The sequence below is a fragment of the Dermacentor andersoni genome, chromosome 1 (assembly GCF_023375885.2).
Source record: "Dermacentor andersoni chromosome 1, qqDerAnde1_hic_scaffold, whole genome shotgun sequence".
Classification (NCBI taxonomy): domain Eukaryota; kingdom Metazoa; phylum Arthropoda; class Arachnida; order Ixodida; family Ixodidae; genus Dermacentor; species Dermacentor andersoni.
The window spans coordinates 262,613,379-262,757,557 of record NC_092814.1 but is presented as its reverse complement, the minus strand read 5'-3'; the positions used below and the strand labels follow the sequence as shown (position 1 = coordinate 262,757,557).

The window sequence follows — 144,179 nt, the reverse complement described above, 5'->3', positions numbered from 1 at the left end:
AGGCGACTTGGGATTTACCACCTCTTGCAACTGACTGGATACGGCAGAGATGGACTGGTGATATGGTGCTGCTTCAGTGGGTAAGCGTTTGGTTTTGGCTGTAAGATTTACCAGGCTTCAATTTCTCTGTGTGTGTAGATTGGATTCGCTGGGATCTTACTTATATTTTGATTTGCGTAGGTATCGCAGCAAGTATTGGGTGACAGCAGAGCCAAAGCTTAAAGTAGCGACCATGGTCCTAATGTGTTTGACGATAGCTGACCTGTTGTGGTTCTGTGAGGAGATCGAGGTAGACGTAGAGGAGGACTTGACAGAATCAGAGATTCGTAAGACAATTCTCGAAAGTGGCAATGATTTTAAATTCATCGAACACATAGGTAACCGAATTCTAAGCAAAAAACGGGAACAGGAAGCAATTAGGCAAGAACAGGAAGAATTTAAGCAAGAACAGGAAAAAGCTAGGCAGGAACTAAAAAGTATTTCGCAGGAAGAAGGCCTAACAGAAGTAACGAGGCAGTACATTGATGCATTGAACGAAGATTCAAGGTTTAGAGCAGGCAATCGAACTAAGTCAACAGCGGCTGGAGAAATCTGTAGGCTGGACGCAGCGAAAGTGGGAGGAAGTAGACAGCAGATTTCAGTCGAAAGCCGAGGAAAGTAGTAGCACCTGCGAGATTAACAGCACGTTCATAAGTGAACTCGAAGTGCTAGCAGTTAACGATGCCTTAGTGGCAGCAGAGGCCGTTAAAGGCCATAGTGAGAGCGACGAGGTGCTGTGCCAACAGAGGACTGTAGAGACAGCTAGGCCAGCTGCGAACAAATTGGCACAGTTACTGCGCGTGTGCGTCGCTTGTAATGTTAACGAGGTTGTTCACAAAGTACAGAGTACTGTTGACCCGACAGACGCGAGCACCCATGTTGAGTCACGTCTGCGTGCCAAAGTGCAGTGCGAGCTGGACGATGCAGTTGAGGTTAGTTCGCAGGATTGCGAACTCCGTAGCTCAACGGAAGACCACTGCATTGTTCAGGGATCGGTGCGGCTCTCCGCCAGTTTAGGTAGCCAAGAGAGGGGTGATTTAGTTAAGAATCACTCAGACTGTGCGGATAAGAGACCGATCCGGGCCGACGAAATGTGTACCGGCCAGCACGAGGCACGAGAAGGCGACGTGAAAGCAAGTTCAAAGAGAAAGCGCCGCAGAAAGAAGCGCCGTAAAGATCGGAATGCGGTGGCTAATGTAGCGCAGCCAAAGACGGCGAATGACGCAAAAAGCCAGGGCGCGAGGAAAAGAAAGATGCGGTCGTCGTTGACGACATGTGCGCATCAAGCGCGTTCGAGCCACCGGTCAAAAAGAGACCGAGAAGCATGTTCTGCACGGACGCGGACAAAGGGCACGGGGCAGTTATGTTCCTTGTCGGTCCGTCGTTCTTTTCGAAGTGCAGCGTGTAGTACAAAGAAGCGCAAAGTGGCAGGACGAGACGAGGTGATAGGGAGTCGTGACGCGGTTAATCGAGTTCGTGTTGAAAGTGGGGCGCCAGGACGCAAATTGGCAGGAGACTGTAACGTCTTGGAGGAGCTGATAGTGAGTCAGCCCTTTTGTTGTTCCTCGGTAGCCAGAGTAGCTTTCGAACCGCGACCACCTCGAGTACGGCTCAAAAGTATGAGTCAGTCGTAAGCGTTTGGAACGGGAGGCCAAGAGAGCTTCCGTAGAAGTAAAAAGTGCTGTTTTGTTTTATTTTTGAGCATTTGAAAAATATCGCGATTTAAGACTAGTTTGTTTCAGTATGTAAGGTATGAGCTTTGTTTATGTTTTGTTTGAGAAGCTCCGAAAGTCGAAAGACGCGTTTTAAGTAAACCTGTAGTTTAGCGAGTAGTTAGTTAATGAGTAAATAGGCTTTCTTTTTGTGTGTGTGTGTGAGTAACCTGAAGGTCAAGGTTATCGTTGAGGGGCCTATCGTAACGCGCGTGTGTGTTAGTTAACCTTCTTTTTATGTGTCTTTTTAGTTTCTAAGGTTAAGCAAGTAGGTTTTCAGTAAGTGCGTGATGTGCGCTAAGAGTTCGTAGTTCCAGTAGCGCATGTCCTGTGCGGACGGAAGGAAGCACAATGTTTATGACTGGGTTGCTCGTGTGTGTTGAGGGCAGCCGTATTCTGACTTCTCTAGTGAGCGTGCGTAGAACGAGTTATTAGCAGAGGCGTTTTTTTAAGGGCTCTGCGGAGTGCGTGAGTTATGCAAGTGTAGTTGTTCATTTAAGGAACATGTCCTGTATGGACTAAAGGTACAAATGTGAGTAAGCGTGTTGAAATGCTTACGTACGACGCAAGTACGCGTTCGGAATAGGGACCGCAAAGCTAGCGCGATTGTGATTACGTACCTGTGGAGTTCACCAGACTGTTCAGTGGCAACAGTACGTGCGATGAATACGCCAATGCGATATGGTAAGAACAGGCTGTTCGTGAAATTAGGCTGCTTAAGTCATGTTCGGGTATTGGTGGCTGAGAGTCTTCGGTTTAGTTCTGCGTAAACCTCTTGTGCAGCACGACAGTCAGATCTGGTTGAACTCAGGGGGAGCGTGAACGCTCGCTTTGGCGGCAGAAAATTTTGGGGCAAAATTTGGGGCTCCCAGTTTAGCGGCTTGCATGGAAATTTTGATAGGAAGCCTGGTGGGTTAGCAGCTGATTCCGGGCGTTTGCACGCTGAGTGGTATTGTGTTGCCGGGATCGACTCTTCTGTGCCAGTTATAGTGAGATGGTTGAAGGCATTCCAAGTGCGCAGGGGTTGCAGAGAGCAAAGCCATCGTCTTGCTCGCCAGCCATTCTCTTCCTGCCCAGCGGTTGCCAGCACTGGCCAGGCGAGATTTTTCGGGCCATGGAGGAGCTGTTAGGATCGACCTGCAGCTATTTCAGCCCGCTGCAGGTGCGTCGATCCACCCGCGGTAGGGGCGCCCTTCAGAGAACCAGTGAGGACAGCGCTAACCAACCGTGAACTTCCTTTGGAGAACTTCACTACGGCGGCGTTCATCCACCAAGCGCCTCGTTCGGAGAACAGAAGAAAGGCAGCTCTGGAATTTAGAGGCGCCGGCTGGGGTCGGGCGTGACCACCTGACTACGGGGACGCAGGACAATGGATACCATGACGACTGCGCTGCAAAGGTCGTCTGCCCTCGAGAGCACTGAAACCTGTGCGGCACGTGTGTGTGAGCGCTCCTCCTCCAAAAGGCGGGTAGTCTACTATGACGTCGAACGATGACGCCGAATGGAGTGCTTATAAGCAGTAGTTGTCGGCTGCTAGGGTGTGCTCGTCAATGTACTCGTGAGCTGTGTGCTCGTGTGCTGTATGTTTCGTCTTGCGGGCACCATTTGGGAGTCACGCTAGACTGTGTAAATGTATCCCATGTTCAAATGTAAATAATGTAAATAAATCCTGTTCGCCTAGTCCTGTCGCCCCAAGTTCCTCCGATCGTCCTACAAGCCCGACTCCAAATCTTACAAATGGTGGCAGCGGCGAGATCGTCCGACAACTCCTACAACTGGTAACAGCAGTGGGATCGTCCGACGACTCTAATAATGGGTGCAATGAGCGTCCCATTTGGAACGGCGTGGTGGGTTGCGCCACCAAGCTCTTGCTACTATACTGCCTAATATCCCACCTAGGTTAAACAATGAAAAAAGAAAAAAAACGCTATGAACTACCACGCCCAAATTTTCTGATCCCGTATTGCGAACTGTGCTTTTGTACGTCTCCGTCTTTTGTCGTTTCCCTACTTTTCTTCCACCAATCCTCCAATCGCCTCTTACTAATGTCTATTGCGGACATGTTTGCTTTACCACTGCTCCCGCTGAACCGAAGGGCTTCAATGAGGCCAGTGGTGCCTATATAGACCGCTGGGTAGACGTCTTCACATTCTAAAAAAACATGCTCCGTCGTTTCCCTAGCTTTACCGCAGCAAGCACACGCTTCTTCTACCTTCTTATATCTCGCTTTATAGGTGCGTGTTCTAAGGCATCCCGATCTCGCTTCGAAAAGTAATGAGCTTCCTTTTGAGTTATCATAAATGGTTTCTTTCCTGATTTCGTTTTTTTCCTCTTAAGTAGTTACTCATGGCAGGTTTCTTTTCCATTGCCGCCACCCATGAGATTAATTCAGCCTCTCTGACTTTCCGCTTGACCTTCTTTGTTGCTGTGTTGCCCACCCTACATGCCGCATACTTGCTGGTAAGCTTCCTAGTTCTTTTCCTCCACTGTGAATCAATGTTTTTCCTGTACAGATACCTGAACACTCTCCCAGCCCACTTACTTTCTTCCATATTCATCAACCATTCTTCATACTCAATTTTACTGCGAGCTTCCCTCACTTCAAAACTAGTCCAGCCCATATCACGTACCCTGCACGGCTTCATTTGTAGTCTCCCCGTGAGCGCCCAATGCGAGGCGACCAACTGACCTTTGGTTCACATCGAGTCCTTATTGTACTACTGATTTAAAGCAAACAACCGCATTTCCAAAAGTAAGTCCTGGAACCATTACACCTTCCCACATACCTCGGAGCATCTCGTACCTATTGTATCCCCATAGCGCTCTGTGCTTCATTATGGCTGCATTTCTCTTCCCTTTTACTGTTATGGTTTTTTCCTGTGTTTCCATATATCCATTGCCTTCGTTTATCCATATACCAAGGTATTTATATTCTGTTACCCGAGGTATTTCTTGGCCCTGTATCTCCACTGTCTGTTTACTGTTTTCATTGAATACCATAACACCTGATTTTCTAACACTAAATTTAAAACCTAAATTGTTGCTTTCCTGTCCACAGATATTAGCCAGACGCTGCAAAACACTTTGCTTGTTAGCTAGCAACACAATGTCGTCCGCATAAAATAAACCTGGGAGTTGCTGCTCTATTACTGTACCCGCCTGTTTGTATGAGAGATTAAACCCGATATTACTTCCTTCTAGCGCCCTCTCCATCCTCACCATGTACATCATAAACAGCAGCGGGGACAAAGGGCACCCCTGCCTCAGTCCCTTGTTGATATGAACTTTCTCCGCGCTCCTCATCCCTTCCCATTCAACGCAAACAGTGTTTTCCAGGTAAATCTCTCTCAAAAGCTGTACACAATCGTTACCTAAGCCTTCCCCTTCCAGAATTTACCACAGAATGTTGCGGTCTACGTTGTCGTAGGCTCCTGTAATGTCTAAGAAGGCCACATACAACGGTCTGCTTTCTGCTTTTGATATTTCAATACACTGAGTAAGAACAAACAAGTTATCATCCAAACGCCTACCTATTCTGAAGCCATTCTGAAGCTCTCCCAAAATGCCATTATTCTCTGCCCATGCTTGAAGCTTTAATCTGATTGCCTGCATTGCTAGACTGTATATTACCGATGTAATGGTCAACGGTCTATACGAGTGAATTCCGTCTTTCGCCCCCTTACCTTCGTCCTTACCTTCGTCTAGCGTCTTGCGCTGACAGCGCCACTACGGCGTCAAAGAAAAGCTATTAGAAATAATTATATAAAACATACCATTTTATGATAAGAATAGTAATTCTGACTTCCGTGTATTCGCGTTTAATTACAATTTAGAGGTTATTCTGTAAGCAGCAAACAGTAAGTTGCCCTTATAGTTTTGAGTAACCAACTTTACGTCCCTTCACCAGTTAAGCTAAGCCGTGCTAGGCCTACGAGCCATAAAATCCACAATCGAATTCGGAATCAGCAGCGTCTAATGAATCCATCTTCATAACACACGTTAGTCGAGAGAAAGCGATAACCGCAGTCACTTCTCCTAGTTTGCAAACTTCACACGTTACCACGAATCGAACCCAGTTTGATGCTTGCAATGGTTAGAGCCGTCGCTTCGCAAATCTTTTGGGGCTCCCGCTAAATCGGTTAAATAACGTGCCCAACGCAAAACCCAAACGCAGTTTGCGTCTCGCGCATGCGCAGTGGCTCCGACGCTATTTCTCTGAGGTCCCAAAACGTTTGGAGCCCCTGTTCTAAAACTCTACCTTTCTTTCTTTGTGGGGCCGGGGCCCAGAAATTAAATAATGCAAAGCATGCTGGCCACTATCGGATGCCTACTTTGAGCACCTAATGTGACTACCAAAGGAATATCGAAGAAAACGTGAAACGTTTGGTCTACAGAGAACCATACGCATACTGCTCGGTATCCTACACCGGCGAGACAAAAGGCTTTCCGCAGAGGTTGCGATTACATATAAAGTGAAGGTGGTGTCCTCAAGCGAACGCCCTCATAGTGATGGCGGCGAGCAACCATTGTTTCTTTTTCTCGTCTGCTAGCCAGAAAGTAGAGTGTACTAGACAATGGTGGTGGTGATAAACTTTATCTCTGCTATTTACAGGAGAGGTGTGAGCTGAGCCCTAAGGACCCAGCACTTAAGTCTAGGGGGGGCGGGGGGGGGTTCCCTAGTCCGGGACCCCCGTGGCTTCTGCAGCGGCTTTGGCTCGGGCCACCAGGGCACGTTGGTCCTGGAGGCTTGAGCAGCCGAGCAGGACGGCCTCCCAGTCCTCTCGGGTAGGGTGGGGGTTTGGGGGGAATGCAGGGTTGGACTAGACAATGGTCGAGTGGCCCGAGCGGCGCTCTCTCACTGAGGCGCCACGTGTGGAAAAATTCTGCGAGCGAACTGGATTGAGGCGTAGACGCACTTCGTGTGAAACCCAATTATAAACAATATTTAAGCGGTCCCATCGTAAACAGTAGCACGCGAAGCAGTACGAACGACCCCGCCGAGCAGAATCGCCAGCAGTTTCCAACGGCACGACCTTGATGCGGCCCAATCCACTTCGATCGCAGCGCCGCCGCAGTATTTTTCGTCGTCGCGCGGCTCACCGCAAAGCATGCGCCGCCCCAGCCGCTCGTCCCACCCAACCGTATTTTAGTACACGCTACCAGAATGTGTGCAAAACTCTGCCAGGCGAAAATCCCCTCGGCCAGAGAAAAACGAAAGCGCACCGAAGTGCGCCGCGCGGTGGTCGGGGCAACACAAGAAAAACGCATGCGCTCTGGCTGGCTCTGGCAGCCCGCGGGTAGCGAGAACAGGAAAACTGGAGATCCAATGTGTCCTCGCCAATAAAAGAGAAATTAGAAAAAATAAATAAGAACGTAGTTATGTTTGCTGGCTTGTCTCTTGACATGGATGCTTTGACGCAGGTGAAAAAAAAATGCTGATATTCTTTTCTGTGACATGACGGCACAAATGAACCACCACAACGCTTCATCTCATGGGACCTCGCTGCGTGCTCTGTCTACTTGTCTGATAGTGTGTTGATTTGGCTTGTCTCGTTGTATGGTCCGATGTACGACTTTATAAGAGTCAACGCACCTTTGGCGTCAGATGTTTATAAGAACATTAAACCCACAAAGTACCGGAATCGAAAGCACGACTTTAGAAATGTCAAGGCACCTTTCGCATCAAGAGTTTGAGAACTTCATGAAGTTTCAGAATTGGGATCCATATGCTCCGTAGATTCTGCAGCCTCCGCGAGATGCCGCAACGAACCCGTTCGCCATCACCACGCCCTTGAAACGTTGTGCTCGGATGGGGCTCTTTACGTTATGGGACTCCAGATGCATGGGCGTTGCCACGAAATCCAGCCCGAGTTATCAATGTTCGCGCCGAAGTGCTTTTTCGAGAGTGAAAAAGACATCCTAGACAAAATTCAGAATGATTTCCGGCGCCAGGGGTTGTTTTGGTCGGCGGTGCATGGCAGCACGGAAAAATTTCGAGGGGAGGGGGGAGGGCGCTGAAGCCCCCCGCCATCACGCCACTGTGGCCCATCAAGGTATTGGTTGATTTCGCGATCACGGAAACATTATCAGCAATACACAATTGCGAATTTTTAGTTAAATAAATGAGAAATATTTGTGTGCGATAACAAAAAAGACAAAAATAATTCAATCTTGCACTGCGCGTAGCTGTGTCTGCTGCACGTGGCCTCCCGAAATTGCAGCACCGTGCTGCGTAGCGTAATCTACCGTGGCCGCTACGAGCCCTTTCGCCACCGCGACCCTGAATCTTCTTGGCTTCTCCGCTGTGCAGCTTCAAGTGCGCTAGCGGAGACGAAAAAAAAGAAAGCCAAGTGTCGGTGCTATAACTCCACTTATAGTTGAATGATTCGAAAAATGTTTGCGGCAAGAAATTCGTGAGACGACGTACCTTAATAGTGAGCCATTATATGATTACTTAGAAAAGTGTTTAAGGGGCCCTCAAGAGTCGACACTTGGTTGACATTTTGACAGAGGTCAGGTGGGCCGATCCCGGAGATGACAAAGTCTCTGGTGCAATGCAGTTAAGTTTCTGCTATATTGGCGCTAATTACACCCATACCGTTAATTTTACCTGCTCTGCGACTAATTCTCACATCTCGTGGGTACTAGCGAAGCCGCCTTGCAGACAACTGCCCCGCGCGAGCCCTGCTTAGTCCAAGCAAACTCACTCCATTTCCGAAGTGTGCCGCATGGCGGCTTTGCCTCAACAGGCCTACTTCTACGGCGGTGCACCCTTTACAGGGTAAAGTGCAATGTGGTTCATTTTTTACTATACTGGCGCTAATTACGCCCGTACTGTTAGTTTCACCCACAATGCGACTAATTCTCGTTTCTTATCTCGTTAAGCCCTACATTTTGATGTCTCTTGCGACTCGCGACGACGCTCTGCAGGCGCGAAAGATATTCCTGGAAGTTGTTACAAGATACCCAGATACGCCAACCAATGTGAAGCCGGCTAAGACCTTGCCTTCAAGATGGGTGCGTAGGCGAGCTTGCGAGAGCAACAGCATGCGTGCCGTCTTACCGCGCGCCCAAGGTTGGAGGGCACGTGATCTGCCGAGTTTCGAAGGTACACCACATAGTGGAATGATAAAGGAAGGGGCAGCACTGAACATTTACTTTTGGAAGAGAATGTGCGCAACCCCCTGCTGGCGGTTATCACGCCAGCGTTGACTGCGAATACTCACTATCAATGAGTGAGCTTGTTTCATGTGTATGGGTGCGTTAAACCACGCGTGTAGTTGATAATCCAATATTTACTGCAAAGCTCGCGTGATCGCGTACCAGGTCGCGTAATCGGTCGCGACAACGACCTACTTATTGCCAGATTTCGACGTCGAACAAGGGCCGAGAAGATCTAGACCAAAGCGAAAGAAAAGCTCTGAGGGCGCATAGATGGGGTGAAGCGTCCAGCGGGCAGCACAGCAGGTTTCTTGCGGCGCTAACAGAGTGCACAGGCTGCAACGTAGCGGTGCACAGAGCAGTACAGGCCTGGCCAGTAGAAGCGGCGCCGTACGCGGTCCTAAGTACGCGAAACGCCGAGGTGGCCTGCAGTAGGGGCGTCATGTAACTGCTCAAGAACTGACGTCCGGAGACGGCATGGTACGAGTAAAAATTCTGGTCCTTGTCACAAAAGTGCGCGTAATCAAAGCGCGTGCCACGTATCACCCAAGCCAGCAAAGCAGTACCTCGGCCCCACGACAGCATCGACGGAGGGAGGGAGCACATACGCCACAGACAACCGACGCAATCAACAGCGACTACCCAGCAGACCCCAAATATCCACTGGACGTACCACAAAAGACCAAATATCCAAGACATTAAACGACGTCTAGTTCACATATATATGTTCCACTAATACATGGCAGTCAAGGGTCATCCAAAGGACATTGAATGCCTTTGTGATTTGGACATCTCTTGCCCATCCAAAGCTTCCGCGCATTGATCGTACATTGTTTGTTGCGACTAGATGAACATACCATGCCGCAGAAATACAAGCAAATTGTCTCTAACGCCTAACAATGAAAACCTGGGAAAGGAAAAATCGCGCTGTTGTCTGTTGCAGCAACTGTAGCCAGGCATTTACTTCGTTTCTCCCCATCATGTGCATGTTCAAGATCTACGAGAGGGAGAATGTGTTCTTGAATTGCAAAATATCCATCTGTTCATTTCGAAAAAATTCAAGTTGAAGCATTAAAGCCCATAATTTCAGTTATGACAGCATTTATTTTTTGTAAAGTGATTATCAGTAACAATTTTGCAGAACCTCTGCACACACTGCTGGACACCGTGTGTCAAAAGCCAAAACTTTCCGTTTCAGTTACGTCATTTCTTCCCCCTCATATATAAGCGTTTTCTTTTTCAGTTATATTTATTAGTACACTGTTAGAAATACGTAATCTTTAACTTGCTGATATATTTAGACAGACTAAAAAGAAAAAAGATAGGCTTGAATCACAATATCTTTGACTTCACATCGCCACGGATATCAAATCAGCATGCATCTCAACACAAGTAACGCAAGTGCAGGGTAATTTACCGCGCGTGAGCAGCATGAAGTGTGCTTCATTGGTGTGTCTTCTCGAATTTTTATCGGTTGACTATGACCCAAGTACGTATATACTACGCAGAACTGTGCAGTTGCATACTGAAATTTAGAGCAGTGCTTCTGACTGCTATTTGTGGTACGTTTGTTTGTCTTGCAGAGCGCTCATAGAAATTCATTTCATGAATTTCAATTCATAGTTCATTTTCAGACATGTTTGTGTCACTTGGTTTCCAGCGCACCTCTTCAAGTGTCAGTGATATTTCTCATTTGCAATACATATCTCGAAGTCTCTAGCACCATTATGGTTTTGGCCCTTTTGTGGTGTGAGAAGATGAACATTCCATCTTGGGATTCTGCTTGTGTGGACTTTCTTTTAGTATCTATTTTTAAAGATAGCTAGCAAGTACTGGCTTTCTATCTTGAATATCGTGGCCCCGGAAGCAGGTGGTGACATGCAGGTCATGCACTTTTGGTCATTCATTAGCATGTGATATTACCTCCTACTAATTAGTTTTAATCATTTAAATATAACTGTGGCATTGTGACTACTAGTCATTTTCTTAGTGTTAACATCCGTTTCTCATTATTTTTTTTTAGTCAAGCTAGATTTTAAAGAATTATTTATTAAAGTTCTTTGTTTTTGTTTTTTGTTTTACCCACATTTAACCTGTTTGTACAAAGCTAGAACTTGTAATATTTTGATACATGTGCCTGGCTGGGTACCGATCATTTTTGCAATAAAGCTTTATCAATTGTATAAATAAAAAAGTAACGTCAATATGACATTGCGAGTCTCATTTGTGTGCTTTACCTAGTGCTTACTGAACTCACATTTTTCATGTAGCCATTGCAGTATTCGTAATAATTCACAAGGATCAAAATACTGACCTACAATTTTGGGAGCCCAGTTTTCACACTTTGATGAGTAATAGGACTATATATAAAAGTTGAGTCACTTTAGCATACGCTGAAGAGGATGAAGGCGAAAGCCTTGGCACTCAAAAGACATTCGTCAAATTACTTGTCATTCTCATTCGAATGCATTTTCTGTTACTTGTTTTCTACCACCAAAGGGCATGGGTTCGAGTGTCTTAATTAACTCGACCTTAATTACCTCTTTGTTAAAATTGGCCTAATTAGTGTCAACGGTCATGGGTTCGACTTTCACCAAAGGTTGAGGGTACAAGTGCCGAAATTAATTATCTTAATTAGCAGTGCCTCAATTCACTTCACCCTAGCTCAACATCAAATGCTGTGGGTTCAACTCCCACCAAAGGTCGAGGGTTCAAGTGTCTTAATTAACTGTACCTTAATCAACTTCACCCTAATTAACATGAAATGTCATGGGTTCGAATGAATTAATTAACTCTATCTTAACTTCGCCTTAACGCCAAAGGTAGTGGGTTCGACTTGCGACCTTCACCATGTCAATTGGAATCCAACTTGGAAATATGGCCGGTTTGCCTATATCTCCGTGTTGGGTCGTGGGTTCAAGTGCCTTAACTTTGCCTTAACACGAACGGTCGTGTGTTTGAGTCCCACCAAAGGTCGAGGGTTCCACTCTCGACCTTTCCAATATTAATTGGAATCCTACTTGGAGATATGGCTGGTTTGCCCACATCTCCAAGTGAGTTCGACTCCCCTAAAGGTTGTGGGTTAGAGTGCCCCGATTAATTCTATCTTAATGAACTGTGCCTTAATTCACTTTACCCTATTTAGCACTAAAGGTCGAGGGTTCAAGCCCAAATTTTGGTGCCATTGAATTTTGGTGCCATACTGCTGGACGTCGAATTTTTCTACCCATGAGCCATTTAAGGATTTTGCCCTAATAAGAAAGTTACCTCATGAGTTTTGCAATCTACATTTTGACATTTACATGTTTACATGTTAACAAAACATTTCGAGACAAGGTCACCAGCTACTTGCCGACAATTGTGGTAACTGTGGTGTTGGTGTGCCTCAGCAGATGTACCACTGAGGACAAATGAAATGCAAACAGTAGAGCATGTGACCGAGGAATGACTAGAGGTACAGTGCATGTTGTCGTCCAGTTATCATAGCAAGGTGAGCGCTGCTCACCTTACTACGATAAACGTCACCCATATTTTGTTCAAAAGTTATTTTCTCATCTCTGCGTGGCAGTGCCCTTCCCACCTGGCAGTACACTGTTATGGTGGCTAGCACCATCGCTGCATCTGTTGCCTGTATAGCTGGCATGCACCCAGTTTCCTAACGTCCGTTGCTTTGCTTCTGTTACCACCATCAAAGCTGCCAGTGTCTGATCATAATTTGAATAGCACCAAAAATGTATTGCACTGCAGGAGCAACAACAGTGCTAGCCACCTTAACGGTAATCGCAGATAGGAACGACACTGCAATGGCAGGGTGAGGATACAAGCTTCAAACAAAATACAGGTGACGTAACTGCACTAGGACAAGCAGTCCCGCATTCCGCATTGAAACCACATGCGCCTGCATGTGTACAATGATACCTGGCCAACACCGGGTGCTGTGTGTTCAGTTATGCTATGGCCACACGCTCTGCTGTTCGCATTTCATTTGTGTTCGATAGTACTCTGCTGTCGCACTTGCAGGTATGCAGCTCATTATAGCGTGGATAAGAAAGATCTATTAGATGTTCTATGAACCTCCTGTATCCGTAAAAGGAACATCTATCAGGTCACTTATGTCCAGCTGCGACATTCTTTCAATGTTACAGCAACATGATCTGGATGGGACTTAGATTATTCATAGTACGTATTTGTAATGTTGTTTGGAGGAATATGGATATGTATAGGATGCGTGCAATGCCTAAAACAGGATGTTCTATGGACATCTATGGGACATAAATGGTTCACTGGGTAGAAGTTTCGGAGAGAGGGCGTGCGTCTAAACACCCTCTCAGAGCTCGACACACGGCAAGGAGAACGAGAGAGAGAGGGGGACAGCCCGAGTGTGCGCCGACAGATGATTGGCTGCAGCTGAAAACACAAGAAATGTAGTGAAAATACCCAGCCTTTGTTCTTGCTATGGGAGCACGACTCTGTTAGAAAGTTCGAGAAACACTGGCGGAGGCTATAAAAGTGCCATACTGGGATCAGAGAGCTGATGGGGAGATCAGACCGCGCCAGTGAAGAGATGTGACGCGTAGACCGACCATCTGGAGAAGAAGAGGGGATTTCTCAATAAGCTGGCCGAGGAGTTTCTCGGTCATCTGCATTTCCAGAAGTTCCTTCTTTGAGATTTGCTGCGAGCTACGCCGAGGACGCCTGGCTCACGACCAACACGGGTGAATACTAGTGGACACTTGGTGCTCCTATTCATTTTGTACTGTACGTGTTTAACTCTTAGTGCTTGTCCATTATTTTTCAGAGTTTCGTCAACATTCGTCTGAATTTCACTGTGATGAGTCTAGCGGAAGTGTGCATGTGTGAGCGCAACTAGCTTATTTGAAGAATATATTTTGTTGAGTTTTGACAACTCTGAGCTCTGACTCGGTCTTTGGACAACAACCGGCATTCGCTGGCGCACCAGAAAGCCTCTCATTAATTATCCATGCTTTCGCGGGGTTATTTTTGGAGGCTGATAAGTCGGCTTTGGAATTTGGCCCGGCGCTGGCCTCGTTCACGAGGAGGGTGACAGTCCTTCAGGGCGTAAGCTGCGACGGTAGAGAACGTTGTTGCGGAGCATGAACATGCATAGTGTGGGCTCCGAAAGTCCACAATTGAGACGATCGATGAGAACGTGTAAGCAGTCATAACGCCATCATTCAGTGCAGATGTCGTGCAGATCAGAAATGGCCAGGACGCAAGAGTCGCTGTCCTGCACATCATAGTCAGGGCGGTCGACAGGATGGCAGAAGAGGCAGTCGGCGTCCTTGTGCAAATGGCTTGACTTGTAAAAACAGCAAATGAATATTCTTGGAGCCATAGCGCCCATCTACCCAATCGTCAAGTGGGGTCTTTAAGTGAGGAGAGCCAGCACAAGGCGCGGTGATCGGTAACCGCGGAAAATGTGCGGCCATACAAGTAGGGGCAGAATTTGGCAACTGCCCAAACTTACGCCAGGCACTCCCATTCGGTAATTGAAAAATTCCTCTCGGCGGGTGACAGAAGGTGGCTGGTGTATGCAATTACACGCTCTGTGTTACGCTGCCACTGAACAGGTACAGCCCCAATTCCATGGCCACTGGCATCCATGTGAAGTTCAGTGGCAGCAGATGGATCATAATGAGCCAGCAATGGGGGAGCAGTGAGCAAAAAATTAAATTAAATTATGGGGTTTTACGTGCCAAAACCACTTTCTGATTATGAGGCACGCCGTGGTGGGGGACTCCGGAAATTTTGACCACCTGGGGTTCTTTAACGTGCACCTAAATCTAAGTACACGGGTGTTTTCGCATTTCGCCCCCATCGAAATGTGGCCGCCGTGGCCGGGATTCGATCCCGCGACCTCGTGCTCAGCAGCCTAACACCATAGCCACTGAGCAACCACGGCGGGTAGCAGTGAGCAAGCGCATGCTGAGAAGGCTTTGGTTTGTGCAAGGTCCCATGTGAGAGCAGCGTCTTTCTTAAATAAGTTGGTGAGTGGGTGAACGGTTTCAGCGGAATTCTTGATAAAACGACGGAAATACGACCACAGCCCAACAAAGCTTCTTATGTCTACAGCGGAAGACGGAACAGGAAAGTTCTGGACAGTGCAAACCTTTTCAGGGTCAGGTTGAACACCAGTGGCACTGACGAGATGGCCAAGAACGGTAATTTGATGACGTCCTAAGTGGCACTTGGACGAGTTCAAATGCAGGCCAGCGCGTCGGAAAACAGGAAGAATAGCCAATAGACACATTAGAAGCCTTGTGAAAGTTGGTGAAAAGACTATGACATTATCTAGATAACACAGACATGTGGACCACTTAGAGCCAGGAAGCAAGGAGTCCATCATTCTTTCGAAGGTTGCCGGGGCATTACAAAGGCAACGGCTTAACCTTGAATTGGTAGAGGCCGTCAGGTGTTACGAAAGCAGTTTTCTCATGGTCCATGTCATCTACTGAGATTTGCCAATAGCCTGATCTGAGGTCTATCGATGAAAAGAACTTGGATCCGTGCAAGCAGTCCAAGGCATCATCAATCCATGGCAAGAGGCAGACATCCTTGCATGTGACTTTGTTGAGGTGTCTGTAATCCACAAAAAAGTGCTAACTGCCGTCCTTCTTGACAAAGACAACAGGGGATGCCCACGAACTGCAAGATGGCTCGATAACGCCTTTAGTCAACATCTTATCAACTTCTCGTTGTATCACTTGTTGTTCAACATGTAAAACACGGTACAGCTGGTGGCGTATGGGATTGGCATCTCCAGTATAAATACGATGGGTGACCACCGATGTCTGGGCTAAAGGGTGGCCATCAAGGTAAAAAATGTTGCAGCAAATTTCCAGAGACGGAGGAGGTCAGCAGCTTGTGCCGGAAGGAGATCAAGTGCAATCATCTTGCTAAGTTCGTCTGTGAGTCGGTGAATCGGAGGTGCCTGTAGAAGGCAACGAAATTTCAGCGTCTAAAGCCAATATTTTACAATCGTTCAGAGGCGTGATGTCGCCCAAAGACATGCCTCTGGAAGGAATTTCAGTCGTGCAGTTAAAATTAAGGAGAGGGTGCGAAGTCCGATTGCCTGCAACAGTGAGCACGGTATGCAGAACGGACAAATTTCTTTCAAGCGCAGTATGTCAGCGGTGTGACATAGTACATAAACGCCATCAGGAACAGATGGGAACGACAGTAGAGTGACGTAGGTAGTGGCTTGAGCTGACAGGCAGATGTCTTCGAAGAGCATAACTGGTTGTGTGACTGGTGGACTATAGCAGCCATGGGGCAGTTCAAGCTGAATGACACCAGACACGGAATAAAAGAGGGCTGAATGGGACAATAAAAAGTCTAAGCCAAGTGTAACATCGCAAAGGCATTGTTCCAAAACAGCAAACAAAACAGTCGTTAGGTGCCCCGCGATGTCAATGCGAGTGGTGCACATACCAAGCATGCAGAGGCTGCGTGATGCAGCAGGTGTGAGAACTTTGTTCAGGCGTCGGCACAATTGGACACTCATCATGGATATGTGCATGCCAGTATCAATGAGTGCTAGGACACTGACACCATCGGCTAAAATGTCCGTCAAGGTCTGTTTGGTCGGCTAAGTGATCAGAGGGTTTTGCGGTCGAGTCCTCAATGCAGCGTCACCTCTGCGAGCTGCATCGCTTAATTTTCAAGAGACGGGCGTCGGGGCTGCATCGGGGATGGTAGGCGACGAGCCTGCGGTCATAGGGACGATGGTCGACGAGCTGGTGGCGAACAGGACTGGTGACATCAGAATGACGACGAGGGACTGTTCCAAGGAGCACGAGCATCATTGTTTGGCTCTTGCGGTGTCAATGGAGGCTGGTAACGACGCTCACTCTGTTCGGGGCGATAATAACTGGTGAATGGCAGACACAAAGGGGAGGGTACAGTACAATTGTTACAATGGCAAGCAATGTGACCGCTACGCCGGTAGGTGAAACAGATTGGCCGATCATCTGCGGTTTGCCGCTTGGCAGGATTTCGGTAGCATTCAGGATACCGTGGACCAGTCGATGCACCTGGCACATGAGACAGCTGTGAAGCGGCAATGGCACATACAGAATGAACTCCAAGATTAGAGAGTTTTCCGCGGACTTTTGCCTGCACGAATTGTGCTGTAGGCAAGATTTTTGGCTCACTGGGGCGGGCAAAAAGGGGCTGCAGGAGCCAGGGCCTCAAGTTCTCACCGCACTATCCACGTCAGGTCATCTGATGACGATGGTCACTGCACTCCTAGCCCGTCATCATAAGAGGATGTCGCAGCTGTGTTCGGCAGATGTGCAAACGGTGTTGCAATGCGGTGCCTGCTCAAAGCGTTGACACTCTTTTATGATGTCCTGTACTGTCTGAATTTTTGCACATGAGCAGGCTGGAAGTATCGTAAGCGATCCCCTTCAGCACATGCCCAACCATGTACAACATGCCCAACCACTGCACAACATACGAACCCCCACAACAGATAAAGCCAACAGACAAAAGAGCCAAGGAAAGCATCGGGGAAATTAGATGTGGTTGAAATTGGAATGTAGCAATTAATATAGAAAAGGGAAATCAAGTAGACGAAAAGATAACTTGTCACCAGTGGGAGCCGAACCCACAACCTCCGCATTACGCATGCATGGCACTATCAATTGTGCTACAGCAACAGCTGTCTACTAGTCCGCTGACTTGGGTATTTATGTTTAGTAGATCTAGCCCAAGGAGTGTTAGCCAGCACCACTCAGAGCCATGGTGGGCAGACACGGAACATTTCTTTTGTCCGATGGCGTCACATAACACGTAATCATAGGAGATCAGGCAACCGACTAATAAGCCCTCCTGTGCTATCTGATGACATCAACGTTGCCAGATTCGAGACCCTCGCTATGAATAAATGAGAGAAGTGGTGGAATCGAGGTGCTCAATTTTATTAATTATAACCAGATAAAGCCAACAGACAATGAAGCCAAGGAAAGCATTGGGGAAGTTAGCTGTGGTTGAAATTGGAATGTAGAATGTGGAATGCCCGCAAAAGAATGCACATCAAATTGTGCTTTGACAAACACGTCCATGGCACACAAGGGCTTGTGAATGTCACTCACACAGAGTGCAGCTGCAACAGCAGCAAAGAAGATGGCAAATGCGAATGAAGTTTACAGGCTTTGTATGCATTAACATGGACATTTCTTCTTAAAAAAGCAATATAATATTCAAATGCATTTCAGAAAAAAGGATGAGATCCCTGGCAAGCTTTGCCCTGACAGACCACCAATCTGGGCAACTTTCTTACATATGCTTTGGCACTCACTGAAGGTCATATACTGATGGTAACTGTTGTGCCCTTGAAGTTAACCCAAAATTTGCAACAATCACCTGCAAATCAACCAATTGGGCTTTAGTGTTTTGCGTGTCTAGACCCAAAACTTTTGCTACGGGTGAGAACACAGAGGGGTATTGCCTCATTACCTACCTCATGATAGCAGCACAGCCAGGCTATAGGGAAAAAAATTTGTTCTACAAATCCAACTCCGTTCCTTTGTAAAAAGTATGAACAGCCTTGATTTAGTGGCATTCATTTTTAGAAAGATTTTGGGACCAAGGTATGTCAGGGTTTATTCAATTCTGTAAATTCTGTGAAAAATATGCAGATACTATTACTTCAGCTCTAAAGGCTCAAGCACTGATAAATGGCGGTGGGGCCTTTCTCTTGCTGGAGCCACACAGTGACGTTCTGAGCTAATGCACTTCACGCACAATTGACATTGGTGATATCAGGAGCGTAGCTGCCGAATGTGCAGCACTGGCTTCAGTGCTTAAAATGCCCTTACTGCTTGAAAGTGTGCACTGGTCTTTAAATTCATTCGTTCATTGAAATGGCAAATGTCATTCTTGCGCAGCAGTCTACGGAGTGCACACAGCTGGCCTCAGAGAACATTCCACTAAACACTGACTGTATTGTCCAGAGGCAATTTTATTCCTGCAGAGGAATAATGTTCTACTTTGTCAATGCCAGAGGACTGTGTGTTTTTTCTGCATTTGTTACGAGTAAAATATCAGACATTATTTCAAACTATGACAGCAAATCGAGTTCACAATGACTTGCACTAACATCATGAATACATGCCCACGAAAGTTCCCAGTAAGCAGTCATCACAAAAAAAATATAACAGTTTCGCCATAAGGGCGAAGCTATGAATGTGATAGCAACATGTTAGAATATTACATGAAGTGTAAGACTTGTAGCTGTAGTGGCAGTATGAATTGAAGTAAACAAAAGCTGACTAAGTAAAAACGAGCTGTTGTGCTAGGTGTCCTCTGTTTGAATCCTGCCTTCGAACAATTTCATCTATGTTTATTAATTAAAGGTAACGTCTTTCTTAGTGACTTGACTACCACTTTTCCATATCGGGTATGTTTCAACCCTCTTTCTTGGGCCAACTGCGAAAGTAGTGCACAGTCGTGCCAATAAAATCACAACATGTTCAGGTTTGAGCTCTGTTATTGTTTCACACCTTTAGTATTGCCATGGGGATGAGAGTAGCTAAGAGGAATAGGAAATGGTATTTAAAAAATTATGGGGTTTTACGTGCCAAAACCACTTTCTGATTATGAGGCACGCCGTAGTGGAGGACTCCGGAAATTTCGACCACCTGGGGTTCTTTAACGTGCACCTAAATCTAAGTACACGGGTGTTTTCGCATTTCGGAAATAGTATTTACAAAATATATACAGAGAGAGATGGCTGCAGGCTAGAAGGCAGAACAACAACACGAGCGCTACTCTGATCGTCGTCTTCACCGTCTTTCTGGCGCATTCTTCCATACTCAGCAGGATGCGTGCTTCAGTGCACGGGAATAGTGCGTAACATAGAACCCCCGCCAGCGAGAGTGCCGTCTCGGCGCTTAAGAAGTAGGATCATGTCCGGCAACATAAAGCTTAAGTTGGGAGACGTGCACAATATCAGTGGCAGACGCAGCAGATGATCAAATGTCCAATGGAGCAATCTCGTACGTGACGTCAGTAATTTGGCGTAGGACCTTGTAAGGCCCGGAGCAGCAGGAAAGAAGCTTGATGGACAAGCCAACGTGGCGGCAAGGCATCCAGAGGAGGACCAAAGAGCCCAGAGAGTAATTAACGACTCTGTAATGGCAATCATAGTGGGCCTTCTGGGACAGCTGGGAGGCAGAAATACGATCCCTTGCAATCTGGCGGGCCATTGCGGCCCGAGAAGATGCATTGCGGGCGTAGTCTGTAACAGGGTGCACAGGTGATGTCAAAAGAGTCTCGAAAGGCAATGTGGGATGGCGGTCAAACAAGAGATGAAAGGGGGGAAAGCCAGCGGTGTCATGGCGTGACGAGTTGTAGGCAAAGGTCACATAAGGCGAGGTGCTGTCCCAATCACAGTGGTCTGAGGAAACGTACATGGAGAGCACTGTGGTCAGCGTGTGGTTGAAGTGCTCGGTAAGCCCATTGGTTTGCAGATGGTATGCAGTGGTTAGCTTGTGACGCATGGAACATGAACGAAGAATATCGTCGACGACCTAGGACAGAAATGAGCGACCACGGTCGGTCAGCAGCTGTCGAGGAGCGCCGTGGTGAAGAATAACGTCATAAAGAAGAAAGTCCGCAACGTCAGTGGCACAGCTTGTCGGCAGTGCCTGCATGATAGCGTATCGTGTCATGTAGTCCGCAGCTATGGCAATCCATTTGTTCCCAGTCAGAGATGTTGGGAATGGCCCAATGAGATCAAGGCCGACGCGGTAGAACGGGACACCGGGGATGTCTATAGGCTGAAGAGGAACGGTTGGCGACAAGGATGGATGCTTGTGGCGCTGGCAGGACTCACAAGCAGAAACGTATCGGCGCACAGAGCGGTGGAGGCCTGGCCAGAAGAACCGACGCCGAATGCGATCGAATGTGCGAGTTGCTCCGAGATGTCCAGCGGTTGGGGCGTCATGAAGCCGTTCGAGAAGAGTGGAACGGAGTGTTTTGGGAACAACCAGGAGAAGCTCCGGGCCATCGGAGCTGGTGTTGTGTTTGTATAAGACTCCGTTACGAAGCATGAATAATTGTAGGGACGAGGCAGAGTGATGAGAGCGGAGACGGTGGATGATGGACTGCAAATAGGCATCGCGGAGCTGTTCGCTGCGTATGTCGGTTAAATCAGATATCGCTAAGACACAGGCGTCCGAATCGTGCACTGACAAGTCGGGAGGATTCACTGGATCACGGGAGAGGCAGTCCGCATCCTGGTGCAGTCTGCCGGACTTGTAAGGGATGTCAAAGCTGTATTCTTGCAGTTTCAGTGCCCAGCAAGCAAGTCGTCCAGTCGGATCTTTGAGGGAAGACAACCAGCAAAGCGCATGGTGGTCTGTGATGACCGAAAAGGTGCGGCCAAACAAGTATGGTTGAAACTTGCCGAGAGCCCAAACTAGTGCGAGGCACTCGAGCTCAGTGATTGAAAATTTGCACTCTGAAGAGGAAAGAAGGTGACTGGCACAGGCGATGACGCGGTCTCGTCCTTGTTGCTGCTGGGCGAGGACAGCACCAAGGCCATGTCCACTGGCGTAGGTGCGTAGTTCAGTGGGGGCTTATGGGTCAAAATGAGCCAAGATGGGTGGTGATGTAAGTAAAGTCGTCAGCGTGAGAAACGCAGTGGCCTGTTCAGGACCCCAAGAAAATGACGTTTTCTTCTTCAAGAGTTGCGTGAGTGGACGGGCAACATAGGCGAAGTTCTTGACAAAACATCGAAAATAGAAGCACATGCCGACAAAGCTCCGTAAGTCTTTAGTGGAACGTGGCATAGGGAAGTCTTCGACAACGCAAATCTTTTCTGGGTCAGGTTGCACACCTTCAGCACTCACAATGTGGCCAAGCACAGTGATTTCACAGCGGCCAAAATGGCATTTGGCAGAGTTGAGCTGAAGGCCCGCTTGCTGGAAAACTTCAAGAACTGCCAACAAGCGGCTAAGGTGGCTTTCAAATGTCGTTGAGAAGACGATGACATTGTCAAGGTAACAAAGGCATGTTGACCATTTGTGTCCAAATGTGGCTGGGGCATTACACAGTCTAAAGGGCATTACCTTAAACTGGTAAAGTCCATCGGGTGTAACAAATGCAGTCTTTTCACGGTCTTGATCATCGATGGATATCTGCCAGTATCCAGACCTCAGGTGGATAAAAGAGATGTAGGCAGAGCCATGTAGACAGTCGAGAGCATCATCGATCTCCGGCAGAGGGTAGACGTTATTGCACGTTACTTTGTTTAAATGATGGTAGTCTACGCAGAAGCGCCAGCTGCCATCTTTCTTCTTGACTAGGACGACCGGTGATGCCCATGGACTTGCATGAAGGTTCAATGACGTTCTTGGTGAGCATCTTGTCAACTTCATGCTGTATCACTTCTCACTTGGCATAGGACATGCGATAAGGACATCATCTGATTGAGCTGGCATAGCCAGTATTGATCTTATGAGTGACCACACATGTCTGCCCCAAAGGACGGTCATTAAAGTCAAAGATATCGCTGTAGGACTTCAATAAGCACCGCATATCAGTTGTCTGAGCAGGAAGGTCAGACGCTATCATCTTATCAATATCACCGTCGACGAGATTGTACGAGGAAGGAGAAGGGGCAGAGGACAAAGAAGTGTCGGTGACGAATGCAGAAACGGCACACTCATCAATAGAAGAGATGTGGGCTAGATTCATGCCGCCTGGGATAAGTGCACCAGCTAAAGTTCAATATGGGTAGAGACATTCGATTATTCGTAACTCTAATTAGGGTGCGAGGAAGAGCGACGTTTTTGGCGAATAATACATCAACGATCGGGGTCAAGATGTGATCGCCATTGGGGATGGGAGAAAAAGACTGCACGTTCACATATATATAACGGCTTGAGGAAGTAGACGAATGTAATCCACTAAGCACAAGCGCAGTTTGCATGCATGAGGAGCGTCATGGTAGCACGGTAGGCCTGGCTGAAGCAAGCCGGTTCCACAGTCAGTAGGGGCAGAATGGGCAGACAGAAAGCCAATACCGAGGATGAGTTCAAGGGAGCATTTCTCGAGCACGGCAAGTAGTGCGCTTGTGGATTGGTCAGCAACACTTATTCGAGCGGAGCACATCCCTAGCACGGGAAATGTTCCGCCATCGGCGACATGAATGAACGGTACTGTGGGTGGTGTTGGGACCTTCTTAAGGCAGTGATGAAGCTCCGCATTCATCACTGATATCTGAGCCCCAGTATCCACTCGAGCAACAACATGGGTGCCATCCAGTTTAATGTCTATCAGGTTCCTTCTGGTCTGTAGTGTGGTCAGAGGATTTGGCAGGCGAGTTGTCGATGCAGCATCCCCTCTGGGAGCTGCATCGTGTAGTTTTCCCGAGAGAGTCGTTCAATCGGCGACGTGGGGCGGCAGAATTGGGGCGAGCGAGATGATTGGCGACGAGACAACGGTGAACGGGACTGGTGACCACATGGGGATGGTGAACGACGATACGGCATGGAGGGAGCGTCATCGCCGGTGGCTTGGGGATGCTCGCGGTAGGGCTGAAATTGGCGATGATCCATGTCGGGTTGACGGTTGTATCCATGGGGCACTTGATACCAATACCATCGGCTGCAACAATGGCGGGCCACGTGTCCAATCCGACGGCAGTTGAAGCAAATGGGATGGTCATCAGCAGTCCTCCACTCGGCTGGATTGCGAGTACAAAACGGCGGCCTTTGACCTTGGGCATGCGAAAGTGAGGGACAGCAGTCGATCAGCTGGTAATGGTGTATCCACATGACAGACGGCTCCGCGAAAATCAGTTCCGAGGACGGTTAATCCGCGGCTCGTCCGGCTGCAAAGCGCATCCAGACGACGAACGGGGTGAGCAGACGACCACGCCAGAAAAATAAACATGGCGGCACTGCCCGAAGCGGCTGCCGTCCACCTTGAACCTATCAACTCGTCGTCGTTCACTGTGTGGCTGGGAAGTTTCAAACTGATGCTTGTATTTGCTTTATATTTGTGTCCAGAAGCTTCAACAGCAAAGTATTCGTGATGCTTGGGCACCATTTCCGAAAGCCATACTCAGATTCTCGGCTTGTAGTCTTAGAGTGGCTGTATTGGTTGAACATGGCCTCGAAGATTTTGCGGCTGCCCGAGCAGATCTCAGTGGCCGTTAGTTACAAATGCTTGCTTGTTTCTACTCTCTCTAGATAGCACCATCGGTGTAATGAAGACTGGGTCGTATTTGTTTTTCGCTCTGAATGAACATGGAGATCGAAAGGAAACGACGATTGGCCGCAATGGCTGTTGTTTTGTCCGAATTGGATGATAACGAGTACTTGTCTAATCGAAAGAGGTATTGTTGGCATAAGGACTATATCGCCAAGAAGCATCTGGGTATGCAAAACCACTTGTACCGAGAAATGTTGGTCAGTGACGTTGAGGAATACCGGAGGCTGCTTCGAGTGACAAGAGAGCAGCTTCTTCAGTTGTTGTCGCGTGTCATCGTATAGCAAGGCAGGACACCATGATGTGGCGAGCAGTACCAGCGAAACAACGCCGCTTCAGGCAAGGGCCTCACGTCTGTGCATTGTTGGCAGACTTATAGAGCATCCTAGGCTAAATCCACAACATTCGATTGCCAGAATCAGGATGCGAAAAATAGCTCGGCATTTTCCGTCCGCGGGGGTCGCGGATGATGCGCGGACGGCATGAATCCGTGACACGTAGTCACATGATGCGCCGTCCGACGTGGGAAATACGGATTTAGTCCGTCGTGTGGATCCACCATAAGGAGCTGCGGCGCACACAGAGTCCAGGCCAGCATTGGAGAGCTCCTGATGAACAACAGCTTGGACTAGTGGCACCATCTGGAAGCTATGGTCACAGGTACAGTCGCACGTAGAAGCAGGAGACACAGCCTCAAGTTCGCATCGGATGGATCTTCTTCACGTGTTCTACGGTGAGCGGAGCCGATGGCTCAGGTACGTCCACGACCACGTTGCTGCTGTGTTCGGAAGTCGAGCGAAATGATGGGCAATGCGCCGACTTTTGGCAGCCTCAAAGCGCTTGCACTGTTGGATGATGGCATCGACGGTTCAGTCTTTGCAGATTAGCAGATTGAAGGCATCATCTGCTATGCCCTTTAACACGTGGCCCACTTTCTCGGACTCCATCATGCCATCGTCGGCTTTGCAGCAAAGGGCAAGCACGTCCTATATATAAGTCAGGTATGACTCTGTCGCTGTCTGCGCACGAGATGCCAGCTCCTTCTTTGCTGCTGCCTTTCTACCTGCAGACTTGCTGAACAGGTAACGCATCTTTTCCTTGCATGCATCCCAGCTCCCAATTTCGTCTTCGTTATTCTCAAACCACACCTTCACTGTTCCTTTGAGGCAAAATAATATGTTTGCCAACATGATCGGCTCTTCCCAGTGATTGTTCTTACTTGCATGCTCGTACAGCGGTAGCCAGTCCTCGATGTTGACGTTGTCAGTCCCACAGAATGTGCCTGGGTCATTTAGCTGAGCCAGGACAATTGTTGTCATTGCAGTCGCCTCGGTGGGCGCCATCGTGAAGAAAGCCAAACGTCGGCCACTGCAGAGCTCCGTTGTGCCATGTGGGTACAACGGAACACCTCCCACCAAAATCCCACGGGGATGAGAGTAGCCAAAAGAGAAAGGAAATTGTATTTACAAAATATATCCTCCCACCTCCCACCAAAATGCCACGGGGACGAGAGTAGCCAAAAGGGAAAAGAAATTGTATTTACAAAATATATACAGAGAGAGACAGCTGCAGGCTAGATGGCAGAATAACAACATGAGCGCTACTCTGATTGTCGTCTTCACCGTCTTTCTGGCACATTCTTCCATGCTCGGCAGGACATGTGCCACGGGAATAGCATGTAACAGTATTTAAGTCTGAGAAGATTTTATATAAAAGGCATGCGCTGTCGGTGCTTTGTTTCACGGCTGCCATGCTCAAAAGTCTGAGGAACAATTTTGTCAAGAATGCAAGACCTGGGCCCGCCGTGGTTGCTTAGTGGCTATGGTGTAGGGCTGCTAAGCACGAGTTCATGGGATTGAATCCCGGCCACAGCGGCCGCATTTTGATGAGGGCGAAATGCGAAAACACCCATGTTTTTAGATTTAGGTGCACGTTAAAGAACCCCAGGTAGTCCAAATTTCCGGAGTCCCCCACTATGGCGTGCCTCATAATCAGATCGTGGTTTCGGCACGTAAAACCCCATAATTTAATTTAATGCAAGACCTTGTATGAGCAACTTTAGTGATAGAATGGTGTGGCAATATAACCCACATATACCGCATGTCATGTGACATGGCATGGAATATTGCATACATGTACCTATAGTCGGGTACAACTTGTGATAGAATGGTGTGGCAATATAACCCACATATACCGCATGTCATGTGACATGGCGTGGAATATTGCATACATGTACCTATAGTCAGGTACAACTTAAAAAAAAAAAAGGGGCGTTTACTCCTCCAAGGCGGATGCACACTAGCCTCAACCAATGGGCGTGCACTCTAGACTGACGTCATGAGCCGGACGGCCGGTGACCCCGTTGATGGAGAAGATGGCCGCACACGCTTCGAACTGGGCCGGGTCGCGTTAGTCGTGTGCGTCTGCCCCTTGTCAGAGTTAATTCCCAAACTGTTTGTGGTGGTCTATCATGCCGGAAATAATATTGTGAGCTTACGATGCACCATTTGTGCCGCGTGCGTTTATTCTGAGCCGTGATCCGGTGACAAAAGATTGCAGCGAGCATCACTGACGTTACGCTATGCGAACTGGTAAGACTGTAGGCTTGCAAAAAAAGAAGAAAAGGAACTTGAAAAGGAACGGGAAAAAACACTATCACATTTCTGAAAATTAGTTTGTGAAAACACAAAAGCAAAAAAATATAAATCTTCTGCTATTCAGAACCAAGAGTTTCTTTAAAAATATGAATGAAGCTCTTTTGTATCTTTCCTCCCTCAATCTTCTTCTTGCCCCAGGTTTGTAATGGTTTCGATAAATGCAGATTTTTTTTTAAGTGCTTGTTAAATAGCAACCGATTCATGTTAAGCTCGGAAAACGAGTAGTAAATCTGCAGTGTATATGTAAACCAGTGCAAAAGCCATGCAGAGCTGCTCTTTCTTCTTTTGTGCCTTGCAATGAAGCTAAAAAGCAGATGACGTGCAGCATTGCAGAAGGCACGGGGTTATTTTTCTCTCACGATCCAGCATGTGCTGTAGCATTCCAATCACGAGAGCTCTATCAAAACAGTATTCAAAATACAAAAGTCTTTATACTGAGAATTACACGTTTTAGAAGCACAAATTTTTGAGCAGGACTACTTTAGTCACAGAGGCAATCGGCTGTCGCACTCCAATCATCCGGGCGAGGCCTTCCCTTTTTTCTAAAGTTGTACCCAACTATAAACATATAAGAAACATCACAGCAACGACAAAGGCGAAAATTCACTTGGCATGTCCATATAATTGCTATCGCAATAAAATTTGCATTCATAATTCATACACACTCAAGTGTGCAGTCAGAAATCAGCCATGCGAAAGGAAGCTCAGACTGCGATCTGGGCAGTATCTCCTTCAACTTCCAGGCTGGGAGGCCTGTTCACAAAAAAAGTATTTTTTTCATAAGTTGAGCGCTTCAAAAACTTCTGTGGGCATGTATACAGGTCACCCCTATGCCTTTTTAGAAAGGAACAGAAGCACATCGTATAGCTCAGCTTACTCACAGATGTAAACATGTGCGAAAGCTTGAAATTACTAAAAGGAAGGCCAGCCACCACACTAGTTCAGTTGGTAGAACAATGCATGTGCTGTTCTACCAATTGAACTTACTCTATCACTTCTGTACCAATTATGGGTTAACTGTGCAACCACATACTGTTGTCCTTACTTCTTTCAATGTATACCTCTATTTTATTTATAAAAGCAAAAGCTTTAACTGCCTGATTGACAAAGAGCACATTTAAAATTTATTTCTGCTTCCCCCAGTCAACACACAAGTAGTTTCAAAAAAAGGACACAGTATGTTTTACTAATATTTAATGCAATAAAATGTTATAAATGGATAAAGGATAAACACGAACAACCCAGGACCAAGAATGTTGGCCTGTTTTGCAGAAGTTGGAAGCGACACCATTAAAAAATATTCAAAGGCTGTTTTCAAATAGTAAAATCTACCGAGACCACTTGTGCTTGGTGAAAACTCTGATCACAGCTCCTCCCTCCATTGTGGCTCTTCTTGCAAAGTCTTTTGTGTAATTGGAATTTTCCCTTGGAAGATAAGTTGATCTTCTGGTGACAGGCACTCTCCTGCAAAAAGAATTAAGTTCTCTTCTACAGGGATATATATATATAAGTATACTTTTTTTTCAGAACAGTTAGGTGTTGCAAAACAATGGTTAATAATTCAATACTAATGCAAGTAAAAGATAAGCATAAAGACATTTGTCACTGTCCTTTAATACCTTAACCATCAAGAGATTTATTTGGCCATACACAGATCTTGATCTCAGACAGTGAATTAATGATAACTTATCTTTATAAGTGAAAGGTATCATCTGGAATTTAATCCAAGAAAAATCTGATCAATTTTACCTGTATTCACATGCACATACGTGCCCTCTGACTGTTGGCAACAGTCATGCCTTGCATATCTGAACACCAATCATTGTTTCTCATAAAATAAAACTAATAATAGTGCAAATGATCTAAACTCGATGAACTGCAGTACTACAGCATATTTCAGTGGTCCAACACAATTAACATGTGTGCAGGTGTGCAACATTGCATAAGTTAATTTAAATAACCAGTGGTCAGTGGAAGCCACAAACAAAATTAGTCAATGTGAAAACTTCACTCTTTCCGCACTCATGCCACCGTTCACCAGGCTCTTGCACATATATAGTCAACGTACGATTTTTCAAATCAAACTCCCTAAGGGCTGGGCTACAAAAATGTTCGAAGAGTCAGGCAATCCGAAAAAAAAAAAATGAATGCATGTCTTTTACTACCCCCAAGAGCTCAAATCGCCGCAGGCAAGTCCGAAATAGCTCTGAAGGCCTGCCAGTACACTTACTAGTCGCATCGGTGCTCGTACTGTGACAAAGGACGGCGGATGCACGCACGACTGTGTCCCGTGACAGTAGGCCCCTTCTATTTCTGGTATGCTTCACCGCAATACAATGCAAGTGCTTCACCGCGTAACACTGCTGTCTTGCGGCGGAGCACACATTCGGGAACCGGCATTATGCAACGCTTGAATCTTGCTGTGCTTTCCGCGCTTCTAAGCCATCGGCGAAACGCTGACAACGGCGAATGCTTTCATCAGAAAACAGCGCTGAACAACTGGAAGCTTGGTAGCGAACGTCGAAGCAGATAGGCCTAGCGTTAGCAGTGTGTTCAATGGGGCTGGTTGGTTTATGTTTAGAATAAAAACAGGATCAGCGCTACACAGGACGAGCGAGTAAAGAGCGCAGGACAGAACGCTGACTAGCAACCAAATGCTTTATTTGCAGAAGCAGCATATAAAGACATCATTGAATGTGACATTAATAACAGAAAAAGAAGGATAAGAAGGATAAGCGCCAGACAAGGAGATAATCCAGTTCTGTTTTTATTCTATAGGCCTAACGTTGCCGCAGTGGTGGCTACGGCTGCCAGTGGATCGATGTGCGAAAGCGCTGGTTCGAGGCTACGAGATAATCAAAATGACGGCGGATTTCGGACCTGCGGTCACGGCAAACCGTCCGGAAAATCGGACGGTGAAGGTTTTCAGCGTCCAAATTTTCACACATTGGCTCTATGGGGTACGCAGCAGTGCCGCGAAGGCGTCCCAATTATTGGGTATGTCCGAAAAAATCGGTCGCTGATTGTATATCTCAGCACACGACTTGTCAACTTCAAGCGGCCTACCCATGTGCCTTAGAGCTGCAACGACTAAGATGTAGACCAAGATGCGAAACATTGCGATATTCAACACAGATCCGTTTTCTACACTCCCGGAGACAAAGTATGGGTCTGGATACCCATATGCCATCGTGGACTCTCCGAAAAGCTCCTAGGACGGTACTTTGGGCCGTACAAAGTGATCCGCCGCCTGAGCAATGTGAATTACGAGGTCGTTCCCGAAAGTGACAATAGCTCCAGCCGCCGCAAGCACTTATCGGAAGTGGTGCATGTGGTACGGATGAAGCCATACTTGTTGACCTAACCTTTGCCTTTATTTCTTGTTCTTGTTTATTTGTATGTGTGTGTGTGTGACTCTGTTCTGTTGTACTCTGTCCGATTGTCTTGTCCCAATTTAACTGCGCATGGGGACAATGCTTCCTTCGGAGGGACGCAAATGCCGGGCCAGTACTCCATGAAGAGGAGGAAAACGCGAGTAGGCATGAGTGTTTTGTCAAGGCGCAGAGAAGAAGAAGAAGTCGCAGTTGCGCTCGGTGTTAAAAAGGCGACCCACCGCTGTGCCTCCTGAATAGCGCAATACGACCCCTGTTTTTGACGTTGCGACAATATTCCTCTTTTGTGGGCAATGTAAAAATTTTGTAAACATAGTATCTCTGTTTTTACAAACAGTGGTAATCAAAAACACATGAATTCCAACATTAAACAAAGAGCGAACATCAAGTTTTGCTGTAAGATAGGGAGATCCAACCAAAATTTTTGAATTTATGAGAACATTTACCACAAGAATGCCTTATTTCACGGCCATGCATTTGGATGATGTGTCCAATTTCACAAGGGACATGAAGATGTTTGTGATGACCCAAGAAATGGATGCCTGTCAACCAGTCGCAAGTTATCGAGCACAATACTTAAAGGTGTTCTTTTTTTTTTCGAACTCTTTTTTATTCCAATAATTTTCCGATCCCCTTGGAGTTCGAATGAACAAGGTTCCACTGTCATACTGACAGTCATGTGTCCCCATGTTCACCAATACGCTGATAAATCTGGTACCGCTAGTCACCGCTTCATGAAAAAGCATTCTAATAAACACAAGGCACTGCAGATGCAACAATAACCTTGCTATGTGTGTAAAACATTGCAACAGGCCGTGATTCTGGCTTTGAAGCTAAAGCAATGTTCAACAATCAGTAGAAATGCTAGGCCTGATTGCACAGGCAACTTGACACCTTCCGTAATAAAAGGGTCTGTGCACACATACAGCACGTTTATTGCCCTGCTGAAATCAGTGGTGCCAACACCCATTTTGTCCATTTCATGCCAATGCAGGCATCAGCAGCAAAGTGCCAGCTGGTACAAAAATGTAGCCACAGAGACTTGCGTGCGATTCTCAAACCTTAGATCTCAAACGAAGATCATGTTTTGCACTTTCTTTTCAAGTGGGTTCATTTTTTAATATATATTGCACACTGATAGTTAACCAGGCTGCTTCATACATATAAAATCTAAGATAACGCATTATCATGTGACAGTTTACAATTTTGCATATTGAAGCTTGCTTGCTGCTACATAAAAGAATACTATATATATATTTACAAGTGAAAAGTATTTTGAAGATGCTGCCCCTTTCGAACTTTCTGTTCTGCTTAAGACATGCTTCACCCTATAGTTTTTTCTGTGTTTTTTGTATTGCAATAGCAATGATACAAACACTCCAGGCTCATTTACTCCATCGCCATACTATCCCAAATAAAGTGCGAGGAGAATGAGCGGCAGCAGCATATGCTGATGGCCACATGATGCTGTGCGAGGGTGAGCTGAGAAGGACAATGGCTTGAAGCACACAGTCTTCCCAAATGCCCAATGTTGGAGGTCATGTGATCGAGCCCGGATTGCCCCTCGGTTGAGGAAGCTAGAGGGAGAGAGCCCACCCTTTCAGGAGATGTACTCTCTCCTCCTCTAGCCTGACATTGGCTGCCCGCATAGCCAAGTGCATATGCAGCCCACGGACTGTATGTTAAAGACTATCTGCTGCGAGTGAAGGGTGAGCATGCAAGGGGGAACCAAGATGGCTGGGGACTTCATGCGCGCTGTCTTCTTGCACGCCTAGTGTTGGAAGTTACATTATCCGAGCTTTGGAGATGCTGTACATTTGAAATGGTGAAGCAAGCGGGAGCATGGAACGTTCGCTTTGGGACATGCACGAACGCTCCCGCTGCCAGAATTCTTCATCCCACCAGCATTGTGACAGCGAGTGCTCGTGCTCATCAAGTGAGATCTGTTCATGTTTCCTGGTGCGCGCATGACACAATGCTTGTTTAGTTAGTAAGCAAATGTGACTCTAATTTAATGGCATAGAAAACTACAAACCTTGCTTCATGTAGTTGTCTAATACTTCGCTATCGCTGTCAATGCTTCACCTTTGGGCAAAACTAAGACTTTCTTACCTCTGTAAACTGATCTTATCTCTGCACTGTAAACTGCAGCGTTGGAGTTGTTTCTTGTTTGCTTATTTTTGCTTGTTTCTTCAGACGTACTAGCTTCAATTACTCCAACCCCTTTGCAATACCTAGGCCCTGCATGTACTCCCTTGAGTAAAAGTATACCGACCAGAGATTCCGCGATAAAGCCGATTTTCTCCTCCACCTGTGAATGTAAATTGAAATTGAGGACTGCACTCCAAACTTGGTATCATGTGCTTTCCAGTGCACTCCTAAGTTTAACTTTGTGCATCTTAATTACAATGAAATTATCTAGTTTTTTTCGGCAAGCTTGTAATCCATACAATTTTGCTCACAGGCGTACAGTAAATGAATAAACATCACCTTCAGAAAAACACCACTCAACTTCAGCTTAAATTTCATTACTTGTACACCCTAGTTGTTACCCATCAATGCTGGAGCCACTGCAAATTTTCTGTTCCTGTCTATTGTGCTACCATAACATAATGACATGGCCAGATGCTTTCCACACAGCCGCATAATGTGCAAGTAAAGGGCCCCTCACCAGGCCCCATAGCAAATCTTGGTTATACACTGGAAGTGGTTAAGCATTAGTCTCTAGGGACCATTCTGCCGCAAAAACTTTTCAAGTGGGCTCATTAATAGCCGGGATGGAAATATTTCAGTGCCGTGAGCACATGATTTCAGCAGGCGGGCTCCAATACATAGTGAGTCTCCCTTTCCACTCGCCCCATCTAGCCTTCGCAAGCGAAATTCCTTCCCTGCATTCCCCCACGCCGGGCCTCGAGGATCGCGTGACACATACGGCATGGGCGTCGCCTTCACTTGTTTTTTTCTCCTCGCTTTTTTTTTTTTTCGGCGTTGCACGCGAGTTGTTATCCTTTCGCACAGCGCACAATTCTGCGCACTGTGCACAAGGACACATGACTAGCAGTATAATTCAGTGCTAAACGAATACTGAAGCAGAACAAGCGGATCGCAGAGCATGATCACGGCGCTGGAACACGGTAGAAAATGGCACAATTTCGGTACCTGCGCACGTGACCGCATGACCGTGGGAACAAGCAGATGAAGAGGAAGTACATCTCCATTGCTTCGTTGTGAAGTAAAGCAAAAAACACACAGACATTCCATTTGTGTGTTTTACTGTTTCTCTAAACTTCAATTCCTCAATTCAAGCAACAGATCACAGAAATAACAGATGGTGCCTTGAATAATTCTCGAAGTCACATGTCACCACGAGCGACGTCACACTGTGGACTCGAGTATGTAGGCGCACATACGCAACTACGTCACCCTCCAGCTTGGAGCGCAGCGGCCGCAAGGAGAAGGAACGGCGTACGGTTTGAAATTTCAGATCTTGCCATGGCGCATAGCGATGTAATACTTCGTAGGCGCAATCGTTATCACGCAATGTATGCTCTGCACTTGTCAGCTCAAAATGGCCAGACCTGGTGAGGGGCCATTTAAGTTTTAGTGCAGGTCTGTCCTAGGCTGATAGCACTTTCATACATCAATAATGCGGACTTACAAAAGCAACTCAACAAATAAAGTTGCAGTATGTACCAGTCTAGAGCAAGAGGCTTGTGTCTTCAAGGTACTACATCCATACTGTAACACTACACAATAACTACACAGCTAAAAGACCGAAAAGATTTTGACAAATGCAGAAATGTGAGCAACACAGCCCAGTGTCTCACCGATTCCTGCTTTTGCAAAGCGGTTCTCAAGGTCAAGGATGTGCTCATCACCATCATTGTATTCCACACCTTTCATGGCCCCCTTCTTGCGACACAGCTCGATGAGTCTAAAATTAGAAAGGGTAGTAAATAAAATGTGACTACTACAGCTGGAATAGAAAAAGAGCAGATACTATAGCTTTCATTGGCTGCTGAATGCAGATAAGTGAAAAGTTACTTTCATCTTGAAGACATGCAGCTGTATTACATAAACAAGCTACACAGACAATTTGTTGCTATATAAACTGTGAAGTGCACAGTATGCACATATAGCATACCACCTGCTAAAATGGGAAGAGCCAGAATGCACATTTTTCATTTTTCTGAGCTGCCTTCTGCTGCATGCCGCTGAAAACAAAACTTTGGAAGGGTGCTGGGGCTTTCACCGGTTGATTTGTGTACCTGCGTCCATATTGAGTGCGCGTCGGTTGTGCATTTCGTGGATCGTGAAACATTATTAGTGGCTTCTTCGGGGCAGCATGTCATTCCTGGAAGCCATGTAGCACTCACCGATGACTGGGTGAGCAGGCCTGAGTGCACTGCTCTGCAAACAGTGCGGCCAATAAAGGCAGGCTGAATTCCATTTGCCATCTCTGATTTCTGCACTTGAAGCTCGCTTTTTGTATTCTTTTTACTCGTTATTTAGACATTTCTTATATTCAAGAAATCTTCGAGCGCAGCCTTCTGCATCGGATTTATCAAAGCTGTGCACTCGTTTACATCAACATCTACAGCCGCAGATCATTGTTAGCGTCAAATATTGTGGAAAAGGTGCATCGCTGATATGAAATAATTTCGAAACGTACCAAAACATAGACATCTACGCAAATGTGCCATGTTGTTCCACCCTGAGCAATGTGAGCTGCCGAACCACTTAAACAACGGCAACTGTGATCCAGATACATATATTACAGGCCATTAATTTATTACTGATTTTCACTTTTCTTTAACTCCATCCTACTTACAGTTTGCGCGTGCCATAAAACATCACAGTCTACGATCGTTACAACGGGCCCGCGTACAACAGACCTTCGAATATAACGGACCATATTTCAATTCTAGTTTACTCTACCTATGAATACTTTGTTTAGCGCAAAACAACAGACACAAGAAAGACGACAGGACAAGGCACTACTCTCAACTGACATCATTTTATTGCGACATTCCTTTATAGACAGCTGAAACTAGAGGAACATGCGCAGTGAGCACCATGTGGTGGAACAACCAACATCCGATCACAAGAGCGCACTCATGCGACAGAATCCAAAAAACCATATTCAGCGCTGTACAAGGTTAAGGAAGGCACACTAATGCACTGTGACCCCAATGACTGAATGAAGAATGCTTCCGATAACTCTCGGGCGGTGGTGCAAGAGCAGGAAAATTTGAGTCTTGCGAAATATTCTCGTGTGCGCACATTCAGGGCCTTGAACTATGTGTATAAAAATGCATCAAATTTTTAATTCTTATAAGTTTATTTCCTTTTTTATTGTTATTCATGAATGAAGAGTACATATATTCCAACGCAAAATATTTTTTTCTCACTTTATGGTCACCCTAGAAAAAGTTTGGAAAATTTTTTTCTAAATAAGTCCCTAAGAAGAATTGGAATCTGCAATAAAAAAAAAAAACCCTGGGCGGTCGCATATGGCGAAAAAAATCAAGCTTTAAAGGGTTAACAAGCCTGCTAAACCTAGCAACACTTTGCTACAAGAAAGACCGCGTTAACTGCATCAGCTTAAAAAAATGTCTTCCCATTTGCGTTGGTGATACTATAACCTTGATGCATGAACAGGAGAGGAGTCTGCAACTAGAAATTTGCTGGAGCATTTAGGTTGGGACAAGAATGACAAGCACATGCACCTTCTGACTCTCCCATAGTTCCGTAGTCTGCATTTCTTGTCATGTAAATATAGCGGTACAGGTTGAACATCAGACAGAGCTTAACTGTTAAATTTCTTGTTCTAGAAATATTTTTTTCCAAGAGTTCACATTCCAGAACAATGCAATGAGCATGACACTGCCTCCTTGATACCATTTTCAACCACTGTACTTATGACAAGAGCTAGTGGCTACAATTCTGGTTTAACTTCCTTGCCTTTTCTCTCTCTCTCAGTGCTACATAATTCCTGCAACTATACGTAGAGCAGCAATTTACGCATTCGTAGTACTTGACTCTCACTTGGGCATTCAGGCCTTTTCAGCATATATAAAGACTTTACTCATAATAAGCGACAGTGCATGAATAACAGACCAGCAAAAGAATGACTGACGAATACAGCCCACTACATGCACCGAGAAAATATAGACCCCACATTAATTGCAATGCACTAAGGAAAAGAAAGACACTATGAACAGCCAACATTTACAACATTACTGCTTCCTCTGGAATTGCAGCCCAGTAAGCACACATAACACTCTCAGCAGCAATGTTCAGGCCCATTCACATTAGCGGCATGCTAATTCAATGCACGCCATTTGGTGGAAGCGGGCCAGCTCAGGCATGTACCCAGGATGCTTTTTCGGGGGGGGGGGGGGGAGGGGGGGCAAACCAAGGTAAATTTTCTATGCAAATTAGGGAGGAGGACATACCTTTACTAGTACAAATGTGAATAATGCCCACCATTCGTCATAAATACACGTAACCCACAAAAGAGAATTGAAATAAGGTGTACCTCACAGGTACACCTTTGAGATACACCTCTGCTTTACTTGGCAAACAAGGAACCACATCAAATGGACTCGTGCATGACAGAAGCACAGGAAGAACACTGCCAAGAACAAGTGAACAAGCGAAAGTGTAAAATAAAGATTTCTAGTAGCGTTTTTTGAATTAGCTCTGGAAGAATTATAGAGAAATATATATGTTTGCGGAACAATCACAGTTCTTTTGGATCCCTTGTTTACTGCTCTACCAATTTGAGTGCCAAAACCGACTCGTGTTGTTATTTGGGAAGTTGCATAACGATGCGTGGTCACCAGTCCCATACAACCGCGTGGAGCGCAGGACGCTGCCGTTCTATATATACTGCGCCCACCGCGGAAGGTTAGAAAAACACTCACATTAGCACAGCAGAGAAGTGGCTACGTCAGGCGGCTCGACTGATAACTGTAGAAGCGTCATTCAAAACACACGGAATTATTCTCCACTTCCAGCAGCATTTTCTCTACTTTCTTTTTAAAGAAAAAGATGTTGATCCCTAAATATTTTCGCAAATGGTTAAATTTGCTGATTTTCGCTTTTCCTTCCTGTTTGGCTGTTGCCTTGGCTCTCTCCCTTCCCTTAGTAGATCACTTAATTTCTCAACTCCTTGCGACTCTTGTTTCCAGTTGCCAATTTTGCATGAAAAGTGCTGTACAATTAGAGAAAAGCCAAACGAGGTAACAGGTGACAGCAATATTACTTATGGTTTTAACGGTTATTGCAGGGTCTGATGATGGGCGCTGTTTCGCATCACCTTATTTTCCACCTTATCTACCCCATATCGCGGGTACATGGTTCCGAGGATCTGCCAGCGTCACGGCGAGCCGTCACTCTATGAAATAATGAAGCAAAAGGAAAAGTTAAACGCAACTGGCATTTTCTCCGGCCGCAACTCGTTCCACGAGCATACAGACCAGCTGGCTACGAACCGAATCCCCTTCCCGGTCCTTGGATCAGTCTAAGCAAAGAAGGTTAAACTAACAAAGCAACAGCGATGCGCATGATCGTTGAATAGATGGTGACAACTGAACTCATCTCGAGTTAGTCACGCGGGCACCGAATTGATGAGAAAACTGGCCTTCACACCCCAGGAGATGCCGATAATTACCGCCATCCAAAAGGAGTGAAAAAATTGACAACCATTGCACACTGTGAAGATGGAATGGCAGTGAGAGCTGACGACAGTCAAAGCTGTCAAACGAAAAGCAAAGTGCTTCACCTCCGCCGCGGGTCAGCCCGACGGTAGTGCAACACCGAGCCGACCTTCGGCAAAGGTGAAGCAGACATTAAGCACTGCCCATACGTGGGCCGATGCCGAAGATAGTGCAATACCGGGCCCACCTGCAGCGGAGGTGAAGCAAGCATTGAGCACTCCGCATACATGGGCCCATTCCAAAACTTTCGAAGGGCGCATTACAGGTTCCTGAGCCCACATGGGTAATGCGCAGTTGAGCTTCGACCCTCTTTTTGCACTATCACCAGGATCGGCTCGCATGATGATTTTTTTTGTTGACGGATGCCAAAAAAAACTACGTAAGGTTAGTCATATACAGCTTTCACTGTAAAAGGCAGCAAGATGTTGACCACCGAATAGATTGATTTGTCAGTGCTTTAGGAGTGTGCGTGAGGAGTGGTGGCGTGGGCTGGGAGGGGAGGGGGTTATGCCACTTAATTTTGGGGGGGGGGTGGGCCTGGGTACGTGCCTGGGCCAGTCCATGGCGATTTTCTTTATGTGCAGTGAGGCTCCCCGCAACAGAGGGAACATGGGTCTGTGGGCCACCTCTTGTAGCAGCTACACAGCTGTGTGGCCAATCAGCAACAGCGGAGTGGCTGCAATGGCTAACTATGACAGTTGCCACCTCTGCACTACCAGCCAGCATCGCTGGTTCTTACAGAGAAAAAACCTGTGGCATAGCACTAGCAGGATAATGCGAAAAGTGCTGCAGGGGAAATTTCACCGACTTGCACAAAATTCCACAGTGCCATGCAACTGCCACACCAGCAAAACTGCCGTCTACTTGGGCCTCCTCTCATGTAGCTTATGCTCAACAGCGCTAGAGGCCAGCACTGCAGCATGTTTCCTGCTGGAGCATGGACTGTGCTCATAGTAACTTGGAAAATTGACAGAAGGCACTGCAATGAAAATAACAGAATACATACCTTTTCCAGCAGTGATCAGACCTCAGAGTGTATGGGTTGCCAACAATGATCAGCAGAGCTTTTGCTCTCGTGACAGCTACATTGAATCTCTGCAATTTTGTTTTAAAGAAAGGGGGGAAGAGGCATTTGTAGAAGCAAGAACATATTGACAAGATATTTCATGCATAAGAAAAACCAAGCAAACCTTGCGATTCTTCAGAAAACCTAGGCGGTGCCTAAAATCATTCTGCAGAAGATTGCTATCACTCCGAACTGTTGAGATGATCATGACTAGCCTTTCTTGGCCTTGGAATTCTTCAGTAGAGCCCACAGTTACTCCATCAATTCCACGTTTTTCCAACACAGATCTGATTTTTAAGACCTGCAAATGATAAAGCACAAGGATATACACACACAACTTCCCACACAATGAATAAACAAACCTGAAAAAAATATTTTACATAGATGAAAACATGATGACATTCTTATGAGTGAAGCCTAAGTATTACTACCAATGAAAACAGCCACGTGAAGCCAAGGAAAGCATAGAGAAATTAAAAATTAACTGCTTTTATTTGTTGAAATGGAAAATATAATTATAACTTACTACACACAGCCCAGTGTCCAACATTCTACACATGGCACATGGCTAGTAAGCAAATGTTTAAAAGTTTATACGGCCGATAAAACTACAATTCTTATTTCTTGTATAGCTGCCTACTAATTTGCTATTGTAATCTATGCTTCACCTTTTGGGCAAAACTGCGACTTTCTTTTATTTATCGCAACTTTAATGCATTGGGAGTAAATCTTTGTTTTTTCCGAATGAGAGAAGTTGTATTTCTGTATGAAAGAAAGATGCGCAGTACTCTAAAGGACTTTTCTTTTTTTAGGTCACAGCAAACAGGTGTGCGTTACAATCGAGAGCGTTTTTTTGTTTTGTTTTGTTTTTTTCTCCTTTTTTTCAGTCGCAGAAAACAGGTGCACATTACAATCGAGGGCGCACTAGAATCGAGTAAATGCGGTACCTAAGGGTTACTTAGCATTGAGTACTGACTGGTACACAAAATAGTCGTTAATGAAACGATGTCTTGTCCCACAAGCACAAATATCATGCACAAGGACTGCATCTATAGGATGCGAATAACTGGAAGAACTAAGGTGCAGTAAAGCATTCACGACTTGTCTCACTCAGATACTGCAGAAGTTCTTCAGCCTCTTTTCACCCGCTCTCATCATACCGGCACAGCCACAGTACACATAATGATCCAACTCTTGCCTGCTTTCGGTAGGGGGACACGATGCCAATGTCCTTTCCTTTTATCTGGACACCAAGGCCACTTTTCCCTTGCAGCAGAGAGACCACGTAGTTGACGACCACCTTAATTTCCTCAGGATTGAAGTATGATGGGCACGAAGATTCCCTAAGATCTCGACCCAATACACTGTGGAAGATGAGTGGGCAGCCTTTACGAGGCAGCTCCTCCCAGTTGACCATGCTGTGTGTGATCACCTCATCCCCGTACACCTGTAGAGCAAAATGAATTGTCAGCACATGCTGGGAGTAGAAGAGTACTAAATTTCACAATGACTACTTTCAAAAAAGTATCACGGGATGTTCCACAGTTATTTCTTGCTGTGCTCCGACAGACACATTGCAAACCTTTCTAAAATAAACAATCATGCAGCAATTCCTCAGCAGCACATTTATGCAGCTACAGTCGAACCCAGCTAAATCAAACTCGCAAAAAAATGCCTATCAGTTCGATATAGAGCATAATTCGATATAAGCCTGCTATATAATTGGATGTCATAAAAGCACATACCATTTATAAAATCAGTTTATTGATGAAACTAGCGTAGTTTCGCATGAAATAGTCCTGCATTTTCTTCTGCTTGAACAATTTCACTGCCTGCAACGCACACACTTCTCCACATTGTCTAAGGAGTCGGAGCAGCTGAGGCCACAACCTTCCACTTTCGTGCAGAAGCACCAGAGTAGTGCGAGTACACCAATCACTTCGGAGGATGCGGGCAAAGGACCGTCGTTGCTTTCCTCATTGTGCCCACTTTCACTTGTGCTCGGTACGATGTCGGCAATGTAGTCTTCGTTTTCAGGCTCTCCCGTAGTCGCGACACCATCATCTGCACTCGCAAACTCGTCCACCGTTGATTCATCAACAGCTTCCGGAAATTCTGACAGCTGGCTCCAAACTTCGGCAACACCGGCGACGGCTTCGTCACATTCATCAGAATTTACAGTCATCACCAAGCATGCGGAAGCCGGCACGGCTGAAGCAATTTCGGATGAACCACTTGTAGACGGCTGTGGATATGTATCGGGCGCCACAGGCTCCGGGTCGCGAGTTTGGCCGTTTTAGCCCTAATCTCTCCCTTATTCTTCAAAGTCGTGCTGAGAGTGTTCCTCGGAATCTTGCACGCTGCGGGGATATCCGACTTCTCACCGCGTGGACCCGATTTATGATATTGAGCTTCACGACGAAAGGCGAATTCTGCCGCTTCATCACGGCAACACTGCGGGAGAAGGCACACAAGGCGCACACACAATGAACCAGAACAGCAGCGTGACAACTCGCACTTTCGCCATCTTGCACAACGAGGGCACAAGAGTCTCTGATTGGCTGTCTGAGCAAGCGCTGCGGGCGGGCCAGGACGGCTCGCCCGAGGCAGCGCGGTCACGGTAGGGAGAGCGGTTAGATGGAGCCGCACCGCCGGGTTTCCCCGCCACCACGAGGGAAAGCCAACTTCTGGGAGCACTTTTCCGTCGCTTGACGTTCAATATATCGGGAGTCACTGCTATTTTTGTTCGATGAAAGTGTAATTATTGCTATACATACTTCTTGTAACTATACCGTGTCCAGAAATTGTTCAATATATAGAATAATTCTATGTAAACGGGTTTGATATAGTCGGGCTCAATTGTACTGCCTACAGGCAATAAGAAGTGAGCCATCAACACATGTGTTGGCTATTACAATAACTCCTTCACTATTCATTTCAAGAAGGCTGACCACAGTTATCACCAGAGGTGAATGAATATTCGAAGTCTCGAATACGAATCGAATATTATGCACAAACTGTTAGTATTCGAAACAGAACTATTAGGTATTTTCGAATATTTGAAACTTGTTAAATATTTTGCAACAAGTAGCATTTTTATTTATTTTTATTTATTTGATAAATACTGTCAGCCTTCAGAGAAGGCCGTGGGCAGGAGTGGACAGTACATATGAAGAAATGATCAAAAATAAGAAGACAAGAACACATTACACAAGGCTCACACCACGCTCTGAAAAGCAGCAAAAGACCAATAGTTTGCACATCGCTTGCATACAAACCCGTGCTACAAATATAAAATTGTGCACTGATATACTGACAGAGTGCTTGACAAGAAAAAATTAGATAAGAACACGGACCATTCAAGCTGCCCATGCGCGTCACACGATATGACAAACTGCTTTAATTCATCACTTATCGAAGCATTTTGCGGGAGAACCATAGCATATGTCGAGAGATGATAAGCGTTGCTGAAGATCGAAGGCTGATGGCAGAATTATAAATCACTTAAGAATGACTGTATGGTGGGTTTCTCGACAATGGGTGCACTGAGCTGGTTCCATTCTCGTATAGTTCGCGGAAAAAATGAATTACTGAAGCAATCGGTTCTGCAGGCGAATTCTTGAACTTTTTTCGAGCGATTTTCTCGTGTGGACCAACAAGTCACCTGTTGAATGTACAATTCCTTATTGATACGCAGGTTATCATGATATATTAAATACATATATTTCAACCTATCACGATTACACCTTAGTTGAAGTGTTTCTAAATTAGCTTTTTCTAGCAGCTGAGTCGGAGATGTATGCCAGCTGTATGAATTAAAGACGAATCTTATTGATTTTCTATGGACAATTTCGAGTTTTCTTATACTAACATCAGTAAATGGGTCCCATAAGACGGAAGGATATTCAAGAATCGGCCTAATAAATGTTTTATATGCCAGTAACTTTATTTCTTCTGTCGACTGACGTAGGGAACGTTTCAGATAGCCAAGCTTCTTCATGGCCTTTTTTTGTATGTAGTTAATATGTGTGTTCCACCTGAGATCAGACGTGATCATGACATCCAAGTATTTATAACTCTCTACTGAAGAAAGACTGCGGCCATTTATTGAATACTGGAAGTGTAGGGGAATCTGTTTTCTTGTTATTGTCATTGATATGGTTTTCTTCTCATTTACCTTCATTTGCCACTCAGAACACCAACGGTCTATTTTAGATAGAGATAAATTTAGAAGAGCCTGGTCATTCCGACACTGAATTACATTATACAATATACAATCGTCAGCAAAAGCTTAGTTTTCACTGGTATGCCTTGAGTAATGTCATTAATAAAAATTAAAAAGAACAGTGGTCCCAGGATGGATCCCTGCGGTATGCCTGACAAAACTGGGGCCGGACTGGAACTAATGCTGTCGATGGAAATACTCTGCAGTCGCAATGAAAGATATGCTTCTATCCAGGACATTAATGTAGTGTTCTCGAATATTGATTTCATTTTGACAAGCAGTTTAGGATGGGACACGCGATCAAAGGCTTTCTCGAAATCTAAGAGTACAATGTCTACCTGGCTTTGCTTATCTAATGATGCGGCAAAATCATGAACGGTTTCGAGCAATTGTGTTACCGTTGACAGGTTCTTGCGAAAACCATGCTGTCTGGAATCAATCAGGCTGTTATTTTCAAGAAACTCCGATATATGTTTGAAAAGGACATGTTGAAGTGTCTTCACACATGTGCATAAAATGGAAATAGGCCGGTATATCGCAATATGTGATGGATTTTGTGATTTAGGAACGGGGACAATTCTTCCATACTTCCAATCATGTGGAAGTTCCGCTCACTGTAAGGATTCTTTAAATATTATGGTTAAATATTTCGAGCACCATTCGGCATACCTAATGAGGAAGGCATTCGGTATGCCATCTATTCCAGGGGATTTTTTGCTGTCCACTTTCAAAAGCGAGAAAACGCCTTCCTCAGTTATTGATATGTCACCTATAGCAGGGCATTCGTGAGGTAGTGTAAAGTGTGGCTGATTGCCGTCATCTTTCGTGAACACTGAACAGAAGTAATCATTGAATGAACTCGCAATGGCAAATGGATCCGTAACAGGTCTACCATCAATACATAGATTCGATATCATACTCTTTTTTTGTTTGAATTGATGCCAAAATTTTGCCGGGGACGAAAGAAGAAAGTTTTTCATAGTTACACTGTGATAATGTTCCTTAGCCTTTTTGATTGTGTGTTTTAACTGTCTGCGCATGTCGCAAAGTTTTTGCACGGTATCTTCGGAGGGTCTACGACGAAGTTTCTTTCGGATCTTTTTCGTCTTTCGTCCCAAGCGTACAATGTCTTTAGTCATCCATGGGTTAGAGCGTTGCACACCCTTCACTCGGAATGGTACGAAATCTTGTATGCACCTTAAAACAAGGTTTTTGAAGAAAAGCCACAAATCATCAACGGAAATTTCTCCAGACTCAGAGAGGACAACAAATTGTGAAAACAAGATATCAAGCTGGTCCAATATACTCGCATCATCAGAACGCGTAAAAATCGGTACCATAGATGCCTGTTTCTTGCTTTTCTTTATACAATTCAAATCTACATATAAACTTACCATATTATGATCGGATATACCTTCAAGAACATACGTTTTCAGACTGCGATTAAGGATGCTATGGCTGACAAGAAAAAGATCTAAAAATGACATGCTTTCCGCTTGTATCCGTGTTGGTTCGGTAACTAATTGTGTTAGGTCATGGAAAAGGATCACATCAACAAAAGGCTCGGCAGTGCTGCATAAGGGGTCGGGGAATTTACTGTTCCAGTTTATGGACGGTACATTAAAATCTTTTACGTTACAACCAGAGATGTTTTTCTTGCAACTAACCATTCTACATAAGTTTACGGCACAGAATTCCTTCAGCAGCTTGTTTCCTTCTTTTATCACAACTTCCGATCTTGTTTCGGCAACCATTTATTGAGCCTTGTTGTAAAGCTCTATTCCATACAGCAGTCATTCAATCTTGAAAGCTTGTTTGCAACCAAGCTCTAAAGATGTTATGAGGCCATTTGTGCAGTTTTTAATGATAATTAGTGATCTTGTTTAAAACTGATTCTTTGTCCCTGATAGTAAGCAGATATTTTTTGCACTTATCAGTACTGGGTGCCGTACCCGAATCTATATGGTACAAGCAGCTGCAGTTACCTATTTGATATTTGATTCAATATTTGATACTCTTTATATCCTAAAAAACTGCTATTCGCCCACCTCTAGCTATCACACATAGTTGTGGCCCATGCAGTTAAAGAAATGTAGCAGTTAAGCTTTGATATATCAAAGTCGATAAAATCAGCAATTTACATCGCTGTATCGAAATTTCGTTATATTGAAGTTGGATCTTTTATACACATAAGTACAGTCACCAACAAATTTTTCTTGCATGGAAGGGGCTGTAATGTTTTCTGAATTATTGGTGAATCGGCAAAAAACTAGTTTAAATGTGAAAAAATTTTTGTGAATTTGAGAATTGGCGACCAAAGGTACAGTTTTATGCCATGTTGATGATATCTTCACATCGGCAGTACGAAGAGAAACTTTCACATCCACTCTACTGCCACAACTGATACTGTCTCCTGCAATGGGATGACACTATCATTAAGAGTGCAGACAGAGTGGAACAATTACTTCAGCTGCCTCTCGCTTCAATGCATCTCAAAAACTCGAGATTACATGACCTCCAGCACCAAAGGCACATGAAGATAGTGCACAAGAAGCCACAACCATCCCAGCTCGCCCAACCTTTGCACCCACTACAGATTACGTTCCACATAGGGCACATGGGTCACATACCGCGCTGACAGCCTTGGGGCCGGGCTAGAAGAGGTGGCGGCAGTGCACAAGCCACAACCATCCCAGCTCGCCCAGCCTTTGCACCCACTACAGATTACCTTCCACTAGGGCATATGGGTCGCATACTGCACTGACAGCCTTGGGGTCGGGCTAGAAGATGTGGCGGCTAGAGGAGGATAGAATGGGAGGCACTCACCTGCCTCCCATTCCTGCCCCCCCCCCCCCCCTTCCTTCTTACCACATGCTTGATCAAGTTATCCTTCCGATTCTGTGCAGGGCTGCAAAGAAGATACCGACTCACAGAAAATTATACATACGTCAGTAGTTGAATACTACAAATACTAAAATATTTTTAAAATGGCACCGCCAATAACTATGCTAAAGAATGTGCGACTGGTACTATCCTAGGCTTCTTTCTGATCTGACATGCTTCTTGAGCAAGCTATGTGCCATGATGGTAGGAGGAATACCAATCTGCAGCACAAAAAGAAAAAGATCAAATGGAGGCAGTACATTCAAATATCTGCTTAAGAGAATTGCAACAAAAACGCAAAACCGGCGTACAGAGAACCGATTGCATCAGCTACATCTGTGGCTATGGCCACTCCATGGATTTCCAGGATGATGCTAATGATGGCCGACAACAGCTTGCTTTATGTTTTGGTTTTAGTTTTGCTGCCAAGGCAGCATTAACGAAAAAAGGCTTTCATTCTTACATTTCATTTGGTGCAGGCACAGCACAATTTCCAGCTAAAATGCCATTTTGGAACAGGATGGCACCAAGACCACCTTTGGCATAATTTGGCCCAGCTGTTCCACCACTGTATGATGCATTGATCAATGCAACATAAAGTGAAGTGGCAACTTCTTCAAACACCAGTTGTACACAACAAAAGACCACACTGGTTGTAGAGTGACTTCAGAGAGAAAGACCTTCCTTAAATTATATACCTCAAGATATACCTAAAAAGATCTTTTCTACAGCAAAGTACAGCAAGGCATAAAACTTGCTCAAAGTCATTTGGGAGAACCTTGAAAAACGTTTTCTATCTAGAGTTAACTTAGAGGCAACACGTTTTCAAGACTTAAGTTTTCTCTGGGGAAGGGAAACAAGGAACAATAAATGCACAAAATAATGTACAGCGTGCTTATTGAATAATTTAAGTCCAAGCAAACACAGAGATATAAACAAAGGCTTAGAACTCGCAAGACATTCTACAATGCTATTCAATACTCCACAGTAGCAAAACCAAAAATTTACACCAACTCATTAAGGCACTTGTGTTTCTATCTATGTGTAGAATCCCAAAATACACCCCTCTATCAGAAATCAATAAGTGGCATATAGTATGTCCAAGAACAATGTTGATCACAGGCGGCACTGAATGTATTATCTTTATGCACCGTAATATATGCACCCCTTGGGACATGTTCTTGTCACATAGCAATAATTGCAATCTGTCTTGCTTTCGTTTCCTTCCTTGAAAATTCTGCACTCGCTACTTTCCTGTCAAGAATACTGTGTCACGCTGATAAGTCCTCCAAGTAGAAACCAATGTATGGCTGGAAAATTTGTCCACGTGGCTCCACGGTAATGAACTAGAGTTAAACACTAAAAAAACTAAGTACATTATATTCCACGCTCGTAACAAGTGTATAAAACAAGAAATACTTATCCAATTTCACGATGAATCTATCGAACGTGTAGCAACACATAAATTTCTTGGTGTCATATTTCACGAGCATCTTGACTGGTTACCTCACATTGAAAAAGTTCGCACTGGTATATCTAAGTCCATTGGTATCATGTATAAAATAAAGAACCTTTTGCATATCTGGCTAAAGAAACAACTATACTACACACTGGTACATTCGCGTTTCCACTATTGTCTTCTTGTCTGGGGTACAGCACCTAAAACAAGCATAGAAAACATATATTTATTACAAAAAAAATTTTTGCGCCCAATAGATAATGCACCATACCTTAGCCACACTGCCCCACTGTTTAGAAAACATCAACTGCTTACACTGTGGAATGTTATAAACAAAAAGATAGTGTTAGCTAGTTACCTACAAATGCATTCCGATCCTACGGCTTTTTTTCATCAGTATCTAACGAAAACACACACCTACAACACCCGGCACATATGTTACAATAAGGAAGAAATACGTACGAACTACGGCACCCAGAAACTTAGCTACAGAATTTCCAGTTTTTTAAATGATCACCATCCTGCTGTAAACATTATCCAGGAAAGTAAATCATTCAAAGCTTTCAAAAATAACATCACTATGTATCTATTGTCACTGCAGGCATGACCACTCCTTTTGTTTTGTTTTTTCTGTTGTTTCTTACATCATTTTTCCCAATTGTACATAAATGTTCAATATGAAATAACTCCCGTTTCAATGTTACCAACCACTCTGTATTTCCATCTCGTTTAGTGTTTATTTTATGCGCTGAATGTCTTGTGCTCTCGAATGGGAACAAGAAGGGCGCAGACTCCTTGTCAGGCATCCACTTGCCTTTTGGTCTGCGCCCTAGGCAACTGTACCATACGTTGTCTGAATAAACTCTTTACTTTTACTTTGATAACATGCATGCTGTTTGTGACCTGCAAGTACCAAGCGCACAGCGTTAGAGAAAGAAAGATACGCAAATAGATGATTATTGTTTTGTGACAAAAGTACTCCCCAAAGGGTGTAACTGTTTTTAGAGTGCAATTATAGCTGTTTAATGCACACCAAATTGAGTAAGTCAATGTCAAATTTTTCAGACTTCATGAGGACTGTAAAAATGTCCGAAAAATTGGGCAGTCCAAAAAAACAAACGCATGTCTTTTACTGTCATAGTGGCTTGAAAAGTTTATTATTTAGCTTTTGTACGGCTTTCCATTTGTGCACGATGTCTGCTTAAATTTCGGCTAAGGTCGTTTCATCATTGTACACTAAGCAGCATCATCAGCACTCACGTCAATTCGGAGCTCATCGGAAGCACAGGTGCTGGCTTTTCATTTTCGGTTTCAGAGTTGTTCAAATCCACCGTCACTTGATGGATGATTTTATCGTCAGATGATTCCGCAGAGGTCGTGCTCATTGTCAGCGTAGGCAAATCGTTCAGATGTTACCTCAGTGGAAATCACAACACCAGTGGTGGACAGGTTGACCCCAATGCCATAGAAGGGGAGTGATCGGTCATGCTGTAGTTATCTTCGGATGAGATTGTCGTCTCAGTACTAAGTGTGAAGTCCGCATGACAAAAACAGTTGCGAAGTGTGTTTTTTCACAGCCTTCCAAGTGCCTGAAAGCATGCCAACAGCAAACCTGAGGTCAACATAAGTTTTGCTACTTCCAAGATGATCACCTTATTATAGAGGAAATCCAAAATTGTCTGCTCATAAATGGTGAACTTCTTGCTCATGTCAGCTTGTGAGTGGCCGATCTCAACTTGCTTGATGATGGCAGCTTTCTTTTTCGTCATCAACCTACAATAGTGCTTTCCATGCTTCAAAGCCATTGGTGAGGATGACAAAGATAGAGTCGGTGCCACTGCTAATAGGGGAGCTGCACAAGGCATACAGCCATGACTGCGAGTGGCAAAGTCCTGTCCACCTGGCAGTGCATGCTCAGAAGCAATAATGTCATTCCAGCTTTCTCGAATAAGTGGCGCTATTGGTCTCAGAAGTGCACCACTCCCACGCTCTAAGCCGTTATGAGGTGCTGTAAATTTTCAGCAGGGTGCAACAAGATTGTCATCAAGTAGGTGAAGAGACCCCAAGAATAAAAGTGTAAAGCAGGAAGAGGTAGGCAGGCAAGTCACAGTAGATGCTGGCTGGCATGTGGCTTCAATTTGCACTGAGTTTTTAAAATGTTTGCCCGTATGAGATACAACGAGGTGCAAGCAGAGATGCCTCTACTAGTATTACATATATTCTTTTGTGCACTTTAATGAATACAGAACAAATTTGTTTGGTGCCAAAGCAAGCATGAGTGGCAGTAGTCCAGAGAATTTTTGTCTTGAGCAAGAATCTTCAGATTGGTGGCTCACAAGCTGTGCTTGCCGGTGTGAACATCACTTACTGTGAGTCACTCCCACATCATCAGTTATCGTCCCTTGCACAACATCTGTCAGTTACCAGTGTGAATACACGCTTGACTATTAAAGTTAAATGGAACTATTTCAAGCTTTCTTTTGAATTCTCTAATTATTAGGTTGTGTTACATTCTGCATTGGTTTCTTCTTTCAAGCACACTTGTGGGCAATGTTTTAAAAGAATAAAAAGCTAGTGGCTACTTACATTAAAAGAGGTACTCCAGTACACAAGTAGTCTACTACCATTAAGCACAGGGTAATAATAAAGTTACTTTGCCTCAGTGAGAGACAATAAAAGAACTGTGCAGATATAAGCACCTTGCATACATAGGCATGTAATGTGTGAACTTGGAGTGAGCATACCTGCAATTCATTCTCATAAAACAACTTGTTTGGGACTTCAATGATGTCTTCATGACTTCTGAAGTTTTTGAGCAGCTTGGTTAGCATCTGTGGGTTGTAGTAGCCATTCTCCATGCGTTGATATGGCCCACAGTCCATAAGGCGCTCCAGAAGAGAAATATCTGCAACATTGCATTGTGCGATCACAATATTGATTACACCAGTAAAAAAAACAAGAGTGCATATTTGACAAGTTTCACAGTGACATGGCTAAAAACTTATAATTGTTTCACCCATTTCAACAATATAACATCGTGACATACATTGCATGCACACACATCAAGCTTAAGTTGCCTTCTGTAACATGTGTAATGTTTTTACGATTGAAATAATAGGAAGGACGTCCAATAGAAGTGTATAGTCACAAGACAGAACCTGCCAAAAGGTCCAAATTAAATTAAATCAATTAACCAGAGTCGAAATATCATAAGCCCACTGTGGTAGAAATGTAGCTGCCATCATGGCTATAATACACCAGTGTAAGTACTGCCAAAAGAGAACAGCTATAAAGCAAGTGGCTAGAACATAAAGAAAAAATAACTTATCCAAGCTTTGCTGCAACATCTGAACCATGATGTCCCATACAGTTGACTCCTGTTAATTTGATAATGGTTAATCCCTTAACTGCTGATGACGAGGTAACTCGCCATCACAAGTGTCTCTGGTGCCGATGACGAGTTAACTCGTAGTGAACGTTCTACAATTTTTGCACATGTGTATGTGCAGTTTCGTGTAATTTTGAAAATTAAATAATACACAATGACTATTGATATTTCTTTCTTTTTTTTCGACAAGACTAGTAAAAATGCAATAGGCATTCCTGGTACCGTATTTTTTTCTAAGAAAATGGCTCAAATATGCAGCTCTTCAAAATGTTCCGCACTTTAAAACATTTTTCTAAATTTGTCACGGCAGTTAAGGGGTTGATTCAATACACACTTTAACAGTGTCACAAAAGGTTGAAATGCGAATTAAAGGATCGTTGGTACAAGACTTCTAAGCTGAAATACTTGAATACATTTGTACATGTGGTTTAACTGACTGATAAGTTTTAATATCCCACAGCAATGCACAGGCTATTATTGATGCTATAGTGGGGGAATGGGGGGCCTCTGGAATAATCTTGACCACCTGGGAACTTGAGGAAGCCCTGAACTACCCTTCGGGCTTGGTGAAAAGTTATGCAGGTCCCATGCACTGTGGGAATCGACGTAAACGAAGCTTTCTGTGTCGGTTGCTTTGATGGACAATAATTAGCACTGATGATGACGGCGAAAGTTTAATTTCTTCAACGTTTAGTCTAACACGAGAGTGGCGAGTTGATGTTAAATGTTAACTTGTGTGCAGCCCTGCTGCTTGTCTGTGTAGTAGACAGAACACACAGGGGGAGATGTTTGCTTGAGGCATTGTTGTGCGCCGTACATTGTAACCACTGAGAGGATTGAGCATATTCATTGCCTCACATGGCACATTGCATTGTGGCAGAAGTATTAAACTTGAATTGGATTATGGGGCTGTGCGTTCCAAAACCACTCGGATTATGAGGCAAGCTGTAGTGACGGACTCCGAATTAATTTTGACACTGTGATGTTCTTTAATGTGTCCCAAACTCTAAGTGCATGTGCATTTTCTATTTCGCCCCCGTCGAAATGCGGCTGCCGAGGTCGGGATCAAATCCGCAAACTCAAGCAATGCCATAGCCACAAAGCTACTGCAGTGGGCACAGAAGTGTTGATTTGATGGTCGACCGCTTCCGTAGTGTAGCCTGGACCCTACGGTGCGCTTTAATTTACGGCTCTGCTTCTGCATTCCCTGCGCAATGTGTCCACTTAACATATTTGCATGGTGTTTATTTTTCAGAAATAGCAGGAACATACTGTACCGTACCAAGATTGCTAGGCGGCGGCAGCCCACATAGGAAATAAACTTTGGCCATCCTGCTTATCGGTGTCATAGTCATCGGGTTTCGCCAATTTCGATTAGTTCTGAATGCTCAACTAGCCTCGACCCACTTGAAACTTAAGGTCAGATCATACTCACGCCTTACCAGGATGTGCTTCGCTTGTGGCCGCTCCAGATAAACGCCTCGACAGACTGATTGCTAGTGCTTCAAAAATGCGCAAGCTGGATGTGGCTACTATCTGTCAATCAAGCTGGTGAAGGACAAAGCCAGTCCGCGCCATGTAGCATGGTCAGACTGCTGCACTTGTGGGCGAGCACGCACTCAAGCCTTGCCATGCACAAAGCAAACACTGCGCATATGCACTACGGTTGCATGTAGCAGCAGTGTGCTACGTAGTGCAGATACCACGGCTGCCACGGGGTGCCGCGATGAGTACACTGGCTAAGCACACTCCAGTTCACTGAGGACAACCGCATTTGGCTTACTTTTGGCGCGTCGTAGACGACAAAATCAGAAGTGGCGTCATCGTTGGCATCCAAAACCAAATCTGAACTGCGCATCATGGTGACATTTAGAAGGCAGAGCGTTGTGGGCACACCCCGCTCCGCTGCAGCCCTTGCAGTGCAAGGCATTGAAGAAGGAACAGGAGCATTGCGGAGGCCATTGTTTGATTGCCAATAACTACGCTTCTACTGAACGCACTGAAGTACTTCTTGCAGCAATTTATTTCTGAAATAGCCTATTTTTACTTCAAATACCTTTCTCCACTGCGATAAAAAGTGGTTCAGGGCTCCTTTCACAAGCATCGAATGCTCAGTATGGCAGTGTTGTTGCATTCATTCCCTATTAGTGTGGCTTCCACGGGAGAGAATCACATGCAGGGGAAAATAAGGTCTCGTCATTATAACTACTGGTTTAACAGCTACTTAGTGCAGGGAAAGAAACCTTTAATATCAGTACCTCCTCAAGCCCTTCAAACTATCAAATACTGGACAATTCAAACTGATTTCACATGTCAGGACATGTGAAATTGGGGTTCAATTAAATGAGGTCAACTGTTTATGCTACAGGTCACCAGTCACTTTCTTCAATATACCTGCTACAAACACTGCTGTCACAAGGTGGTGCACAAGCCTGTAACTCATTAGGAGTTACTTCTACACATGTGCAGTTCTAAAAATTATCTCTAATGTGTCATTTACAGATTTGAGAAAGGAGAGTCAACAGTGATTGACATTGAAGAAAGACAAGGTCTTCTTGGCCACATTAGTTGTATTATGTGGTTTGTTGTTTAGACTGCACTACGTACCTTCAGGATCAATTCAAATTTTTAGACTCCACTATCTCCGGCGTGGGAGCGCACAGTTTGAACGAGCGCATTTGGGTTTCATTTCAGTCTTTTTTGTGCTAATTAAGCATTATTACTGTTCTTAAATGCTAACTTGGTCTGTCTTTTTCATTCGAAGTTTCATTTTGCCAACTTTTTCATTGTCCTATGTGCACTTGAAGGCCTCAAATCATCTAATTTGATGAGATGAAAGCGGCCAGATACCCAGATCCCACGAACACCAAATCAATCTGAAGTCTCCAAAGAATACCTTGTCTTCAATAACATGGTAACAATGCAGCGGATACATTTTGCTGTTTATGGTGCCTGCTACTCAACCAGAGCTGGTGGACAGTGACAAAATCAAATTTTGCATACTAAAGTATGCTTTACCACAAAACCACATAATGTGCAAAGCCATTTCAGTGTCAGCTTATGTTGTCATAATTTTCCATCTCCATAAGTGACCATGAGATATTAATGCTTCGGTATCCATAAAAAAAAATTTTATTGCGAAGGTATATAGTAAAGGTATACACCATGTGGCAAACCATGCCACATGAGACATTGCTGAATTTGTCTTGAAAAAAGTGAGTCACACAGTTCAGGGTGAGCCAGCATTGCCCTCAATGTTCTGCTATTGCATATTAATGTTGGAAAAGTGTTACATGTGCTGTTTCCCTCTAGGTGCTTTGCGTAATCTCCAATGGATTCACAATATGTTTCAGCAGTGGGCTGGGAAGGCCACATATGTCCATGCCTGTTCATACCAAGGTCATAATGCTGTGCTAGCCGGCTCCGGATGACAGGTCCCAGTTGCTTGGGGTCCCCAGCCAGGATGAAATGGCCACCTGGACCCCTCTTTTTCGGGTCCCAGGGTGACATGAGCCCAACGACAGGGATCAGGCACTCGGGCTCCAGAGATTGCCCTGCCTCATCCACGAAGATGTGCGTGAAATGGTTCAATGCAAAGTCAGCTGTCACCAGCCTGCAGCACAAACCCAGCACACACTAAGCTCGACAGAACTCCACTGTAATTCCACATTTAAAAAACTTTCTGCCCATCCTGTAAAGAAGTTGAAAAGTACTTTGCACATTAAAGGGCAATGCTCCAAAGTTCTCTAGCAAAAAAAGAATCACTCTGTATCAATTGCGCCGTGCAGAGCCAAAAGTAGACCTTTGGCAGCCTTAATAACTGCCTTCTCTTTTCATCATTATCAGCGTGTTGTAAGCTGAGACCCAGGTTTACCCAGTGATGCATCATCGTGCTCCAAGTTCTCTAGTATCTTTTCATATGGCCATGCAACTTCAGTGGTTTCGCTCAGAACTATCTCCAATACCCTTCTAGCTGCAGTTCACCTTCAGTTATATTGCTTTGTTGTTTGCCGTCTAGAACACATCTACATTGACATGTCACCTGAAAGATGGCACGAATTTCAAGCAGCCACAGGGGTCAGCCATCAGCCTTTTGAGTGAGATGAGTGAGACTATAGCTTCACTGCTGTATGTGTAAATGTAGGTTATTTGCCTGAGATGCCCACAACACTAATGACTGACAGGCTTGTTCTACTTTGTCATGTTCAAACAGTGTTGCAGGGGCCCTTTAAAGAGGTTCATGGCTTCAGGAAAATGACACCATTCATTTATCCGAACAGTACCAAAAAAGAAGTCTACTTGTTTACTTGAGCTTAGGCATCTGTGCATTCAGTGCATGAGTGCAAGCTGCTTGAAGTAAGTGAGCAAATTTTACCCATTGAAATACAGCTTGCTTGCCTACAAGATCTGTCATCAGTTCCAACATCTACTCAGACAAAAATAAAACAACAATCTGACAGGCCTTGTGCACTTGTTCTCGTCATTAAAAACCTGAGCTTTGTATGCAGCCAAAGAATAAATTCATAACGTCACTAGACAGCAGCAAGCATGTCTGACCATCTCGCAGCACAGCTTTTTCACACTGCGTCCAGATTTCTGTGTAGACAACAGCTCATAACCCTCTTCCTCCATTTAATATGTTTCTAGAAGAGCTTCCTTCAGTTTAATAATAATAACATTTTGGCAACTGTCTTTTTTTTAATTTTTGTTCAAGAACAATGCTCTTCATAAACTAGAAGGCACACTGTCTACCGCTTTTAACATGATAATTAGCCCCCTGGCCAATACATTCATTGAGATATAGGTACAATATATGGCATCACAAAAAAGACAAAGATTATGCTAGGATTTTAAATGTGCTTACTTGCCAGTGCATGCCAATGTCGCCACAATAACTTTGTATCTCATTAGCTGTTCAGAGCATGGATAGATGAACACCTTCTCAGCATGGTTGTAGTTTGAGACTTTCTAAAAAGAAACAAGACCTCAATTTGTATTAACATCGCATGTTTCGGCATTGGTTTATAAACAGTTTGATACAAACTGCACTTAAATAAAACTTTTATTAGTTACCATTATATTTCCCACAAAACCCAACATAACATATTTAAGGCTATATAGGTCATCATTCTTAGAGTAATGTGAGCTGTGAAAACCACCATGATTCACAAAAGCTCCCACGTTGAGTACATACTTATCTTACCTGCAGTTATACACATCTGTATGTAAATACTCGAAGCTTTATATAACGAAATCGTATTGGAGCAAAATATTTCATTAAATAGAAAATTTAGTTAACTCACAGTTCTTATGTTTCAGCAGTAAAAATTATTTCACAGGTTCCTATATTTTTCCTGGTGAATAGCATCTTATCAGTAAGCATGTATCAACAGAATCAACCAAGAAACTTGACCAGCAATAATGGGATCAAAAGCACTGGGGGATGCGGTAGAGATCACATCAAGAGCAAAGACTGGATCTACTGCAGGTTGGGGCAGTCACATGACACCATGTGTATCCATATGCAATCGAACTCACTGTAACAATATTTGAGTGGCAAGAAAGTCCCATCATTATAACAGATAATTGTTATAATCGGGCTGCACAAAAAAGGCAGAGGAGACAAATATCCAAACATTTTAATTAAGACAGAAAGAAGCACAGTTGAACCCACTTATAGCATTACCGGTTTTAACAATACTCAAACAATGAGCAGCTGCCACACCATGAACTTTTGTGTGTTCTATGGTAAAATAAACCACTTACTACAATGTTCCCATGAAGCATTACTGGCCATAACAATTAAATCTGCAAGGGTGGCTGAACAGGCATGTTGGCAATGTTGCCTCTTTGGTAGCAGTACTGTTTGCTGTCACTTCTCTTACTTCCCATGAAGATCGTGTGCCGCTAAAAAAGGACTAAATCTGGCTATTGGATGTCTGCACCAAAAAAAAAAAAAAAACACACAAAACCAAGGAAAACAAAAAAAAAAGCATTCAAACCACCACACTCACCTGCATGCCGCGCACCTCGGCTACACCCACCGTTATGCCCGCACAGCAGTCCTTCGTCACATTGCCCTATGCATCGCTAGCCTCATGCGCCCCGCTCTCGTCACGCTCTTACAACTCTCCGGTACACACGATGCATTGCATAGGGCAATGCAACGAAGGCATGCCGTGCCGTGCAAGGTGTGCGGTGCAAGGGCAAGTGTGGCAAAGGTGTGTACACAAGTGAGTGTGGCAACTCGCATTTTTTTATTATTTCTTTTTTCAAGGAATTTTGTGTTCTCAGTAGCCAGATTCAATTGTTGTCATTGCATATAGTATTCTTAAAACCGTTATCACCATAAGTGGGTTCAACTGTATCATCATGAAGGTCCACCAATGCTTGACTGCCAATTAGTTTACAACGGTAAAGTGACTCACAAGGCCAAGATTGCCGTAATGTCATTCGCGATACTCTATCCAAATGAAGAGACAACGTAACACTGCCAAAACTGCGCCCCCTCCTCTCATCGTCACAAAGGCTCTCATAAGCTATAAGCTTACTTATGGATGATATTTTGCTGCTTCAACTGGACCCTGGTGCGTTTAGAAGCACATCTGCGAGTGCAAATGGGACACTTCCAGCATGGTTTTGTAGTAAAACAACAGATGGCAAAGCAGTGTGTTCCATCTTGAAGCCCTTTTCCATCCTTTGCTTGACAGCCAATGTTTTTCGCCGCTCACAGACAATATTAGCATGCAAAATAATGTGTTCAAATAATGAATTCACTGTCGGATGATATTCTCCCACTTGTCACAGGGCTCCAGGTGTGTGCATGCGATGCAAGTGGACTTCATTAAATTGATACCGCAGAACAATATTACTTTGCTAAATGGTGTTCAATGGAACCCTAGATTGGTAAACAAAAAAGGTTTGTTATAATGTGGGTTTCAGTAAATCAAACTTCGACTGTACTGCACATCAATTATGCAATACAAAACTGTCCTAGAAAGGCTACAGAAAGCTGTGCAAAGTTTGTGTCGGTTAATGCATAATTCTAAGCTGCTTATGGTTAACCCTCCTCTCAACACTGATGGTCTATAAAATTTTACTTCTAAATTTACCTAAAGCTAAAGGCCCTATTAGCTCTCAGAATTAAAACAGCAGTGATTTATGTTTAATGTATGCTTTAAGAAAGTTAGAAAAAGCAATAGCCCAAATCATCATTTATTGCTTACAAACACAAAAGTGAAACATAAAAGGTTTGGTGGAAGGTGAGAGTCATGGCTTGAATGGGTGCTGCGATCTTAACAAAAGATTTCTGCGCAAGTTTGAGGTGACACACTATATTCATACCCAATGCGAACCCCAAATGCTATTTGCAGCGCGATTATGCACAGCAGCAACAATGTTATTTCTCTGGGGCCCCAGAATGTTTGGAGCCCCTATTCCAAAGCTGTACATTATTCCACAAACACAAACTAGAAATACATAAACTTTTAATAATTCAAAGCTTAGAATTTTTAGTTTAGAGGCTGCAGAAAGAGGTAATGCACTATAGTGAGCTTTATGAAAGGGAACACACAAGCATTTGACAGCTTTATTCCATGCCAATGAAAACTCACTGTAGCCAAATTGAAAGCAAAGGGAGAAAGCAATGTTGTTCCGTCACCTGCTGACACTTCCTGCAGGCACATGCTTCCAGTTGGCTGTCAAGAATGAAGAATGCTATACTGTCACACTTCAGTATGCTTTGTGTAGCAAACTGAAACTAATTGTTCAACTCAAAATCGTACATCCTGATGTTTGTGACATATTATATAAACAAAAATTAGCATTTACTGCCATCTGACAGGCTAAAGCATGGTATACAGGAGTGATATAGGTACTATCAGCACACCATCTCCACTCAAAAATAATTCATCTAAAGAAACTGTTGAAAAGGAACATTGGCATGAAAGGGCTTCCACCAGAAAACTGGATTGCCCTCTTGTTTTCAATTTTGGCCACAGAGCATTGTGACTGGTACTGTACGAGTGTATATGCCATGCACTTGTGTAATGTTTCGTAAATAAAGCTCGTGACAGTACATGCTGATGTATGTTACCCACATTAAGTTCTTCAAACACATTTCACACGACAAAGCTGCAAATGTGTGTGCGATGTGACGGCGAGCAAATTAATTATGCCCCATCAACAGCACAGTGAGTAAACAAAACCATTCATGTGTAAAAGCAAAACAAATTTATAAACATGAACAGAGTGAGTACTATCCTCGTCCAAGGCCGTAACATACAAAGCCTAGGCCACAGTGAATGCCAGTGTAACAGCCACATTCATCTAGTAGCTATACTCCTTGTACCCTTCTAATTCCTTGCTGCAAGCTCAGGCTGTAAGGACACTCAGTTTTTCTGGTAGAAGCTACTCAGTGAAGGTACTTGCTCTGATATACAATTATTGTTGCCAATCCATGACTCACAGTTGTGGCACTATCTGGTTTTTCATTGTCACTACAACATGACAATGCATATTTTTGGTGATATTAAATGGCACAAAATGGAGTCAGAGGCTAAAAAATAGGTTAGAAATGTATGTTTAAATTTGAAACAGGTTGCCATGCTTACCACCAATTTCTTGGACATATTAGTTGGGTGCACAGATGCTGAATACATGCGGAAGACTTCTGTAGATGACATGTGGTCTATGAGCCGCTCGGCAAGGACATCACAAGCACTATTTGAAGGTGCCACAACAAGAACGTGACTTGATGGAATCAGGGTGCAGACCTAAAACATTAGAGAACAAGTTACCACGACGCATCAACAAGAATAGAACCAAATATGGGAAAATTTTTAATATATACCTGCTTTAGTGCTTCTACAAGAGTCACAGTTTTTCCCGTGCCTGGAGGGCCAAACAAGAGGTACGGATAAGGTCGGTGCAGGCCAAGAAGAATGTTCTTCACAGCTGTAAACTGCTCTGGGTTGGATGCTATTTTCTGGTTGAAGAGCCTTGCGAAAAATATTTTTAAAAAAGTCAGAGGAAAAGTCAGCTTGCCACCTCTTTACTTCCCAGATACTTAACTAAAAAAAAAAAAAAGACACTCTTACGCAATGAAATCGGCCAACAAATGAAAAATTCAAAATACTATCGAACCCACTTATAACGATATGTTTTAGCAGTATAGGGTGTCCCAGCTAACATTAGCCAAGCTGTTGAAAGAAAAAAAAAAGATTTTAATGACATGGTGCAAGATACCACTTTAAAACCTACAGTATTCAGTCGTCAGACCTGCGACAAGGTTGAAAGTCTTTCATTGCACCATGATTTTCTTATAATTTTTTTTCTTTAAACATCTTGGCTAACATTAGCTGGGACACATAGTATATATTGAACAATGAGCAGCCGAGGCATCGTCAACTTTTGCAAGTGTTGTATGGCAAAATAAAACGCTTATGTATTACAATGCTCCCACACGGCAATATCAGCTATGACAATTAAATCTGGCTACTGGGTGTGCACACTGAAAAGCAAAAAAATGTTCAAAATCGCTGAAAAAAAATGTAAGCCACTTCACCGCACCCACCTTTGTGCTGTGCACCCCAGACAAAGACTACCACTACATACAACTGTTTAATAGCAGGAAGGGTTTCGCATATATATGAACCTGTCATGCATGTGCGCTAAAAGAATTACAGATACCTAGAAAGAAGAACACGCACAAGTCAAAGACCGTTACCTTCCTCTGTGCGTTGACTTTTTGTTGCGTTAATTTCCCTCATCATCAATGCCATTACAGCACTTACAGAAGCACATTTACTATGTTAATTTTCTCAAAATGCCTACTTCTGCAAACTGCAACACTGCAAATACTGCAGCATGCAGTGGCGTATTATGGCAGTGGATATTATGTGGTATACAGTTCACTGCAATTGCTTGGGCATACAGTTTGCACACCCTTCCCTCATACTGAACAAGCAATGTACATAACCAATCTGCCTGTAATTTTACAGCTTTTCCACTAGAAGAGGGGCACTGCCAATCACTTTAACTCAAAGCAGATTTTGATTTCTCTGTATTCCCCAACCTCTCTCGCTCCCACTTCCTCCTAACGCTACATTTTCTTCTACTCCTATGAAGTGCAAGCAATGTAATGTGCCTTAGTTTTCCAACAGCTAACCACTTTCACACCTCCTTCCTCACAAAGGAGATAGCCAACACAGGGAATCCTGTTCAGCTCTTGCACGACCCGTTCCCAGCATATGTGCTCCAAAACACTGTCAAAAGCACTGCCACCAGCCACAATGACCGCACACTTTTATGAAAGCCCTACTCTCACTGGCAGTAGCTTGAGTGCTCATCATGAGTATTAGGGTATCATGACTGAGTACATGTGCCTGCCTGCTCGTTCTAGCTTCGCCTCGGTAAACACTATAAAGGAATTAATGGATAAAAAAAACTGAATCAATTCGAAAGGAGAAACATTGGCGGTAGTGAGTTTCGAACCTATGATCCCAGGCTCAGAAGCCAAGTGTCTTACCCACTGTGCTAAACCAGCGCCTCCTAGATAGCAAGCCTGTGCACTCTGCTTTATGACATCATGCTACTTGGACCGAAATTTCCATTGCCAAGCCCGGCGTGATGAAAGCAGTGATGTCAAAATCACCGCGGCTTACTTGGCAGCGTCCCCATGAGAAAAAATTAAATTATGGGATTTTACGTGCGAAAACAAAGATCTGATTATGAAGCACACCGTAGTGGGGGACTCCGGAAATTTAGACCACTTGGGGTTCTTTAATGTGCATCTAAATCAAAGTGCACGGGTGCTTTCGCATTTCGCCCCCATCGAAATGCGGCCACCGTCGTCGGGATTCGATCCCGCGACCTCATGTTTAGCAGCCCAACACCATAGCCACTGAGCAACCATGGTAGGTCGTCCCCATTAGATTCTATGGCAGTCGGGCAAGGTAGCATAACACCATGGATTGAAGTGCACCGGTCTTGTGCTATCTAGGAGGAGTTGGCCAAGCGTCTCAACGCACTCACTTGCCTACAAGGAGTTCATAACTCGAAGGACCACTTAGTGGCATTCAATTGGACATTAATGCTTTCGCATTCACAACTAATAAGTGCTTGGGCGTTCTCGGATTTTTTGTGCTGTTAAGTGTTAACATAACCAGCAATTGAAAGCATCTCATTTTAATATGAAATCGACTGTACAACGCAGGTCAGTTAAGCAGTGAAATAACAGCTTGTTACTTGCAACTTTTCACATTTCATTACAAGTCTCAATACCCTGTGGGACACTGACCTTACAGAAGGCAGCTTCAGACTTGAACGGACCTGTTCCAAGTGCACTGTCTAAGCATACGCGGCTGGATTCCGTGCCATGCATCATGGGAAGGGTTGCCATGCCATTACTATGGGGGTCATCCGCTCCGCCAGCACCACTCTCCATGCTGTGATACCGCGCATGCCTTGTGCGTGTTCTAGTAAGAGCAACGCACTGCCATAGAATGTAAAACTAAGCAGTCAGAATGTTTATACTTCCTGCTGCTATTGTACATGCTGCCAGAAAAGTTTAGCGGGTGCAGTATTACGTATGAATGTGTTGAGAATAGGCTGGCGACCTTACCAATGATGCAGGTAAACGAGAACAACGAGAAATAAACGAGAACAAAAGGCAGCTTAAAATTGGCAATATGCATGGCCCCATCTTTTCCTCTTGTCCTCCTGTACCGTCCGCTGCTTAGGCCAAAAGAAGCAGGTAATGTGCCGTGTCAATCTAAACAAATATCCATGGCAATCATCTCGCATCCGTGGCAGGCACTTACAAGATTATACTGTCCTTCTTATGTGCAGTAAAAAATGAAAAGCCTGTTACACTGCAATCACTCTTTGGTTTCCTTAGCTCAACTGTTGAGAAAAGCAGCTATGAGGTGGTTTTTCACGACTCTTTTCCTTTCCTGTCCTCTTCTTTTTGACCTTCTGCACCACCTTCTGTATGGAAATTTCAAAGAGTTTGCATCCACTATCGCACCGCTTCTTTGGGAGATTCTGACCTTTCAGCTTCGGTCAGTCGATGGGAAGGTCCCGGCTGCAGATCTCTCTTGGCAGCATACTGCTATGATAACGAGTGCGAAGCTTTTTACATATATATACTCATCACCGGCTTCGAACTAATCGTGCAACACCCCTTTCCTGCCTATTATGCATCATTCTGCTCAGTCGGGGACTGAAATGTTTAGCTTATTTTATAGATTATAATGACTGGAGTCTAACCATTGGAACCAGTTGGAAGTGGACATGAAGCATTGTCACAAAAGTGTGCATAAACAAAGCGCACATAAATAAAGCACGCACCGCCTATCACCCAAGCCAACAAAGGAGCACGTCGGCCCCGCGGCAGCTTCGACAGAGGGAGAGAGCGCATATGCCACAGACAACCAACGCGATCAAAGGAGACTAGGAGCTTCAACAAGATACGCGAATGTTACAGTATGAAAAGAGAGGAGAGGGAGAGAGGGCACATGCCAAACACCCTCTCGGACCCCGACACACGGCGAGCAGGGCAAGAGGAGGGTGGCAGCCCAAGCGTGCACCAACAGATGAGTCACCACCCTCCTTGAAGACGTTTCAGTGGCCGCGGTCGAAGACACGAAAAATGTCTAGATTTCCAGGCTTTGTTCATGCTATGGAAGCACGACTCTGTGAGAAAGTTCGAGAAATGCCCGCGAAGGCGATAAAAGCACCGTGCTGGAATCAGTGGGAAGTATCAGAGTACGCGGGTGAAGAAATGTGATGCGTGGACCAAGTGTCTGCAGAAGAAGGGGATTCCCCAGCAAGCTGGCTGACAAATTCGTCGAGCGTCTGCATTTTCGAAAAAAGTCCCTTCTTCGAGATTTCCTCGAGTTACGAGGCAAAACCAGCACGGGTGAATACGAGTGGATACTTGGTACTCCTATTCATTCTGTACGGTACGTGCTGAGCCTTTAGTACTTGTCATTCATTATTTTCCAGAGTTTTGTTAACACCCATCTGAATTGCATTGTGATGTGCCTAGCTGAAGTGTCCATGTGTGTATGAAACTGCCTTATTTGAAGAATATATTTTGTTTCAACAACTCTGTCATATGTAAGAGGCATGTGGCACAAAAAGAAAAGGAAGAGGACAATGTGCGCGGATCCGTCCGAATGGCACGAGCCCTCGAGGTGCGTGACCCGAGGTGTGATCGAAGGAGAAGCGGCGCCAAGCTGGGATTATTGACGTGGCTCTGGGCCAAGAAGGTTGGAGCGCCAGCTTCGCACTGGCGACGGGAGCCATGGAGGTTCGGACTGGCCCGTGATGCTGGCTATCCAGGGTGTGGCCGTCGACCTCGGCAACGTTCGAGCGAGGCTCCCTGGACCTGCTGCAACATCCCACGGCGCTGCCGGGCACTCCAGGAATTGGATCCCCCTTCTTCAGCAGACCAGCACGAACGGTAGTCCCCGGGGCTTCTCGTCGGCACTCGGAGAGGTAGCGGCAGAGCCAGGTGTTAGCCTAACCAGGCAGGCCGGAGTGCAACATCACCAACATAGTTCGGGGCACCGACATCCGAGACGGAGGAGCTGGCTGGTCAATGCCACGACAACAAAGCTTGCAAGTCGACAGGAGCACCGACTGGGACCAGGAGCCGATGCACATCGGACTTGGAGTTACGTGCGACAACGGAACTTTGAAAGAGCGTTCCTTTTTGTTAGCATGCAACCATAGGCCAGGGTTGCCAGACTTTCACGCGGAACGCGCTAAGGACGAACGTAGGGGAGGATAAGGACATATTTAGGCTATGCAAGTGTGGAGTTTTATCTTTGTCAGTTGAGTTTTGAGTTCCATTTTGAGTGTGTTTTATTTTGGGTTTGTTCTTAGTAAAGTCTGTTTGCTGTGCTCGCCTGCGTCTCCCGACTCCATCTCTCCCAACATCCACACGGCCCCGAGATCAGTGTGACAAACTCTGGGCTCTGACTCGGTCTTTGGACCAAAACCAGCGTTCGCTGGCACACCAGAAGGTCTCTTATTAACTGCCTGTGCTTTTGTGGGGTTATTTTTCGAAAGCTGATAAGACGGCTTTGGCATTTGACCTGGCACTGGTGCCTCGTTCACAGGGTATGTGACAAGCATTGTTAAAAGTGCTTAATTTAAAGATGCCAAAGTGCTGGTTCAGTTCCCCACACCACCGCACAGTTCTTTATGCTGTGTGCGAAGGACAAAAACATTCAACCCATTACGGAGCTGACCAATCTTCGCAGTGGAACTGCGTTTTCGAACACAACGTAGCATATTAAACACTTCTACTAGCCAAACCATTGCAAAGCTCTCAGCACAATTGAGCTTATCATACCCCACTCAGCGACCGCTGAAGCTATATAGTGCTAGATAACAAAGGAGTCATGTCTAACATACATGTAGACGTTATAAAGATGCTCAAATGAGATTTATATTATCTTTTGCTGGTGAGCTATCACATTTGTCTGCCAATGTTCAAACGTAAAACAATCCATGACAGTACTGTAGCTCCTTTGAGATACTCTCACTTACAATCTCTCGCACCGCAAAGAGTGTCAGTGGATGGTACATTTAATAGAATCAAAGACAGCTTTCCTCTAAAAATTTGATGATTGCACTGTTGGGGGTTCGAGGAAGCAAAATAGAATTCAATGATGGTTTCACTAAGTTGGGTGAATAAGTTCATGCACTGGCTCTCCTAAAACGGGCGCAACTAGAGCACGCTTGTGCCCGTTTCAAAGAAGCAAGTCACAAGAGCACAGCACACACACACACACACACACACACACAGGAAGCATGACAGCGCACAAGCCTAGTCACATGGTGACTGCAACCAACAGAGCACATGCAGTCAGATTCGTCAAGTCATGCCAGCCTGACCCCCAGTTGTGATTTCAGCGGCAGCTGCTAGAGGCACTCTTCTGACATGGAAAAGGTCCATTGCCCAGGTACCGCCTGTTACAAACTGAGTGAAACACAGTGCACCCATAAGGATAGGCAGTCAATGCTGCCAGCACAAAAAAAAAAAGAAGAAAAAGAACGAACAAAAATTATCTACGAGATAAAAGTACTTTCACATGGGACAAAAATGAGACAGGCTCACTGAAGTCGGCCAATCTTTAGGCTGGGCTGTGATGCAAAGGTGCACTTTGGAAGAACAAAGCTCCATAAGTCAACTTTTTCAAGCATGCCTATTGCACGGTGCATCAGTCGCAAAGGCAGTCGGTTGTAAGTGAATCGTACATCAAATTTCATTCCTCTCACGTACATCCTTTCAAATCTGAAACAAACACCACATATAAGATAATTATGGCCCAAAACACACAGCACACAAATGCACAGTACACAAATGCACGTAAAAAAGAAGCCCGCAAATGCACGCAAAATTGCCGTGTGACTGGCCGCTCAAGGCACTTTACGTGTATTCGCGAGCTTCTTTCACGCTTGTAAAAACCCTTTTATGTAGCATGTACTGAGCAACAGAAAGCTGTATCAGGAGTTTTTCATGTCGCTCTACAATTTTCTCGTTGACACTTTTCATCTAATTATAATATCTCAGTATCTGATTAATTAAGACTAATAATGTAATTAGGTGGAATAAAAAAAAATAATTTAAGTATCTCCAAGTGACGGCAAAGAACATTGCCTCAGTTCTGCCCAGCTATGTGGCATTCATATATTTTTAAACTCTGCCTAAAGTTAGCTGGGGCACCCTGTATATGGTCAATCAACAAATGACGCATTGCTTTGGATAACACAGAACTTCGAAGAAGAATGCAAGACGAAAACTACAACTGCTCAAATACTAACACATACGAACACACATGCACACATGCACGCATACACACAAGATGCATACACGCACGCACCCACATGCATGTACACACTCTCTCTAAAATATGCATGTAATGTGAATCTGGCATAACAAAGGTCGGCCAGAACACAGGCCTACAGACAGAAATCGGAACATAGCCTACACTACAGAAATACCAATGGTGTACTGTGTGGCCTACCTAGTACTGAGCTTCCAATCTTCACACCCTAATGACTGTATGGTTTTACCGAATGGATGTGTGAAGAAGGACTCAATGAAGCTTCAGTGCAGCCCTGTTCAATGCTTACTTTGTTACAATGATATATGCAACGCAATATGTACAGACAGCGAGAAAATTTTGTGGGATCCACAGGCCCATACCAAACTACATAGCTGCATCCTCTCACAAAGTAAGCTCCAGTCATCGAGACATGCCACAATGAATGTGTGTCCTTTCATGCTCGTATGTCTGCTAATTTGCCCTCTTCTGGCTAGCAAGCTGCTGAGATAAACACTGCAGAAGATGACGCTAGGTTCCAAATAGTGACCTGTGACAATGTGCCACATGCATCACATGTATCCCAGTGCAAATGCTTCGTCAGCAAATGGAGAGGCTGGTTTTCTGTCCGTCAGTCAGTAAGAGCTACAAGTAATTAAAAATGACCCTCCGCATAGGCAGAGGCATTCCACCTCAACTCGAATTATGTCCCACCTAATTGGACACAATGTAATCTGGCAACACAAGTATTGTCTACTTCTGGTAGGTCTAAATCAAATGTTCATGTGTCTCTCTTTGATGCACTCTGTCTTGTTGCTGTTGTGATGGTGGCTTTAAGATTATGTTTACGTGCAATGCTCATGCTTTCTACAGGGAACTGTAGAACTGTAGACTGTTTACAAGGTCTTACATTATATTAATGCTCATTGATACATACTTTTAAAGATAAACAGCTGTCAGTATGAAAGCCACAGTATTGTATGTCAGCAATAATGTTCAATAAGTAACGGTGCAACACCAGGAATATCAATTCACCATTGGTACCATGGGCATATAAGTAGGGTCCTTCATCTTCAGGTTTCATATTTTTCAATATTCAGGGTTTAAAATTGGGTGTTACTTTCAAAGAGGAAAACCGGGGATAAATCTGTATTTATATTGGCTCATAGCCCGAAGTTCACGATTTTTCTGGCAAATTTCATCAACAATTAACACGGGTAATGGTCTCCTTTTGGACACAAACATCTTATTCAAACAAGCGAAACCACTCACAGAAGCATATACAGTAGAACCTCATTCATACGTTCTCGAAAAAAACACGAGAAAAAAACTTACTAACCCCCAAGAAAGTAAGATTCAAAGAAACAACTATAGTTGATATTTAGCGATGTGGTGTATTGTGCAAATCACTGCAGCACGAGATGCCTAAGTGATGGAGCTTGAGCTGCCTGGCCAAGACACATGTTGTTGGTTTTGCAGTTTTGGCAAGCTTATGTTCGCACTCCTCGAATTCGGCCAAGGTCAGCAGCTTCTTTCAACGGGGCATTTTGGCAGAGAGTTTTGATGCACCTACTCAGTGTAGCAAAGCTGCCAGCAACGCGGCATCATGATCTGTGATGTCACACTCCTGTTCCCACATATGCCAGCGTCCCACCGGCAATAAACGCTGTTCTTCTCCAACAACCGGCTTGCTTACATGGTGGCAGCGGTCCCTAGTCAGCATGTCAACCCCAGCGTCCCTTCTTCCACTGCCGAAGCCCTTGAACACATCAGGCAACACTTGGCCTGGATGGCAAACTTGGAAGAGTGAGTTTACCTTATTGTCTACTGCCACTCAGCTGAGCAAGCAGAGCAAAGATGAGCAGGTAACCACGTTGCTAGTAAAGATTGGTGAGGAGGTTAGAAAGGCGTACAGCACATTCAAGTTTGAAGCAGGAGAAGACAAAAACAATGCCGACATGTGGTTACAGAAATTTGAGGATTTCTACAAGCCTGAAACGAATTTAACCTTTCAGGAATTCCGTTTCAGATCAAGAAACCAAAAGGAAGCAGAGAGCTTCAGTGAATGGTTGACCAAACTGTGTATACTAGCTAAAAACTGTGAATTTGGAGAGCTAGAAGATCGCATGCTGCGCAGCCGCATTATTCTGGGCATTCGAGACAAGAATTTGCAGCATAAGTTGGTCGCTGAAAACCCTTCGTATAAGAAGACTGTCGATATCTGTCGTGCCCATAAGCAAGGGAAAGAGCAGTTTCGCGAGATAAGCGAAGCAACCACAACCGCTCAGGTAATGAGAGTTCATGCAGTAGCAAGTAAAAGAAACGTCTATAGTAAATGCGGCTACAAAACACATCACAGCGAAATGTACCCTGCGAACGGGAAGACTTGCAAAAAGTGCAGCATGCGGAACCATTTTGCCCAAGTATGCAAGATGCCGCCGCCATCACGAGACGCGGTTCAGAGACGCAGAGATTTGCGTGAGCTGCGTCAAGAACCAAACGAGGACTATTTCTTGGAAACTTCACGAGACACGGTTCAGAGACGCAGAGATTTGCGTAAGCTGAGTCTAGAACCAGACGAGGACTATTTCTTGCAAACTTTAACGGTGCGTACCATAAGAACAGACAACTGGAATGTGACGGTTCATATTGAATGCACACCAATGACATGCAAATTAGGCACGGGCGCAAACTGCTGCATTATTTTGAAACGAGACATTGAGACACTACCAGATAAGCCAACAGATTCCTGCTGGGTCACGCTTACAGCATTTTTTGGACACAAAACTGCATCGCATGAAAAAGTACAGCTGTTACTTTCAGCGAACAACAAATCTCACGAAGAAACATTTTTCATTGTAGAGCATAACGTGCCTGTAACACTGAGTGGCTCAGCGGCAGAACGTTTGGAGTTCATCAGCCGCTTGCAGAGCATTGAATACGAACATATTTACCCCCCAGCACGGCCTTTTACGGAAGTCTTCAAAGGGCTCGGCCAGCTAAGGGACTTCGAGTACAAAATGAAGCTCAAGCCCGGTGCCGCGGGTATCGTCGTGCCAGCTAGAAGAGTCACTGTGGCCCTTCAAGACAAGGTGAAGGCGGAACTACAGCACATGGAAGACCAAGGAGTAATAACAAAGGTAACCGAACCTACGAAATGGTCCAGTCCCATGATCACAGTAGTGAAAAAGGACAAAGTACGCATTTGCCTGGATCCAACAGAGCTAAACAAGTCACTGTTACGCAAGAACTATCCTATGCCAACAATAAAGGACATAGTTTCACGACTTTCAGAGGCTGTTTTTTTTTTTTTTTTAACTTTAGATGCGGCATCTGGATTTTGGCAGATTGAACTGCACGAGCCAAGCTCAAAACTCTGCACTATGAGCACACCGTATGGTCGCTATTGGCTTCTTCGAATGCCGGTTGGCATGGCCTCAGCCCCAGAGATTTTTCCAAGTAGCAATGCACCGCCTGTTAGAAGGGTTACCGTGTGTAGCGGTAGTCATGGACGACATACTGCTCTGGGGAAGGACTAAAGAAGAGCACGATTACGACTTGAAACTCTTGTTGACAGGCAGTAAAGAACGCAACCTTAGACTGAACTTCAGAAATGCGCATTCTTGCAGGCCCATGTGCATTACCTGGGCCACATATTCAGTGCAGAGGGCCTGCGAGTAGACCCGCAACGAGTGCAAGACATATTACAAATGCCAGTGCCCAAGAACAGTAAGGAGCTGCAAGTGTTTCTTGGTATGATTAATTTCGTACAGCGATTCATTCCAAGCATTCCTGACGTTACTGCCCTGCTGCAAACCTTACTGCGCAATGACATTGCATGGTGTTAGGTTTCGCCTACGACGCGCGGTATAGCCGGCGCGGATGCAACGGACGCCGGGGCTTCATTCAAAGCGGCGGACATTTTGGCCCGTTCAACGCTGCCGTAACGCCTCCTGCCAAGCGCGTCCAGGCATGTTTCAATGCCACGTGTATTCGTGTGTGCGTGTGTGTGTGTGTGTGCATGTTGGTGCCCACGCTTGTCAAAGCGCGGCAGCCGGGGAGAGGAGCTCCCCAAGTGTGAAGCGAGGAGGTCTGACCAGCGCCGGCCCGGCGGATGCGTCACTACACTCGTCTCAACGTGTCTCTCAGCCTGTCCGTGCCCCGCATCACGTGCGCCTCTGACGAGGCGTTCCTTCTTCCCCTCGACTCCGAGAGTATAAAAGCAGCTGCTCCCGGACGCCGAGAGAGGCTCCGATTTCTTCTGTTGAGTAACGTGCTCTCCCATCTCTCCACTTCGGTCGACCTGACCGGCCGCTCTTTTGCGATGCTAGAATAAACAAGTTGTTCTGTTAGCAGTCGACTCATGCTTTGCCAGGACCTTCGGATGCTTCCAGTTGTGCCCCAGGCCGCCAGGCCAACGCTACCCTTGGGGCTTGCGACCCATTTGCAACAACGGGTGTCAGCGCTGAGATTCCAACAATGGGTATAGACCAAACAGCAGGAAAAAAGTTTCGAAAAGTTGCGGCAGTCCTTGGCGCAAGCACCTGTGCTATCCTACTTCGACCCGAAAAAAAGTCACCCTCTCAGTCAACGCGAGCCAATTCAGTGTTGGTGCGGTGCTTCTTCAAGAAGGTCGCCCTATCACTTTTCCGTCTCGGTAACTCACGGAAACACAACAGCACTATGTGCAAATTGAAAAAGAAATGCTTGCGATTGTACATGGTTGCACAAAATTCCACGATTACATTTACGGTCAGCCAGAAGTAACGGTTGAAACTGATCATCGCCCTTTGGTGTCGGTTTTCGAGAAGCAGCTGCACCAGTGCCCCCTTCGTTTACAACACATGAGGCTTACCTTGCAGCGCTATCCCATCAATGTTATCTACAAAACAGGCAAAGAGCTATTTCTTGCAGATGCTTTGTCACAGTTTCCTAGCAAAGTGTGCATGGCTGAAGAGACCGAACAATTTAAAGTAAATGTGCTAGATTTTGTTTCTGCTTCCAAAGCACGCATCGAAGACCTCCTCACAGCAACCGATAGCGATCCAACCCTGCTCAAGCTACGAGAATATGAGGAAACAGAGACTCATGGGACGACTGACGAGAACCCTGCTCCCAGTACCCACAACGCACCTGGTGCCAGAGACGGTGCCCTGCAGAGCCGTTCACCGCCGTCTGCAGGAAATCCGTCAGCACCAGAAAATCTACTACAACCGCGGCTCCAGACAGCTGCCCCCCTATCACAGGGCAACAGGTAACAGCGTACGACACTCTTCACCGAACCTGGGCACCTGCTGTCTTCCTAAGACCAGCGGAAGCACCACATTCAGTGATCCTGAAAACGGAAGACAGCCGGGAGTTCAGGCGGACCCGAGAGCATCTACGCGACATGGCTCCACAATCACACGATCCTCTAGAGTCTGATGTCCCAGACATTGAACCGCCTTTCCCAGAGCTACGACGAAGCACGCGGCAATGTCGCAAGCCCTGCCTGTACTTATTGCCTGAGAGACGTTGAACTAATCGTTTATTTAAAAAAAAGGGGGAGATGTAGCAGAGCTGCCAGCAACGCGGCATCGTGACCTGTGACGTCACGCTCCTGGTCCCATATATGCCAGCATCCCACCGGCAATAAACGTTGTTCTTCCCCGACAACCGGCTTGCTTACACTCAGTTTGAATCGTAACAATACCACGAGACGAGACGCCAATGTGAGTCAAGCTGGTGGTGCCCAAGCAACCTGAGATGCATGTTATTGTTTTTCTATTGCGCAGTGTTTTAAAACAGAGATGGGAAACCTAAACGAAATCGAACTGGTTACCGATGCCAGAATATGATGCCTACAATGCCACCAGAGCGAAAAATGACGCTCACTTGGCAACACCTGCAGTAGGGAATGGAGGCGCGTTTGGGTTATTGCCTATTAAAGAGTGTAGTATGCTTCAAACTGCACCATGCTCCACATGCTGTGACTGTCTATAGCTGAAGATGCTCATCGCAATGTGGTTGGTGGCGATAGCTGTGAATGCAGCATGCGATGACTTGGGAAAGGATTTGCTGGTGTCGGAAAATAAAATGAGCGCGTGCCGGTCTTTACACGAGAGACAGGCGGGTGTGTATTTCAGGAAAACTGCTGCATCGGGTGGCTATGGTTTTGGTTGCGTCTCACGCCTTTTCTTGTTTGCATGGGATCTAAAGGCCAGAAAAAAAATGTATCATACGATCGCAGGTTGGTGATGTACTGAACGTTGGTGCTGAAAGATTGTGCTTTCTGGGAACCTATGAACTGGTCAAAAAGAAGCTAAACTGTATTGGGTCATTTTTCATTTCTTGATTGCAAATGTTGGCTCTGGGAAATTGTATGCAACAGTATCATATCAACGAGGTTCTACTGTACTGACAAAAAGAGCTACTCGCAAGTCATGTGAAAAATTTATTTATAGAAATATTCGTTGACTTTTTAAACAAATCACATCAGCAAAAGCAAACAGATGCATGCTTGGTGATCCCCTTCTTAATTCCATCTACGCACATTTTTTAACAAAGGGGAACGGGCATGCTTCGCAAAAGGTGTGATGCTTGTAATTACAAGCCCTCGGTGATGTACATTATCAAATGCATTCTGATAATTTCTGTGTCATCTTAGACCTGTAAAGGCTCTAAACACGAATTAGTCGGGAAAACGTCCTCTCAACACCGTAGCTATTATTCGCAGTGCAGAGCAACGTCAGTGCTGTGTTCACTAGGATTGGGTAGCGGGCAGCAGTGTCCTGCCAGTTGGTCAACACAAAAGTGCTGTTCTCAGTGCTTTGTTCTATCAGATATTCTTTGAACTCATCTTTTAGAGAATGCACTTTGGGGTGAACTTCAGGGAGAAATCAGGTATAACCCGACCTATTCAGGATGCAAAAATCAGGAATTTCAGGTTTTACCTGAAAACAAAGGACCCATATATAAGTAAAACTTTGCTATTAGGCCATAGAAGTAAAAGAAACATCTTGAAAATAATGCTCTATCTTACCGTTCACAAAAACTGATAAGGAGGGAACCTTTTCTTGACTCAAAAACGAAGCCTTCATACTCCAACACTTCCATCACTTGACTCGATGGTTCACACTGTTCACTTGAAATACGCACAAAGATGTTGTCTCCTTTCAATACAGATGGGCGGCCTTCTACTAAGCCTGGAACCTGAATTAAAGAATTCAATTTGCAAGAAATTCAGAAGTGCACATTCACATGCCTTTATTTTCCCCCATATAGTAAAGATAACACATAAAAAGTGGCACCAAATTACATATTTACATCAAATTCTCAAATAAAAACAGAGGCTTTGTCTCCTCCAAACAATTGTATTCACTGGCTTAGTGCAAAAGTTACATGAAATAAGATTTGGTGTGATTTACAAGCCACACTTATGACAACAATACCAGGAGAAAAAAAAAGTCACAGCCTGTACACTCCATCTCAGCCTGTACACTCCACCGAGAGCCAGATATTCACACAGATGTCATAGCCACAGGGGCAGCAAAAACAGTGGAAAGGTTAGAATGTGGATTGACCCATTTCTGAATTCTCAAATACTTTTGACTATAGACATACATACACTGTCAAAAATAATGAAACCATGCTATGCTTAACTACAGTCAACACTGTGCACAACAGTCAGGCTATCACTCCAAATACACTGCTTGAAGCTCTGCCGGAGGCGAAATTCCATGTTCTTCAGAGTCTTCTAACACAAGAGTTTCACAGAAGCAGCACAACATGAGTCTGGTCGTGACTCCTGTCATGTACAAATTGGCTTCGTTCATTTTGACAAATGCAGACTGCAGGGATGGATATCACACAATCTTTTTGAATTGGAAACCTATTGGCATTTACAGAAGTTCCTCAGCTTCCTTTTAAGATGCAGGCCAACAAGAAGAAAACACCAAAATTCACGAATTTGACAAATTCTCACTGACGTGTGCAACATTTCAGGAAGAACACATCAAATACTGCTTCAGCAGTTAACATTCACACCTTTTCTATCACGATGCACATAATCCTGTACCTATCATAGGCAAAGGTAACATATCAGTTCTCCAGTTTACCAGATCTCCTGTCTTCCCCACATTTTGCCATTTCATTGCTCACTTCATTGCAGTGCCATTCACGTGCCAAGCCTTCAATGTATCATACATTACGACCTCACATTGCACCGCCGCTCAAACACCAATGCACCATTCTATTCTACATCCCCACCACTGCATTCTCTCCATGCTCTTCGCTCGCTCTGAGGTCCCCAAGAGCACACGCTGCAATGACCTCTTCATCACTTATAATGGTGCAAGGTGCTTTTCAAGACCAGCATTAGAACATAGAGTGCTTCAAACAACGTTGTGCAGTTTCAGCTGGATGCTTTCATCTCTCGTCTACAGCATAGTTCACAAATAAAAAACGTTTCTTGGTATACTTAGCACCAATCAGTAGGCAATCAACAATTTTAGTCATTATCTGTGCTTACTCCCCCAGCACACTTTTGAAAGTACCTCTAGTCTGTCTGCATACTGAACTATTTCTGTGAAAAGCTTCAGTTCACTACCATAATTCTTCTGTCTGTAACGGTTGTTTACAAATAGCACAGACTTCTATGTTATATAGGGTTGCTTGCTAGGCTAAACAGCTTTAGTAATTATTTGTGCTTGTTCTGGTTACCCCAGCTTATTTCTGAAAACACCTTCAGTCTGTCCACAACCCGCCACAGTAGGCCAGTGGCTATGGCGTTGTGCTGCTGAGCTCAAGGGCATCGGAATGTGGCGGCCGCATTCCCATTGAGGCAGAATGCAAAATTATCTCTATATTGTGCATTGGGTGCATGTTAAAGACCCCGAGTGGTCAAAATTAATCAGAACCCCCCCCCTCAATACAGCGTGCCTCATAATCAGATCGTGGTTCCAGCACGTAAAACAACAGAATTATTAGTCTGTCCACACTGTATAAAATCATCATCATCTTTATGTCCACGGCAGGATGAAGGCCTCTTAAAGTGCTCTCCAATTACCTCTGTCTTGCACCAGCTGACCCCACCTTATGCCTGCAACTTTTGCCATTTCATCACACCACCTAATTCTCTGCCATCCTCAACTGCACTTCCCTTCTCTTGCCACCCATGCTGTAATTTCAATAGACCACCAATTACACATTACATGGCCTACCCACAGTGGCGTCACTAGGGGTAGGGATGGGGACAGACCACCCTGGGCGCAGCCCACTGAGGGGGTGCAACCCGCCGAGCAGCGGCTGTAATGCAGTCGCCACTCAGGCCTTTGCATTCTTCGCAGCTCGAAACAAAATGTGGTAAACATCTGCACCCAGGACAGCTGAATGAGCCATTGAAAAGAATGGGCTAAAGGCTAAACCCCATGAACGCGATATTGCGCGCGACAGCGACGAGCGACGGCTTCGAGCGACGGATAGGGCCATCGCTTGAACAGATCACTCGGTCTTGTCACGTGATCGCTCGGTTTTGCAAATTTAGAATCCATCGCTCGTCGCCCGGAAGTGCTATGAGCGACTAGCCAATAGTAGGCAGCCGGAACAGGATGTACATTAGTGACATACTACCGGTTTGCGCACGTGCGCGCGTCTCAGTATACAAACGGAACGAGCAAACTAACAAATTTTGATATGTAAACAAAATAAACCTATTGCAAGACCTTCAGAAGATTTTATGTTGCTTTGTACAGCCAAACAAATGAACTTAAACAATTATAGCAAGTGCCACGCCAGGTTTGGCACTAACTCGATCCCCTAATACCGGCAACACTGGAGAGCTGTCGCGCAAAGCGTTCGCTCACTTGGAGTTTGACTTCTGGGCGACGAGCGAATGCGACAGCCATCTCCATAGCGTCGCTTGTCACTGTCGCGCAAGAAATTGCTTGCATGGAGTTTATACTTAAAGCAGAGAAGTGCTGATGGAACAGCGTGCTTGGTGTTCCTTATGTGATCGTTTTAATAACACTCTGCTAGGCTGCTTACAATAAACAAAAGCATCAAGGAGAACACAGATTACAAATACAACAATCGCTCATTTCCACTTTCGGAAAGAAATAAAGTTGACCGTCAAATGCATTGTCTCTTTCTATTTGTTCATTCTCTCACTAAAAACTGCACACACATGCTCACTGTTCTTCTTCCGTAATGGGGACCATTTGTCAGCACTGTCAAAAGAACAGGAACGTGGCAGTCGGCAATACTTATACCGGAAGTACACATTCCAGTGACGTCAACAGTGCTGCCATCGGCCACACATACGGCTCGTGTAGTAGCATACAACAATCGCTCATTTCAATCGCTCATAACCTCCATCGTCGACCGACGATGGAGGTTAGAACTCATTATGGACACCTGTTGGACTCGAGTATCTATTAATGCCGTCAAAGGGACACCGTCAACGTGAACAAGTAAGTTCTGGTTCTTTGGGAGCATCAATGGAGGATTTCGACACGACGACGATAATGCAGCACTACCTCCAGGAGCTGCATGGTCTAGTTTTCCGCGACCAATAGCGGCGTGGCTAGGGCGACGGGGACCGATGGCGCTGTGGTGACGGCGAGCGAGCAGGATGACTGCCATCAACGGATACGTCCGAGGTAGGAGGCATACGGTGAGGCGAGTAACGGCGCGGGTCGGCATAAAGGCAAGGAGACGGGGAAAAGGAGCTCGAATACGGCGACGTCCAGGAGGTGCGGCAGTGGCGGGCGTCATGGCCAATGCAGAGGCAACGGGAGAACTGTGGAATGACGCGGCAGCCTTTGGCGAGCTCAAAGCGGCGGCATTCCTTGAAAATGACGTCGACGGTGGGCACATTGTTGAAGACCAACAAGTTGAACACGTCGTCCGCAATACCTTTGAGTACGTGGCCGACTTTGTCAACCTCAGCCATTTGGTCGTCGACTTTCCGGAAAAGAGCGAGCACATCTTGTATGTACGAGATGTACGATTCAGTAGAAGACTGAACTGGGTAGCAAGCTCTTTCCCAGCAGCCAGCTGCCGACTGGTGGGATTTCCAAAGAGGTCGACGAGCTTCTCCTTGAAGGCATCTCAGCTAGAGATCTCGTCCTCATGTGTCCGGAACCAGACACGAGGAGTTCCGCCCAAGTAGAATAGGACATTGGCTAGCATAATGGTAGGGTACCAGCGGTTGTTTTGGCTAACACGCTCATACAGGTTGAGCCAGTCCTCAACGTCGACATTATCTTGGCCGGAGAATTTGCCAGGATCGCGGGGATTGGTAACCGTAACATACGTTGTTGTCGGGGTCGCAGGAGTAGGAGGAGACGAGGTGTCGTCACCGGGAGCCATGGCAGAAAGCAGGATGGTGCGGGCGCTGCGGAGCTCCGTGGAGAGGACGGGGAACGGCACCCACCACCAAAATGTTACTCAAACAAAGGATTAAGACTGGAGACTATTTACAAAGTATATTTACAAAAGGGTAACTGCAGCGCTGGCCAGTTCAGCTGACAGCTCGAGAGCGTTCATCGTCTTTGTCTGGGCGCCCGCGTGCATCAGCCATAAGAAACATGCAATATACATGTATCAATATCGTTATGCGAAGGACGAGTCAGTAAGACAAGCAACTATTCACAGGTTATATTTACAACAGCGGTTGCAGCACTGACCGGTTAGATTCACAGCGCAAGCGCAGTTCGTTTTTCCTCCTCTTTTCTCGAGTGATGGCGCCCGCGCGCTTCATTCAAACAACCAAATACCACACATGTGTAGCATAATCCCCCGGCGGCAGACGCGATGTCCCGAACCGTCTAAATATCATCACTGGGAGGGTGATACTGCTTCAGTCGTGTAACGTGCACGACATAACTGGACTGGGAAGCAGATGGGGCGTCAGGGGCAATCTCGTAGGTGACGGGAGTCATGGCACGAAGCACTCGGTATGGGCCTGTGTAATGAGACAGCAGTTTTTCTGACAGGCCGACCTGACACGGTGGAGACCATAGAAGCACCAAAGAACCAGGCGGGAAATGCTCGTCTCGGTGTCGCCGGTCATACAACCGCCTTTGACTCTCTTGGGATTTCAGAAGGCGGTCACGGGCAATTTCCCTTGCGTGGGCACAGCGGGCGATGGCGTCAAGTGCATATTCATTGGTCGGTGCCGCGTGAGCAGGGAGGGTAGTGTCGAGGGGCAGTGCTGGTTCTCGACCGAACAGAAGGAAAAATGTGGAATAACCGGCTGTGTCGTGGCGAGAGGAATTATAAGCAAATGTGACAAATGGTAGAGCGAGGACCCAGTCAGTGTGGTCTGAAGAGACATATTGCTACGGAACAGCCGCCACAGTGTGGCTGCACTGAGGAGAAAGAAGACGACGTGGCCCCGCTTGATATAGCGTCGCCATCTTTGCCACCGTTGGTGTACGTGTAAATATATTGTAAATATACTTGTACATCAGCTACACGTAACATTAATTTGGTGGAGGTGGACATTCCCCGTACCCGTCATGGAGCTTCGCAGCGGTCGCAACGGCGACAGTGCAACTTCGGCTCTTGTTGGCGGCACTTCATCTACGCAACCGTCTCCGCCTGCAGCCCCGACCTATGTCGCCGTTTCCCCCCCTCGGGATCCTGGTGCTTTCAACGGAGTCGGCAGTCCTGATGTTGACGACTGGCTCCGCTTATACGAACGTGTCAGCACCAGTCACAGGTGGGATCCGACTATTATGCTTGCGAACATTCTTTTCTACCTCGACGGAGCTCCACTTGCATGGTTCCAGACTCACGAAGAGGAGATCTCGAGCTGGGATCTCTTCAAAGAGGAGCTCCGTGACCTTTTTGGCAATCCCTTCGGTCGCCAAGTCAATGCCAAGAAAGCCCTTGCCACACATGTACAGACGTCGACCAAGTCCTACGTGTCGTACATTCTTGACGTCTTGGCCCTTTGTGCCAAGGCTGACCCGACCATGTCTGAGGACGATAAGGTTAATCACGTCCAAAGGCATTGCTGACGACGCCTTCAATTTACTGGTGTTTACGAACATCACCAGCATCGATACGATCCTCAAGGAGTGCCGCCGTCTTGAGCATGCTAAAAGCCGCCGGTTATCCCAGCACATCACGCGACTTCCCAACACAGCTGCTACGTCATCCTGTGACGACCTCTTCCACCAGCCGTCGCGATGTGACAACTTGACCCGCATCATTCGTCGTGAGGTCGAAGCGGCACAACCGGCAGCCCCTTCATTCCCATCACCTAATCATTCTCCGGTGACAATCTCCTTGATCCAGGCCGTCGTCCATCAAGAGTTGTCCAATGTCGGCCTGCAATCCATTCATTCCTTAGGCTCGGAACCTCTTTCTCCACGCACATCCCCACCACGCCCTTCTTACTTCTCTTATGGACAGCACAACCCCTCCGAATGGCGAACCGTGGACGACAAGCCGATCTGTTTTAACTGCCAATGCATAGGACACGTCGCTCGCCACTGCCGCAGCCACTGGACTTCTCCGGTGCACTATTCTCCTGATTACCACCCTCGCCCCTCTAGCGCGTCGTTTTCCTTTGCGCCTTCTATGCCCGCTCCACCATCTGACCCTGCGACACCTTTGACACGACCCCGCTACTCCCGCTCGCCTTCTCCCTCCCGTCGTCAATCTCGTTGGCCCCCGTCACGCCGTGCTCCTTCTCCGACCTACTCGCCGCACCCCCGACCAGAAAACTAGACAGTGCAGCTTCTGGAGGTGAAGTTGCAATGACTAAATTGGCATGAAATCCTCGCTTCACTTTACCCACGAACAAGAATCTTTTGGACGTTCTCGTCGACAATGTTGCTGTGTGCGCGTTGGTTGACAGCGGGGCGCATGTGTCCATTATGAGTGCTGCTCTTTGCCAGCGGCTCAAGAAAGTTCTGACGCCCGCCCCGGACTGAGTTGTACAAGTCGCCGACGGAGGGCCTGTCGCTATTGTTGGCATGTGCTCTGCCCGCCTCACCATTGCTGAGAGACACACCGTCGTTCTCTTCACTGTCATCGAGCATTGCCCTCACGAACTCATTCTCGGTCTGGATTTCCTTGCCAATCATTCTGCCCTCACTGACTGTTCGGCCGGCTCACTTCGCCTTGACTTGCCTCTTCTTGCTGACCATGTGGACCCGCCTCCAAGCCATTTGAGCTGCATGGATTTTATTCGCCTACCGCCTCAATCTGTGACACACGTCGACTTGTTGTCCTCACCAGCTGTACCTGACGGTAATTACGTGGTTGCACCAATTCCGGCAATTACACTTACACATGGTGTTACCGTGCCACACACTGTGCTGACAATTACTGGTAACCGCACCTGCCTTCCCCTTGTCAATTTCGCGCTAACCGCGCAAGTTCTGCCTCAGGGGATTTCATTGGCTATAATTAGCGCTTTGCAGGATGGTGAGATCGAGCCATTCATAGTGGAAGATCGTCACAGCTCAGCCCATACCGTGACGTCATCGCACGGTACTGACGTCGACATTGAAAAGATGGTTTCCTCTGACCTTACACATGTTCAAGCTGAAGCTCTTTGCCGCGTTCTTGAAGGCTATCGCGACATTTTTTACTTTGACAATCGACCCGTCGGAAAGCAAAAGGCGATATAGAGCGGCTGCTTGGTCAGGTGCGAGGTCCGGAGCAACCATGGGACGTAATGGGCCGTCAAGGTTCAAGGCACCCTGCGGGTAATCAGGAGGATCTGGAGACGCGTCGGCTGCAAAAGCAGTGACGTGGTCGTCTGTCACTGACCAGAGCATGGCCACTGCTTTGCCCTCAGGTAACACTTGCTTCGTCAAGCCAAAATTGATAACGGGGAGACACATTCAATTAGCGGCAAGGGTTACGAAGGAGTGTGGCACAGAGATGTCGCGCACCAGGAGGACATCCCGAATAGGTGCAACGACATAGTTTCCATCAGGCACGGTTGCCATTGAGGCGAATTCGACAAAGGTTAGGGCTTTTGAAGGAAAGCGAACAAACGCTGTGGTGCAGAGGGTGTTCGGTTGTTCAGGGCAAACGTCTGAAAGAAGAGGAAGCTCGAGGCACAGCGTACCGGTGGCACAGTCAATGAAGGCAGAATGCGTCATCAGAAAGTCAAGACTGAAGATTAGGGCAAGAGGGAAACTGGTCAGCATGGTGAACAGGACTCGAACTTGGCGGTCAGCAATTCCTATACGTGCAGTGCACATACCCCTGACGGCAACAGTGACGCCATTGGCGACGCGTACGGCTCGAGTGATGGCAGATGTGAGAACTTTTTTGAGGTGACGACACAGGTCGGCGCTCACTATGGACACTTGGGCTCCAGTATCAACTCATGCCATCAACGGAACACCGTCTACGTCTACTTCAATTAGGTTTGTGTTAGTGAGGAGCGTCGACAGAGGATTTGAACAGGACGAACATGATGCAGCACTACCTCCAAGAGCTGCATGGCCTAGTTTTCTGTCCGTCGGTTTGGCGAGGAAAAACGGCGAGGTTGGGGTGACGGGGAGCAACGGCATTGAGGAGACGGCGATCACACGGAGGAGCGGCTGTCAGGGGCATCAGAGGTAGGGTACAGACGGCGAGGTGAATAACAGCGAGCGTCGGCGTATGGGCGAGGAGCAGGGAATGAGCTCCAGTACGGCGGCATCCAGGTGGTGCGGCAGTGGCGGGATGCATGACCAACACGGTGGCAGCGGAAGCAGATCGGTTTGTTATCTGGGATTCGCCATTCAGCAGGACTGCGTGGTCTGGGAGCGAAATACCGGTCATTACAGGTTGTGGACATGGGAATGGGTGCCGAATCAGGTCGAGAGACAGAGCAGGCAGTAGGGATGCCAAGGTTTGCAATTTCTTGCTGCACAACTGCTTGAATAATGTAAATAGTGGGGGCCACTTGGTCAAAGGTACCGTCAAGGGGTCGTGGATGAAGGGGGGCCGGACTCGCCGCTTCAATCTCACGGCAAACGATACATGTGACATTTTCTTGAAATGGTCGTGTGGCGGTAAGAGCGGAGCATGAGGACGTGGCAGGGGTGTTTGGGAGCCGGGAAAACTGTGGCATGTCGTGGCGGCTTTTGGCTACCTCGAAGCAGCGGCATTCTTTGACGATGGCGTCGACGGTAGAAACGTCGTTATAGACGAACAAATTGAAGGCGTCGTCCGCAATGGCTTTTAGGATATGGCCCACCTTGTCAACCTCGCTCATGTGCTCGTCGACTTTCCGGCAAAGCGCGAGCCCTTCCTGTATGTAGGAGACATACGATTCGGTCGACGACTGGAGACGGGTGGGAAGCTCTTTTCGCGCAGCCTGTTGGCAACCTGACAGGTTGCCAAATAGGTCGCAAAGCCTCTCTTTGAAAATGTTCCAGCTGGAGAGCTCGACCTCATGGGTGAAAAACCAGGCATGGGGTGTCCCGTCCAGATAAAAGGTCACATTGGCAAGCATGATGGTAGGGTTCCAGTGGTGGCTTTGGCTAGCACGCTCATACATGCTGAGCCAGTCGTTGACGTCAATGCCATTTTGGGTGGAGAATGTCCCAGGATCACGGAGACTAGGAACCGTAACGTACGTTGTGGTTGGCGCCGCAGGTGTAGGTGGCGACGAGGTTGTTCCATCGGAAGCCATGGCTGAGAAGACGACGGTGCGGCCGCTTTGGAGCTCCGTGGCGAGGACGGGGGAACGTTCCACCCCCACCACAATGTTACGCAAAGGACGAGTCAGTAAGACGAGCAACTATTTACAGGTTATATTTACAACAGCGGTTACAGCGCTGAGCGGTTAGATTCACAGCGCAAGCTCAGTTCGTTCTTCCTCCTCTTTTCTCGAGTGATGGCACCCACGCGCCTCATTCAAACAGTCAAATACCACACGCATGTAGCAATATTTACAGCACCTATGCAGGAGCATTCAGAACAAAACGTCGTTATAGCTGGCAAGAAACAACAAGCAGGGCGCGATCACAGCTAGAGAGTTGCTCTGCACGTTTCACTACTTCACCCATTAACGACGTAATAAGTCAGAGTCACAATGATCGTATAAATGCGGGTTCACCGAGAAAGATTGCTTCGACCCAGATGTGGGGGTCATTGTCGAGGATGCGGCTGTGTATGAACCGCAGGGTCCCTTGTCGACGCTGGCCTCAACGCAATGCTTGGTGGTCGCGACCAGCACGGTCGATGAATGGGTCCCAGCTGCATTCTCCGGGAGACTTCAGTAGGGCCAGCTGCTGGATCGGCACTTAAGAACAGCTGGCGCACGGGTCGTAGCAGTGCTCTTCAGGAAGTGTCGGTTGGTTCGGGGCGCAGGAGCAGTGCTCGGCAACGGTCAGCGGGGCCCAGGTTGTGCGGCAGGCCCGGGTCCTGACCGGCCAGTCGGCTCCATCCACCAGGCTCAACTTGACCGTAGGCCGTCGTCCGTGGACATCCCCAAAACAGTCTGGTCCCTTGGGATGGTAGGGCTGCCTCCTGGCTATGCCCAGGTATGCTTTTCTTTTTCTTGCTCGTTGTAGCTTCTGCCTTGTTGCCAGTCTTCCGAGCCCCCGCAGCGCACGCTCTTCCCTCTCGTGCCTCAAGCTTCCTTCCTCCTTCCCCTCTTCAGCTTTCCACCACCTGTCTGATAGCCTCTTCTTCCGGGCTGTTGCTTGTTTCTCCCAGGGACTGTGTTGCAGTCGTCGACACAACGTCTCAACACAAGTCTGACGTCGCGCGCATCACATCACATCATGAAAGGTCATGTCGCTTTCGGTGGCACCGTTACCGGTAAGCTTTATCCCCTCTTGGCAGAGTTCCTCGCAATCTGAATTCATCTGTCTCCGCCTCTGGCAAACTGGCGGCATGTAACGTCGCACCACAAGTTACATGCATGGAATGAACAATGACTTAGTTTGCTTGTCACAAAAATCTTGCAAGTTCCAATCCATAAGCCATGCAAATATAGCAACCATAACGCATATGTACTAACCAGCATAGCTCATGGAATAAACAGCCAAAACAGAGCTTCTGGTAAATCTAAAGCTAAGAAACTTTAGCGTGTGCTGCAGGAAATCACCTCCGAGATGGCTTACGTGACAAAAAAAAATTGCAAGTAAATATTCTGCCTAAATACAGCAGTTCACATTTTTATGCAGTCATTTGCCGTGTCATTCTGCCCCCTTCCCCCCTCCCTTGATTGAAGCTCACAAATTTCAGTTTTACCGTACTTGCATTCCCGCTTGGCATCTTCAAATTCTGATTCTGCCAGGTTTTTACTGACTGTTTTTTTAAGATTACCTGGCGGTCTATGATACTGGAGGTTCACATGCATATAAAAAATGGTTTATAGCATGTCAAGATGCTATTCCAGCCCATAATTTTCAACTACTACTACTACCAGTAAGCTGCAAATCAGTTCAAACGCAGTGTCAGATTTGACAAAACTGCATTTTATAATATTCCAACCACTTGGCCAGGCTTGCACTTCCAAAACCAGCAAATGACACCATTATTTGTGAACTGAATACCTTCAGTTGAAAACTTGGCTTCTTTCTGGCGTACCACTAGCTTCACCATAACAACTGCAGGTACCAATTTTCACGATTAAAAGCAACCGGGGCAAAAATTCCTTCTTTTTTTCCCCCAACCTTTCCAGAATAGACAAATTCTCTGAAAATTCCAGATTTTTCCTGATGGCAGACACCCCATGTGATATACACGGGGTTTGGGGGCCCAGGGCTAAACACACAGCTGGAAAGCATGGAGAACTGACACTGTCTATATCCCTTTTATGCCAGGGTGCACAGGACATTTACATGTACACAAAACACAAGAATACATACAACACATAAAAAAGTCTAGAGCACACTTTACGGGTCTATTCTAGTTGTCCGTGTCTACGCGGCAAAGTTCGCTGTCGTAAAGTGTCCGCTCTCACCCAACGGGCGACTAACTCACACGCAGAACCACGCCGGTGTCCTCAGGGTACTGTAAATGCCCACAGCCATGTCGTCTAGTGGAGCTGCCATGCCCCGGCACCAGGAAAGAAGGTGAAGAAGACTCTCACCACTCTGGGCTCGAGGAGCATAACAGGCCCGTTGGAGGTGAGCTCTGCTGGTTCCTGCCAGCGTAACAGGGCCAGAAGCACTGCTGGCGGCCATGCGAACTTCAGCACGATTCGGTTTCGGCGGCGGCTCTCAGGCGGTACCGCAGGCACGGCCTCCAGTGCAGACTGTTAGCCGCCGGAGTCATTCCCTGGCCCCCAGGAGCCTTGGACAGTTGCCAATGCGGACCGCTAGCCACTTATGCTTGGACTGCCTGGCTGTGCGATCGAGACTGACCGGTAGCCAACTCAATCGCTTCTGAAGCAGGTCCCACCAGGTCGTCGCCGTCCCATGATTGTTCTGCCGAACCATCCAATTCCGAACCACAGCTCAGGCTCCCCTCGTGTGCCGCCCGCCGCGCACCACCGCGCACTCTTCTTCTACTTCATCATCCACTCGTCACACCCCATCTTCACATTTAAGTGCTCAGATGAATACATTTTTGCTGCTCTCCCCTGCTCAACAAAAACAGTCGAACTGTAAAGCGTGCATTTAGAATGACTTGCTGAGGGCCTAGTTTGCGCATACTGAACATAATTGGTGAACACAAAAGACACACAAACGACACAACATTGTGGAATAAACAGCTGAGAGTAGCGCTTGTCCTCTGTTTATTTCTATTGCCCAACCTGATCCCACACAAAAGAGCATAGCTCCATTAACTGCACATAGGCGAACATATCGCTTTTAATATGCTCAATTTGGCATTCCAAACTCAAATACAGGCACAGGAAAAATAACGCGAAGTCCACAGTAGCATTTGCAGATATGCTGGAGCAAGCTTTCAGCAGTTGGTAGTTCAGAAAAGCAATTACTCATTAATTACTATACTAATTAATTATTTACTCAAAAAGTTGTGGCAGAATCTATCTCACGATGATGTCAACGGTAAGGCTTTTAGAAATGAATTAGTATACCGACACAACGTATCGCCACCGTTGAAATGAGCTATGTACGAGGCGTGTACGATAGCGGGATTCCTCTCTCATGCTTCCCTAATCACACTCGGCGCCATCTAGTGCCACCACCGTTGCAAAGCCTGCGCCTGGCCTCCGAAATGCATGGCACACCGGTGTGTGCGAATGCTGAGAAACACGTCATGCAGCAATCAGGCTCCTTTCTCTAACGCTCCTTCTTTCTGGTCACGCCGCACCATCGAGTGGCACTGCCAAGAAGTCTGCGCAAGGCCTCCGAGACGAGAAGCATGGTACGCCGGCGCCTGCGAACACTGCGAATTGTTCCCTCACTTTCCGCACACTTAGTGGCACATACTCAGTGACTCAAGTTGGCGAGAGGCTCACTGAACAGAGGCACATACCCTGTGCATCCATGGCGCAGCTCGCTGAAGTATTGGGGTACAAGGCATTCGTTGAAAAGCAGCACATACCAAGTGCATTTGTAATCATCATCATAAGCAGCAGCCTGGTTACGCCCACTGCAGGGCAAAGGCCTCTCCCATACTTCTCCAACTACCCCGGTCATGTACTAATTGTGGCCATGTTGTCCCTGCAAACTTCTTAATCTCATCCGCCCACCTAACTTTCTGCCACCCTCTGCTACGCTTCCATTCCCTTAGAATCCATTCCGTAACTCTCCATGACCATCGGTTATCTTCCCTCCTCATTACGTGTCCTGCCCATGCCCATTTCTTTTTATAGATTTCAACTAAGATATCACTAACTCGCGTTTGTTCCCTCACCCAATCTGCTCTTTTCTTATCCCTTAACGTTACACCTATCATTCTTCTTTCCATAGCTCGTTGTGTTGTCCTCAATTTAAGTAGAAACCTTTTTGTAAACCTCCAGGTTTCTGCCCCGTACGTGTACTGGTAAGACAAAGCTGTTATAAACTTTTCTCTTGAGGGATAATGGCAACCTGCTGTTCATGATCTGAGAATGCCTGCCAAATGCACCCCAGCCCATTCTTATTCTTCTGATTATTTCAGTCTCATGATCCGGATCCGCAAACACTACCTGTCTTAAGTAGATGTATTCCCTTACCACTTCCAGTGCCTCACTACCTATCGTAAACAGCTGTTTTATTCTGAGACTGTTAAACATTACTTTAGTTTTCTGCAGATTAATTTTTAGACCCACCCTTCAGCTTTGCCTCTCCAGGTCAGTGAGCATGCATTGTAGTTGGTCCTCTGAGTTACTAAGCAAGGCAATATCATCAGCAAATCGCAAGTTACTAAGGTATTCTCCATTAACTCTTATCCCCAATTCTTCCCAATCCAGGTCTCTGAATACCTCCTGTAAACACGCTGTGAATAGCATTGGAGAGATCGTATCTCCCTGCCTGACGCCTTTCTTTATTGAGATTTTGTTGCTTTCTTTATGGAGGACTACGGTGGCTGTGGAGCTGCTAGAGATATCTTTCAGTATTTTTACATACGGCTCTCCTACACCCTGATTCTGCAATGCCTCCATGACTGCTGAGGTTTCGACTGAATCAAACGCTTTCTCGTAATCAATGAAAGTTATATATAAGGGCTGGTTATATTCCGCACATTTTTCTATCACCTGATTGATAGTGTGAATATGGTCTATTGTTGAGTAGAAGCCTTTACAGAATCCTGCCTGGTCCTTTGGTTGACGGAAGCTTAAGTTGTTCCTGATTCTATTTGCAATTACCTTAGTAAATACTTTGTAGGCAATGGACAGTAAAGCTGATCGGTCTATAATTTTTCAAGTTTTTGGCGTCCCCTTTCTTATGGATTAGGATTATGTTAGCGTTTTTCCAAGATTCCGGTACGCTCGAAGTCATGAGGCATTGCGTATACATGGTGGCCAGTTTCTTTAGAACAATCTTCCCACCATCCTTCAACAAATCTGCTGTTACCTGATCCTCCCCAGCTGCCTTCCCCCTTTGCATAGCTCCCAAAGCTTTCTTTACTTCTTCCGACGTTATCTGTGGGATTTCGAATTCCTCTAGACTATTCTCTCTTCTATCATCGTCGTGGGTGCCACTGGTACTGTATAAATCTCTATAGAACTCCTCAGCCACTTGAACTATCTCATCCATATTACTAATGATATTGCCGGCTTTGTCTCTTAATGCATACATCTGATTCTTGCCAATTCCTAGTTTCTTCTTCACTGCTTTTAGGCTTCCTCCGTTCCTGAGAACATGTTCAATTCTATCCATATTGTACTTTTTTATGTCAGCTGTCTTACACTTGTTGATTAACTTCGAAAGTTCTGCCAGTTCTATTCTAGCTGTAGGGTTAGAGGCTTTCATACATTGGCGTTTCTTGATCAGATCTTTCGTCTCCTGCGATAGCTTACTGGTATCCTGTCTAACGGAGCTACCACTGACTTCTATTGCACACTCCTTAATGATGCCCACAAGATTGTCGTTCATTGCTTCAACACTAAGGTCCTCTTCCTAGCCGAATACCTGTTCTGTAGCTTGATCTGGAATTCCTCTATTTTCCCTCTTACCGCTAACTCATTGATCAGCTTCTTATATACCAGTTTCTTCCGTTCCCTCCTCAGGTCTAAGCTAATTCGAGTTCTTACCATCTTATGGTCACTGCAGCGCACCTTGCTGAGCACGTCCAACTCTTGTATGATGCCAGGGTTAGCGCAGAGTATGGGGTCTATTTCATTTCTAGTCTCGCCGTTCGGGCTCCTCTACGTCCACTTTCGGCTATCACACTTGCGGAAGAAGGCATTCATTATCCGCATATTATTCTGTTCCGCAAACTCTACTAATAACTCTCCCCTGCTATTCCTAGTGCCTATGCCATATTCCCCCACTGCCTTGTCTCCAGCCTGCTTCTTGCCTACCTTGGCATTGGAGTCATCAACATAGTGTATTTTGTTTTGACTTTACCCATCGCCGATTCCACGTCTTCATAGAAACTTTCGACTACCTGGTCATCATGACTGGATGTAGGGGCGTAGACCTGTACAACCTTCATTTTGTACCTCTTATTAAGTTGCACACAACAAGACATGCCACCCTCTCGTTAATGCTATAGAGTTCCTGTATGTTACCAGCTATGTTCTTATTAATCAGGAATCCGACTCCTAGTTCTCGTCTCTCCGCTAAGGCCCGGTAGCACAGGACGTGCCCGCTTTTTAGCACTGTATATGCTTCTTTTGGCCTCCTAACTTCACTGAGCCCTATTATATCCCATTTACTGCCCTCTAATTCCTCCAATAGCCCTGCTAGACTCGCCTCACTAGATAACGTTCTAGCGTTAAACGTTGCCAGGTTCATATTCCAATGGCGGCCTGTCCGGAGCCAGGGATTCTTAGCACCCTCTGCAGCGTCGCAGGTCTGACCGCCGCCGTGGTCAGTTGCTTCGCAGCTGCTGGGGACTGAGGGCCAGGGTTTGATTGTTGTGTTCATATAGGAGGTTGTGGCCAAGTACTGCACCAGTGTGGCCAATCCTGCTCTGGTGAGGGAGTGCGTTACCGGTTCTGGTCACCGGGATCAGGCCACACTCTAGGCTTGTTTATGCAATTTTATCAACACGCGGATTTTTTTTTTTTAGTCCAGTGGAAAATTGCGGAGTACCGGGATTCGAACCACGGACCTCTTGCACGCAAGGCGGGTGTTCTACCTCTACGCCACCGCTGCACCCTGCTAATGCAACCTGCTAATGCGCTGGGTCGCCTTGAGGAACCCTTGTGACGTGGCTTCAATTCTGCTCAGCATTGAAGACATTTAAGGGATCTTTTTCGTCACTGTAGAGCGGCACATTCCCAGTCGCACATTCCCACTTACCCAAGTTGGCGTGAAAGATATTGATTGAAGAGTCGCACACACACCTACTGGCATATACTCAGTGACCCAAGATGGCATCAAAGAGGTTCATTGAAGACCAGCACAGACCGAGTGGCACATACCCAGTGCTCCAAGTCGGCGTCAACAGTTTCTTCGAACAGCAGTACCTACCCAGTCCCGCATCTACAGTGACCCATGTCGGCATGAAAGAGGTTCGTTGAAGACTGGCACATATGTGCACATCATCACATAATACTGAGTGACCCACGTTAGTCCAATAGTTGGTTTTTAACCTTGCTCCTTCAGCCCAGCAGCTTGATTCGCTACTCATTCGACCCCGGATACCCATGGCCCAGGTAGGCAGGAAAATGTTTATATAGAAACATACATACATAGATAGTTACATAGCCCCCAGAAAGTATGTGAAGTACCCTAATGATGCTAACGCATTAGAAATATTTGGTTGCTTTTCGTTTTTTTACCAATGGCTCTCCATGGCCAGAAATAAAGGTGAACAAGATCTAATTTTCCTCCATTTGGCATGATGTTTGCGTTTCTGAGGGTAAGTGAACTAACAAAATAACAGCAGCACAAAAACAGCAAAACAAAACTTAACGAAATACAAAAATTAAGCTTACCTCCAAAACGTACATATCGGTCTGCGTTGCACAAGGATTGAGTTGGGCGCCAAGCATGTCATACTTTCGGATGTCAGTTTGCATCTGGATTTCCTCCAAGTATAAAAGAGTAGAGAAGCGGCCCCAATACGTGTCTGCAGAAATCGGGTCATCTAAATGTTTTCTGCAAAGCAGATGGCATCCACAAACAGTTAGACTCCTCATGTGTATAAGCTAAACACTTGAGGCCGACTTACACTCAATCTACATGACCTTACGCACACCTTCTGTACGCTTCCGGAAGTGCAGAAAACTGCACGTACCAAACACATTTGCCCCAATTTTGGTTTACACTGCTAGTGTGGACCCAGTATAAAATGAAATTTGTGAAACATGTACACTTGTGTGCGACATGTGCAGTTTGCCACACACACGCACATGTGCGGAAGGTGTGCTGAAGGCCATGCAGATTAACCATAAGCCAGCCCATTACTCTCAACTTTTAGCAGAATGCATTTGCAAAATAATAAAATTTTCTTAAAATGTAGCTGAGAATGGTACCCGATGACTATGCCTTACCCTGTTTTGTTCATTACAAGAATTAAAGTGCCCACAATTCAGCTACACTGCTTATCCTAAGGTCCGAAACATACTACAAACAAACATGTCCGTTATTTTACAATTTCCTGTCATGAGCATGTCACCGAATACTATGCATGCCTGGTATGTAATTTCACAGTAATATAGGCAATTCTTTGGTCAAAATTTGGCCACCGGTTCTGTATGATACTCAAGAGCTTCAAAAATCTTGTGGATGGTAAAGTGGTGACCTTCATAAATAGTTTTATGGGCATTTGCCCCGTCTGTATTGGTCATTCGAGTTGGATGGCATACGGAGTGGTCCTCATCTTCCAAGGCCGTTCTGCCATTCCCGAGTCGGCTGAGCCATTCATAAGCTTGGCTGTGGACCACAACTTTATCTCCAAATACTTGCCACAGCATTCGATAGGTCACCACTGGCGTCTTTCCCAGTCAGAAATAAAACTTCACACAAATTCGTTGCTCTTTTATCTCGCTCATTATGATCAACATGAAACACCATCAACATACCATTATAGAAGTGTGAAGTGTGAATGAACATGCTTAACAGCAAAAACATCCAGAATAGCGCAATATCATCTTGATGATGCTGCAAGTGTCCCCTTTGAATCAGGGCGGTAGTACATGCCACCAAGCTTTTTCTAACTTTGCTGCTATATGTAAATATTCATTTAAAATTTTGTACCCTAAGCTACGTCATACAAAACGGGAAGTTTGCATCATTGCATGCTTCCTCTTCCTTTGTGTCACCAATCTTCCAGTTGGTTCCACAAATTTACATTTCCACTACTGTCCTTAAATCGCAAGGCCTCAGGTAGCCTAACTACTCCAACATTTATCACTGGATGGATATTGTGACATTCTACCAGAATGTGTTCAATGGTTTCTGAACTATTTTCACACGCTATGCACAAATTGCGATCTAGAAATTTTCTCCTGTAACTCCACATTCTCAGACAACCTGATTTGGCTTCAAACAACAGGGCACTGCCCTTTGAATTACCACGGAGCTTATTCCTTCCGATTTCATCCTTTGCTGTCCGATATAATGTCATAACTGACTTCATCTCCTTTGCACCTTTTCAGTATATTCTTTATGCATCTCAGAATTACTGTTTTTAGCACCCTTTTCTCTGCCACTGTCCATAACGTTAGTGTAATACTTACTTACTGTTTAGTTTCATGGTCTTTCTGTGCATTCTGAGTCAATATTTTTCCTACACAGGTACCCAAATAACCTAGTCACCTATCTATTTTTGTTCTCAATCCTCAGTCATCTTTCAAAGTAGGTTTTGAGTCTCACGCACTTCGAAGGATGCTCAGCCCCCGTCTCCTTGTAATGCTTCATTTGTGGCTTTTCTATAGTACAAACTCAGCACTACACCGCCAAATCAGCACTATTTCCTCTTATTATTCTCCAATCCCAACTGCACTTCAGATTTTAAAAGCACAGCACCAAGTTAACAAACGCAAGCACAAAAACCATTACATACACCTATAATTACATCCTCCCATAGCACTCTAAATACTCCTAGGTATTTGTGTACACATATCCTTGGTATATCATTTTCCTGCACTACGACTATCCAATCGCAGTCACACCATTAAACACTACGAAGCCTTCTTTACAGTAGATTTAAATTACAGAGCTTCACCCTCCTCTCCCCTTATGTCTGCAAGAAGCTGAATATCTTTCCAACTATCCCTTTTTATTTCTTTTTTTATTTTTATGGAGTTTTACGTGCCAAAACCACTTTCTGATTATGAGGCACGCCGTAGTGGGGGACTCCAGAAATTTCGACCACATGGGGCTCTTTAACGTGCACCTAAATCTAAGTACACGGTTGTTTTCACATTTCGCCCCCATCGAAATGCGGCCGCCATGGCCCCAACTATCCTCTAACAAAACAATATTGTCCATGCACATTAAACATTAAAGACACTGCTCCAGCCCCCCGCCCCTCATCTTGCATACATAAAAGATAACAGTCTAACTTACTTGGCTCCAGCCCCTTTTTTATGCTTATAATGTATCAGCAACAGAAGTATGGACAGTGGATAACCATGGTGCACACCCTTCTAGACATCTACTGCTGCATCATTATTTAGTCATTTCTACGTTACCTGAAACTGGATTAGCCCAGTATATTTCTGTTAGAAACTGTATAGTGCCCTTTCACAAGGCCTTCTACTGTAAGAATGTTGCACAATATATTTTTGTTTATGTTTTTGTATGCACCGCTAATGTAAAGGTGTGGCCACTACTAGCAGGCACACAGCATCCCACAGCAGTGCTCTGCAGAATGCCACCACTGGCTCCTCGTGAAGTCTTGCGGTGCAGGCACAATCAAAGGTGCAGGCACAATCAGAGCAACTGGTGCGTCATCCAAATTGTGTGCCTGCATGCAGAGTTGATAACTCAGAGCCACAAATGCAGGCAATCGAGATACCAACAGAGACAGTGAAGGGGAGGAACCATAGCTGACAATGTGATAGGTACTTCCCCTAACACCTTGATTGCGGCTGCACCGCAAGACATTCTCGATTCGCCAGTGGTGACACTCCACGAAGCACTGCCATGGGCTCCCGCGTTCCTGCTAACAGTGGCCATGCCTGTACTACTCTTCACCGAACCAGTGTAACCCATTTCCAGAAACTTTTGAATTGGCCCTCCCATACATTGCAGAAAATGATGCTTTCATTGCTAAGTCAACAACAGCTTGCCACAAATGAGAAATAAACTAGCAAGTTTTGTACATTATAGCGGCTTCTTCATTTTCCACGGTAACAACCTCACCTGCCAAGCTCCTGCGCCATGCTCGGGCTGCTCGAAGCACGTACTTGGAGAATAAAAAACAGTTCTTTCTTGCTTTCTATTCTGGACGGTCATCTACCTGTCGGCCTATACCATGACACATTCCATGGACTATAGGGCCTCGTTTCGGTCTTTATAGCAAGCTAACATGGACGTAATCTAAACACACAACCTTTGGGCATCGATGCTGCACCCTTGGAATCGTCAGGCAGCGGCACGGTAGGTGATATGGCTGCCACCAGTACAGGTATCGTGCACCCAGCGAGAAACGAGACAACAGCTGCGGCCTTGGAAAGTGTCTCGGTGGTCCAGCTACAACTACCACAATTATGGCCACATTACCTTGCCATGTGGTTTACCCAGGTGGAAGCTGCTTTCGACCTTCGGCGCATCGCCATTCATAAAGTACCTGCCTGTACTCTCGGCCCTCTTGCCCGAAGAGGCTGGTGTTGTGGCTCAGGGTAGCATTTACGCCAGGAATCCTCCAGGCACAGAGATGAGTACATTCGGGAGTAGGAGCAAAAGAAAAGGGTTTATTTTACATTATTTACATTGGCCCCAGATATGGAAGCCCACTCCATGTAGGAGCAATTTAAATGTCTGTGCTCACTACTTGTCTGAGCACACATCAAGACACGTCAGGACACACTCAATGCACTAAAGGTGTCCGCTTTTAAAGCAATCGTCTTCTCTAGGTGACTAAACTAAGGAATCTGACGACTGTGTCTCGGCCAATCATAATCGTTGAACCGTTCGCAAATCCCCCCCATGACATCGCACCGTCCCGCCGGACACCGCCTTTTATGGTGCACCACTGCCCCCGCATACGTCGCAACCACATGGTAATCTGGGAAAATGAAGTCGACGCAGTTCCCACGATAGTCCTTGACGTTGGCCCCCTTTCATCAATTAGTGGGCTCTCTGTGACAGTCAGAGTTCAGTGCACAGTGGTCTTCGCGGTAGTTACTGATTCTACGGAGGGTGGTAGTTGTTGTCACCTTGAAGTGAGCTCCTTTGTTTGCGCGTCACAGTCTATATTGGGCCTCATCGTCATCTGGGCGGGTGCTGATGAAACGGCTGCCTCGTAGGAAGCATCCAAGAAATGCTCATCACCGTTTTGAGACGTAACACTAGTGAGTTCAGTGATGTTATCGCTGCTGCCCATCCAAACACATCGTATGACCATTTCAAGGCAGTTGTGCTTGCACGCAAGGCTCCTTCTGAGCGCAGGCGCCTTCAACGGCTGCTCAATATGGAAGAACTCGGCAACAGGCGCCCGTCACAGCTGCTTTGTGACATGCGACAACTCCTGAATGGCTGCGGGCAGGACAGGGACAGCCGAATTTTTGTGAGCCATTTCTGCAGTGCTAGCCGCAAAATGTTGGAGTGGCATTAGCCACAGCACTTAATTTGCCACTGGAAAAGCTTGCGGACCTTGCTGACCGCGTCACAGATTATACCAGCACAAGCACTGTCGTGGTGACAACAACTGAAATTCCACCTTCGAATCTTGAGACCTATCAGACGTGGTTGGAAGCGAAGATTGATGAGCTCGCTAAGCAGATCACTGCGGTACAATTTTGGCTTTGTCAACGCCGTCACTCTTCAGCTCGACGACAACCACTGCTCACATTCAAGGTCAAGATTGTATGGTGATGGTTACTGCTGGTACCATCACAACTTTGGTGCCAGCGCACGCCTGTGTCGTAGTCTTTGCTGCTGGTAGGGAAACTCAACAGCGAGTCACTGATGGTGGCCCATGACTGCTGCACATCAACAAGCCGCCTCTTTCACATCAGTGACAAGCTCGTCGGTCACCGTTTCTTGGTTGACACAAGTGCCGAGGTCAGTGTCATCCCCGCTACACATACTGACGGTCAACATTCTGCGATTTTCCTAGCACTTCCAAGTGGTCAACAACTTCAAAACTTGCACTTAGAGACAATGTTCCCTCGCACTTGACCTCGGCCTAAAGCGCACTTTTCAGTGGGTGTTTATAGTCGCCAATACGCATTTGGCCATTCTGGGGGCAGACTTCCGCAGCGCTTTCGGCCACGGCATCAATCTACACTCACGTCGTCTCATAGACACTATGACAAGCGTGTCTGTTCAAGGACTTCTTGCGCCAGTCACTTCCACCACAGAGACAGCCCCACACGTGCCTTCGACGACTTTCACCTCGATTCTCGCCAATTTCCCCGCCATCACCCGGCCAAATAACCTGGAGCTTCCAGTTCGCAACACTGTGACCCGTCAAATCATCACCACCACGGGACCTCCAGTTTTTTGCCGACCACAGCGACTTGCTGGTGAGTGACTTGCCTTCGCACATTGAGAGATTGACCATATGCTTCAATTAGGGATCATTCCTCTATCCTCGAGCAGCTGGTCGTCTGGTCTCCACATGGTTCCAAAGCGTGACCCCAGCAACTGAAGTCCATACGGCGACTACCGCACTCTCAATGCCCGCAGCGCGCCCAATCGCTATTCGCTACCACACATACATGACTTTACAGCCTCTCTTGCTGGCACGATCATCTACAGCAAAATTGATTTGGTTAAGGCCCACCATCAGATTCCGGTAGAGCCTGCTGATATTCTGAACACCGCCACTGTCTTGCCGTTTGGCCCCTGAGTATGTGCACATGCCGTTCAGGCTCAGAAACACCACACAGAAACATTTCAGCAATTTACCAACGAAGTTACTCGCGGACTTGATTTTGTGTATGCCTAATTGACAACCTACTGGTTGCAAGTTCATCTCGTGAACAGCATGTTTCCCATCTGCACACAATATTTTCACAGCTTCAGGAACACAGTATCGTTGTTAACCCAGACAAATAAGTTTTCGGCGTTGATGACATTGGATTCCTTGGCCACCGTTTAAGACGTGAGGGCACCCAAGCGTTGAATAAAAAAGTACAGGCTCTGCAAGCGGTACTCATACACAATAATGAGAGCGAGAGCTCAACCAACAGCATCCGAGCAAGATAGTAGGCCGCGCAGCTCCGCTCGAACCTGGAAGACCAACTCTAGGCAGTCCAGTGAGCCAAGGAAGCCGCCAGGGGACAAGAACTCTTGGCCGTAACCTTGGCGGGTGCCCCAGCCCACTAACTTTCCGGACGCAAATCGTTCCGATTCGAAATAAAGTTCTCACTCACTCACTCTGTGAGCGGTTTCAAGCCTAATGTCGATACGAAAGCTGCGATAGTTTCTTGGCCTTTTGAACTTCCACAGTCGTTTCTTGCCCAAGATTGCACAGATCATTCTTCCCCTTACTGACCTTTCAAGCGTGCACCATCTCCTACTATGTCACTGGAGTGCACGCAGCTGCCAAGAACACTCTCGCTGATGTAGTGCTCCTCGTACATCCTCTGCCTCAAGCACTGACATGTCTCGTCGCAGCCGCTTCCTCCACTGCGATGGGCACTGTTCTCCAGCAGTACCAACTTTTGGTGTCCCCTCCAGTTTTCTCGCAAAAGTTGAAACCCATGGAGACGCGCTACAGCACATTCAGCCGCAAGCTTCTTGCTGTTTATCTGGCCATGCAACACTTCAGATACATCCTAGAGGGAAAGATTTTTTCTTCGACCATAAGCCCCTCACATATGCTTTTCATGGAAACCATGCAAGGTACACTTTGAAGGAGATTTGCAGCCTGAATTTCATCTCCGAGTACACGGTTGATTTGTGTTACATTGAAGGTCCTGTCAACACTGCCGCAGATTCCTTTTCACATGTCGATGCCATTTCAAAAAGTATGTTGGACTTCAAGATCACGGCAGTGCAACAGTGTGATAGCGAGCTGGCTGAGCTATGCTCTATGTCCACGTTGCTCATACTCTGTGACATGCCGCTCTCCTTCTCCTCGGGCACCATCATATTGACACGTGTGCTTATCTTTATCGGGCAACCACGTTTCGCCGCATAACAAATGTAATCGCACAGCGTGGGACGCGCCTGCATGTATCCGAAGTTTCTGGAAAGTTATCGATGCTTCTATCCGCTGTCTGTTGTCGCCGAACCTTATGTTATCTGATTTCATCACCTGACGCGAATGGTGTAGAACTTTGTGGAAGGCACGCGGGTCCGACCGATTAGTCTGGAACATTCGACGACTGTTCTTTAAAAGCCGACGCGCTTGACCCGCTGATCAGATTTTTCGACGATCGCCGACTGTGTTCGCCGCTTTCGTTGTGCTGTAAGTGTAGCCTGTTTTGTGGCCACAGGTTCGCCTAATAAAATCTAGTTTTGCCTTTCACAGTATTGCTACTGTGTTCTTAACGTCACCACCACGTGGCAATATGTGAGGCGTCGACTGGCTGCTCGCGCCCATTCGTGCCAGTGCATCTTCGTCAACGAATGAGATGTTGCACACTGCCAGCCACCCCAGAGTTCCTGCTACACAGTGCCTCCTCACCTCGCGCTTCATGTGGCTGAGCATCAACTCTGACCTCCGCTGGTGGGCACGTGACTGCCTCCAGTGCCAGCGCACGATGATTACACGACACACAAAGCCATCGATACCTTTTCGCCTACAGGACGCACATTTCGACTAGGTGCACGTTAACATCATTGGTCCTCTTCCTCCATCCCATAATACCCGATACATCTTCACTTGTATGGACCGGTGTACTCGCTGGCCAGAAGCATTCCCACTACAAGACATCCTTACAGCTACCGTGGCATCAACATTTATCAATGGCTGGATTTCCCATTTTGGCTGTCCAAGCACCATCACCATCAACTCTGGACATCAATTTGAATGCTGCCTGTTCCGCGAGCTGACAAACCTCCTAGGCATCCGTCTTATCCACACGACGGCCTATCATCCGTCCGCCAATGCTGGAGCGGCTGCATCATCAGCTCAAAGCTGCCCTCACAGCACGCGATGCCAGTGCCCGCTGGGTCGACAAACTTCCCCTCGTCCTCCTTGGCATTCGCTCTGCATTTAAGGAGGACCTCGGGCGCACGAAAGCAGGGATGGTTTACGGCACGAGCCTACGACTTGCCACCGCTCACCGCCTACGGTCTTTGCCACCGCTTAACCTGCAGGACTATGTGGAACAGCTGAGGCTACATTTACAGCGAAGCTGTATATGGCTAGCCGATTCATCTGTCCTTCTATTGCCTGTATGCCGAAAACTCCAGCACAACCCCATGCGCCTGCGAAAAAAAAAAAAAGAGAGGCACGCGATTGGCTGCACCAGTAGTGACATCGTTGCTCTCCATCGCAGCCGAGTGTGCGCGCAGCAGTTTCTCTAGCTCTGAAATGGGTAGGCCACGCGTCATACGTACTACTGAGGAGCAGGCAGCTTTCGATAAATAACGCCGCGAGCAGAACCAGGAACGAGCTTGTCTACGCCATGCTGATGCTGCAGCCCGGGCACAAGAACAGGCTCGTGCAGCTGAATGCAAGCAGCAACTGCGTACCAAGGATCCAGCAGCCTACCAAGCCACAGGTTAATATATCATCGGGATTAACCCAATGACGGGGCCGCATGGAGCCGCATGTTTCACCTTCACTGGTTAACCATCTGTACGGAGTGCTTGGGTGGCGATCTTTTTTCAGCGACTGCGACCAACCCCTGCACGGATGCCTTCCACTCAAGACATATTTGTGAGCAAAGACCTCACCACGTCGAGCCACATTTTCATCCACCGATAACGCATTCAACCGTCCCTCGCGCCACGTTATGCAACCCATTCGTTGTTCTCCACCGAGATAACGCTTACAATACATTTTAATGGTTGTGATGAGGTTGTGGCACTTGATCGCGTCAAGCCAGCATTAAAGGGACTGACAACCGATTTTAAGGATTTAGTTTTTTATGGCGCAATGCAAGCTCACACTCAGTAGTGTCTACATCTGCAGCAGTTACTTATAAAAGTGCGTGAAAATTTAGTAAGGAGAAATTTTCAATCTGAGCAGCCTCTAAAAAGTAAGAGTCCCTCCTCCAGCGACACTGAGAAGTGAGAGCAATGTCGATAGCCCGCCTCGCAAACTGTGAAAGCTGCTCATCATTCTGCTTTCACCGGAGTGAGTGTAACTGTGGTTAACCATCTACATTTTAACAATAAGTTTGAGTTGTTGTACAGACATTTCTTATATTAGTACCGCATTTTTCCCCAAGTACACGCCTACGTCATGGCTGGCTGGCCCCCTCATCGTTGTTCTGTCGATAGATGAGCCAAGCCAACTCATCGAAAATGAAGGCGAAGGCAACAGTACTTTTCTGCTCACTACAAACGAAGGCTTACCTGCACATTGTAAGTCAAGAAAAGCTTATAATAATGAAAAGTAGACTGCATTTCAATACTAATAAAAAGACCAGGAACCGCTTACACTAGTAGGTTACATGGTGGACCTCTTACGCATCTTCATGTTTTTGCCTCACGGGGTGCCAAAGGTCTTTTGTGACTTTTAGTGATGAATTAAAAATATAAATGCACATGTAATGAGAAAAAATATGGGTTTTAGCCATTACGATAGGGAATCATTCCCTCAGCGGGGTTGCCTCGATTCATGTTCTGAGCGATTGTCCATCCCTTTAACGTCAAATGCAGTGCTCACATCAGCGCCACGCGACACCTCTGCCTGTACTTTCACTGTGGTGCCAGGACAATCTCCTCGAAAAGAGGCTAGCTGGGACCCATTCCGGTGTCCCCAGTGATAGACCTGTTTTGTTGTTGTTTGGGGGTTTTTTGTCTCTCTCTCTCTCTTTTCACTCTATGGGGGGGGGGGGGGCTCTAGAGCAGCTCCTTCATATTCCTCACTTGCAGCTCCACTTCACCATAATCCTGCACCATGCTCGAGCTCCTCGAGGCACGCAGGTGGGAGAATAAAAAATCAGTTCTTTCTTGCTTTGTATTCTGGACAATAGTCTACTTCTCGGCCAAGCCCACAACACGTCCCATGGGCTATAGGGCCTCATTTCGATTCCTATATACATAAATGCACATTTCTCAAACATGATGTGAATGCTCTATCATACAAACAATGCTCAGTGTATATTTACGGTCGTGATACAAATGTCTCTTTATCTGCTACATGTATTAGCACCTTAATATAAAAACTTGACCTTTCCTAGGTAGTGTAACTAAGTGGTGTTATAATAACCATTTGCTGATTAAGACAAACTATTCATGGTGTTTATTAAATCACCCGAGAAACTTGGACACTACCCACCTGGAATTTTGTTGGGTTCTCATTACATTACTGGCCTCAACAATGTGTCATTCCTTGGTATAGTCAACGGTTTGACGGAAAACTGTCTGGCCAGGTAAAGTCATAGTAAAGCAATTGTATATCTTGTCAATGACCAGCAAACGGTGTGTATATCAAGACTTGGTGTGTAAAGAAAATGAATAGTTAAACATATCATGTCAGTACCCTTTTAGGCCTTTCAGTGTCACGGACGTATTGGTACATTTGTGTTTCTGTCCCACCACGTCACTGATGCACCCACACATTCTCCACTTGGATGTGCACAGTAATACAAAGTCGGGAAGTTTCGAGGTTGTTCTACAATCTGTTACATATTTCTAGAAGCAGATTTTCTTCTCTCTCTGGGTTTTGTCAGTCCAGGTTTATGTTATCAGCGTTGTAACGTGTCCCTTCACGGGCATGGTTGCACCACGCAGAGCATGCACATTTGCAGGTGCAAGGCATGGCGGCTGGACTTTGTACACCACTATGGCAGTGATTCTCCGTTCAAATATTCGCACCATAGCGCAAAGCCACCACTCTTGCATATTTCTGCCATCTGTCATGTTTATAGAATTTGTTTTTTTTTCGTCTGCCACTGCCTTCGGTATGTTGCAGCTCCTTTCCAGTGACGAGGGTACTGCTTTTTTCAGTGTACTTTCTCCAGGATGTCTCTGTTCTCTGTCATATCTCTTTCATCTGTTGCTCTCTTTGCTTTGTCTGGCTGAGTTCGAAAAAAATTTGGCAGAGACAATAAAGACTGCTAACATGTGCATTATAGTCCCTTTAGAGAAATGTTTTGGACTTATGTTTTCTAGTGGGTGGCAGTGCACTCACTTTATACACTAATGACATGGTGCTACCTCTCCCCCATTGGCTGCGGCGTCACGTGCCCAATGACACATGCACTAGGCCACACCATTAGTCAGTTAGTTGGCTGCGACGTGATGTGTGCAATAACACATGCACTAGGCACACCTTTAGTCAGCCAGAACCATGGAGCCATCGTGACATCAGCGTGCTCGTCTCGCACCCCGGAGGTCCGAGTTCAATTCCCGCCCAGACCGAAATGTACCAAATTTTCTCTTCAAAGCTATTAATTTACTTTGTTTACACGAACCTCCCCTAAGAGAACTGACACCAATCAGAGCCTTTTTGACGTGTTCTTACTCTCTGCACCACAGCCTTTTTTGATATTATCGCTCGGTCAATGCTGCCGCTGCCGGATTTTTGCGTAATGGGGCATCAATGCTTTCGCATTAAATGCCCCATTATATAAAAAATACTGAGAACAATGGTGTTTTTGAGGCTACTGCACATTTTATTCCTTTTGTAAGATATGAATGTGAGGATTATACCAAGAGTGCATTTGCCATTATCCGTGTCATTTCTTCCCTTCTGCATAACCAAAAATAAATCATCATGCTCATTTTATAGCATCCAAGAAAAAAAAATCGACACCGAAAAGGTTAACTCCTCAAGCATTCTACTATTTTGACAAAAAGTGACCTTATTTTGCCTTCCTTTCTTATGGCTTATTTTCAAAATTCACTCCATTGAAAAATCTTCTAAAGCTTTTTCAACAAATTTGCCTCATGTTTGAAGTGTGCAAACTCATTTTACCTCTTCAATATGCAATATACATATGTATGTGTCATTTCCACAAATGGTACAGTTAGAAACAAGGAAAAATGCTTTATTTGAACCTGTTTCAATATCAAATACTGTATTTGCATGATTCTACCGCACCCCCCAATTGTAACGTGCAGTATATTACCACCAACATATCCCAAAAATAACATGGTGCCGATTCTACTGCGCACATCAAGTAACGAAACCTGAGTCGATGCGTACCATGTTAAGTACGAGGGTTGTCCATAAAATAAGGTTCCCAAGGAGCTGCAGTCGCAAGGAATGCTGTTACCCGGGATTCAGCAACACTGGCATGTAGCTTGGTTCACCTCTCCCAGTCCCCACACCGGTGAGCTGTCTGCGACGCTCAGTCTTGGCTTGGCAGCCGTTAGAGGTGGAGCTCCCACTTGCTTCACCTGCCAGGTGCGAATTACGCTCTGTGATTCATTTTTTGTGTGCAAAAAACACTGCGCCGGTGGACATTCATTACCAACTGTGTGAAGTCTACGGAGAAAAGTGTATGAGTGTACAACACGTGCACAAATGGTGCAGACAATTCAAAGACGGATGTACAGACGTCCATGACAAACAGCATTCTGGACAGCCATCGGTTTCAGAAAGTAGAAGAAACAATCCTGAAAGATCGAAGGGTGACGGTTCGGGAGCTCTGCGAGATAATCCCTGATGTCAGCAAGACCTGCATTGACAAAATTTTGACAGACCATTTAGGGTATGTCAATGTTTGTGCAAGGTGGGTCCCAAGAATGCTTACGGAAGACCACCAACCGCAACGTGTTGAAGCAGCGTACATATTTCTTCAAGCTTATGAAACTGATGGCGAGGAATTCTTGGACTCTGTTGTCACTGGGGACGAGACCTGAGTCCACTATACGACAGCGGAAACGAAACAACAATCCCGTCTGTAGAAACATCCAGAGTCACCAAAGCTGCGGAAGTTCAAACAAACACTGTCTGCCGGCAAAGTGATAGTGAGCGTCTTTTGGGACAGGAAGGGGTTATTGTTGTGCAAATTCATGCCCGCCGGTACAAGAATCAATGCGGACCGCTACTGTGAGACATTGCAGAACCTTCGCTGCATGATTCAAAACAAGAGGAGAGGCATGCTCACGAAGGGAGTGCTCGAGCTGAAAGAAGAGGTTTTCAGCTACCTTCACGGCGCAGCGGGAGAGTTCTACGATTGAGGCATAAAGAAGATGGTACATCGCATGCAAAAATGCATTGATCTCAACGGCGATCATGTCAAGAAATAGGGGAAAGTCTAAGCATTCCAAAATTTATTATTCAATGCCAATAAACATGTTTTTCATTGTGAAAAATCAGTGAAAAGCTTATTTTATGGACAACCTTCGTAGAATTAGTTACGATTGTAATGCGCATGCAAATTTAAACTCCCTTTTCAGCCAAGAAAGGTGCACATTAGAATCATGCAAACGCGGTATTCTGCAAAGCTAAGTTCTTCAACAAAGAACGTTTTTTGTGCATTCTAGGATGACAGCCCCACCCTCCCACCCCCCCGGACATGGAGGGGGGTTGTCAGCATCCATGCTGCACCACTGTCGGGCCAAGTCAATGTTGTCTTTGCCTTCTAAAACATCTCTTTCAGTAGAAGAAGCAATGAGAAGACTATCATCATCCTCTTCACTCGAAGAATAAAGCTCTAGTGCACCTCTTTCACTCTCACTTTCACTGTCAGAGTAGAGCAGCAGCTTTCTTTTGCATGCGTGACATATGCACGAGCTGTCAGTGGCAGATGCCTTGTTCCAAATACGCCAAAAGGCACAAATTGCGCATGGTTCCAAAAATGCAGTCTTTGAGCGCTGACAAAGTGCTGCCATCTATGTAGTAGAAAACAAAGACCGCAATAAATGTGCCCCTCCAGTTGTGACGAAGTGGCTGCCATCTATGTTGTAGAACACGAAGACAATCAATGCGGCTTTCGAGATGCTGTAAAAATACTGATAACTATGTAGTAAAACAAAAGAAGAGTGAAATAACTGCAGATTTCAAACACTGGCACTGAAACCGTCTATGTAGCAGCAGAAAAGCTAAGTAGACATGCTAAGTTATCGCTTTGAAAACGAGATTACTGCCATTGACGAGTTAAGCTTGTCCAAAACACTTCAGGGATTAAAGTACTCACTAATTATGAAAGTCTACCTCAGCCTTTGTAATGAGCAAGTTGCAGAATAAGTTACCATGCCTGTTAAGGACTACTTATTCATGAACATCATTCGAAAACTCACTAAGAGATTACTCACTGAAAACATAGTAATTCCATGCTTCCATTACTGGTTGTATTATTAAATTGGTATACAGTTGTTTTAACTAATTTGTCTCTTCATGCATTCATGTACTGTATTTTCTAGACTATGGTCTGTGAAATAAATGTTTATGAGCTGAAGTTCCACATGGTATGGACTGTCTAAAGGTGTTAACTACACACAATAGAACTTTTTGAAGATTCTAAGCACACATGAAAAAAAAATGAGGCAATACTGCAGCTGGATTTTTTTTTACCATGCTTATCCCATAGTGAAACTAGCTGATAAAGTCTAAAGACATGCAGTCTAGCAGAGGATGTATAGTCTTACAACTCGACAATAAATTATTTATACAGTTCTTTTAACTAATTTGTCTCTTCATGCATTCATGTACTGTATTTTCTGGACTATAGTCTGTGAACTACATGTTTGCGAGCTGAAGTTCCACATGGTATGGACTGTCTAAAGGTTTAACTATACATGATAAAGCTTTTTGAATATTGTAAGAACACTTGAAAAAAAATGACGCAACACTGCAGCTGGAATTTTACCGTGCTAGATCCCATAGTGAAACTAGCTAATAAAGTCTAAAGACACACAGTCTAGCAGAGGATGTATAATCTTACTACTTCACAATAAATTATTTCACTAACTGTATACTGCTAGCACACAATCTGAAAGAGATGTTTTCAGCCAAAATTCGTTTCTGCAGACTATATAACCAGGTGCGGACTATCTATGAAAGCGATTTTTACTTTAAGCTCAAATTTGCACTGCAGACAAAAATATAGAAAATCCAGTACTACATCTTGTTTTTGCTTTGCAACATTGATGCATTTGCTGAACTGCTGCTTGCATTAGTTTGGTTTGTACAACTTTCACTGAGAGTCCCAGTACAGTCATTGACTATGGGACTCTTTCTTGTACATATACATTTATGTTATACATTCTTATAACATAAGGATTAAATGATCGATTTAAATCAGTTATGACAGCCATCACCTTCTACTTAGTCTTTATCAATGCTCATGTAAAGTACAAGCTGTGAAAACGTCAGGAAACAACATGCTCGATATGTGTGGCAAACTAGACAAATACCTTTTTGCTGGACAATGCACCAAAGGCCTAGACTGCACAATGTGCCCATAACAAGTGCTTTGCAACGGTGCTAACATGGCATGACTTTCAGCATGCAGCATATATTCCCAACATTCTAGGGCCTCAATAAAAGAGATCATGACAACAAACAACTGTTTTCAGCTAACATCCCTATAAGACTTTAGGGGGGACATGACCAATGAAAGTGAACTTTTCAAACAAACCATGGCTTAATTTTGGTGAAAATTGAAAGGCATGATTATAGTGATGGTACAGGATTGGATGGCAAACTTTATTATTGTAAAATAATTCGACACAGAGTTACGGCTTTTCAAAAGCACTTCCATCTTCTGTTCAAAATTAAAATTTGTCTTCTACAAGAAGAAACACAAAACTTATAAATCTGTGTCCACAGTAGCGTTATTCTTAAAAGTTAAATGCAGAAATCTCTCTAAAACAAAGTCTGTGTAATGTAACGTTGAAAAAACTGCTTTTTCAAAACTCACATTGCTAAAATATACAAAATGAGAAAAATGCCTTCAAAGATTCACAATTGTTATTTTATTTGTACCTTACATGTGGCCTCTAAGACCACCCTGAAACATATGTAGGGTGTTCTTCTTGCATTCTGTATTCTTTTGCAGGAATGGTTTGAAATGGTTTCAAAAGCTGCATGTCGCAGGAAACCGGGTGACCATGCAAAGCCTCATGTGGCAGTTAATTGTAGTCAAGTGACACCCTCTGCATAAATAGTGCCTTTAGTATTTCTTCCATTGCAGTTACTGCACAATTTTTTTTTTCCTTTCGACTTCATTCATAAGTCTTTGCACACATCCTATCACATCTCTCATGCCACTGCTTGAGCTTATAAAGAAAGATGAGAATGACCTTTACAGTGGCCTTTTCCTCACACCGTGAACGCACTTCCAGAATGATGGTCACGGGAACATCTGTATAATTCGAGGTGCTACCAGCCTACATAAAAGTACAAATTGCTGGTTTACGAACACGCAAATGCAGCTGAAATGTGGCAGGCACCTTCTTGAATAGTTGAGGAACATGAAACTGCAAGAAACTCTAAACGCATTTTTTGTTCAAAAATTGATATTTTTTTGCCCCATGTTCCTTCCTAATAAAGGCTTTTTTTTTAATGCACAAGGGTTCCTCTAATGCATCTTTCATGAACAAGTAAAAGATACAAGCAAGTATTTTGCAGTTACTTGATAAAGATGAGTAGTTTCAACATGTCGTCATCCATGCCGTCCCACTCCTGAAGTTCATGCTTCTGGAACTCCACAAGCTGCTCATCAAGAATATACTGAGCAAGTGGCTTTTTTCGCTCCAGCTCCTGAATATTATTACTGGGGGAAAAAAAAGCAGAAAAGATATTTTTAAGAAGCACCCTGTACAAATTTTTTTGCTGCAGTTCTGGCTTGAACAAGCACAGTATGACAGTGAACTGTAAAAACGTGAATCAGTATACACTTTAGCAGAATTTTTTTTTATTTTATTTTTCTGTGGTTTCCTTTTTTTTTTTTTTTTGTCTTGACAAAATTTGTGTAATGCAAAGTCATCATACTGATACACTCATGTAAAATATGTCACTTTAACAAAACTATATTTCAAATGGCAAATGACTACCAGTTACACTACTCTTTGTCATGTAATTATAAATACATTATGCCTCCTACAGTGCTAGGAGCATTAAAATAGTCCCCACAAACTTTTGGAACGTAATGAACAAACCCCCTAAATTGCCAGGTAAAAGCATCATGAACACTTCGAGTCAAATAATGCCCGGCTACATAGCACAAAACATAGAGTTTTTCACTCAAAAGACCACATGTCCTTCACAAAGACTGTGAAAGTGACAAAAAGCAACTTTCAGCTCTTCACAGCTCTGCTTACGTAATAACCCTTTGGAAGAATTCTTGTAGGAGGAAATGTGAAAGATGGTGCCCTTTCGTAACCAGAACACTTTTTTATAAGTTTATTGAAGAGTTGCAGGGTTTCTTTAACAGCTTTACTAACCTAATAGTATAATACAGAAGAATATTTTTTTTGGTCACAGACATTTTGTGCACAATCTCTGCCCATTGTGTTTACTCATAGAAAATTTACTGACATTCAGTGTCTAAACACAAGATTTCGGCAACTCAGACGGACATTTCACCTTACAGCTGCAGTGTTTCCTAATAATGCAAGCTTGTGGCTCTAATATTGATTGTGGCAACTCAGATAAGCACAACATGGCGAACAGTGAAAGTCAAAATTTTCAATCCACTAATTATTGAGCACCCTGTCGAAGCAAGAAACTGAACCTCACTACGATATTCTTGCAATTAGCCTATTCAGAAGAAACAGTTAAATTCTACATAAGTGATTTCACCATGTGCAGATGTTCAAGTACATTTGCACACATGACACGATGGATTCTTTCTAAGGTTGAACACACATCAAGTTTGTCCTATAAAACCTCCACAAAAATGGGTTTTTGAAATATCTAGCATTCATTTCTGTCTGGCAGTCTGCAATGCTTGCTCTCAATCATAATTTAGACCAAATATGATTCCACAAACCAGGGGTATTTTATTTCACAGAGAACTATGGCAGCTTATCAACCAATGGCCACAGTGGTTATCAGATTAATCAGGCATTATGGTGCATTTAGGTACACAGGTCGTCTACCTCTTCACACCAAACATTAATTTCTAGTCACCACCCTCGGCACAACCCTTCGTCATGGTGAACACACCCTGTAATTCTTAGTGCCCTGCAAACAAGTGTAACTTGTGTGTCTTCCCAATGCAACTGCCACCTAGAAAATAAAATTTTAGCTCACTGCGAGTTGCAGACATTTCATCAAGCCTGTGCACACTCCCACTAGCAAGAAAATGAGCAGAAAACCAATTTCCCCAAAAAAGAAAGCATTCAAAGCTTTCACAAGAACATACAATTACTTGTAAAGATGGTGCAGACAGGAAGAAATGAGGTGGTAACAGAAAGGGTAAAGTCAACAGCAGCCTGGGATCATGTGGCAAATTATCATGATGGCTTGACACACACTCACAGACTAGACACACACAAACTAGGAGGAGGCAGGACGAGCGCTCGTCCTGTGTCTGTGTGTGTGTGTCCCTTCGCGCTACAATCCAAGTTACCAATAATAACCTTTGCAATACAACTGCTGTGAAAGTAGTTTCTTCTGCCACATATCTACCTTGCCTCTCAGAACGTTCGCGCAGAGTTACGGGAAATAGGCATGACGATCCGAATATTTGTAAATCAGCAGAAGCTAGGCCATCTCGGGGTAAAGCTGCACGGTCAAGGTCGCAAGCACGGACATTCCGCAGCAGTCACTGCCATCAATAAGTACCCGAGGTCATCAGGAAGGCTATCCGCACGGGAAGTTATCGATTAAAGGCACTTGTCTTCATAACCGCCGTTGCTTTGCCAGAAGGAATCTCCTACTGGCCCAGTTCCTAAAACGTCCACGACGAACACGAGCCTGCCAAGCCGCGCTCAAGGCTTCTCAAAATTAGGAATGATGAACGGAACAATTAAATCGGAGGTTCTATTTTCTAACGACAGATTTCATTTTACATTCTTTTCCCCATTTTTCGTGGGCTCGGACATGGCATGGACGGCGACGTACCCTAACTGGGGGTGCCGTCATCACCGCTGGGACCGCTCGGCGCGACGCATGGTATGGAAAATGCAATGGAAACACTGGAAAACACCAACTCAAGTCATTGCGCTCAGCGTTAGCCTTTGGATCAGTGTGCGTCGGACTTCAGACCCATTTTCTGTCTGCCGTTCCCGACATCGGAGTTCCGGACAAGGAACAACCGCAGCTTCAACAAGCCGCCGTGCGACGTCAGTGACCGTGCTCGTGCCATAAAACCATCGCTGTATCACTAACAAATGTCTAACCAATCACTTAATCTTACGCTGGTGCTAGCGAGGCAAATCAGCAGGCTACGCAAGTACCGATACGTCAGCAGAAACGGCTCACGAAACGCTGAAACCGAACCATAAAAGATGAAAACGTGCGACCTGTCAGCCAATTACCCTACCGAGTTTTTTCGATGGAACGGGCTGATAATGGGCAACAAGTCAGAGAGATGCTTGATGACATCATCCATCTAGCTGCCCATGTGCATTCCCCACCGTGCCGGTATGTGCCGACGTGTTCGTGAAAGGTAAACACAACTTTCGGTTTCTACAAGGCTGTACGGACGTGTATCCATCACAGCTAACTGACAACGCCTGGAGGAGAGGGGGGGGGGGGGTCCTTTAATTGAAACGCAATTATGTAATCGGAACGACTTGCTACTGCTACAGTCGAAGACTACCGTCATCACGTGCTAAAAGTTGACATTCCCTTCCGATTTCACCTATGTGCACCTCACTTCTACACTTGCGTATGCCTTGGCGATGAAGGACGTGTCGTTCACGCCGCAAAAAAAAAAAAAAAATACGCAAGCAACTGTGCCGCAAGAGTAACGAGATGGCAATGAAGCATTTTACATGCTCCATCGGCAGTGACTGGCTGTAAGCACTTCGTGATTCAGCACGTCAGCAGAGTGGCTGACGGGGCATCTGTACTGACGTCACCGTCAGTACAGATGCATTTTCTGTGCGAAAAGAGCGATAAGTAAGCCCCACAGATAAAGGCCTCGCTGCAGGCCTTGTGCAGAACTAGCGCTGTCATGCGTCCTTGAAATGACTGAAAGGTGTGCAGACATCTTGGCATAAAATGTTGAATAAACATATTGTGGCAAGAGGTTTTTGAATATGTTTTCAAAACATCTGCCTCGAATAGTCCAACTGGACATTGTTGTTTTTGACCGTGAATCAATTTTTGTACATTCAGGAAGGTTAATTTGGTTTCTAAATGTATTTACTGCCTTGATTCAACACAAAGTAACATGCATGCATTTAAATGTGCTTAGGAAAACAGAATTCACTAATTGCATAACATGGCCACCTAGGAGGTGACAAAAAATATATAAAACAAACATGCAATTATGGCAGGCAAGGAAATTCTACATTTTCCATAACAGGATGTGTGCATAGAGATAACAGAGCTCTTGTGCAATTCTCCGTGTAGATATGTGTATATAGAGGCTTCTCATTTGCTGAAAATCCTTGTAATAGTATATGTACCTAGGCAGAACAAACCGACGGACCACAGCTGATATTGCATTATGCGATGTGTAGCGCTGTAGCACAAAAGGGACACGCAAGAGTCAAGACAACAGAGTAATCTCATCTTCTCTTTCATCTTACATGCCCAGTTTTTGCTACGCATTCATTGTGGTTGAAGAAAAACCACATGGGCGCTGGTGTCTGACATCACACAAATTATATTTTAGCCGAGTCCGCTCAATCAGGCGGAATTCCACCGATTTCACTGCTCACACACCGTCAGAGTGCTGGACGTGTCGTCGTCTTTTATTACCGGACCATTGTGGCATGGTAGTAGTGCGCTACAGGGCCCACCTTCTAGCGAGGAAGTCGTGAGCTAGACGAATGGCAAAGTGCGGATGGCAGTGGTGCGAAATGCACGCAACGAGTAGGACTGGCCTGGTTGGGAGGGAATGTGACAGCAAAAATGGCTAAAGCGTCAGAGTCCAAGTAGGCAGGCTTCAGACGGTCGACAGAGACCATATCTTCCTCGCTGTTGATGAGTAACAGAAAGTTTTTAGGTGTACGCTTGAGTACTTTGAATGGACCATTATACAGGGACCTTAAGGGAGGTCGCACATCGTTGTGGTGCACAAAGATGTGTGTGCAGTTCTCAAGGCCAGGGTTGACGTATACACGCCGGGAAGAACGTCGTTGTCAAGGGGGAACGACAGTACACATAGCGCTGCGTAGATGGTAGGCGTAGTCTGAAACGTCAGCAGGTACAGTGGAAGAGTCATTGAAGAATTTGCCATAGACTGATAGAGTGGTGCCAAACGTGAGCTCGGCGGCGCTGGTAGAAGAGTCACTGCTAAGAGCGGTGCAGATGCCAAGCATAACAAAAGGAAGGCGCTCAATCCATGATGAAGAAAAAGTCGAAGCCATGAAAGAAGCCTTCAGTTCGCGGTGAAATTCAATGATCCCATTGGATATAGGGTGGTAAGAGGTAGTCTTGATGTGATTGATGTTGAGTAGCCGAGATAGATTGGCAAACAAATGGTGAGTCAAATTGACGACCACGGTCAGTTGTAATGGTGGAAGGGACACTGTATCGGCTAATCCAGAGTGTGATGAGTGCTCGAGCTATCGACTCTGCCATTATGTCAAGGAGGGGCATTGCTTCAGGCCATCTGGTGAACCTGTCAATGCAGGTTAATAGATAGCGATGGTTCCCACAGGGAGGAAGGAGGCCAACAATACTGACAAGCAGATGGCTGAAGCGGGCATCTGGGGATGCCCATCGTGAACAATCGCAGCAGTAGTAGATGGAAGCGCTCCAACGACGTGGTCAAACATGGTCAACTGCGAACTGAAGCAGTGATGAAGGAACAAGGATTCGATGGTAATGAACCAAAGTTCCGAGTCCGACGACCAGAACTCCGGGAGCTTGAGAGCGGAGACCTCGCGATCACAGGGTAGTGGTGCTGGCGGCAGTACTTGATCGGAAAAATCCAAGGCCATAGCTGTCTGCATAGAAGGCAGACTGCGAAGACAGCAGGGCTCGAGTTCCTTGCGATGGTAGGCCCAGCAAAGCGGCTGAGGCACCCGGAGCCGAGAGCGATGACGCGAAGTCTGGACTCGCCAATTTGTGGGTGAAGAAAAACCACACAGACGCTGGAGTCTGGTGCCACACAAATTATATTTTAGCCGAGCCCGCTCAATCAGGCAGAAGCCTGATTCCGCCAATTCCACTGCTCGCGCACCGTCAGCATATTGGACGTACCGTCGTCGTCTTTTGTGACCGGACTATTGTGGCCTGCAGTAGTATGCTACAACGTTTATGTCTAAGGTTTAGTCTTTCTATGAGAAATCAGGCAGCTATTCTTTTGAAGTCGCATATGGCCTCAAGTATATCAAACGTCAGACTCCGTGCGTATAACAAACACAGTGGTGCGTGCCTGCACTGAGCAGCACAATATGCTCAGAAGGGCCAACATGATGTAGTGGCTAAGGCCCATGGGTTAAGGCATGCAACTTGGGAACACAAGGTTTCACACGTTTGAATGCTGCTTTGGTGGGCTTTTTTTTTTTCAGCCCAGCTTTTCTTTTTTTCTTTTTTATGATCGCATAAATTGCTATTGTTGTTTGTTCCAATATAAATTAATTGTGATTACTGATGTTGAATTCATTCACAAATGTAAATAAAGGCCTAAAAATGATCAAGAACTTCCCCCAAGAAGTTTCCCAGACATCTAATAACATAGCATTAGCACAGGTACAGGAGGTTTTCTAGAAGTGTACATTCAAATAATGTTTAAACTGAGACTTCCTTTAAACGTTTTGCTTATCCATTAAAGTATTATAGACACTCTTTAGCTCTTTCAGTGTTTCATGGGGTTGCACGCCGTCGTGCCTAAGCCAGCTATCCTGCCCAGGAAGAGAGAAAAACAAAAGTCTGCCAATAGCACAAAAAGGCATTGTTTTCGGAATGTTGACATTTTCTATGCTGAAAGGCAGGTTGCTGTTGTTTAAAGAGATCAGCGACAACCAGTGGCATAGCTAGAGGGTGGCACACCAAGCAACTGTGCCCCCTCGTTCCAATTCCCGGTCAAATTTGTGCCACCCCCCCCCCCCCCCTCCCTGCCCCCCGAAAAAAAAATTCTGGCTACGCTATTGGTGACAACTACCATGCGTTTGCTGCCCAGCATGAAGGCAGTACAGTTGTAGTTTGCAGGCAATTTGCATGGTTGTAATTGTGGCAGACATAGATATGATACAGAAGAACATGTTGTTCGGCTAGTTAGCGCTTGCTTAGCATAATGATAGTAAGCTCTAAAATGCAAAGAAAACATGCACCTTACCATAAACTTCAGAAGTTAGCAGGAAAGGAAAATTTTCTACTATTTTAACTGTGATACCAGTTGCATGGTAATTTTAGAAGAAAATCATGCCTAAGTATTTTCAGATAAGAACAAGCATAAGCATAAGACACATTGGACAGCAAAAATTGGTGCATCTCCACAACAAGTTTATCATATCAGAACAATACTCCCTAGTGTCGTTATAGTACAAGGACATTGCAACTGCTTCTTGTGTAACAACTTCCATTTGTATGAAGCAACAAGATCTGTCCACACATTGTAAATGAAACATTTTTCAATGCATGCCTCTGTTTGACTAAGAAAATGTCTAGGAAAAACGTGACTTGTAAACTCGCTGAATGTTGAAACATTAAATACCTTTAAAGTAACTTTATGTTATTTAATGCTCTTGTAATGCAATCAAATAAGCACTAAATTTTCTGCGTGAACATGCGAGAAACAACAAATATGGCTTCTTGAGCAGCAAGCTAATGAAGCAAGCAATATGAAAAGCATACAAACTAGTCCAGTTTTCCATCCATTAGAACTTCACTTTAGCTGCCATCAAAAAAGAAGTTTCCAATTTACTTGCACCCTTGGCCCCTGAAGGTTGTCATGGATTAACAAAGTTCATCAGAAGTTATTTGCCACCTGTCAATCAATGCCTTTATAACTTCATGGCACTAGTTAATTCGCTAATAAATTATTTTTCCATTTCTCTATTCCTCGACAAATTCGTTGGCAGAGTTCATATTCTGAAGTAACTCTGCTTGCAGTAAAACTCCTGTTACAGTAAACATTCAGCTCCCCCAAATGGTTCACAGCAACAATGATCTACCATGCTAAGTAAAGCCAAGTATCAAGGAAGTGTACAAAGTATACAATTTCATGCACCTAAGAATACAGTTTTAATATGTGCTAGTGCTGAAAAGAACTAGCTGATAGGATACCTTTTGGGATGGCTCATACCTCTCTCAACCAAGAAGGGATGTGATGTAGCCACACAGCGTTAGGTCACCGTTCAGCAAACACATACAAGAGTGCCATCACCCCCCCACCTCTCGCCCCTAAAAAAGACAAGTCTGTTTCCAAGAGACACATTTAATTTTGATACAGAAAAAAAGGCACCTAGTTCCCTTCAAAATAATCTCCTCTGGAGTCAATACATACATCTAACCTTTTCTCCCACTCTGTGAAGCACCTTTGGGACTCCTCGAACATAATGCTAATGAGGGTCCCTGCAGAGCTGTCTTCACCTTGTGCGTGGGGCAAATCTCTTTATTGAAATTATTTCTTTGTCAGATGCAAAAAAAAATACTAATAAAGCAAAAAATCACAGGAAGCTTGGTGGGTGAGGAACGCCAGCTTATCCTGAGAGGCTATATATATACCATGTCACAAACAAAGCTGTGTGTGAGCTGGGGCACTGTCATGACGAAGAAACCTATCAACCACATTCAACAACCTTGGGTGCTTCCTGCGTACATTCTCTCTCAATCACCTGAACACCTCAAATTAAAAGTGCTAATCGACAGTCTATCCAGAAGAAACAAATTCCTGCTGCACAATTCCACAAACTACAAAAAAAAAGAAAGATAAGAAACAATGACCATTGTCTTCACACAAGCATACTTACAGCATTCTTTTTTTACACCTTGATGAAGATAGTCTTTTTTGGCTCGAAACCTGTTTGGTTTCAGTCGTATCCATAGCATCAGCTTTTATCCCTCGTGATGATCTCAGATGGTTTGCGTCACATTTGACATGATTTTTCAAATCCTTGCACAAATTCAAACTAGCTTTCTTTTTCTTTGAGCTTGCAGGGAACAAACCTTGTGGCAACGTGTCTCACGTCCAAGTACATGTTTAAATTTTCTTACAAGAACTCCAACTCACACGAGCAGCTTCTGAAATAATGTGAATTGTGTGGCACCGACCCTCCTCCATTTTTTGTCAATTTTTTTTTGACAATTTCAAGGGTACAACTGGTTGAAGGTCGGCAAAAATAAGGATGGCGTTTAACGCTAATTTATCCTCTTGCAACCTCCCAAACCACTCAAAACATTGTGTACAGCTGAATGCCTTTTCCATAAGTGTCGTCTGAAGCACTGCAAGTGTTTATGTGGTCATTCTTCCGAAGAGGAAACATAATCTCAAGCAGATTCACTGTCTGTTATGAACAGACGCCACAATGTCGCAAGAGTAGACAACAGCTCGGACAACTGTCAACACAAACATGCATATTTCATGGTGACATCAGCTTAGTTACTGACTTGTGAAGTGTCCACTCACACCGACCTAGCAGGAGAACACAACAATACAATTATGAAAAGCTCCATGAAGCCAGCATTTTTTTTTATTCCCCCCCATAAATACGCAGCACCATCTGCCTAAGTCCACAGCAGTACACAATAATTCTTAACCCTTTCAGTGTCTGTGATGTACCTGAACATTCCCGCTTTTCTGTCCTGCCATGCCACTGACGTATCCGTAAATTCTTCACTCTCTCCAGTCGGATGTGCGCAGTAACACGAGGCAAGCTCTGAAGTAGTTCCACCATCTGTAGTATATTTCTAAAAACATATTATCTAATTTCTCTGGGTTTGCTCAGTCTGGGTTTTTGTTAGCGCACAGCGGAAAGCACTCCTTTGTGAATGTGGTTGCGCCATGCGTAGCATGCATCCACAGATGAGCAGAGTGGCTCCTAGACTTTGTGCATCGCTACTGTGGCAATTCCCCATTCAAATATTCACGTTGTCGTGCAAGGCTACCATTCTTGTGTGTTTCTGCCATCTGACCCTGACAAAGTGGCTCTATTGCGGAAGCATGCGCTTCAGAACAAAACTAGGTAGGAGATACAAAATGAAGATAGGAATGCGAGGACCATACAAAGAGTGTATTTGCCATTTCCATGTCAATTTGAGAAAAGAAACTGACACTGGGTGTGCGCCACCTTTGAAAAGCCCAACAGTGAAAGGGTTAAATGTTCACTGCAACGTGGGTCATGGCAGTTAGTCCCCTTGAGCAGTTGTGCAGGGCTTTCCTGTAGTGTTCAAACATCTTCAGTCTGGAGCTCGTGAAAGTTGCAAAGAAGCATGACCACACCGATGGGTCACAATGCAGAGCAATAAGGACCTCGAAAAGTGTCATTTGAGGAAACATGTTAGCTTAGATTGCCCACACTTGTGTACAAATCAGCAAGAAAGTTTGTCGTTTTCTCAGAACTCCTTGTGTATACAGAATTATTAGTCTTTCAGACTGTTCTTTTTTTAATTGTCTCTGGCAAATAACCCAATTCCACAACTTCATTTGTATTACTTCAAGAAGCAGACATTTCAATGACAACTCCCACTGTGCAATTCATTAATTATTAACAATGTATACCACTCAGCAGTTTAATTATTCACTTTAAGGTGCATATTGCAATTGCAGAACAAAATGTGGGTAATGTTCAAGGCATATCAGTTCAGTAGGAATACCAAGAGTGGCACCATTAGAGATATCTGTCCTTGAAATATGCAACAAAACACAATGGCATTCCATGAGGATTTGTACCACAGTTGCAAGGAAGGGCTAAATAAATGCATGCATAAAAGTTGTGCAGATCCGACGTACACCTTGGATCTATGTGAAGTAAAGCTTTTATGAAGGGGTTATTCAAATACTATAAGTTTGTCTATTTCATTCCTGCATCTCGAGCGTAAAGGAAGCTGGCACGTGCACATGAGTCCTCGCATATTTTTGTTACACAATGTGACACACATAGCATTCATATCGAAGAGCTAGTCGGTGTTGTCACAATAGAAGTACTATGTGCGATTGTGGCCGAATGGTTAGAGCATCAGGCTGCTGTGTTGGGGGACTGAGGTTTGGTCCCACCATCGTCCACGTAATTCAATTTGTTTTAAAGTGCGTGTGATTCGGCAAGACAGCAGCAGCACCCAGTAGCCATAGTCGGGAAAGTTCGGGAGGGTTCGCAAATAAAGCTTCGCTTTAAAGCATTAGTATTTTTCCTCCTGAAGAAGAGGGAAAAGGGGAGAAGCACTGGCGAGAAGCAACTGCAGTGCAAAAGATTTCCGTTACTTTCATAACACAAGAAGAAAGAGCCCAAAGCAGCATTTAATAATGTACCAAGTGTTAAGTCTGGCTGTGAAAACTGTCAAGCAAATGAGCGCTCTAGATATCTTCAAGCATGCTCATTACAGTAAGCTGCGAGGAATGGCACCAGCAAATACTACCAAATGTATTGTGGTCAAAATTCTAGCAGAAAGACAAAAGCAAACACAAATCTGCGGAAGCAAACTTAACAACGAAGCAGACCAAAGGCTGACAAGTAGTACACAGTACTGCTAACAGCACAAAAAATAGTAATTGTACTGAAGGCACTGGGCAGTGGGCATGGTGCTGGTGTGCTGGTGCAAGAGAAGACGACGACGAGAAGTGCTTGCTTCCCCGTTACGATATAGCGCCGACCTGTTTAAGCCTAGCGCTACAACCTATAACAAGTGACCCTTCTACTAGGCGAACACCCCCGTTGCATAATAATAATAATAATAATAATAATAATAATAATAATAATAATAATAATAATAATAATAATAATAATAATAGGGGTTTTAGGTGCCAAAAACAAGATATGGTTAGGAGACACGCCGTAGTGGGGGACTCTGCATTAATTTTGACCACCTGGGGTTACTTAGCGTGCACCCAATACACAGTACCACGAGCGTTTTTGCATTTCACCCCCATCGAACTTTCTAAGAGCACAAATGAGGACAAGCAGAAGCCACTAACCTCTTAGGACGCTTCCCAGGAATGATGCGGTCTGAGTCAGGCAACTGGGGCAATGGAACAACAAACGTGTAGGGCTCCACTGGCTCCAGGTTATCTCCTCCATCTTCCCAGATGGTAGCATCAATGTATCTGACTATAGTGAACAGCCTTTTATTGGGATTGTCCTCCTGAAATTTGAATGCCAACGGTATCCGAACTCTCCCTTGTTGCTGTGCAAGGCACTGCAGGACAATGCTGTATGCTGTGCCGGCTTCAATGGGCACCTGTGTAATGGGTCACAACATAAAAAAACGAAGCATGGAATTAGCCAGTGAATGCAGCAATAAAAGTGGGGGCAACTCTGTAAAATAAAATTTTGAATTTCTCAAGTTTTCTGTATCAATTTTGCTGGCCTAGCTAGCTTAGAAATTGAAACCATAAGTGAAGGATTAGCCGCAGAAAAGTGTATGCCCTTCAGGGGGATGGTCATTTCTATGCTGATAAAAGTGTGTTAAGCAGCTTTTTCTCAGGGCATATTTCTCAGGGCATAAAGTCTTGTCACTGCATGCACCATTTTTTCAAAAGATGTGCGGCAAATTGCAACAACATTTCATGGCTACTTTGACAGTTTCATGAAAGAATCGGGGCAAGTGAAGGGCTCAACTGAGTGAACTAACAGTCACCAAAAGTTAAGGCACTTCATTTTCTACCTGGCTAGAAGTCAATTGCTGACCTAGTTTCAAGCCTTTTCTTACAGCTATAGCTGTTATAACAAATTAGTAGTATTGTAACTGCCTTAATCTCTTTTGTGCCATGAACAAGCTGGGTTCGCCTACTTGTTTCTGATAAAAATGACCAAGAACAGGCTAAGCTTCTCGATTATACTTTTCACTTGCATATTGCTGTTAAGCTTCACTTTTGCAATAAATGGTTATATTTTATAAACAAATGCTTAAAACATTGTCTACATTGTTTTTCATAAAGGATTAAGCAGTAAAATTTCGTCATCTTTAGTCAGAATCCACGATAATGAAAAAAGGAGGTTTGGGCCGCTCCCATGGCAGCCATTTCCCATGTGGCGTCCCAATACACCTTGGGAGCATGCTCAGGTTGGGGACAAACACCCCTTTTCAAACATTGAATTCCCATAATAGCGCAGCACCTGGCTGGGAGCGCGCTTGTACCTATTTTACCGGTAGGTACCTGGAGGCAGCTCTGGTCTGCCTCCCACGCCACGGTGGATGCTCTTCAACAGTCATCTGTGGTTGGACAATGGGCGCCCACACACCCCGCACATAATCTCTATAGGGCTCCCTTTCAAAATGCAAACCCCGACAACAGCCAAGCACCAAGCCTCCCCCGGCTTGGTGCTTGGGACATCTCTACCCATTAGAAAAACTGGCGAGTTTCCGGCGGCACCAGGATTTGAACCCAGTACCTCCCACATACGGGGCAGATGCTCTACCACTAGGCCACCACTGCAGAAGTTAAGTCTGAATGCTGAAGAAGTTCACTCTGTTGCCCCAGAAGCTCCCTTCTCATATTCCAAGGCATATGCTGAAGAGAAAACATCTTGCCCCAGATACGAATCCTTCACGTTTATCACATTTTCTGAGCAAATATTTTGACAAAAATTGTAGAAGGCACATGGAAAAACACTGATAGTTGAGCAGGAAAGCATGTTGGAAGTGGGCTGCCTCATGGAAACTGTTCAGAGAATACACTGAGCCCAAGCACATCTCTGCATAGGTTCGCACCTAGGCCACCTAACTTTTCCAATAGTTTCATGCCAGGATGAGGGAAATCAGCCACTAGTGTCCGAGTGCACAGGAATGATGGGTTTGCCTAAACTTCATCCTTCTTACAATTTTGTGGATTCCTATATAAAGTGTTCTTGAAGCTTGCTCTTTGTTATGACTTTCTTGCACAGCAATCATTAGACTCCTTTAGCCCCGCATTTCTACCACTCACAGTTTAGTTATGCACCAAAAATTATGCAACTTATTCTGAATGTAAAACACCTAACTGGTCTAAAGAAATGTTATGAGGCCAGAATGCAACTCGTTTGAGAACCATAAAAACAATCGAACTGACTTTCTCAACAAGTCCTCCCCAAATTGTAGAAAAATGCATCCATTGCACCCACGATTCTCACGGCAACTGAACAATATCAGGGCCAGATTTCCATTGAGTAATCTTTGCATGTAACTCTGTGACCCTTTCTTGTCTCGTCTTTTTGGGCCAGCCCCAGGGCTAAGTAAGTTAATATTAGATGGGCTGAGTTGTGACACACAACGCTTGACTTCAGCACTGCAGGTTATGTGCACATTGTTTGAACACCACTGAAAACATTTACCACAATGTTGTGCAAAACACTGACAGTCTTACTGCACATACCACTGCACCAGCTATAGCTGCCACTGCTTCCTACTACAATTTTTCTTGTGCACAAAGACAGTTGAACAGTGATCATCTCAAACTAGAACTACAATAAACTTGTCAGCCATAATGTCAGTCAGCCATACAAAAAAAGTTAAAGGTAGAAGTGAAACTGCAGTGGCTTAATTTTACATGTTCAAAAATGGGCGTCTTCAGTACCCTGAGAAATGCAATGCCTTATCTGCTTGGCTTTGCAACTAATGCCTAAAGGTAATCAAGTACCACATACAGTTGAAACTCAGTTTAATGAAGTGATGACCATGCTCGAATTATTTCGTTAAATCAGGAAGTTCATAAAATCGAGAAAGGAATCTTTTTGCTCCTTCAAAATCTAAAATTGTAACGTAGCCATGTGCAAAAACTACCGCAGCATTGTATTTACCGCTAATCCAGCCATCCGTCACACAAACCATGAAATAATGGAAGCAACCACCGCCGCCCCTACCGAGGCGGTGTTGAGTCCACTGTTTCGTGCATGAGCACAGCGTGCAGCCTTGTCAAAATAAAGCTAGGGCTGTGACTAGGGCACCTAGAAGGCTTAATGCGATAGCTTTAGAATGCATGCTCGCAGAAAAGCCTGTCTGTGTCAAAATTAGAAAGAAATCACGCCCTTTTTTACTAATATTTTTTCAGGAAAAACTTCGTTAAATCGAGTTCGGCCAAGTTAGTTTCGTTAATTCGGGTTGATGACAACATTTAACCCTATGGGTACCTGATGGGGAAAGGAAATTTCTGCGTAAAATCTGGTTTCGTTAGATCGAATTTTAACTATATTGAAATTTTAGTACCCTGTATTGCACAAACTTTTTTTATGCAAATATATTTTATGACAATATCATAGCTTCTTATAGAGTTGCAAGTCCAGCTTCTAGCCATGTTAGTACAATATTAACTGCACAATCTTTAGAAAGGTAATAAATATATGTATACAATGTCCTTCCAGCAGAAGCAAAATAGGCAGTGCATCATTATACAAAGAAACAGCCTCCAACATGTTTAATATTCCTTATAAGCACCAGTTTGGCATTGGATAAGCTGTGATGCATGTCTTTATGAAATAACCTTTGTAGTTGAGAGACTAAGCAGATAAGGGATCATACTTGACGAAGCCTACATTACACCTACCCTCTATGTTCTAGTTTCAATCAAATAAACACGGTTCTTCAATTCAGGGCCGGGATATTATAACAATTCTATTCCAATGTCATTCCCTGTCACACTTCAGTGGTCAAGGCAGGGCTCTGCCTGCGTTATCAGCCAATCACCTAGCCATGAGCAGTTGATAAGTGAGGCATAGAATCAAGCAGAGGGAATGGCTACATTACGCTGACCTAGAAGTATTTTAAGGCAAAAGCCTTATATGCCCGATGAAGTGAAAAATCCAGCAAGCATCTGGCGTTAACATTCGATGGCAAGAAAACCATCATGACCAAGTGATGACATCACATTCCGAGTGCTGGGCCTACTGCGGCTCACACTGCAAAATCTCATGGGGAATGGCCACGGCGTCAGACGGACGCCATGGCCCACACCCAAAAAAACGACCTGGCCCACTCGCAAAATTGGATTAAGGTGTATTAAAGTGGATTAAGGTGAATTACAGTGGATTAAGGTTGGTACAAATTAGAGCAAGGTGGGTTAAGGTAGATTTTAACTTAAGGTAATAACTTAGAGAAGTCATAATACTTTCGCATTCAAATCACGTAAGGATACATAAGTGACTGTCACTTCTTCTTTTTATTTATTTACCAGAGAGCCTTTAGCAATTAAAAAAAAGTAAAACAATTCAGTTCCTTGATTTCACGATTATTGTGCAGTAGAAATTGATGCAATCTGGCACTGTGATCTAAAGTAAATTAATGCAAGCACAGCCATCATATAGAAGAGACATGACAAAGCACTCAATTTCAATTTACATCTTTACTGCATCACAGCCACTTAGATAGGAATCATGTGCACAGCAAACACTAAAACAACTGCAATCACCAGCTCAATGAAAGATATGATATTCACCATTAAAGACAACAGACATCACAGAGATGCATTCTGACTGCATCTAATTTTGTGTTGCTTCAGGTAGCTGACGTGTGTGCCAGCTCCTCCTAAAAATCTTAGCTTTATAAAGCACAGGTCTACATGTACACCATTTACATTGGTCCGGCAGATGAGATCCAGAACCATTTGACAAGGGCAGCCATGTGCCCGACTAGGCAGTCATTTGTACACCGGCCTGTGTGGCAAGCATATCTGCGAAAAGTTCATAGAATCACGTAGTCATGAACTGCAGATTGTAAGTTCCATGCCCCCCACCCATTTATTCTTGAATTCATATATTTTTTTTTTTACTAGCGGGGCAGCTGTGTACAACTTCTACAGCATTATTTATGGAGAGGGGGATTAGGGGAGGTAAAGGGGGAGTGCAGTAAATACATAAGTACATGTGATGTGGACATTATAAAGGTGCTAGTAGTGAGTTAGTGCTGTAATGCATCTCTTTCATATGATGATTGCACTTGCACTAATTTCATAGAACATGCCACCAGCTTGTCATTTGATAAGCTTCACTGGAGACCAATACTCCTACTAAGACCTCACAGTCATAGTGTAGCAGTTCCAAAAGGAAGCCCTTTTAAGAAAAAGGCTATCAATAACTCAGCAAAGCATGCAAGATGAACGCAACGAGAACTCCCAATATCAGGCAAACTGAAACAGATGCATGGTAGAATGAAAATGCCACGAGGTTTAAGACTAGCAGAACGCCAGCCTTAATGCAAGCAAGTTGTTGGGGGAGATAACAAATAAATGAGCAAGCACAGATAAGGAAGATAGTGGCTCTGTCAAAACATGCAGCTACTTAGTACCACAAGGTCACATGATGCAAACCATTACTCACACCTCTCAGAATAAATACATTGGAGGCACATGAAGTGTACAAGTGGATATAGATCATGCAGGGGTAAATAAACACTTGTCTAGTGAGTGGCTGTGATTTGCACAACTTTGAGATACACATGCACGTTGGCATTTTTATCTTATTCTGCATGGCTGAATAGGCACTAGGGGTGTGCAAATATTTAAAACTTTGGAATATTGTCCTATTAAACTCAATTCGTGAATCGAATAGTCATTATTCGATCACGTCCTTGAGTTGCATAGCCACCATTTTAAATTACAAATATTGTTACGGTGGGAAAAGAGGGCAATGTCGACGATGGTGAAGACGACGAAGTGGCAAAAGCCTCTCAGGATTCTCGGCTGCTGTTTATGTATCTCTTGTAAATACATCGTGTAAATAGTTTTATCCCTGTGACATTTCGGTGGATGTGCGGGGTATGCGTCTTTGCCATGGAGCTCGGCAGCAGACATCTCACCCAGCCGGGTAACATGCTTCCAGCGGAAGGCTCTGCAGCTGCATTGCCGGCTACGCATACCCAGTACGTTGCTCTACCTCAGCTGCAAGACCCCGGCAAGTTTACCGGCCCCGATAGTGTTGACATAGAAGAATGGTGGAAGATGTATGACCATGTCAGCAAGGTGAGCAGGTGGGATCTGACCATAATGTGGGCCAATGTCGTGTTCTACCTCAACGGAACACAGCGAACGTGGTTTTACACATACATGAAAGAGCTAACAAGCTGGGAGTTGTTTAAAGAAAAGCTGTTTGACGTTTTTGGCAATCCAACCAGTCGACAACTAGCCGTCAAGCAACAACTCGCCATGTGTGCCCAAACTGCTACCGAGTCATATATACGTCTCCTACATTCAGGACATCCTCGCCCTCTGTCAAATTGACACGTCTATGCCAGAGGCGGACAAGGTTGGACACATTATCAAAGGCATCATGGACGATGCATTCAACCTTCTGGTCTTTAGAAGCCTATCGACTGTCGATGCCATCATGAAGGAATGCCGCCGTTTCAAGCAGGCGAAGAGTCGCCGCATACACAATCAGTTTACACGACTTTCAAATAATGCAGCGACCTCTTCTTGTACCGACCCCACCGACCAATTTAGCTTGCCACCACCACCGCCGCGAACTCGAAGCAGCGTTTCCTGCCTCGCCTCAACAGACGTCTTGGAACAACACTGCTGAGACGATATCGCTGATCCAGTGCGTGGTTCGCCAGGAAATTGCTAATATGGGTCTTCCCAGCGCCTGCTCCTTCAGTCGTCCTGACACCTGTCCTATCGTAGTCCGCCTTACAGTGCCTCTTATTCCTACACTGCCCTAAATTCATCGGACTGGTGTACACCTGACGACAGGCCGATCTGTTTCTGCTGCAGCCGAATCGGTCACGTTTCCTGTCACTGCCGGAGCCGTTGGCCGTCCCTGCCTCTAAACACCTTCTGGAATTCAAGTTTGCCCCAAAGTTCTTCGACCCATTGCTTCTACGATGCTTCCGATGCCACTACCTCAACTTGCTGCTATGCTTGCTCGCCCTCGCCTCAACGTCGCCAGTCACGTCCGCCCCAGCTTCACCGCTCGCCGTTGCCGACCTACCCAGGACCGTCCCAGCAGGAAAACTAGGCAATGCGGCACCTCAAGGTGGTGCTGCAATGTCGGATTTGCCACAAAATCCTCCTGTGACACTCTTTACGAGACATAACCTTCTTGACGTCCAAGTTGATGGCACACCTGTCACAGCACTCACAGGTACTGGAGCACACAATGTGTTGGCGGGCTAGTTGGTGCGAATCCATGAATACTTTGTTTAGCGCAAAACAAAGTATAACTGGAGTACACATATCAATTATGACTAGCCACCTACGCCGCCATTTAAAGAAAATTGTTAATTCCTGCCATTACTCGGTTCATACGAATCACCGACGGTAACACGGTGACTGTGGTCGGAATGTGTACTGCACGTGTGAGCATTTCCGGCCGCCATACTGTCGTCCTTTTCACTGTGCTTGACCAATGCCCCTATGACCTCATACTAGGCCTAGACTTCCTCTCCGCCCATTCAGCACTCATCGATTGTTCCTCAAGTACTGTGCGTCTTGACCTGCCTCTACTGGGCGTTCCTCCGACACCACACGAAATTCGCCTAAGACTGACTGATTTTGTTCACGTTCCACCACAGGTCTTCACATACATCGAAATGTCGCCTTCTACGCCAGTTCCCAATGGTGATTACATCTCCGCTCCTAAAACTGCCATCGTTCTCACCCACAACATACTGGGCATACAATACTGAGGGTCACAGACAATCACACGTAATTTTGGGCTCACTAAGCGAATTTTCCCTTAAGATATCACCCTGGCTACGATCACTGCTTTAGACGTTAGCTGCGTTGAAACTTTTGCCGTCGACGCTTCCTGTGAGTCTTTCCGGTTTCCCAATTGTACTGACAACATTCGAAAAGTGATCGCCCCAAATCTCACACCTGTGGAGGCTGAACAGCTCTGCAGTCTCTTGCTTTCATACAAGGACATATTCAACCTGAACAACCGGCCCTTAGGCCAGACATCACTTGTCAAAGATCGTATACATACAGGCTATAATCCACCCATCCATCGGCAACCCTACAGAGTTTCAGCTTCGGAGCCCCACGTCATCAAATGGAAGTAGACAAGATGCTAGCAAAAGACATCATTGAGCCATCGTTAAGTCCCTAGGTGTAACCTGTCGTGCTGGTCAAAAAGAAGGACGGCGCATGGAGATTCTGCGTCGATTACCGCCACCTCAACCACATCACGAAAAAGGACGTCTACTCACTACCTCGTATCGATGACGCCCTCGATTGCCTATACGGGGCACAGTATTTTTCATCCATCGACCTACGGTTCGGATACAGCCAAATTGCTGTGGATGATCTTGATCGTGAAAAGACCGCCTTTATAACGCCTGATGGGCTATGCAACGCTCCGGCTACATTTGAGCGTATGATGGACTCATTACTCCAAGAATTCAAGTGGTCGACTTGTCTGTGCTACCTAGATGATGCTATTGTGTTTTCGCCCACATTCAGCACACACATTGAGCACCTTTCAGCTGTACTTGCTGTTTTTCGCAAGTTCGTTCTACAGCTCAACTCCAAGAAATGTAACCTCGGCCACCGTGAGATTACTGTCCTTGGACATGTCATCAATGTGACTGGCATCCGACTGGACCAAGAGAAAATTCACACTGTGAAAGAGTTTCCTGTTCCACAGTCTGCAAAGGATGTCCGAAGTTTCGTGGGTTTTTGCTCTTACTTCCACTGCTTTCTTAAAGATTTTTCCATCATAGCAAGCCCTCTAACAGATCTCCTGAAGGAAAGGGTGCCGTTTTCATGGGGAGCCTCTCAGGCCGCCGCCTTTTCTCGCCTTACCACCATGCTCACCATCCCCCCGATTCTAGGACGCGTTGCTACTTCAGCCCCTACAGAGGTGTGCACCGATGCCGTTACCACCTTGGCACAATTTCAACATGGCCATGAACGTGTCATCATGTATGCTAGCTGTCTTTTGTCACCTGCGGAGTGGAATTACTCTATTACCGAGTGCAACTTGTCAAAGATCGTATACATACAGGCAATAATCCACCAATCCATCGGCAACCCTACAGAGTTTCACTTCTTATTTGCTTCTTTTTCAGAACTTATTTTGGCAGACTCGACAGCTGGCGAAAAAGAAAGGGTACAAATTTGTCTGGACAAAGAACGGCAAGGTGTTGGTCAGGAAGGAAGAAGGTTCTAATGTAATTAGTGTCAATAGCGTGGCTGATCTTGCAAAAATAAACTAATGGGGCCACTTGAATCCTTCAGCAAATGGTATAAGCATATCCTTGAAACATTAAGGGAAGAAACACTGCATGAAGAGCTAAAATTACTACACGTGAACATTCGTAGCCTGCAGAAAAATTGGGATCACTTGTGTGCGTATTTGCAAACAATGCCTGATGTAGATGTCATTGCGCTGTCTGAAATCAACATTACAGCGGAAAGGTTAAGGTTGTATTGCCTCAGAGGCTACTCGCAATATACCGTATGTCGGGAAAATAGGAAAGGTGGACGTGTTTTGGTGTTTGTGAAAGATAGCTGGTTGTCATACAGTATTGAGGTAAAATTTGATAATGCCGAGCTACTCAACTTCATCATCATCATCATCATCAGCCTGGTTATGCCCACTGCAGGGCAAAGGCCTCTCCCATACTTCTCCAACTACCCCGGTCATGTACTAATTGTGGCCATGTTGTCCCTGCAAACTTCTTAATCTCATCCGCCCACCTAACTTTCTGCCGCCCTCTGCTACGCTTTCCTTCCCTTGGAATCCATTCCGTAACTCTTAATGACCATCGGTTATCTTCCCTCCTCATTACACGTCCTGCCCATGCCCATTTCTTTTTCTTGATTTCAACTAAGATATCATTAACTCGCGTTTGTTCCCTCACCCAATCTGCTCTTTTCTTATCCCTTAACGTTACACCTATCATTCTTCTTTCCATAGCTCGTTGCGTCGTCCTCGATTTGAGTAGAACCCTTTTCATAAGCCTCCAGGTTTCTGCCCCGTACTTGAGTACTGGTAAGACACAGGTGTTATAAACTTTTCTCTTCAGGGATAATGGCAACCTGCTGTTCATGATCTGAGAATGCCTGCCAAACGCACCCCAGCCCATTCTTATTCTTCTGATTATTTCAGTCTCATGATCCGGATCCGCAGTCACTACCTGTCCTAAGTAGATGTATTCCCTTACCACTTCCAGTGCCTCACTACCTATTGTAAACTGCTGTTCCCTTCCGAGACTGTTAAACATTACTTTAGTTTTCTGCAGATTAATTTTTAGACCCACCCTTCAGCTTTGCCTCTACAGGTCAGTGAGCATGCATTGCAGTTGGTCCTCTGAGTTACTAAGCAAGGCAATATCATCAGCAAATCGCAAGTTACTAAGGTATTCTCCATTAACTCTTATCCCCAATTCTTCCCAATCCAGGTCTCTGAATACCTCCTGTAAACACGCTGTGAATAGCATTGGAGAGATCGTATCTCCCTGTCTGACGCCTTTCTTTATTGAGATTTTGTTGCTTTCTTTATGGAGGACTACGGTGGCTGTGGAGCTGCTAGAGATATCTTTCAGTATTTTTACATACGGCTCGCCTACACCCTGATTCTGCAATGCCTCCATGACTGCTGAGGTTTCGACTGAATCAAACGCTTTCTCATAATCAATGAAAGCTATATATAAGGGCTGGTTATATTCCGCACATTTTTCTATCACTTGATTGATAGTGTGAATATGGTCTATTGTTGAGTAGAAGCCTTTACAGAATCCTGCCTGGTCCTTTGGTTGACGGAAGCTTAAGGTGTTCCTGATTCTATTTGCAATTACCTTTGTAGGCAATGGCAAATACTTTGTAGGCAATGGACAGTAAAGCTGATCGGTCTATAATTTTTCAAGTCTTTGGCGTCCCCTTTCTTATGGATTAGGATTATGTTAGCGTTTTTCCAAGATTCCGGTACGCTCGAAGTCATGAGGCATTGCGTATACATGGTGGCCAGTTTCTCTAGAACAATCTTCCCACCATCCTTCAACAAATCTGCTGTTACCTGATCCTCCCCAGCTGCCTTCCCCCTTTGCATAGCTCCCAAGGCTTTCTTTACTTCTTCCGACGTTATCTGTGGGATTTCGAATTCCTCTAGACTATTCTCTCTTCTATCATCGTCGTGGGTGCCACTGGTACTGTATAAATCTCTATAGAACTCCTCAGCCACTTGAACTATCTCATCCATATTAGTAATGATATTGCCGGCTTTGTCTCTTAACGCATACATCTGATTCTTGCCAATTCCTAGTTTCTTCTTCACTGCTTTTAGGCTTCCTCCGTTCCTGAGAACATGTTCAATTCTATCCATATTGTACTTTTTTATGTCAGCTGTCTTACACTTGTTGATTAACTTCGAAAGTTCTGCCAGTTCTATTCTAGCTGTAGGGTTAGAAGCTTTCATACATTGGCGTTTCTTGATCAGATCTTTCGTCTCCTGCGATAGCTTACTGGTATCCTGTCTAACGGAGTTACCACTGACTTCTATTGCACACTCCTTAATGATGCCCACAAGATTGTCGTTCATTGCTTCAACACTAAGGTCCTCTTCCCGAGTTAAAGCCGAATACCTGTTCTGTAGCTTGATCTGGAATTCCTCTATTTTCCCTCTTACCGCTAACTCATTGATCAGCTTCTTATATACCAGTTTCTTCCGTTCCCTCCTCAGGTCTAGGCTAATTCGAGTTCTTACCATCTTATGGTCACTACAGCGCACCTTGCTGAGCACGTCCACATCTTGTATGATGCCAGGGTTAGCGCAGAGTATGAAGTCTATTTCATTTCTAGTCTCGCCGTTCGGGCTCCTCCACGTCCACTTTCGGCTATCCCGCTTGCGGAAGAAGGTATTCATTATCCGCATATTATTCTGTTCTGCAAAGTCTACTAATAATTCTCCCCTGCTATTCCTAGTGCCTATGCCATATTCCCCCACTGCCTTGTCTCCAGCCTGCTTCTTGCCTACCTTGGCATTGAAGTCGCCCATTAGTACAGTGTATTTTATTTTGACTTTACCCATCGCCGATTCCACGTCTTCATAGAAGCTTTCGACTTCCTGGTCATCATGACTGGATGTAGGGGCGTAGACCTGTATAACCTTCATTTTGTACCTCTTATTAAGTTTCACAACAAGACATGCCACCCTCTCGTTAATGCTATATAATTCCTGTATGTTACCAGCTATGTTCTTATTAATCAGGAATCCGACTCCTAGTTCTCGTCTCTCCGCTAAGGCCCGGTAGCACAGGACGTGCCCGCTTTTTAGCACTGTATATGCTTCTTTTGGCGTCCTAACTTCACTGAGTCCTATTATATCCCATTTACTGCCCTCTAATTCCTCCAATAGCACTGCTAGACTCACCTCACTAGATAACGTTCTAGCGTCAAACGTTGCCAGGTTCATATTCCAATGGCGGCCTGTCCGGAGCCAGGGATTCTTAGCACCCTCTGCAGTGTCGCAGGTCTGACCGCCGCCGTGGTCAGTTGCTTCGCAGATGCTGGGGACTGAGGGCCGGGGTTTGATTGTTGTGTTCATATAGGAGGTTGTGGCCAAGTACTGCACCAGGGTGGCCAATCCTGCTCTGGTGAGGGAGTGCGTTACCGGTTCTGGTCACCGGGATTAGGCCACACTCCAGGCCTGTTTATGCAATTTTATCAACACGCAGATTTTTTTTTAATCCGGTGGAAAATTGCGCGGCACCGGGATTCGAACCACGGACCTCTTGCACGCAAGGCGGGTGTTCTACCTCCACACCACCGCTGCACCCTGCTCAACTTGTCGATTAGTAAAGTGGACACTACGTACACTCTGTGTATGATCTATCGGCCGCCAAACTTGAATACACACAAGTATATCGAGGAACTACAGCTTTTACTAAATAAGTATATGAACGAGAAACACCTGATTTCAGTAGGCGACATAAATATAGATATCTTCCAAGAGTCTCAAAGGAGTGTAACTGATTACCTTAATTTGCTAGCTGAACATGGGTTATACAACGCAATAAACCAGTACACAAGAGAGGAATACTTGGGCTCAAAAATTTCCAAATCCTGCATTGATCACATCATCCTTCGATTAACCAACCAGCGGTATACATCCGGAGGCGTTAAGCACAAACTGGCTGACCATTATTTTGTCGTGTTAGCAATTATGTCTGAAAAACCAATAAAGAAAGGAAAGGCTTTGGTTACAAGAACTATTATCGATAATGCAAAAGTTGACACAAAAATTAAAAATACAAACTGGAGTGCACTCTTACCGCTTGATCACTTAACCATGTACAGTAGTCTTATTGAAACATTCAATAAGATTTATGAAGGTTCCACTAAAATAGTAAAGGTAAAGAAGAGAAAGCCTGACAGTAAATGGATCACGCAAGATATCATAGAATTGTGCTACCTTAAGGACAAAGCATGGCAGAAAAGCAAGAAAGAACCGCACGATGTTACGAAAAGAGCAGAATACTGTTCACTAAGAAATCTGGCGACAGCGAAATTGCGACTTGCGAAACAAAGATACCTGTCACAAGAATTCTCGTTAAATAAAAACGATGTAAAGAAAACGTGGGCATTGGTAAACGACCTGATGGGCCGATCGAAACACGCATGCGTTGAAGACGTGATAAAAAAGTACTTCCCCACAGTAGACACGAAAGTAATGTGTGATAAGTTCAATGACACGTTCTTGCATGCGGCGGAAAAACTAAGAGCAATAAGTCGCGATGGGCACACCAAATACAAACCTAAACGCACATGCACGAACACAGATTTTCTGCCAGAAATATCTGAAGTCGAATTAGGGAATATCATCAAGGGTTTGAAGGAGTGGAAGCCACCGGGTTTTGATAAGATTCGTAATCGAGACCTCCGTAGTAATTTTAAGGAACTAAAAGACGTATTATTAAAAATACTAAATGGAATATTTCAAACTGGAGATATACCGAAAGGAATGAAAATCTCTGTTGTTAGGCCAATATACAAAAACGGAAAAAAGAGTGACTGCGGAAATTACAGACCGATTTCTATCCTTTCAGCGCTTGCCCACATAATGGAAAAGCATGTAGCATCCGTGCTGCTGTCATTCTGTGATCGATTTTCACTGAACAATAATGCGCAATTTGGCTTCACACAGAATAAAGATACAACTTCCTTGTTAGATGAGCTTTCCGATTACATCAACAGTTCGGTAGAAAATAACCAAGTGGTCCTGGCTTTAATGTTAGATCTAACAAACTTTCGATACCATAGACCATAATATTATGATAAAAAAGTTGCAATATCAGGGTTTTCGGGGACACTTCATTAAGTTTTTTTCAAGTTATTTTGCTGACAGATTTCAGCGTGTCAGGTTAGGAGAAACATATAGCAGTTTGGAGCCACTAAACTATGGAGTGCCTCACGGTAGTACGTTAGGACCCCTGCTTTTTAACATTTATGTTACAGACCTCAGCCTTCTACCATTACATTCTAAAATTTTCCAGTATGCGGACGACACTGCGATTACTATAGATGTTGCCAACATTGATACAGGGTTCCAACAACTACAGAGTGATATTGTTAAATTATGTGATTGGTTTCAGGAAAATTATATTTTCATAAATAAAGGAAAAACAAAGCTAATTTGTTTTAAGAATCCCCACAAAGCTATCACAATTAGTAGGAGGATTTTTTTGCATTCATCAGACTGTAATTCATGTCGTTGCCTACCTTTGCCACTCGAATCAACTGTAAAGTATTTAGGTGTACATTTCGATCAATGTCTTAATTGGAATAGTCACGTTAAACACATATGTAAAAAGCTAAGATCAATTGCTGCCATGATGTATCACCTTCGAGGCAGAGCTCCATTTAAAGTAAAGCTTACTGTATTTAAGGCGCTAGCTGAATCTTTACTTATGTATGGCATTACATTATACAGCACTTGCTCTGAAAACAAAAAACAAGAAATTAATCGTGTAATTCGTAAAATAGTCAAGAGCATAACCTACGGTACAGCGTTAGATAGCGCAGGTACAAGGGAAAAATACCAAGCCCTGGGTATACTACCAGTGAAAGAACTATTTAATTATGTAGTTTTGAAGAATCACTACTTCAGCAAAGAATTCAGGGTTGCCGTAAAAAAGAATGTGACATTGCGACAAACTGAGAGGTACGTGAAACCACGTGTCTACACTCACTATAGAAAAAGAACCCGGAACTACTATGTCCCTGCAGTATTTAATCAATTGAGTGATGAATTATGTACAATAAACACGAAACAAAAAATTAATAAAGCTATCAGAAAATGGTGTGCAAGCTCAATAAACACTTAGTAGGTAAAGCCAGTTGGCTCACATGGAATTGTTTACCGGCTTTGTTTTCAACTTTTGTTTATGTTCTTGCTTCGATACCTGTGTATAATTTTGAATTCAGCAGTTTGAAGAATTGAGTTGTAGTCCTGTAAGTGACTGGTGTATTTATGTATCGCTTTGATGTTTTGACTTTGATGTTTTTCTTGACAACATTGTGTAATGAAAAAACATGAACTCAAAATACTTGTTATTTTTTTTTTTCATGAACTGGACGGTGTTCAGTGCATATATGCGAAAGAATGTATTAATTGTGGTAATATGAATTTAATATGTTGTTTCACCAACTGCCTGGTCATTTTACAAGCACTGCGTGCTTAGATTGACTAGCAAATTCACCCTGTACAAAGAACTTTGGATAAATAAATGAAATGAAAAATGAAATGAAAAATGAACCGTTTGGCTCTTGTGAGGGCAATAGCGAACTTCCACCCCTATTTATACAGCAGGCCCTTTCCTATTATAACGGACCACCATGCCCTCTGTTGGTTTTCGTCCTTAAACCATCCCACAGGGAGGCTTGGACGATGAGCTTTGCGGCTACAAGAGTATTCCTAGTCTGTGGTGTATAGGTCTGGTCGCCTACACAAGGACACCGACTGCTTTTCCCGTTACCCTGTACCAACGCCCACCACCGTCGACACGGACACTTCCACAAGTGTTCTTTCCATTTCCCAGCTTTTGGACATGGCCAAATAGTGATGCTCTGACACTACCTTGAGGACCCTCATTGACCGAATGGAATCTTCTCCTACTGATCCATCGTTACAGTGGTTCGTCCTCAAAGACGAGATATGGTACCGACGAAATTTTCGTCCTGACGGTCCTCCCCTTCTCTTGTTGTTCCTCAACACCTCCGCTAAACCGTGTTTCAAGAGCTTCATGATACCCCAACTGCCGGACACCTTGGGGTTGCTCGCACGTACGACCGCGTGCACCACCGCTTCTACAGGCCCAGCCTCGCACGCTCCATACGGTGCTACCTAGCTGCTTGCAAGCCCTGTCAACATCAGAAAAAGCCAGCAATGCTTCCTGCCAGGTACTTACTGCCAATCGACATTCCACTTGAGCCATTCTTTGCGTGGGTTTGGACCTCCTTGGCCCTTTCCCCGAGTTCAGCTTCGGCAACAGGTGGATCGCTGTCCCTACTGATTACGCGACACACTAGGCCATCACTCGGGCACTTCTCACAAGCTGCGCAACCGACGTCACAAATTTCCTATTCCAGGATATCATTTTAGTACATGGAGCCCCGCGACAGCTCCTTACCGACCACGGCCACCCTTTCCTCTCCCAAATCATCGCCGATACCCTAAGCTCATGTTCTACCAAGCACAAACTGGCTACCTATCACACCCAGACAAACGGCCTTACTGTGTGACTTAACCGGACCATTACTGACATGCTATCGAAATATGTTTCCCCCAACCACGAGGACTGGGATGTGGTGCTGCCCTACGTCACATTCGCCTACAATTCATCACACCACGATACTGCTGGGCATTCCCCCTTTTACTTGCTCTTTGGTTGTGACCCTGTATTACCACTGGATGCTTCACTACCCTTGGTAAGGGATTCGAGGACCAAGTATGCCCGCAACGCCATCGCCCACACTGACCATGCTCACCAGCTTGCCCATACTCGTTTGTTGGCACTGCAGGAAACTCAACAGCACACTTACAATCGCCGCCATTGTGACACATACTTTACACCAGGCTCTCTCGTACTACTTTTGTCGCCTTGCCGCCGAGTGGGGCTCTGCGAGACACTCCTTCCGTGCTACAAAGGCCCTTACTGCGTTCTACGTCAAGTGACTAATGTCAGTTACGAGATAATCCTCGTGACCTCCGTCATGCTACCGGTTTGCACATCACCTGACGTTGTACACGTCTCTTGGCTTAAGCCTTACTATGCCATTACTGATGGCCCCGTCTGAAGCACCGGGGCGGTGCTTTTTCCGCCGGGGGTCGTGTTATGGTGGGAAAAGAGAACAATGTTGACGACGGTGAAGCCAACGAAGTGGCAACAGCCTCTCGGGATTCTCAGCTGCTGTTTTTGTATCTCTTATAAATACATCGTGTAAACAGTTTTATACCCGTGACAATATTTTAAGAATAATTTCCAAATACTTTACGTCATCAACTGTACACAACCAAACATAAAACTGAAGCGACAATGCAATATTTGTCATCCCGTCCACAGTGGATATAACCTACTAGAGCACACTACATCGCTCAGTCAGTCAAACTTTTTTGGTTAGACATGTTGACTCGCAATAAAATATTGTTTACACAAGGCACTCACCAATGGGCATAGCTTGGTACTACTTATTTGTAAATGCAGCACCTGTGTCCTCTCATCAGATTAAATCAGAATACATTTCATTACAGCATACTTTATACAATAGCCTTGACCATCTGCCTCGACAATCTGAACTTGAGAAAAAGTCCCCCCCCCCTCCCCCGCCAACCTCTGCCATTGCCAGGGATAGCACCGCATGTATGGTTAGGACAGCATACTCAGATATTAATTGGTTCACACGGTTACCTTTATAAACTCATAATGCATGAGCAGGTAATCTCCTAAGAACCCTGAGTTTGCAAACCATCTGCTTAGTTGTTCTTAATGCTCCCTTTGTGGTTTTATTAAAGCATGCATTACAATATGCAGTGCAATGACAGAAACTTTCTATAGTTGTGAATACCAGTATTTTAAAAGTGTTTGATATTGAGTGAAAAGGCTTACATTATTCACAAACTATTCGATTCGACTCGATTAGCTTCTGGCACTATTATATTCGTATTCAATTTGCTTCTGGCACTATTCGATTCAGTCTCAAAAAGTAGTATGTGCACACCCCTAATAGGTACTGCACAGTGTTAAGGCTGAAAGATCCTTATTTTGAAACAAAAGGACAACTATGGTAATACAGATTATTTTATTGAAGAATTTAGGTGGTGCCACCTTCGGCTGTTAATGCTGCTGTTTTCTATATTAAGAACCAAATGCATAGTACTACAGTCAATTCCGCATGCATGAAAATGGGTGTGCGGATGCATCTGGTGTTTCATGACGATGATAATTAGGTGTCAGTGTGTACAAAACTGCAAAACTGCTTATGTAACAGTTTCAGATGGCAGCACTTGTGAACCACTATAAAGTCATCTATGCCATCTGGTGGCAGTGCATATTCATATAGCTCTTGAACCACAGGCCAGACCAGATGGAAGTGCCGCTGCAAGCAAACTGTACCATGTGTGAGCAGCATTAACTACTAGATTCCCATGCCCTGAAGGCCTGTTCGTATATGGTTAAAGGAACATAATTACAATATACATGCAGATTAACAGACTCATCTTGCTGCCAATTACAAGATGATTGTTTTGCATATGCATAAAGATACATTGGCACGAAAATCAATGGAACCATTTCTCGTTCAAGAAGTTTGTGGATTGTGCATCAGTATACCCTTAACGATGTTAATGCAGAGCAAGGTGGATTTCTGAGGAACAAGCTTAACTGCATTTTGTTGTCCACGTCACTGCATTTTTAAAAATAGTTATTGTATATTTTAAATTTTGCTGATAGTAGTGCAGAATGGGTGTTTCTGGGATAATACTGGCTGTATTTATAAATTGCTTCTTCAAATAAAATTTCAGTTGGATGAAAGTGTTTGGTTGTCTTTTACCTTTGTCTAATCTGTTGCACAACCATTAACTTATCGATCCTAATCAACTTACCAAATGTCACCGTTACTATGTGACTTTAAAGAGACACTAAAGATAAAAGGTATTAATAAGTTACTTTCTATAACACAAAAAAAAAACACTTTAATCATGAAAAGAGGCTTGATAAGCCGGAAAAGACGCAACAAGACCGGGAGCAACGCCGCCTTGAAGTTCCCGCACCATATTGCTGTGATGTCATAGATCTTGAATGCATCTACTCGTGCCTGGTTAATTACTTATCGGCAAAGATTGACTGCTTTGTATTCTAAATGGGCCACAGAATGAACTTAGCAAGTTTTGAGAACTTTCACTGCACCATAACGGCCCAGACACAAGAAAATACTTCAACATCCATGTCACACTGGCATAATGGCGCTGAGGTTTCTATGTGAAATTTAAAAATTGAAGTTTTATTTCTATTTCTTTTCTAATCAACCAATTACCACAAAAATTTACGAAAATAGGTTTTAACACATACTTTATCAGTCCAGACCCATCACTGTTTCCCTTTAGTGTCCCTATCTTCACGTAGAAAATGCTTCACTTTGCTCTCTATTTCTTGGCCAAAGTCCTTTCACCACCACTTTTTATGAAGTGATTGGGCTACCAAAGTACCAAACAAAAAAATCACAGTGCCCTTCCACTCTGTGAAGAAGGATGACCAGCGAAGCTGTGTATGTGGGCCCCTCAATGGCAAACTGCACCTCCGCCACGGGTCGGGTCGGCAATGCACTATGTTCGGGATCGGCCCACGTATGGGGAGTGCTTAACGCCTGCTTCACCTCTGGCGTGGGTCAACCCAGCATTGTACTATCTTCAGGATCGGCCTACATATGGGGAGTGCTTAAAGCCTGCTTCACCTCCACCGCGGGTCGGGCTGGTATTGCACTATCTTCGGTATCGGCCCACGTATGGGGAGTGCTTAACGCCTGCTTCACCTCCGCCGCGGGTCGGCCCGGCATTGCACTATCTCAGGGATCGGCCCACGTATTTGCTTACGTTTTTGCAAGTTTTTTGTTTACACCAACGACACAAAAATTTCCTTGGACGGTAGAGAGGTATACAGCTTCGCTGTAAAAGGCGAGCAGGTAAGCTTCCTACATGATGAGTACAATGCCACCCCCCCCCACAACCTTGATAGATAGTAGATTTACATGCGGTTATACAGGGTATTTTATTTAATCAGTTACAGAATTTTCGAAACTCACCCGTGACCATATAGCACAATTCTACTTCTTTAGGTAAATTAATCCCAGAGGAAAATTGGAAATAAAAATTGAAAGCAAATATTTGACTAATCAAAAATTTTTGCTAATTACTATTTAAGCTAATTTCTTTACACCACATATTGCAATTTACAAAGTGTAGCTTAGCTTTCAAAGTCACAACTACTTGGAACAAATTCTGAGGATGACACCAGTTACGAGAAATACATTTAGCAATTTTGCATCAAAGTGCACAGATGTTCCAGTAACCTTAGAGCTCCGATGTATAAAACGGTGTTTTGGTAAAAAAAAAAGTGGCACAAGTGTGCATTTCTACAAGTTTGACTGTGCTCATCTCATAACTGGTGTTAGTTTCAAAATTCGTTCCAAGTGAATGTGCTTTGTGAACTCGCTGGCTTCATGAATTGTAATATGGGTTAAAATAATTAACTGGAAAGTCAGTTAGTGAAAATTTTTATTTAGTTAATTAGGAGTATTTAATTACAGTGGAAGTAATATATATTTTTTTAATATTTAAGCTCAATAAGTAGATTTGTGCTAAATGCCACAGGAAATTCTTAAAAATTCTGTTAACATTAGTATGAAACACTTTGCATATAGCAGAGTGCAAAGCCAAAAAGTCATACGTAAAATACAACAAGAAATCATATTTGAAAAAGTCAAGATTTGCCTTTCTTCTTTGTCATGAGACTTCACCCACTAAGTTGATTTTACTGAACTTATGAATAAACATAATATGAAATTGATGTGCCACTGTAAAAATACGTACAAGCTCCCACAATACATGTCCCGCCTGTAAATGTCTAATTGTAGTCAGTGACTCCTAATAAGGTGAACTACATTTCATTTGAGCATGAGAGGAAGTGAAGTTTAGCCAATGTTGTTAGGTTTTCCTACAGAACTTGCCGACACTGGCTTTTCACAATGCTCTGCTGGAGCTTCTTATGAGTGTGGTGACCTCTCCGTGCGGACAGCTGACTCAAAGCAAGTAGTAGCACCCAGCAAAGCATGACCCCCCAAGATCACCAGCGCAAGTACACCTCTCCATTATGTTAATAATCTCACAGGAGCATCGATTGACCTGACAGTCAGCGCTAGTGTTGCAGAGCACAGCTATGAAAGTAATGACAGTAGGCGAGTGCACACAGAGCCTACTCTTGAGTGAGTATCGTTTGCTAGGCTATTCTTTTAAGCTGTTGGGCACACGCATTTGTGCACTCACCGGTGTTACAATAAGCTGTTGCAAACTATAGACAGCAGAGGCTATGCCAGATTCAATGGTATAGCCTAGCAGATGATGCCCAGACTAGGATGCTTGGCGCACAAGCGCCTACCCTTACTACTATTCACAGATACACTCTGTTACTACTTACCATGACCTCCCCTTATTATTTTCAAAGGTGCACTTCACTGACCGACGTGAGAGTTGACGCTCACCCGAGTTTATTAAAATAGTGGAGAGCTGCACATTAGAGACCTGCTTTGTTGCAAGAATTCTGTGGCCCCTTTACTCATAATTTTCTCCACAATCATCATCCCTTATCATAAAACAACACTGCCAAGTTTCTAGAAGGTCATCGGAAGGGTTTCCAACAACTGAAATTCATTGTCTGCCTGTAGTATCTATTTATAGTGTCCATGCACCACACAAAACGCCCTTAGCTGCTTTTCAATGTCGCCCAGACATTGCACTCAAGCTGATTTGATAATCGAACATCATATGCCTACACTCACCATCGATCAAGTCAGAGACAATCTATTCCTCCAATTATCTGCTACAGTTTCCACCATCAGAGTTGCAAACATCTTGCCTGGTTTTTAAACATGGTCCAATACACTAAGTAATGCACAAAGGTTTTAAATAAAGTCCCAATAAGAAATGCTGCAATCAAATTACCTGAGCATGTCCTGTGCATACACCAGCCTCATCTTCAAGCACAAACACTTTGGTCTGGTGAAGAAATGTGCAAACCTGCAGAAACACCCTGGATGGAGAATCCTCAGCCAGGCTTACATGCAATGTCAACTTTAATTCCTGGTTTGGCATCAGCCGAAAGGCGATTGCTGGTATACAGTCTACAATTTCTTGGCATGATATCTTCACTTTTCTTTTGTCTGCCACAAGAAAGTCCCTGCAAATGATGACATTGAGTCAACTTTATCCCATCGTTGTATAAATGCCTGCGTGAACATGGCCTGTAGCTACATTCAGTAACTTCAATATTTAGACGAGGCCGCGCTCACTGTATCCCAAGTTTGCTTTTGGGCAAATTCCTTTTTGGCGTTACACAATTATCCTCGCACGGCTGCACAATGTTGCACAAGTCGCGGGACGCTTTTTCCGAGGCTACGATGGACTGGTTTTTTACAAGTACTGCTCCAGGAGGGCACATGTAACTGGCAAACGGAGGCTTCAGGAGAGCACCCGAGCTTATAATCAAGCAGGCGCCGCACGATCTCCGGGTCACCCAAGGGGCGCGGGGGATCAAAGCTGGAAGTAGGGCGGTCCGTGGGTCCTGGAGACGTGGAGGTCGGAGCGTGTCAGGGAGGCCTCTGCGAGCTCCAAACCACGGTCCAGCCCGGATTCTAGCTCTGGTGTTCCCGTTGCCGCTATGGTGTCCTGGAGGCGCCGTTAATAATACCAAATAATGGCACGCTGTTAAAACTAGTAAGTAAAGGCTATTAAATCAATACAATCACGCTCAGGCACCAACTTGTGACGCAGCGCTACCGCGTCTGTGGGATAATTAAGCAACGCCAACGAGGAATTCACATGCTTTAATTGCTCCTACATACGCTTTCACCGGCCAGTCCACCGACCAGTTTCGCAAGATTGATTCATGGAAAACTTACTCGTGCTCCCAAAGGTAGTATTTTAGAAATTCTACAAAATGTTTCTTTGTTTCCAAATGATTTCGCTCGGCTTCAGGACTATTGCAGCTGTATTTGCATAGTTGGCACGTGTAGCGGGGCTCGTTCATTGTCGCTTGATGAGCCGATGTGTCGCTTTTAACGTGACACAAAGTTTATGTAAGCTGTTGGAGACGGAAGACGGCGCTGAGGCATATATGGTTGAGGTACCAGGGTGTCACGCATACGAATGGTCACAGAGACGCACAATACCATGACAATACCACACGACCACACATAACCACATAACTGTCAAAAGCACTAGTACAGTGTTCTGTGCTAGTCATAGTTTCTCACCACATTACCTAGAGGGAAATCTGGCGCTGCTGCGCTGTGGTATGCATGGGAAGCGTGCGTCTATTTGTCGTACAAAAATCCCTCACGTGACCTGTTCCTAGGTGCCTAGGGACAGCATCGTTTAGGGATTTTTGAGAAGGCGCGATGCTGGCGACGAACGACGCCGTGGCGTGTTCGTCTTTGGCATGATCGTTCTCTGGACCGCGCGTTGTTCAACATTGCACATGTGATTGTACGTGCGTTGCTTGTGTGTTGGTTGTAGGTTCTGTGTTACTTGGCGGAAAGCCGTGAGTAGTGGTGGTGCGGCAGGGCGGCTTTGGCCTCGGTGAGCTCTGGCAGTACAGAATCTGCGTTGTGTGACCCGAGCTTTCTTGAGAACCCGGCGGTGGTGACAATTGAAATAATGAAGTGGCCTAGCGCCTTGGCAGCGAACCGCGATGTGGCGTCGCCGTGTCCGACTTTGCTTAACGGACATCGAGGGATGTGCTGCTCGCTGCAAGTCATGTAAATGCAACTGCGTCGACCGCCCACTGTTCAGCGCTGAATGTGTGTTTGGTGTGCTGTGCTTGAAACGAGTGGTGCAGCCGTGCAGAGGGGGTGGCGGAGTAGCAGAGTGGCTTAGGGGCTCCGTTTGCGCATTCACAGACATGTGCTCCCGTCTTGGTCTCATTAGCGGCTGTCGCGGGACTGTGGTGTGCTAGCTCCTTGCATAGTATGAAGTGATATGAAAGCACAATTTTTATTAAGGGGACAAGATGTTGCCGAGATGGTTGCAGCACAGCTTTTTTTTCTTTCTTCCAGGCACCTTTTCTGCTTGAAGCTTCCATTGCAGTGTTTCGAGCCTCTTTGAACCAGCACGTAGTATATATAAAAATTGGACACTGATTGGGAACATCACCCAAGTTCATGCCTATCTATTGTAAAAAGCTGTAGCACGACCAGACAAAATAAAAGAAGGGGGTGGGCTGCAGCAATACTAAGTGTTAAATGGTGCTTTATCCTTTCCCTGAATTTTCTGTTTTTGTGCTTTTTATGGATCCTCCGCAGTAACTACGCGAGTGCCGAACTTGAGCTTATTGGTT

General features: G+C 45.1%; 2 protein-coding genes across 3 annotated transcripts; both read right to left on the bottom strand.

Moving 5' to 3' along the window:
- Positions 1-19,909: 19,909 nt before the first annotated feature.
- On the bottom strand, positions 19,910-20,437 carry LOC140218754 (uncharacterized). Its single transcript, XM_072288523.1, has one exon. The coding sequence runs from the start codon at positions 20,435-20,437 to the stop codon at positions 19,910-19,912; it is 528 nt and encodes a 175-aa protein (XP_072144624.1).
- Positions 20,438-27,989: 7,552 nt separating this feature from the next.
- On the bottom strand, positions 27,990-143,086 carry LOC126547910 (putative helicase MOV-10). 2 transcript variants are annotated; one of them, XM_050195958.3, is made up of 17 exons: positions 142,744-143,086; positions 141,788-142,022; positions 119,647-119,909; positions 108,082-108,222; positions 91,249-91,411; positions 73,813-73,982; positions 66,083-66,259; positions 59,801-59,948; positions 59,562-59,723; positions 55,814-55,917; positions 54,345-54,562; positions 50,306-50,466; positions 40,193-40,441; positions 39,119-39,295; positions 38,935-39,023; positions 34,032-34,138; positions 27,990-28,276 (listed from the first exon to the last, which is right to left on the bottom strand). In XM_050195958.3, the coding sequence occupies exons 1-17, from the start codon at positions 142,869-142,871 to the stop codon at positions 28,176-28,178; spliced, it is 2,793 nt and encodes a 930-aa protein (XP_050051915.1). In that variant the 5' UTR covers positions 142,872-143,086; the 3' UTR covers positions 27,990-28,175. The 2 variants fall into 2 exon arrangements, with proteins under 2 accessions (XP_050051915.1, XP_054919729.1); XM_055063754.2 differs by lacking the exon at positions 66,083-66,259.
- Between the last annotated feature and the right edge of the window lie 1,093 nt (positions 143,087-144,179).

Bases quoted from the DNA above. Each gene is read 5' to 3' on its own strand.
- LOC140218754 (XM_072288523.1), bottom strand. From the start codon at position 20,437: ATGCGTCACAAGCTAACCACTGCATACCATCTGCAAACCAATGGGCTT.
- LOC126547910 (XM_050195958.3), bottom strand. From the start codon at position 142,871: ATGAACGAGCCCCGCTACACGTGCCAACTATGCAAATACAGCTGCAAT. The intron at 73,983-91,248 runs GTAAGCTTAATT...TCTTTAATTCAG, and splicing joins CCGATATGTACGTTTTGGAG to GTTCCAGGCTTAGTAGAAGG. The intron at 55,918-59,561 runs GTAAGCATGGCA...GTTTCTTTTTAG, and splicing joins ATATGTCCAAGAAATTGGTG to AAAGTCTCAAACTACAACCA.